Source organism: Cannabis sativa, chromosome X (genome assembly GCF_029168945.1).
Source record: "Cannabis sativa cultivar Pink pepper isolate KNU-18-1 chromosome X, ASM2916894v1, whole genome shotgun sequence".
NCBI lineage: Eukaryota > Viridiplantae > Streptophyta > Magnoliopsida > Rosales > Cannabaceae > Cannabis > Cannabis sativa.
In genome coordinates this window covers 18,378,269-18,520,933 of record NC_083610.1, presented here as the reverse complement: position 1 = coordinate 18,520,933, position 142,665 = coordinate 18,378,269, and the positions used below count along the sequence as shown (strand labels likewise).

Genomic DNA, 142,665 nt, shown 5'->3' with positions numbered 1-142,665 from the left:
TTCAACTAATAGACTAATCTCAGCCCATATAATGTAAAAATGAGAAATTTTTCTAATTAAATAGAAAAATTAATTATAAAAACTCAAAATTTTCTAATATTACCCATTCATGGGTAATACCATTAAGAGTGCACCCATATATATATATTTAACTTTAGATACAAATTATTGATATTTTTAATATTAATTCTTATATAATTATGTTGATAGTTTTTTTTTTTTTCTAAAGAATGTTGCATATTAATTTGGGTAGCTCAAACAATTGAGTTTTGCATAATTATATAATTATGTGTTAAATATTAGTTATTATATATTGATGGTTTTTTAAGAGTGTAGGATATAAATAAGGGAAGTTGAAACGATTTTGAATTTTGTGAAGATATATTGTAAATATTTTTTTTAAAACCATAAAATATTGTAATTAATGAAGAAAAGGTTGTGGGTGGGAAGATTAAGAAATAAACGGAACTAATTAACAGAGCAAACGTTTAGAAAAAAGTAAGCAAATGATGTGGAAAAAAAAAAATAGGTGGCAGTTAATAATTGGAGGGACAAGAATGGGATAGGAAATTGGGGACAGATGATTTTTTTCCCGTTTTACTACCAAAATTTGAACTTGGATGGTTAAGTACAAGTGAAATAATAGTTTAGAAAAATTAACCGCGAAAACTCTATTTTTTTTAGTAAAATAATTAAAAGAAATTAGAGTCAAACAACATTAAATTTTTTATAAAAAAATCTTTTTTCAAAAAAAAAAGAACCTCTAATTCTGAAGGTACACATTAGAGCACATTATCTAGTGATGTGGCAATAACAGCTACCAAATGATTATACTTTCGTGCACAGTTGCACATAATAATTTGGTACCTAGAAAAATAATTAAGAGAGTTATTTCTTCGGAATTATATTATAGCCAAATGCAGAAAATTACAAAAAGGGTTGATAATAGTCAGCATCAGTCATTAATAAGTGAAATTTTTGAGTGTACCACATCAACACACATGGTCCCGAGTTTATTTATATACCTTGGATAATATGCATGCAGACTTGGAATCCCAATTGTTGTTGCCCAATGCTAAATTCGGCATTATCATTTATGACACTCCCATTTTTAGTGATGACGTTGGTCTTTTAGTTTCCACAGCTATATACAATTTGGACTATTTTCAATGTTTGGAATTTCCCGATTTAGGAATAATAAAACTCTCTCAATATAAATATATATATATTTATTTTTATACTAGTAACACCACGTATACTTAGTTTTATGTTAGGTATTTTTTACTTTATCTAAAAATAATATATTAAATAATTGAAGAAAAAAATATTATTAATTATTGTTTGAAATTATTATGTATATCAATTACTTAAGAGTGAGAGTGAGATTCTAACTGACCATTTCAAAATAATCGTGTGAAAATAGTGGAGAATGATGGTTAATGTCTAAATTGCACGACCACACATAAAGATTTTTCATTAGATGAATTCAATCTTAACTAAAACACCAATAAGCATTACTACAATTAATTCATTATACATTTTCTCTACTGTATTGGAATGCACTAATAAAGTAAAACAATTTAAAGTTTGATTAAACAATTCAATATCATCCTATACATCAAATAATTATTCACTCTAATAAACTAATTCATTCGAAACAACATTAAGATTATAAATCAAACACACCTTTGCTGGCACCAATGAGGAAGAACTCATTGAGCGTGATGGGACTATAAAACAAATCAACCACAGAATACGAATGGCCATGGCAAACAAGTGGAACGAATCCTTCTTATTCATATCGCTCAAAACTCCAAATCAAATAAAAACCCAAAAAACAAAACCAAAACAACTAATCATTCTTCTGATCTATATTCCAAGTGCAACGGAAAAAAATCCTAAAACCAAGACACATAAAGTTTTAATTTTTACTCTCCTAAACAATCAATCTAAAAAGGCAAAATAGGTAATAAATAGAAACAAAATAATTAGCTAAGCGGAATAGGAATTACGTTGATAAATTTCAGATTATACAGAAAAATTTCAGTGCAAATAAACATTGGCAGTATATTTGGACACAAGTGGGAAAACACAAGTTATATTTAGAGAAATTTAAGAACCGATCCACACCTCCTAACCCTTCACAATGGCTTTAAAATCTATAACCAAATTGCCCAGAAACAAATTACAAAGTTCTAAAGAAAAAAAAAAGTAAAAAGAAAAATATAAGAACAAAATAATCGACTGATTATGATAAATTCTTATATTATATCATTTTATTTTTCAAACAGAGTTTTTAAATAATTGGTTTTATCATGACATGAGAAAAAGATGATATCATTATTCTATCAAAATATAAAAAATGTGATGATATGATATAAGATTATAAAATAACTACTCAAAAATAAATAACATTAAATAATAATTAATATTTATAAAAATTTAGCAACAAAAACTGGAAATTTTTCTTAAAAAATAAATAAAAGAATAATTAAAAATATAATAACTGCTGCAAATCAACAGAGATCAAAATCAACGATACACCCCAACCACCACACCACCATAAATTCCACAACCACCGTTGACCATCGCGGCCACTATCGCAAAACCACCAACTACACCAGATCTGAAACTAACACACCACCACAATGCCAAAATAAAAAAAAAAAACTCAATCATCACCGCTGATCCCAAACCCACACACCACCACAATGCCCAAATCGAAAGATTAAGGGATCCAAATATATTCTATAAAATTGACTCAAAGTCCATGTACATCAAGAAGTATGAGAAAACCAATATATACAACAACTGGTTCATATAAATGTTCAAAAAGATAGTAAATGAGATGGAAATATTAAAATTCAACACAACTCTAATATATTAATATAATATTTATCAATCAACATAACAAAAAGTAAAACAAAAAATAAAAGATACTTATCAATAATATTTATCGTTGAAAGCATGTGATGTTGCTTTGATTGAAGTGATTGGAATATTGATACCCATATCTTGTAATTTAATCATTGGGGAGACTCAATCTTTAATATTTGAGTAAAATAGTATTTGCATAGGGTAAAGAAATTATCATTGATAGTCACATTCTTAATAGCAACAACTGAAACCCCAGGATTATGTTCGATCACTCTATCCGCACCACTGCCCATTCAAAATTTCAAAACTCATGCCGAGCCACCAATGTCGACCCGCCAAAAGATAGATTCAAGAATTGAGATCTACGAACAAACATAGGGTGAAGAGACAAATGTCGAGATAGTGAATGAAGATGAATAAAGAGATCTCAAGATAAAGGGGTAAAGATTGAGATCAAGAAAGAAATAGAAAGAAAGAGGTTTAGTCTCTGGGGCTGTCGCTGACAGTGGTGCTCGTGGTGTGTGCATGTGAACAACAACGAAAGATTGTTAGGAACGGTGAAATGGTTCAATTCTCAGAAGGGTTACGGCTTCATAATCCCTTCCAATGGCGGCCAAGACTTGTTCCTTCACCGCTCCGGCATCCGATCCCACCGCTCCGACGGTCATGGTGGTGGTTTCCGAACCCTCACTTACGGTGCGACCGTAGAGTTTCTCATTCGTCCACATAAAAACAATCGTACCAATAGACCGTAGATGTTACCGGACCTAACCAGCGACCTCTTCAAATATATGCTATTATTAATATTATTTATTAGTGTTAATTATCTAATTTGAAAAATTCAATTCATAATTTAAATGAATAGCTTAAAATAATATAAATAAATTAATTAGGTTTTAAAAAAAAGTCACCCACTAAATTCTCATAAACCAAGAATTTTGTTATATAGCCACATTTTATATAGAATAGATAAAAAAAAGGGAAATTTCAATTTTTGACCCTAATAATACAAGCCATTTCAAAATTTATACCCTTCCTTAATTTGTACAAATTTAGTCCATTAATTACATGAACTTCCCATTTTACCCTTTTTTTTTAAAAAAAAAAAAAGCTAAAATCTGAAAGTGGTATTTCTCTCTCTCTCTCTCTTCCCTCTTCCCTCTCTCTCGTGCACCACTCTCTCTCTCTAGGAAAAAATTGAAAAATTTATGAAAAAATTTCCCTCTATCCGTCCCACTCTCTTTATTTGCTGTTGAATGGTTGTTTTCTCGGTGGGTGTTGGTGGAAAATCGAAGCACAATACAACATCACTCAAGAATCTTACACCATTATAATGGGTAAGTTGTATTTTAAGCATTTTGTTTGACTTTATGTAGTTTAAAATTGTTATACGTGTGTTTATTGTTGGAACTGCTGTTTTTTGGTCTGAAATTGTTGAGATCTGCGGATACGGTTTTCAGTCGATTTCTGGGTTTTCCAGTGTTATCGATGATATGTCGATGATATGTCGATGGTTTGTCGATGATTACAAAGGAAAGGTCAGTGACGACCATTATCGACGTTATGTCGACATAATGTCGACATGTTGTCGACACCATGCAACCAACATGGGATTAACTATTTGTCGACATTTTGTCGACATGTTTGTCGACAGAATGTCGACAACAAGCATTTTTGTTTTTTTAAGAAGTTGTCGATATTTTGTCGACATCATGTCCACAAAATATCGATGCAATGGAAAAATACCGTGGATAAAACATAAACATAACATAACATTAACAGAAAATAAAGTTCATTAAAAATAACATAAAAAAACATAAAAAAAAAACAGAAAATAAAAGTTCATAAAAAAAAAAACAAACATTAAATAAAACTCACCACAAACCATAACATAAGAAATTATTTTTTTGTAAATTCTTTGGCTTGTGGGTGAGCCTTGCAATACTTGCATAATGTTCCAGGCTTCACCGGTTTACCGTTGAAGATGCCCAGTTTGCAACGACGGCATCCTTCGGGGAACCCAGGTGGTGGAGCCGGCCATACACCAGTTTTGCAAAATTCTCTTTCAAGTTGCATGAACCTGAACTCGTTACCATTTCGTTCTCTTTCGAAAGCTCGAGCGGCGTCCAAAACTTTCTGCATTGCAGGAGTAACTATGCCAACATCAGGCTCCTGCTTCAGCTCTTCAGGAGTTAGGATGGGGAATTTGCCGTTCTTTCTTGGGGCCATATTTTAAACTTAAGAGAATAAGAGAAATTTTTAAGAGTAAGAGATAGGTAGAATACAAGAGCACTTATGAATAAGATTTCCCTTTGCTTTTATAGAGCAGTAAAAATGTTGGGAATGTATGAAAATTTAATGGTCATTAAATGCGTAACTGTACAGGGAAAACGCATGAAATGGCGTATTTGTCGACAGAATGTCGATACTATGTCGACATCATATCGACAACATGCCAATTTAGTGTCACTGCTAACACATTTGTCGACGACATGTCGACTTCATGTCGATATGTTGTCGATAGGACACGTGTCTGACATGCAACGTTTCAGTTGGGAAGGGTTGTTGGGAACGTAGGTAAAATTTATTAACATTAAATGTGCAACCGTTTTTAATTGTCGATTGAATGTCGATGGTATGTCGATATTATGTCGATGACGAGCATGGTTGTTGTTGTTGTCGACTGTATGTCGATAATATGTCGACACAATGTCGACAATCAGTGCCCTAATTTCTGATGTTGTGCTTCTCGACATTATGTCTATTGATATCGATGGGATGTCGATTTTTATTTTTTTTTTGTGTTTTTTCCTTTACTCACCTTGTTTTTTTGGTTTGCAATTGCAGGAGACAAAGTGTTCCTTGTTGTATCGTACGATGGTGTTTGGTTATGTGAGAATTATAATTGGATCTACAAAGCAAATAGCAGCTTGACGTTGACGATTACAACCGAGACAACCCTACAAGAAGCTGCGACAAATTTTATATGAAGAGTTGGAAGTTGATCCGTAGCGTATGATTTAAAGTTGGAGATTTGTTCCTTGTACATGAAGGGAAAAATGGTTGCGCCAGAGGTTATTAAGAGAGAACGCCAAGCGAGAACGTTTTTAGAGATGAGGGCAACAATGTCAAATACGAGTTTATGCCATTATTCGTGACCAAGGTGAGAAAAGTTGGGGTCGGAGCCTACGCCGCCTACTAATCCTCTCCCTCGGAGTGTGGTAGGGTCTTGCGTTCCCGAAACAGATGTTGGGATTGGTGTGAATGAGGAGGTTCCGGCCAATTTAGAGGTTCCGACCAATTTTGATGTTCCGACCAATGTAGGGCAAGAACAAGAAGCGACAGGATTTCATCAGTTTGAAGAGTTCGATACACCCTTCTATAATAATGATCCTATTGTAGATTTGAATATGGACGATGAGCATGATTTAGCAGTCGATGAACCCGTAGCGGGACCATTGTTGAGGTTAGAGTGTGTACCGAGTAACCAAGGTACACAGCGAGAACGACAACCTCGTAGTGAAAATCGCACTACACACGGAACTAGCGAGTAGTCGACCGGGCGGGCGAAGAACATGCTCGTCATGCAACGTTCTCAACGTTCTCCTCTTTCGAAGTTTGTACCAAGTTCAAAGCTCCCATGTGGACAAAGGAAGATATAATGGAAAATCATGAGCTAACTACTTGTTTACAAAGTAAGGAAGCAGGGGTGATAGAGCTTGGTAATTTTTATGAAAACAAGGAAGAACCGAGACAAGTTGTGGGTAGGTTTGCCCTTAATAACAATTTCGAGTGGATGGTGAAGAAGTCATCCCCCGATGTGTTGTACGTTACATGCAAGGCTCCGGATTGTAAATGGAGATTGAGGGGGAGGAAGAAGATGCATTCGACAACTTTGAGGTCACCGTATTTCACAATGAACACACATGTAACTTGAATGCGAGACGTTCGGATCACCGTCGAGCGGCACCATGGGTAGTTGGCCACCTTATTAAGGGGAAGTACACCCAAGACGGAACTAAGTACAAGGCTAAAGACATACAGAGGGACATGTTTGACAACTACGGTATCAGTATGAGTTATGTGAAGGGGTGGAGGTGCAGGGAGATGGGACTTACGTATGCTCGGGGTACGCACGAGTTTTCATACATGAAGCTTCACAGGTATTTGTACATGCTTTGGAACGAGAAGAATCCAGTACCATTACCGACTTGTACTTAGAGGATGAGCGGTTCAAATCTTGTTTTATATCACTCGGTGCATGTAGAAGGGGCTTTTCTTTTTGTCGTCTGTTTTGAGTATCGATGGCACCTTCTTGAAGACGAAGTACGGCGGTATAATGTTAGTTCTTTGTGGCATACGATGCGAACAACCAATTGTTGCCGGTTGCTTATGGTATCGTTGACAGTGAGAATAACGACTCCTGGACGTATTTCTTACAGAAGTTGAGGGTAGCAATTGCCGTGGTTGAGAACTTAGTGTTTGTGTCAGATAGGCATCAAAGCATTGATCATGCTGTTGAACTCGTTTTTCCCGAAGCAATCCACTGTGCATGCTATCACCACATTGTTATGAACGTGAACGCCAAATTCAAGACCGATGCTTTTCACAACCAAATATATAATGTTGCTTACGCATGGTCGAAGGCGAATGCGATAGAGAGTTCGAGAAGCTTAGAAAGATGAATCCAGGCCATTCTTTGCATATGTGGAGAGTATAGGGTTTGAGAAGTGGGCTCACCCTTATTGTTTGGGCGATAGATACAACATCATGACGAGCAACGCCTGCTGAAAGCTTCAATAGTGTCACGAAGAGTTCGGGAAATATCCAATAACTACTTTGGTTGAATTTATCAGGTTCACACTCCAATTGTGGTTCGCTGATCGCCTCGAAAATGCTGACAAATGTGCCACCCCTTTGGCCACGCTCTTCGAAAAAAACTTGGCAAAAATTCATGAAAATGCAAGGTACAGGCGCGTCCAACGAAATGGAGCTAATTTGTATAACGTTGGTAGGGGACCTAACGGTGAAAGAGGTGGTGATGTGAATCTAGTTGAAAGAACATGCACCTGCGGCGTGTTCACGTTATTGAAACTCCCTTGCCTTCATGCATGTGCCGCGGCATTGAAAACGAACACAAGTGTGTACACGCTTTGCTCACCTTATTATTCAAAAGAAACGTGGAGGAAGATTTACGATGATACCATCAATCTCGCTGGTGACGAGGATGATTGGGTTCTCCCAGAACACATCAAGAATATGAAAGTTGGGGTACCTGTGGAAAAGAAGCACATGGAGTCGTCCAAGAAAAAGCAACGGCGGAAGAAGACGGGAGAACCGTTTCCGTCCGAGTGATAAAAAGGTTACGTACCACGAAAGCTGCGGCCATTGTGGTGCTTCAGGCCACAACAGAGCAACATGCAAAGCCCGCATTTGAGGCGTCTTGTACGTATTCGTTGGGAAATTTGATATATTGTAATGATGCATATTTTATCATAGTTATTTTTGTTGAGGTTGAATATTTTTCAAATATTTTAATTATTTTTAGGTTTAATAGTTATTTTTGTTGAATAATGTTGATATTTTATATTTGAAACCACGTATAATTATCAAAATTTGAACGAAAAGAAAATCTATATATACATAACTGTAATGTTAATTACACAAAATATACAATGTCCCAATAATTACACATATAATCGGCGACATTTTGGTAAAATAAATCGACACACCACCGTTGACGAAACATGGCTATCCGATGCGGCGTCACATCGGTCAATCCACGCCGCATCATGAGATGCTCCACATACTCAATGCAATACACGCCACAATCACCACTAAATGCAAAATAAAATGTAAAGTCGATCTAACGTAAAACATATTTTAATACTATAGTACTTTTTTATCGCTATGTACTCAGTTTGCGACTTCGAAACTAAGTCGTGAGTGGCTCGAGTCGCGTGCATTTTTGGAAGCACCGTGATGTCACCGTTAGCTAACGCCATGATCTGGTTGTTATGTGGAAATTCCCCGGTTGCAAGGATTAGCGAGGGCAGCAGTTCTGCCCAAACCTTCATGATGGGTTCCATGGCGGTCCAATGACAGACACTGGAATCACAGTCGTAGACATTAATTTTCCACAGCTCTATGTCGACTTCAACTGTGACCCAGTGTCTTGCCGTGGGAAGGTTCAGAACGAAGTAAATAAACTCGTTACCCCTCCATCTCTCAAAGACTTGGGACTGTAATTACAGAGAACAACGAAACAATTAACAAACCATAATAATCTTCCCAAACAATTAACATTTAAAATCTTACTAAAACAATACCTTATGAGCCCCTGTGCAGTAGTCCAGGATATATTCCTCCCATTTAAAGTTTTTCCTCGGACCCTTGTGGCTCGTCCATGCACTGCTGATCATGGCGGTCAGGAATGTGGAGAGAATGATACACTTCTGAGGAAATGTCAGTGGATAGTCGGTGCGTCGCCTCCTCAGCATATGCATTGCTGCATCTATATGCTGCATATAAAGGGAAATGTCAGTTAGACAAAAAAATATATTAATTGCACATAAAGTTGTAAAGTGAAGTAATATTATAAAATACTTTACTTACGTCATCTGTAAGCCATTCCTTTGGTGTGAGCATTATCCAAAAGAATCCTGGACCGTAATTACCACTTCTCAAATCCCGAAGTCGGTGGTTCGGAATGAGTCCAACACACCACTTTCGGAAAGTGGTTAACAATTTCTCATCCGGTGGCTCCAGGGGATCAAAAGTCGAAGATGGCCTATGTCTCCTCTTCATCTCCGTATAGTCACCGAACCATACAGGAGGCTTTCTCTTCCTCTTCCGACTCTTAACCACTGCAGGTTGTGCCTCTATGGACAGAATCTCACCCTGCGACTCGGTGTCATGTACATGGATAAGAGGTTGTGCCTCGATCGGAGTCGCTGGAGCTCCCTCATAAGGATCGTAATCGTCGGGGAAGACCTCATCCTCCTCTGCGGGGTGAAGCGGTGGTGGTGGGGTAGATGGATCCTGGGGGCCTCCGTCTTTGGCCGTCGTTGGCGGACGATTCAACATGGCCAATATGTGTCCGAGCCGCTCCATAATTACGTTCGACCACCCTTCGGCTCTACATGGCTGGTCTCGTATGCCTTCTTCAGCTCGACATGAGCAGCATACAGACCCTGAGTGTCAGCCTCGATCCTATCCAACCGAGCCACTAAATCAGTGTACTCGGCACCCCGAACGCCTGATGCAGATGGTGCACTGGGCTGAGGTTCTGAACCAGTGGCCTGAAAAAATATATATCAAAAAAATACGGTAAGCATACGATATACCCTCCACTATATAAAAAAAAATAATAAAAAATAAAGACATAAAAAAAAGTTCCAAAAATTGGTACCTGAGTGTCTCTTTCCTGAGTGTCTGGGACCTGAGTCTCTGGTACCTGACTACCTGCCTCAGCCTCTGTGTCATCCACAACATCATCAACCAGGTTCTCCACACCATCGTAAGATATTGTCCTGACAAATGTCTCCTCCTCTGTCCGTGGAAGTAGCCCCTTCACCACTTCCAGATTCTGTTTATGGTTTAACAAATATCAAAATAAAACCATTTAGCATTTATTACAAGCATTTATGTTAAATAATTATTCAGAACATAAGTGAAAATCATACCCGTCTAGAAAATAATGCGTTGACGTCTTTCTTCCCAATATCGCCTTTGCTCGTCCAGCTAAGCATCACAGGGAACCGAATCCCGTGGTTCGTGCCATACCTCTTGCCAACCTCCAAAATGGCCTCGTACGCCCAATATTGAATTTGCGGGTGCGAAGCCATATCTTGTGTATTTGCACTCGTGCTGAACATCCGAACTCAGCTTCTTCTCGTAGTTGGCCTTCTGTTTCAACATGTCTTTCTGAAGCGAGTGCATGAGTCTGGCGAATGAGTGCTTCCCCCAAGGAATCCGGAAGAAGAACTCGAGGTCTTCCACATATCTAAGTATGTGAGGCGTGATCAGCGCGTTGGCCTCGCGGCCCAGAAGCACTGACTCCACAAACAAGCACAAGCCGAGCTTGTACAAGTCTTCCGGTTACGGCGGTTGTGAGCGAAGTTGGAGTGCTTCGTCTTCAAACTATCGACCGGTTGAAATATTTGTTGATCAATCGGTCGACCCCCGAGCGCGCGACTGCGCGGCCTTCTCCTCTTCCGTTCGCCCCGAGGAGAAGTCCAAACCCGTAATGAGTGCAAACTCCAGCACCCCGAATCGGACCTCCTTCCGACCAACATAAAACCTCATCCTCAACTCCTCCTGAGCATCCACTTTCATTTTGTGGAGCATCAGCTGGTGAAATAACACCGAGGAGAATGTCAGTGGTATGACATTCCAGAAGCTCCCGAAACGGCTTTCCTTCGCCGTGTTATTAAGGTTGAACTCCTCAAACCGAGCTTTAATTTTTGCAAAAATTCCAGTGCCCCTATATGTGACGCGGCCAGTGAAATGCTCGGGTGCTGGAATAATGAGTCTGGGAGCCATCTGAAAAAACAAAAAAACAAATAAATAAAGCTGCCAAAAAAATTTAAAATGGTCGACATAACATCGACATCATGTCGATATTCAGTCGACATTATCTAACAGTAAGCACACAAAAATTTCAAAACAAACATGTCGACATTATGTCGACATACCGTCGACATTATGTCGACATTATCAAAAGCAGACAAAATACTTTCATGTCGACAAAATGTCGACATCCTGTCGACATACAGTCGACAATTCAAACAAATAACAATTACACGATATATCGACATATTGTCGACATACAGTCGACATTCAGTCGACAATACAACCTAACAATCAACAAGTTCATTTAATCGACATACCATCGACATACTGTCGACAAGTCGTCGACAAAATAGGGCAGAAATACTCTTAAAATACCAGTCGACATCCTATCGACATACAAGCGATATCCTATCGACATACAAATTACAGTAACATTCAAACAGACACTCAATCTATCGACATCCTATCGACAACCTATCGACATGTCATCGACAACCCTGTAATTTACACAGATTTCATTGAAACACTACAATCTACAACCTAAAGATCACAAATGCTACACAAAATCCACTAATCTCAACAACATGCAATAATTGGCATCCAAATCTATGAAAAATGTATTTTTTTCTCAAAACATAAACATTACCTTTTAATGATCACGGGTGGTGGTGGCGACGGGTACTGCTCGTGGTGGCGATGGCCTCTGTTCGGTGTCGACGATCACGGGTGGTGGTGGTGGCGACGTTTTGTGGTGGTCCGTGGTGGTTCGTGGTGGTTCGTGGTGGTCACTGGGTCGTGGTGGTGGTCCGTGGTGGTTCGTGGTTGGGTCGGGGTCGTGGGTGGATGGCCGGAGTGGGTCGGGGACGTGGGTGGATGGCCGGAGTGGGTCGTGATGTTGGGTCGATGTCGAAGAGGGATAGGGAACGACAGAGAGAGAGATGGAACGAGAGAGAGAGAGAGAGAGAGAGAGAGAGAGAGAGAGAGAGAGAGAGAGAGAGAGAGAGAGAGAGAGAGAGAGAGAGAGAGAGAGAGTGAAAGAGAGGGAAAGACGGAAAGAGAGTGTGAATAGGAAAATTAAATTTGAGGGGTATTTTGGGTACAAATGAGTAATAGTGGAATTAATTTGTATAAATTAGTGGAGGGTATATATTTTGAAATGGGGTATTTTATTAGGGTCAAAAATTGAAATTTCCCTAAAAAAAAATGGCAAACTACCCATTTAGTTCCAATGTCAAATAAAATTGACCACCTCTAATTCAAATAAGTTCAGCCATTTAAATTAAAAAGCAAAATCAGAGCAAAAAAAAAAAAAAAAATTGAAAAACAAAATAGTTCAAATTGCAAATACACAATTAGTCCAAGCAAAATAGTCCAAATTGCAAATACACATTAGTCAGAGCACAAAAAAAAAATGACTAAAATCTAAAATAATCTTAAATTAAAAAACTAAATTAATAAATGTCTACTTCTTAAAAAAAATTAAAAAAATAGTTAAATATAATAAATTAACTAATACAAATTATAAAAATATATTTACTACATATTATTTTTTAAAAAATATATATAATAATTAAATTAAGTTATATAATATTTTTAGTATTGCAAATTATTATGTTGTAATAAAAACGAATAAATATATTAGATCAATACATATATATATATAATAATATCTAATATATTATATCACTGAAAATTAATACTACAAAAGAAATTATAACAATATTAAATTAATACTCAAAAATATATACATCATGCTAATAAAATTCTATATGCCATATTAAAATATGTATACATACCAAAAAATTTATGTATAACAAAATAGAAACTAAATATTATCTTAAATAAATCATATACTATATACAACAAATACTATACATCATACAACAAAATATATATATTTACAATAAAAATAAAACAAAATAAGATATTATTATTAAAAAAAATTATATATACCATATTAACAAAATTATATACCACTATTATACCTGGCAAAATAAAAAATAAATATCAACTAGGAATAATAATAATCATATATAATACAACAAAACAGAAATATAATGTACAATAAAATCTATATACCACCAACCAACAATAAAGTATAAAAATTAAAAAAAAAAATCGACATAACTTTCAAATAATTTTTTTTTTTAACAAAACCAATATAGATACACCATAATCTTTAAGTAATTTGCTTCTAATTCTAAAAAAAATATAAAAAAAAATTATTGATTTTTTTATATGACAAAAGATAATATAAATAATAAATAGTCTACAAGAGTTATTTCTCTACAAGTTTTGAAATGAGGACATTTACTAACACAGTCTTATAATTTGGGGCCATTTGCTATAATTTTCCCAAAAAATTAGATAATAGACCAAAAATTTATAAAAAAAATTACAAATATACATTAACATGGAATTTTTTTTATTTTTACTCTTTGAACTTTTTTATTTACAAAAATACCTCTTTAGTGAAAATTATAAACTATTTTTTAGTTGTTTTACAGTTGATTTATAGTTGTTGTGAGGTTTATTTCATGTTATTTTTTTAGTTATTGCTAAACAAAGTGTATTTTTGTAATTAAAAATTTTAGGCATAAAATTGTAAATAAAACATAAAAAAAGTATTTTTAAAAATTCTCCAAATATATATAATAGAACAATCCATCCATAGTCCAAATAAAAAAGGTTGTACAATAATACAAAACAAATCAAATAGACAATCATCTAACAATTCCATGAAAGTATTAATCATGATGCACCATCAGCAGCAGTAGTTGTTGTAATTGTGATAATGTATTAGACATGAAAAATTAGTAATAAATTAATATTATAGTAAATTATTAAATAATATGTGCAATTGAAATAAAAGCCTGTTATTAGAAAAATAGGCAAATATGATAGGAAAATTTGAGTAAACGAATAAATTAGGTGAAAAATGAAAACTTAACCAAAGTTAAGCCATAATATTAGAATAGGTATACTTTGTTCCTCTCCCCAAAATACACTTCCTACACTTAAATCTATTCCTAATCTTTTCTTTCTCTTTCTCTCTTCTCTAACTTCACAAACCCAATAATCTATCATTCCCCCCATCAAATCACTTTAAATTTTTGCAAAAAATAAAGATATTAGTTACTCTTAGCTACTCCAAGCTCACATTTAAGGTGCATTGGTGGTAGGATTTTTTTTTATTTGTCGTAGCACGGGCACGACGGGGACAGTGGATAAGTGATTTCCTTATTTTGTTTTTTGTTGTTAATTGTTATATTTAATTTAGAATATTATTTTGATTCTTGAAATAGGGTTGTTGCTATTTTTTTTTTTGTTGTTGTTTTGTGTGTTGAAATGGTTGCTATTGCATTTTTTCTTTTTTTTTTGTTTTTGTGATTTTTTTCTTCTAGTCCGATGGAGCCCAATGCTAGTCCGACTAAAACTTGGATCTAAAGATATGGATGATGGCCCGAAGAGCCCGATAGGGGCCCAATGCTAGTTTGATGTCATACTTGGACCTAAGGACAGGGAAGATGGGCCCAATAGTAGTAACCAAATAATTTTTTTTTGAAAATAGTGAAAAAAATATATATGCTTGCCACATGTTTACATTGAAGAATATATCATAACAACATTTTTTTTTATGCTCATCCAAGTAACCACGTAATCAGAAATTATTTTTAAAGTTTGAAAAAAAGAAAAAAATATAAAAAAAATGAGAAATAATATAAATAAGAGTATCGAAACATACCTAAATAATATAAAAATGTTATTAATACTTAAAGAAGTTATTTTTAGAGAAAATTACCTACAAATACGTATTTTCTAAAAAATTTATAAAAATAGACTTCAATGTTTTAATGTTGTATAAAATACCGAATTTCTTTAATAAATTGCTTATGCGCGTATACCGAAAACAAATTTTCCTGACATTAACTTCACTCTCCACTTCACTAATTATTTTACTTATTTTTGTCTTTTTGTCAATGTATTACTTCACTCTTTTAGGTTTTTTTTATATAATGACATTCAGTTTTTTTTCTTTTTTTTGAAATTCGATATAAATTTTTTAAACTTCACGAGCAAGAGCTAAAAATTATATCCTTGTAATTTATTTTTTTAATTAAATATTGTGATATGCAAATAAAAAAAATAGTTTTTTTTTTCTTTTTATTCAATTAACCAAATTTTAAAACCAACAAATCATTTGATATTAAGTGATTACTAAAAAGTATTTTATTATTTATATTTAAAAAATTCATTAGTAATTCTAAATAAATCAATTTTATCGAACCATTTAAATAGGTTTTATAAAAAAAATGTAACTTTTTAATTATTTTTTATGAACTCAAATAAAATTTAATATACAAATCAATTTTATGAGTTAATAAAAAAGATATTGTAAAATAAGTTACTACTGTTGTCAAAGTCATTTAGGTTTTTTTATAAAAACAAATATTTTGTTAACAAAACGTAACCTAAATTCATAATTAAAAGAAAAAAAAAATACAAACTAGTATCATAGACTAATTAATTTTTTTGTTATTTTATAATAAAGTTACCAAATGATTTACATAAAAAAAAAAAAGTTACTAAATGATATAAATAAATTTATTTAATATGAATATAAAAAATTATGAGTAATCAAATAGTATCTTAAACATTATATTACATCTATTAATTTTATTAATAAGTTATACAGTAAGTACTTATATTTTGTTGTACCTTATCATTATATTCGCAACTAAATTTTGGAGGTAATAAAAATGTTATTACTACAAGTAAATGTAACTTAAAATATTTTAAACAATAAGACAACATAATATTAACTAAAATAATATTTTTGTAAGTAACTAATTATGTGGTACTTAAGACACGATTTAGTTTCCTTATATATATTTTTAAAAAATAATTATCGAAATCACATAATAAAATAAACTTATTTAGATACTATCATGCTACATTTAAATATGAAAGAATAAGACACTTATAGTAACCTGCCATAACATTAATAAGAATTAATTATGTATACCAATTTCAATTGCAAATTATATATAAGATTATAAATTATTATAAAATCTTTTATTATATTATATTTAAAAGTTACGATATGATATATTAATAACAAATTTATATAATAAAGCATTTTGATATGTTAATATAAAAATTTAAAAAGTTACCAAATGGTATCTTAAGTATAATAAAATTAGTTGCTATAAAAATTATTATACATACTAATTTTACTAATAAACTATATAATAAGTTATATATTTTATATATATATATATACATATTTAACACTTAAACTTAAATGACTAAATACCAACTATTTTTATAAGTTACTAAAAGTAAATATTTTGTTATGTAATGATTGAAATTAATTAAATTATTGTTAACATTAATTTATTTTAATGAACAATTTTGATAATTTCAAAAATAACTTATAAAGAAACTAGATAGTATTTTAAACATTATAGAACAAATGATAAATTTGACTAAGAAACTATATAATAATTTATTACATTTTAATGTATTATTAATTTTAAATATATTTGAAAGTAACGTAAAAGTTATATATATTTATATATATAAATAATATAAATACATCTTGATCAACAGCATAATATAAAGAAAAGTATAGTCTTAAAATTAAAAGTAATTAATTGGTAGGTAAGATGAAACTATAATTTTAAAGTAATTAATTAGTAGATAAGAAGGATGTATATAAGATAATATGATTTCGAAATAGAACTTATTAAATAGAAATCAATTAGTATACATCTTAGTGTCTTATTCTTTTTTTTAATAACATTTAGTAACTCTTAAGTATAAAATTAATTTTATTTTTATAGATTAGTACAATCAAAAATACTTTTAATATATTGTCAAAAAAAAAAAAATACTTTTAATATGTTTCTCAAAAAAAAAAAATATATATACTTTTAGTATGGTATATATATTCATGAATTTGTTTGAGTATAAAGTTTGGTTATTTTTTAAAAATTTATTAAATAAACTAAATAGTTACTTTTAGTTTCAAACATCTTATTTTGTGATGGTGTAAAATTATATGCTTCCCACGTGTTAAAATAATTCATTTAAAGAGTAGGTCATATTAGTACTATTTTTTAATCAAAATAATTAATAGTGTAGTTGTTATTCTAAAGCGAGTGCTAAGCGGATTGGAGTTTTGTTCCTTTGTATTCGTCGAACTCTTTGGTTTGATAAGCCATTTCCTTTATAATTATTTGAATTGAATGAATTCCATTAAAAAAAAAAAAGTGAAAAGAAGAAAAAAATAATCAAAAATTAATAAAGGTTAATGGTCATGCATTAAAAAAAAAAAAAAGATGCGCTATTGAATAGTGGCCCAGGCCCAAGGAAATTGCATGCATTTATTTTTATATAGGTATAGCATTAGCGCTTATAATATGATTTAAATTATTATCGTTATATTTGTTAATACTTATAATATAACGTATATAAATAAAAAATCCCCTTATTTTTAACCATTAAAAAAAAGGTGTCTTTAAAATGAAAAAAAAAAAAAAGGAAATTTATATGGTATACTAACTTTTGCTATTTTTTTATAAAAATACTGTCAGGCTGTGTTTTTTTATAAATTTCATACTGCAGTATACTGTATTAAGTTTTTACTGGTGTTCTACTGGTGTTTTTCAGTTGTTCTACTGGTATTTTGAGTTGTTCTGTTTCTACTGGTGTTTTATAAAAATACAGTATTTTTGAAAACTTTTCCGTATAACAGTATTTTTGTAAAAATTAACCAAAATTCCGGTATTGTTGTAAGTTAAAAAAAAAAAAGGAACTTCATTTAAGTGATTTTGGTGGAGCCCCTTTTGCTTGAATATAGATCCCAAGTATACGTGAAATGGGCTTAAAGCGTTGAAGGGTTGGGATTGGCATTGGGCCCATTGGGCCCATTGGGTAATGGTTGATAGATTAATGATCCATAGGTAGTTTGATAAAGGAAATGAGCGTCATAAACTTGTCAGAGATCACATTCTACTTCACTCTTCTAGGTTATCAAAAAAATCAGGAGAAGAAAAGAAAGTACTAGAACTCTCGAGTACGCCTCTCTTAAATATCTCTCTACCCCCACTGCTCTCTCCTCTCTTCTTTTGCTCTCTTTCTAGGGTTTACAGTTTCTTTCCCCTTACCGGAAACTATGAGGTAATCATAACTTTCTTCTCCGCCCCTTATTCCTGTTTACAGTATTGCCACTCTCATTTTATACTTACCGTCTGTTATTGTTCGTATTTCGTTACGGAGAAAACTTGGGATTTTTTAGATAGAAATGAATAACTTTTTTTTTTTTTATATATATATTTATCTTTTTTTGATAATGATTTGGTGTTTGTGATTCACGATGTTGAAATATGGAAAGTTTGGAAATGGTTGTTTGATTTTGGCGTAACTCATTTCTGTCCTTTTTTTGTTAAGGGGAGAATTTGATATGTATATATCGGTAATTTTATTCATTTTGATGTCTTTTGGGGGAAATTATTTTGAAATGGTGATTTTAAGGTTGTTTTCAATTGCGATCGAGTTTGTGGTTTTGCTCTCTCACAAAAGCTTTGTTGTATGTTGTTTTTGGAAGTGGTATGTTTTTACAAGGAAGGTGATTATTACACTTATCCAATCCTGGGCTGCAGCCCATGAGCCTGAGTAATGCTACTCAGGCTATTTTATTTGTGTAGACCAAAATAACGAGTTGGTAATTATGAGTCTTGGGTATAAGCAATTATCTTTAGTTTCCGTATTTATAGTTGTTGTTTTGATAATTTTAAGTCCATTACCATCCGAGTTGCATATTTATTTTGTTGCCTTTTCAATTTGATGCGCCCTCTAATTAGACTTACGCAAATTTTGTAGTCGTCATCCTGAAGTGAAGTGGGCCCAGAGAGTAGACAAGGTTTATATTACAGTTCTACTTCCTGATGCAAAAGACGCCAAGGTTGATCTTGATCCAGAAGGAGTTTTTACCTTTTCTGCTAGTGCCGCCGGTTCTGGTAACCAAGCTTATGAACTGAAATTGGAACTCTTTGATAAGGTCAATGTGGAGGTAAGCGGTTGAAATTGTGCTTACTTCTAGTAGCATTGTACTATGTACCCTGTTAATTGGGAATCTTATTGGACTTGTGATTTCTGCATGGTACAGGAAAGCAAAATTAATGTTGGAGTGAGGAGTATATTCTGTGTCTTGGAGAAGGCAGAGAAGGCTTGGTGGAAGAAGCTTTTGCGTGGAGATGGAAAGACACCCCACAATGTTAAAGTAGATTGGGATAAGTGGGTAGATGAAGATGATGATAGTGGTAATACTAATGTCTAATACTATTTGTCATTTTTTCTACTTTCGGCTTTGGTCAGGGTTGTCATATGATGATTTGTTTGCTCATTTAATTAGGTGCTCCTGCCGGTGACGCAGATTTAGGGGGAATGGATTTCTCGGTTAGTATTCATCAGTTCACAAGCTTTCTTGTATCTGAAGTAGCTCTGATTGTGTGCTTATACTGACTCTTGCTTTATTTTCCCAGAATTTTGGCGGCATGGGCGGTATGGGTGGCATGCCCGGCATGGGCGGTATGGGCGGCATGGGGGGCATGCCTGGCATGGAAGCACTCGGTGGCATGGCGGGCTTGGAAGGCCTGGGTGGCATGGGTGGCATGGGTGGAATGGGTGGCATGGGGGGAATGGGTGGCATGGGTGGAATGGGGATGCCTGAGGATTTTGAGGATAGTGACGACGAAGGTAACTAGGCCAGCTGTATTTTTTCTTCTTATTCAAATTCGATCTTACTGGATTAAAAAGCTCTTAATTGCTTTTAAGGAAAATGGTGGCTGATCATTTAGAAGTGTTCACCTTCTATGTTGGGATTATTGTATTTTGTTGATAGAAATGTAATGTTTACATGTGTGTTGCAGAGCAAGAAGTGTCAAAGGGAGATGGGAAAGCGGCAGCAGCTGCAGCTGCTGATACGACAGAAGTCGGTGCTTCAGATGAGAAAAAGGAAGCTGCACCCAGCACATGAGTGTTGTTCCGGTTTAAAACTACTAATGCGGTCAACCATGGCTGTGTGGTGAGTGGCGAGATGATTTTTTTCGTTTGTAGGGAGGGGTTGGTGTGTGTCTTCTAACTTTTCTTCTGAGGTTGGATATTTGCCATATTTGCTGGATCATTCATATGGGATATCTGGCATAGACTTAAAATAGTGGGGATGTTGTATTCTTACCTCTTGGTTTTATATTAGTGGATGCTATTATGATTTTTGTTATACCCATTTACTCTATATGCAGTAGTTGAGGTAACTGGGTCGTTTATTGTTTATCTTCTTTCAGTAAAATTTATACATCTTTGGAGAAAAGATTCGACAGTTGAAAATATCATAGTTTCAAAAACATTTTTATAAATATAAGATGCCAAGGAACTAGATTACACTTTATAAATATCATATTTGCTGGATCATTCATATGGGATATCTGGCATAAACATTTTTATGTTCTTACCATACCTAACGGACATTTTATGGTTTTGAGTTTTAGTTTGATCAAAACTTTAGCGTAAACCACGATTTAATTTTAGTTTTGCCAGTCTACATGAGGTCTCTTTGTCAGTTTTTTCTTAAAAAATAAAAATAGGGTCCTCTCTGGAGGGTATACCATTCTACTTGTGCTCTGATTTAGATGATTTGAAAACTGAGCAATGAGCATATTATAATTAAGCTTCTTATTGAGAGAATGATTCGATGGTACTTATCTCATTGGGCGAGAATTATACTTTTTTTTGTGTTTTAGGTCTTTTTTTTTTTTTGTTTATTAGTTGTATTTTTGTTAACATTAGTAGAATTTGTAATTTTGCTGCTCATAATGTGGCTTAGTGTGTTTTTATCCACAAGAGATTTGGTTGTATTTCCCACAAGAGATTTGGTTGTATTTCACTTTCAACTATCCTTGTAATCTTACTATGTAATAATCGAGAGGTCTAATTGATTTGTTATCTATTATAAGTATAATTTCTTTCAAAAAAAAAAAAGACTTACGACTGAGAATTTTGCTTCTTGAATTATGTTTTTTTAAAAATAAAATTCCTCAAGCTATTTCAAATGCATTTGTTTCTTTTTTTTTAGATATTTTTTTGATGTAATTAATAATTTTTTTTAATAGCAAATTTGATGTAGTTAATAATTTTACAATCAAATATAATGTTCAAATTACACCTATTTTATGTAATATTTTTTTTTTAACTAAACTATTTGTAAAAGTGAACGAAATGCCATTGAATCTAAAGGATATTTTTTACAAATAAATAATTTAAGGGATAAAATCTTATTCATGTCATAGTTTGAGAGTAAATTCTATTTATTTAGATATGTTAAAAAAATCCATTTATATGAAGCGGGTCTGAGTTTTGATCCGACAGATCACTTCTGATCCGAAACATTCGAATACTTATTGGATCTTGAATCAGATTTGTTTTGCCTTGCTAATTTTTATTTTGAATCAGATAAGATCCAATCCGGTTTCAACATATTAATTTTTTTTAAAAAATGTCTAATTCAAGAACCCTGGACTTGGACCCGAACTAGACATGTACGAGATCCAAACTTAGATCTCGGGCCCAAACCAAGGATTAGACTCGGACACTCAAACTCGAACCCAGGATCCGGACCCGAACTCAAGACTCGGACTCCAATCCAGACCCAAACCCGAGACTTGGACCCGAGACCCTGACTCAGGACAACCTAAGATCGAACTCGCACCCGAACTCAGACCTAGATCCAAACCCGAGATTGGACTTGGACTCGGGACCCGAACCCAAACCCGAACCGAGAATGGGACCCAAACCCACACTCAGACCCAAATTCGCCCAGATCCAAACCCGGACCCGGGACCTGAACTCTAACTCGAACTTGGGACTGGACTCGAGTTTTGGAATCCGGACCTGAAGTCGGGACCGAACACGGATGCAGACACGATACTCAGACCAAACTCGGGACCCGGACCCAAATTTGGACCCAGACTCGGGACACGGACCCAAACTTTTATTTACTTTACGTATTTTTTATATATTCATGAAGTCATGTTTTGGTTGATATTTGTTAGAATGTTTTTTTTTCTTGAAGATTTATTCAAGTTCCCAAATATTTGTAGCAACTTCAATTTTTTTGTTTTTTTACATATTAATTAGTTAATGTACAATATTAATGATTAATATTTTTAAAGAAAAAATATTTATTTTCCTTTTTCCAAATATTTTTATTCTATTCTAAACAATTAAATTTATCAATTAATTATCAACCTAATATTTCTCAAAAGAAAAAATATTTACAACAATATTAATTAAATAGTTTAAAGTAATAATTCTTATTTTTCTTTAGTAAATTTAAGAATAACAAAACTAATCATATTCTATAATAATATTTTTTTAATAAAAACCTTCATGCATCCACAATTTTTCAAAAAATATATACAACACATATTTTTTATACTATAATTTTACATTACTATTTTTGGATATTAATTAATCAATATAAAATACTAATAATTAATTTATTTTTTAAGAAAATAATATTTATAACAAAACGAAGAATGTCAACGGTGACACATTGACAAGGCAAGAATTTAAAAGCAGATACACAGTCACTTCAGTGGTCCTTACCTTAGTAGATCTAAAACCCTAAAACCCAACTTGGGACTTCCGAGACTCGAAGCCTCTGCTTCTGCTTCCTTTGGCTTTAGCTAAACCCTGAAACCTACGGAGAAGTGACATGGAAGCCACGGCCATGGATGTGGAGGAACTGCCTCAGTCCAATCCAAATTCCCTCAATCGGGTCGGACTCAAAAACTCAATCCAAACCAACTTCGGAGATGACTACGTTTTCCAAATTGTCCCCAAGTAAAATTCTCCCACCTTTTCTTTCTAGCTTCAAAAATTCCATATTCATTTTCTATTGGTTGGATTTTTGTTTTGTTTTGTTTTTTGATCGAACCAAAAGGGTATAAGTTTAATGGGTTTTAGAAAATTTTCCATTTTTATGGAAGGAATGATTGGACTTCTATGGCGGTCTCATTGTCGACGAACGTAGTGAAGCTTTACTCACCAGTAACTGGTCAGTATTATGGAGAGTGTAAGGGTCACTCTGATACAATCAACCACATTTCTTTCTCTGCTACATCAACCCCTCATGTCTTGAACTCTTGCTCCTCTGATGGAACCCTTAAAGTTTGGGACACCCGTACATTCAAAGAGGTTGTTGTTCTTTTTTCCTTATTTTTTGCTAAAATTAGTACGTGGGACTAAATGTAGTTTCTCTCTTTGTACTTTGTTGTTGGTACTACAGGTTTCATCCATTAGTGCTGGTCCTTCACAAGAGATCTTCAGCTTTTCGTTTGGAGGATCCACTGGTAATCTTTTATCCGCGGGATGTAAATCACAGGTACCCCTGCTTGTGTTTATAGGCTTTCATATCTCAGATGTTTGTTCTTTTATCATAGAAATACATCACTTTTTGGCATAGGGGAATGAATTGCAGAGTTTTTTGTTCCTGAATTTGTGCTTCTATAGTGGAGAAGGAAGTGTGTATTAGTTTTGGGATGATATTTAGTATTTGTGCTTCGAATACGCTCTATGGAGATTTTGTTGTTTTATATTGTGAAATTTCTTATCTTTTTTCTTGTTGAGATTTCTTGCTTCTTGACATTTATAATCTCAGATACTGTTTTGGGATTGGAGGAACAAGAAACAAGTTGCATGTCTAGAAGACTCCCATGTTGAGGACGTTACTCAGGTTGGTTCATACGTATACAGGCTCATTGGCTATGTACTCTTCTTGCTTTGACACCAATAATTCACACTAAGTATACTTGCAGGCATATATAGGGTCACTATTGTAGTCTCAGTTGGTTGAGATGAATTGCAGATGTGGTTATCAATAGAAACGTAATACCTATAATTATATATTTATGTATGTATAGACATATATATATTCATTGGGTGCTTTTGTGGCTTATGATACATCCCTGTAATAACTGAATACTTACCTGATCTATAATGTGATTGTTAGGCTGTGAAACAGAAATTGCATTCTAAAAGTGTTTTTGGATAACACTTTTAAGATATTAGAAAAACAACTGTGGTTTCTTTTTTAGTGTGCCTTATGTTGTTTTGATGACATAGCCATTCATTTATTTTGGTTTATCTTAAGGAATTATTCGTAATTATATCTGCTAGGTACACTTTATTCCCAGCCAGCCAAACAAGTTGTTATCTGCTTCTGTTGATGGATTGATATGCATATTTGATACAGACGGTGACATCAACGACGATGATAACCTGGAGTCAGTAAGCGCCTTTTTATATTGTCTTTGCTTCTCGCTCATAATATGCATTTCCCTGTTTCTTTGGAGCCAATGTGTATACTTATGTTCTGTTCCTTTGGTATTGCAAACGTTCAGGTGATTAATGTGGGAACTTCAATTGGAAAAGTGGGGTTTTTTGGAGATAAGTTTCAGAAATTATGGTGTTTGTCCCATATTGAAACTTTGAGGTATCGATCTTAATCTACTTATGTTTCATGTCATCATAGCTACCCAAATTGATTATGATGAATTTCTCTTTTTTATCTTGTGTAAGCCAATTTTTAACTGTTGCTGCTTGTAGTATTTGGGACTGGAACGATGCAAGAAATGAAGGCGATTTCCAGGATGCTCGCTCAATAGCCTCCAAGTCATGGACTTCAGATCAAGTAATAATCTCTCTCCAAATTTTAATTGACTAATGCCCCTACCAAATCTTCATGGAAACATGGCGCATAGGTTTAAATTGGCCCGTTATGATTTGGCAGGTTGATTACTTTGTTGATTGCCACTACTCAGAACAAGAGGAACGACTTTGGGTTGTCGGTGGCACAAATTCTGGCAATTTGGGTTACTTTCCTGTAAATTATAAAGGAGAAGCAGCTATAGGTTCCCCTGAAGCGGTACTTATGGGCGGACATGGTGGCATTGTTAGAAGTGCTTTGCCTGTATCAAGCATCTGCAGTGGACTGGATCACAGTCCAGGCATGTTCGGATGGACAGGCGGTGAAGATGGTCGCTTGTGTTGCTGGGTTTTAGATGATTCGTCACAAACAGATCGGTCCTGGTTCTCAAGTGCATTGGTTATGAGATCGCCCAATACTCGCAAGAAAACTAGGCATCAACCTTACTAGCATCTACCCATTTTTGCAATCTTGTCATTGGTTTTCCTTAACTTTTCATGTAATTTTTGAATTTTATATTTATTATTATTAATATGGTGTTTTAAAACCATGCATTATCCTCTTCACCTTTGCGTGAGTTCACTGTATAATTAATTGTCTTGTTTCAATTACAAGTTATAGACAAGAATTTTAAACAGTCTACTATCAACCCAAAACTAACACGAAATGAAAAGAAACTGGAGCAAAATATATAGATGTAACAAAGTCGTTTATAAAAGAAAAACAATAATAAGGCCAAGCAGGAATTACTTTGGCAAATGCACGCATATATTCCTCAAACTCACCCAAAATGAAACACAATAAATAGCTTCTAGTTATGTAAAACAGTAAAAAAAGAAAGAAAAACACTAGCTACATTTGCTGCTACTTATAAAGCAACATTCTAAATGAGTTACACAGCAGTAGAAAATAATATCGGAGGCCGGAAACTAGAGACATTTGACTTGAACATGGAACCAATATGCCTATAAAAGCAGCCAATGGTCCAATATTTTGTTTCACCAACTAACCACCAAATCAACCACGCCCTCGTCCCCCACCTGATAGCATAAGACAACAGATAAATATGTCAGACGAGATAAATTAGATTCCTTTCTAACTTCATGAATGGGAATGGGACGAATAGTGTGCACTAAAAATAAGTACTGACCCACTTAAATGTCTAAATGACAGAACATATTTCACATTCACTTTTTGTTCAAGTAATGATAGATCTCTTTCCTTAGTAAGATTTTTAACTTTTGGTGTAGATCTCAAATATAAGGAATGCTGGAGAATTTCTCAAATATTAAGCAAGCAAAGATTTTTCTTATTATCAGTTATATACTTAAATGAATCTTAATATACAGTTGAATTCTTCCATGACTGTCTCCAAACATCACTGATGTACTTCATAAAGGTCAAAAATGTTTCATGCACACTCCAATTTAATAAGGTCTTTTCAATCTTACTTGAAAAAGAAAAACAGGATATTAGTATATTTACCTCTGCTTCCACCAGCTCTACCACCAGATCCACCCCTGCCACGGCCTCCACCAGGGCCTTTAGCACCTCCATCGTCTAGTCCACGGCCAATCCCTTTAGGTTGCCGTCCACCTGGACCCTCATCCCTACCTCTTCCTCTGCCACGTCCTACTCCAGGTGGTTTCCTATCTGAAAACATAGAAGATGATAACTTTGTGTCAAGTAAAAAATAATCTACAAGGTCCAAGAGCTTGAAAGCTGTTTATATTTAGGCGAGGATAGAGTAAAGTGTTGTAGAACTACTTATTACAATCACATAATCATGTACCTGATCGACTCTTAGTTTCTTCTTGAACTTTGTCAATCACCTGAAAAGCAAAAACAATTAGTGTTCCATCAATCAAATCAACAAGAATTTCTTTTTTAAGCATAAAGGCTACAAGCGGAGAACAAATAAAGTGGGGAAAATATATCAAAATTCATGCCTCCTTCAAAGTCGGAAAAGAGACAAATAAACAAGCGGTGACGAATATTAATGTACTAATCATCCACTATATCCAAAATACCCAAGTAAATAAGAAGACCAACACAGCACCCGTATAACATGAGAACAAACTTTTAATGGGAATAAGAGACAAAACTTGCATTATAAAAATAAATACATAAAATTAAATGTCTAGGAAATCGAAGTGAATATAGCATATAACATTCATAAAAGCAAGCATACCTCGTCAGGAACTCGAAGATACTTAATTGTATTCCCCCGGATGTAGCATTCAGGCATTCGCCAAAACCTGTCTCCATCCTAAATGTTTTCATATTCAAGACAGGTAAGAAGCTAATCCCTTCCATGAGAAAGAGCTAAAAATATTAAAAGTATTGATAAACAACAAAACAACATAAGGGTAATGGTAAATGGCATAATACCTTAGAAGTACAAATGACTTCACGAAGATGAATGTTCATCCATGTATCACAATTAACTAAATGTCCATTGTAAGTCTCACCATTCTTCAGTTCTACCAACTAATTTTATCACATATACAAGAAAGAGAATCACTCATCAGAGTTGATTTAAAATAAAAGAACAATTTATAATGAATAAGCATTGTTTTCAAAAAATTCTACAAAAGGAACAGTGATCTTACCATAGGGTGCCCTTGGGCTGTCTTAAGCAGAGAAAGAGGAAGCTGAAAACAGTAAAACATGAAAAGGGTCAATACAAAAATATTAAGAACCGCAAAGCCAAAAGAAGGCATCAAGCATTGGACATTATTAGGTGAACGAATACAAAAAAAAAAAATTAGCTTCAAGGAAAAAAAAACAAATCGTCTCAAGAAAATTTTCTTATACTCGAGTTGTTTAGTAATGAAAATACCATCAAAACCACACAAGAGCCAATTAATAAATACACTGTTGTTCAGAATTTAGATTTCGTTTACTTTCTTAAAAACCAAACAGAAAGTAGAGTAATTTTTATTTCTCGAGAGAGAGAGTAACATACCATCTTTTAAAACAGTCCAGAAACCACGCAGTGAAGAGAAACAACCTGCAACAACAAAGCAAAAGTGAGAATTCAACATATACAAATATTATGCGTATATAAAAGAAGAAAAACCTAAAGCAGAAAAAGCGAAGAAATTTTCTCCGAAAAAAAGAAGAGAAACAAAACCCTAAATCGGGAGAAGAAGAAGAGACCTAGAAGCAGTAGGTGAAGAAGGTTGGGTGGATCCAGAATCAAAGTGTGTAGAAGATGTTTTGGGAGGGAGAGAGGGAAGGCTCTCTCTTCTTCTCTAGTCTTTGTATTGTATTTCTATACTCTAAACTATGGAGGGAATAGGGATCCAGAGCGATTTTGGCTTAAGCTTAATTTATTCTTGTAATTTATTTACTTTATTTTTTCAATAAATGCTTTTATATATTTTTCACAATGGGAAAGCTTTTCTTTCTATTATTGATTTGCATTATCTTTTATTATTACAGTAGAACCTCTATCCAAGAATACACTGGGACCAAATAAATTATATTCTAATTGAGAGGTTATAACTAAATAGAGTTACACTAGAAAAAAAAATTAAAAAACCAAAAAATATCAACGTAACAATAATAAGAATAAATAATCATTAATATTATATCATAATAGAAATATTTTAGAGTAAATATAATATTCATACATGTATTATAATTTAAAATAAAATTATTAATTTTACATAAATAAATTTACAAAATACACATATATATTTTATTAAGATGTAATTATTCTTATATAGAGGTATACTTTGGTAATACGGGACTTAAAAAATGTATAATTAATTACAATTTAGAGGTTATTCTTATTTATAACTGGCCCAAATTGGGACTTGATTTTTTTATAACAAATTAGAGGTTATTCTTGAATAGAGTATTCTTAAATAGAGGTTCTACTGTATTTTGAAACACATCATTGTTATTATTTAAAATGCTTTTTTTAATCGAAAATAAGATAAAATAAATTTAAACGTTGCCCTTTGAAAATATGACGGACTTGTTTTCACAAATTTGATTTATTAAATCATCTCCAACGGTACATCATTTTACCAAATTAATATAGATTTTAAATTATTTTACACTTTAATGATACACTAAATTATCCATCAAATTATACACTATTAATGGTGTTATTATATTTTTTTTTTTTTTTGAATAAAATAGTGTTAGATTTTGAATCTATACTAATTTGATGTGAGATATTTTTAAAAAAAATTTAACTCTTATTTTATTGGGAAATTACTTTATATACCATTTTTTAACTTTTTTTTTTTTTTTTAATTTATGGTTTAGATTGTTCTGGTGGTTTCTATGTTAGTTGCTATGTGAATTTTGGTTACTCCGTTAGTTGCTATAGATAATTCTATGTAGAATTCTATAAAAATACAAAAAAAAAATATTTTGAAGTGTAAAAATAAAAAAAAAAATTCCTATTTTATTTTATAAAAATAATCTTATATTTTGTTCTCAAATTAAAACTTATCACAAAAATAATAATTGATTTAAAACAACGATACATTTAAAAATACAAAATATCAATAATAAATGTTACTTAGTATTTCTCCCAAAATACATAGCAATTTAGGAGCGAGTCAGGTGGTAATGAGACCCACGTTACGGGACACGTCACCTTAATTACTCCTGGAGTCTATTATTTTAGGGAAATTTTATTTACACCCCAAAATTTTCTAAAGGCACCCCATTTTAATAATTTTTATTTTATATAAAATTTATATCTTTAATTGTACTAAATTTTTTTAACCTTTTTTTTTCCAATTCATATTCTTAAAAAATATACCTATCAAACAAAAATAAATTATATTTTAAATATTATGAGAAAAAAATTAAAATAAAAAATTATATAAAATTTTCTTAGAAAAAATTAAAAAAAATATATACATGAGTTAGAAAAAATTATGAAAATAAAATCAAAATAAGTATTGAAATTAACATAAAATAATGTGAGAAAAAAATTTTAAAAAAATATTAAGAGTAATTTTTAAAAATTATTTAAGTTTATATTTTTTTTAATAATGGGGTGTACTTATCATTTTGTGGGGTGTAAATAGAACTCCCCTTATTTTAAAGGAGTAATGACAAATTAGTCCTCTCTCGGAGGGTCTAGCTGGACAATAGATATCTTTTGTCTTTTCCTCTTCGCAAGTGAAGTTAACCCAAAGAAGGATACAGGAGGACTAATGGAGTATAACACACTGTTTAAGGAAGAAAACACTGAGTACACATTTAATGCGACATGGGAAAAAACATCCAATATCTTACGCTGAACAAACGTGTTTAAGGGTTTAAACTCATCATTCTCTGATTTTACAAGACCCATACATCAAATGCCGACTACAAAAATGAGATGTTAAGTCATAAATAAGAGATAAGTCTAGTCTCACCAAACATCTATGAACATCCCAAACACGTCATAAAAGTAAGCAATCATGTCCTAAGATCATATTTGAAATATCGTGCAAAGCATGGTTTATAATAACACGACAATAGTGACTTTTTTACCACTGTCACGAGCCTATAAATATCTTAATAGTAGAAAAGGGGATCGCTCAAAAAAATTTATGTAATAAACACTCTCATTAATACAATGACTCGTGGATTAAGGCTCATTAATGCCCCAACCGCATCAAAATTATCTCTTCTAAGTTCTAACATTCATTAATTATTTCACACAACTCTAATTATTAGTTGTTGAAATAAAATAAAAACAACATAACACAAAATTATAAAATTAAAAAAGAACAACATGATGAAAATAAATATTAAGTAAAATAATAAGTTAATAGTCAAATTGATCACTGGATGATCTTAGTCTTGAAGAATATTAAAATATTAGTTATACGGACTTGAAGTATTTTATATTAGAATATTTTTTATATATTCAAAATCCAAGATATGAATTTTTAATTTATATGATAAATATTAATTTCTAGTTTATATTATATCGAATTACTTCTATTCTTCTATATTAAATGTCATGATTATTAATTTAATCTTGTTTAGATGATCACTAAATTAAATTTTACTTTAATATATTGTCATCTTAGGATTACTATTCACCTATAGTATAAAATTCAAAGTGTTTGTGATAAATTGCAATTTCTAATATTAACAAAGGTATTTTTAATTGTGATGAAGAATATAACTTATGTTAAATGTGTTACATGCTTTATTAATTTATTGTCTAGATTAATCTGTCTCCATTAATCTTAAAACTTTATCTAAGTTAAATAAATTACATGTTTCGTGGATTTAATGCTTAGTTAGACAATAACTAACTTAATCAACTCTTCTTTGAGCGAGGTCTCCACATCAGCTTAAGGAAGTGTGCATTCGGGGGAGAGTATGAGAGCTCTCGGAGTCACGATCCAAGGCAATCACTGAAAGACCTTCTCGGATAGAAAAGAGGCAGCTGGAGTTGAATATTCGGGACTACCTTCCAGGAGATGGACTAGGTTTCCTGGAGACCATTCCGAGAAGGACAAACAAGCCTTCTAAGACCTGCATTCGCAAGTCAACTACTTTCCAAGAATGATAATAATTTTTGGAGACCTTTTTGATTTAGAGGATGTATACCACAACCTCTCAAAAAGATCTTTTAACTATTTCTTCTAAAATTTTAATTTATTTTTTTCTTTAAATTCACTCATTTTGTTGTAAGTCCTAAAATTAATCAGAAAAAGCTTTAAGTTATATAAAAGTAAATAACATATGTAGAAACCTAAAATTAATTAAATGGTTTTTAACAATCATATATATATATATATAGGAATATGATTTTGTACCGTGATGTACTTTTACGGAATGTATTCCGTGGTACATTAAATGGGTCTCAGGGTACATTAAATGAGTGTCAGGGTACGTTTCTACTTTTTAACCCTAATTACCCCTAGATCAATCTCTGTCGTCAGATCAAATAACTTCCTCATCTGACGGCTGCCGTACATCACGGATTACAATCCGTGAAAGTACAATAACGGGACAAAATCATATCCCTATATATATATATATATTTTTTTTAAAAAAAATCCCCCAAAAAATATTATGAATAAGTAAACCATCATTTTCTTTAAAAAATAACTAAAAAGTGATGAAAACAAAAAAAGTTTGATTTTAATAATTTTTGGTATTCTAATTTAATTTCGATCAATTCAAAATAAATTATATAACTCCTTGAGAAAATACTTCTTTCTTTTCTGAAAGATTTATTTAAAGCACTCCCCAACTTTCCAAAGAACAAGAAGTTTCCAACATTGTATAATTTTTTTCGATAAATATTAATGATTATAATTTAAATAAGAGTTGTTGAAGGTATAAAGCAATATTAACATTTATTTTCATCGAATTAAAATTTAATTCTAAGAAAAAAAAACTAACATATACTAACATAAAAAGAAGGCATCATAGATTATCTTTTTCGTTAGAAAAATAGGAAGAGGTAAATTCCTGTAAATAATCCTAGAAATGTGAAATTTGATGATTCGTAGAGAAAGGGGTACCAAAAATTGATTTCTCGTGCATTTGCCCTTTTTTTCAAGTAACAAGGACCTCCTCAATTGGTTAGGTCAATTCCTGTGCCAGGATATAATATATGATATACCAAAAAAAATTGCTTGAGCTAACTGCAATGCAATGCAACGCAACTATGGCCTAAAGAGACTATTTATAATTCTCTACCACAGTCCACCAAGGATGAGATTACACATCTACACAAGATTATGTATTTACACAAGGTTTACCTAAATAAGTTATCCAACAACAGCAACAGCATCATTCTTCTGCACTCTTGTATATGGTTGTCAAATCTACCAAGTGGCGCATTGTGGGCCTTCCATGTGGACAATTCCAAGGAGACTTCAGCCCTACCAAATGCTCAAGTATCTGAAACAAATCACACTCTTACCATTTTTATTCATGCACACTTAAAGATATCATTTTTAACTCCTTCCTTAGGTTTCATTTTAAACTATTAAAATTTCATTCCAATAGAATAATTATTCCATTTTAAAATTAAAAAAAAGACATTTCAATGCAAGATAAGAAAAGAGTAATTTACGTTATAAATACTTAAGTTTAACTCTCGGTTGCAAATAAATAACTAAGTTATATTTTTAAAACTTTCATAAATATCTAACCGTTAAGTGTCAAGTTATTATTCACATGTCGTTTTTTATTGGTACATTTAAATTAATTTTTAAATAAAAAATAAGAATTTAATGACCTAGACTAATCAGCAACTGCCACGTGGCCATTGACTTAATATACTTAACTGCCAGCTACCTCCGAAAGTTCCAAAAATATAATTTAGGTATTTATACAAAATAATTTATCAATTTTTTCTATACATTTTAAATTTAATTTCATTCTTATTCCTGTTATCATTCTCATTCGCAATCTTATGTTTTTATTCCTTCCAACCAACTGGTGGGAGGTAATGAAATAGAACATCATTTTAATAGAATAACTATTTTATTTTAAAATAGAAGGAAAAATCTTTCCAATGCAAAATGAAAAAAAAAAAATTAATGATTTTTTATCAATTTTTATGCATTTTAAATTTGATTCCATTCATTCCTATTTCTATTCTCATTTATATTCCAATATTTTTATTCCTTTCAACTATATGCCACCTTCCATCTATCAAACACACAATAGTAGTTTTTATGCTTCCCTTCTTTCCACAGTAATTTGGAGAAAAGTGAGAAGATCAACAAATCAGAAGTAGTAGTGTCATTACCTTCTGCATCTCATTCCTTCCAAGAGCATCCCCAATCATGACAGACGATCTGCAAGCACGTGATGCCAACATAGCACGAACTCGTGACGGACAAACAGAATCAGCAGTGTCCGTCCTGTAACTACCAATTATTGAGCATTCCCCATGGCCATCAGCCAGAGTCGAAATAAGGTCCTTCACATCTGTTAAACAAAGAAATGTAATTCTTTGTCTACATGTCACATCAATGCAGGGGCAAGCATATGAACTATACAAGCCAGGCACAGTAAAATCACTATCAAGGGTGAAAACAATAGGCTTGTAATAATTGTCTAGTTCTTTTCATAAAAAAAATTCAAGTTGCCACTTGAGAGTTGAGATTAGGCTGTGAGTGTATGTATGCTAGTGTATGCGTTCATAACAACAATAAAGAGTGATGGGCTTGAAGGTTATAAATATGAAGTGTTCACCAAACACAACATCAAGCGACCAAACATAAGCAAGGAATGCCATTAGGCAAAATCAAGAGCGCTCCTCGGCAATCCAATTATTTCTTGCACATACAAAAAATCAAAAAGATTTTCTTGAAAGAAAAAAAAACAAACAAACAAGAATTCTACAATTGCATGAAATTGTATGATCATTTATCAAAAAACAAGTCAATTTCTCTTCATTTTAACAACCATTGCTTGAAAGTGTACTCTGTTATACATTGTAAGCATCAACATCTTGCCATAAGAGAGAATTAATGCAAGCTTGCTTAAAGATTTCTTAAAGCAGGGCTGAATCCTTACCCATAAATTTATTAAAACAAAGACACACACACAAACAAAAAAACAATGTATTACCTTCAACTCCAAAAGTTATGTTTTTACTGAAGGGAACCGCTTTCAGTCTAAAGTGGTGCCCTGGCGGTGCATCTAGATCCTCTTCCAAAGCAAATCCATTTTTCCTGAAAGATAAAGGCTATGATCCTTGTGATAATAGAATAGAAGAACCAGCGAAGTACAAGTCTGCTGAAACTCTGTAAGCATTTAAATTTTAAACATTTTAGGAGAGAGAGAGAAAGATTAATCAACTACAAGTAAATTACATCTAAGGGCACAGATTTACAGTTATCTTTGTTAGTTTCAGATCCACTTGCTCAGGCCTAAAATGGTAAGAACTCTAGCAAATTTATAAGAAGATTCTAACTAAAATTTGGACCACAAACCTCATAAGAGAAAATCATGGGTTACACACAATAAATAATAATAACTTGACAACGATAAATAGAGAAAATAACTGTATCACACACAAAGATTAGCGAGAGAAGTTCAGCACCTGAAAATATCCATGTGCATGGAAACAACTACTTCTTCTTCAGGAGATAACTCCAACCTTAATGGCCTGAACACAAAAATTGCAGAAATCAAAATATGAATAAAATTAGTATCATCAGAGAAAGAAGAATTAAAGGGAAAAAAACATGAGAATAAAATAATGGTCCAACAACAGACCACTTGTGTTTATCATAGACCTAACTGTACTACCATTTATGTTATACATTAGCTAACACTGGTAGGTTCTCTTATCTATTAAACCAATTCTTTTAACAACAACAACATTTATTCTACATGATGGTGAATCTTTAGAAATGTGCATCCACATTTCAGAATGCGTATTGTAAGCAGCAATAGCATTCTCTGATCAGTCAACTTTCTGATTTGTGCATAGGCGCACAGAACATTAACCGAGACCAGTTGAAATCAGAAAGCATGTCTATGAAGTTACAAAGGAATCGCATATTAAAATTTAAAATGCTCTTAATATGAAAGGTGGCTTTGGGTAACAGAGCTTTAGCACATTCCCAATCTTTGAGTTGCATAGAGACTGGGAATGTCTTCGGTAACATACTAATTTTTTTGCATTGTTTAGTAAAGGTTTTGTTTCTTTTCCCAAAAAGGGGAGAGTTATCAACTGTTAATTTTTAGTAAATTAGCACAATAGATCAATAACCTCTAAAATGAGTGGTTGATGATGTCTCACAAAATTAATAAAGCAGAGCATGTATCTTACCGAAGCAAAGGCTGCAGGTTTAAGATGGTCGATTGTGCGAAACGCTCAAAATTGTATTTTTCATCCGCAGCATGCTGAAAAAGGTAAAAGGTCATTAGAACATTGTCTATGTTCAAATTACAACAATATTTAAAAAACTTGACCAACAAAATATCTATAAGAAATTATATTTCATACTCAAACATCTTGATCTAGCAGGAAACTAATATAAGTCCTATATGTTGATGACAATTACCTGATCGACAATAAATAGATCTTGATCTAACTTCCCAATGATGAATCCAAGGTTGAATTGTCCAATTACCTACAAGAATGACCAGTTTGAATAAGCATATAGGTCTTTTAGGAAAAATGTATTCTGAATGCAGAAAGTTAAGAGCCATCAGATCAGTTAGAAAACTTCTGCCATTTTCTATACTTTACAGTTGTTTCAGATGGCTTCTTCTGCCATTTTAGCTGAATTTCAATGCACTTCATAATGGTTATGACTTGTTATGCTTTACAAAATAAATATTATTATATACCAGGCTATCACTTCCCTACTGTATATAAAAATAGTTAGGGTACACGGTGGTTCAATTGACTCTATATATTAACAGAGTAGAAGCCTCGTTAAGACCTGCATATTTAGCTAAATCCAAGAATCTACCCAGAATGCATCTTAAGCAGATCAAAAGACAAAACATGAGATGACTAATAATATGAAAAATCCTTTGCTCATATAAAGGTTCTGCCATGCTTCATAAAGCAACAAGCTTTCCACACACAAATGAAAATAAATACGTAAAAAAGTAATCTTGTCACCTAATCAAGCAACTATGAACAGCACAAGTAGGAAGCTATATAATCTGTTAAACGATGCAAATAACAACCTTCATCCTACCAAAATCCTCCTTTCTGAAAAGTCTTTCCAGCTCTCTAGTAGCTTCAACTAAATCTTTTGCCTTTCTATCTTCATTTACTGGCTGAGAAAGCTCTAGTGTGGCAGCAGCATAGCACCTATAGTTGATCTGTTAGATGAATTACCTTACGAGTAAAGCAGGCTCAAGTACTTAACATTTCAAAAATAAATAATATTATAAACCTTTTCCCCTTCTTTCTTTGATTATCTTTACTAGAGTGCAATAGAGACAGCCTCCGCTGCCTCCTGTTCTTTAGGTCTTGCAAACTAAATTGCAAGGTGGAACATATCTCAAGACCAGAAGAACACTTTGAAACAACCAACAGCTGATTAGAAGAATCTAAAGGAGTTTGAACAGAAACACCTTCATGCACATTAATAGAGAGATCCTCACTGGATGCAGCATTTGATGAGACATTAGCAACGGGAACTCCTTTCTCTTTAGCATCAATATCCTGTAAATGGATCAAGCTAACTTAATCCCCCAAAATAAAAATAAAAACTAATTGATTCCAAAAAACAAATTTAAGCTTAAATAATAAGACAAAAACTTATTGTTACCTACAAGCAATATTTATCTCACACACACACACACAATACATCAAATTTCAGGATCATTGAGGTCCTTTTCATATGTAGTATTAGGATTGACCACATTAGAGAAATATAAACAGGAAAACCAATACACTTCGGTTGACAACTCAAGAGTAAAGCACCCAAAAGTTACGTGTACAATAATTCAATGCATTTGTCTGAACTCTGAAGACATTATTATTCTATATTTCCATACAAGATTGTGAGCATTTTATCCTTCAAATTGCCTAGTTTCTTTCTCTGTACTATACAAATAAAATCTTTAATCTCATGAACTAAAATTATAGCAATGCAAAACAACTTATATCACGTAGATATAAAAAAAAGGGTCCATCAGAGAAAAAATAATTAGATCAAAAAAAAAAGGATCCCCGCCTAACCCTACAATATTTGCGGATCAAAAAACTAAAGCAATTGATATGTAGGAGGGACTCAACAGTCGAACCTCAGAACTTGTGGGAGCAAAACCATTAGATCACTTAACACCAACAGACTTACTTCTGCATATTAAAAAGCTCTGATAACCACAAAATAATATGCTAATAATAGTATTGACCAAGCTGGAAGGAAAACAAATTATAACCCACATACCTCTTGAGATTCTCTGCCATTTGTACTGCCTTCAGAAGAAAGTGGATTTGCGACTTTATTGGTGGCCCTGTCTTCTCTTAAATACTTGGACGATTCTATCTCACCTGCCTCCAAGTAATGATCAACCAGGGTGGGGCTTACTGAGGATCTTGGAACTGCGAATTTCACATCAGAATTGCTATTTTTGGCAAGCCCATGATGACTCTGATTTCTCAAGACAGGCATCTCAGATAGTACTGTACTGATATTTTCATGCTTCCTTTTATTTACAGTGACAAATTTGTTAAGTAATGTTTGAACAGAGCTTGAACGATATGAATCCTTATTTGTAGCAATGCCACCATCAACAGTTTTCGGAAGAGGAAGCACTTTTTGATCAGTTGTGATACTATCATCGTGAATAGTGAATTGTTTACTGTCTTCTGATTCTTTAATTTTGTGTCCTCTAAGAGTAAAGTCCTTCATTTTAATATTGCAATTGAATCTTTCTACATCATGAATGTCTTGAACTTCGTTTTCCAAAGTTTTGACTTGATTATCATCCTCTGAAACAAGGTCCATATTTTCACCTTCTGGACCACTCTCATCCTGAGATAATGGTTTCAAAGATGTGTAAGATTTTTGCTGAGAAGAACATGACGGAGAATTTACAGCCTTGGTAGGCTCTTCAACTTTATTAACTACGAAACGAGCATGGTTAGAGGAATAAATCTGCCGTAAACCCTCCCTTAGGGCATGCAATATGGAACCCTCGTCAGAAAAGAATACTTTCCTTTTATCCGGAGTAACATTGACGTCACATGCTCCAGATGGAATAGTAAAATTTAAAATTGCAATGGGATGTTGCTGGGAGTTGGCACCTCTATATAACTCATTCACAAGCTTTGTGACTTTAGGCATGTCCACAGGTCGACCATTTACAAAAAAGAATTGTCTATCTCCCATATTGCGTCCACTACCTTGCCCTGCCTTGGACAGGAAACCGTCAACCTTGCAACCATCTGATATGCATAAATCCAGAGGCTCTAAACAGTTGAAGGTACCCATGCCAAAAAGTGTGATAATGTTATCTTTGAGAGAATCACTTCCTTGTGTTTTAAGCACCACGGACTTTACATTTCTACCTGTTGTGTTAGTGCATACTAACCGAACCCTTCTCGCAATAAGAGCATAGGCCTATTTAACAAAAACAGACAATTGAAAGAGAAACCAAATTAAGGCAATTAATCAAAAGCTTCGTATAAGTGAAGGGTAGCAAATCACTCAGTTAAGGTACATATGGTTATAACAGAGTCCGTTAATAGCCTAAAATGAAAGAACTATTACAAAAGACAATCACGGTTTACCTCTAAGTTAATCTAACACAACTAATCTTACTTAAAAAACTTAAAGACCTATATGGACAATACACATTTTTCTTAAGCATATGACAATATACATTGAAAAATAATACACTGCATTTAAAAAATAGAATTAATGGAAAAACAATTGAAGTTAGTGCAATATCAAACTAAATACCAACTCACATTCAGCAAGGAGATAAGCTTTCCGTACTCCTTCCTTATGTTTCTATGAAATTCTTTGCTCCGGACGGGTAAATTCGAGAACAAATTCTTGACAGTAACAGTAGTTCCAATTTTCCGTGCTGTCTTCTTCTCAGCCACCAACAATCCCGCATGGTCGTAAGTCAAGTGCGTTGCAACCGTCTCGTTTTCCGTTCTGGTTTCGATGGTCAAATTCCCCAATGAGCACAGGGAACTTATGGCCTCGCCGCGAAAACCAAACGTAGCCAGCGACTGAAGGTCGGGGAAATCAACCAATTTAGATGTGTGATGCTTAAGGGCAATGACTTTGAAATTGTTGGGCGAAATGCCGGAGCCATTATCGATAACCTGGAAGCACTCTTTGCCATACTCTTTTAGAGCGATCTCAATGCTGGTGGCGCCGGAGTCTAAACTGTTTTCGACGAGCTCCTTGACCGCCGACGAAAGATCGAGAATGACTTGACCGGCGCAGATTCTGTGAACCGAAGCCTTGTTAATGGGCTTTATAGTCGGGGAATCGGAAGGAAGGAACGACGCATCCATTGAATTGAAACCCTAAATCGATGATAAACTCAGGATATGAAAATCATGATTACGTTCTTGGCAACGAATCAAGTAATGGGGGAATTTGGGGGGGAGAAAAACCCTAAACCTTTTCCAACCACCAAGTTTTAACAGCTTTTACTTTTCAGATTTTGCCGCCAAACATAAGCTGAAACCTGGAAGCGGGAGCTTCCTAATGTTGTCAACTTGTCGTCCCTTTTTATTATTTATTTAAATTTTAAGAATGGCTTTGAAAGTAACTGTATAATTACTAGGTAGGGTAATTACTAGGATGGTAATTACACAGTGTAGTAATTACACTATATATGTTTGGATATGAGGTAGTAATTAATATGAATTCCTAATATCTTGTTTGGCAAAATAGTTAGTATTTACATGAGAAAACAATATTTTTTAGTAGCTAATGTTTAATAGGCTACCATTGATATTTGGTAGAGTTCCACGAGGTGGAGATCCGAAAGCTGTAAAGCTTAATCAATTGGATATGTGGGTACAGATTCATGGCCTTTCTACGGGATTTATGACGGAGAAAATTGTCGTTACAGCTGCAAACTACATTGGCTCCTTTGTTGAATCGGATCCTAAGAACTATAATGGTCTTTGGCGGGATTATCTCCGAGTAAGAGTGACGGTGAACATTGATGTCCCATTGAAAAGACGAATGAAGCTTAAGAAAACGGGTGGTGAGTGGTTTTATGCTAATTTTAAATACGAATTTGCTCCGACATTTTGCTTTATCTGTGGTTTGATAGGTCATTCGGAAAACTTTTGTCCTAAGTTATTTGATACACCTGAGGATGAGATTGTTAAACCTTATGGGAGCTTTATGCGTGCGCAACCACGAAGGAAAAATTATCTATTGAGCTCTCAGTATTTGCGTACGGGTACGGAGGCTGATGAGCAGTTTGACCATGCATCCCCGGTGCGACAAGAGGAGGAGGACGATCGGCCAGCCATGCAAACTGGGAAGTTACCTTGTTTGGAGTTTGAGAATAATCCCCAGTCAAAGGTGGTTGATGATATTCCAGATTTGGTGGATGGTGGGGATATTCCTCTTAATGAAAATTTGAATCATAATGGCAACAAGACTAATGTTTCCAAGTCTAGTATCAATGAAAGAGGCAAGTCAGTTGTGTTTGGAAATCATGTGCCAAGCGGGAAAGGTCAACCTTCACTTTTCCTTGGTGGAATTATCGGTCCACATGGAGGACAAGGAGGCCGTGGGCCTTCTACTGAGTCCAAAAGAAGGCGTCAACATGAAGGGGTTGGTGGGCCTAACTATGTTGATATGGAAGCGGAGGATAGTGCTGATATGGATGTTAATGGACTCTCAAAAAACGAGTTCGAGGTGGGTTCTGGTTTCCAGGCCCACCGGGCATTATGAGTACATTAAGTTGGAATTGTCGTGGGATGGGCAACCCACGGGCGATACAATTCCTATATGATACTGTAGCCCATAGGAAACCAGATTATATCTTTTTATGTGAAACTTTGTGTCGTAAGGATGTGTTGGAGCGAGTTCGAGCTAAGTTGAAGTTTGAAGGTATGTTTGCGGTTGATGCATGTGGTAGGAGTGGGGGGGTTGCTTTACTATGGAGGAATAAGGAAGACGTCAAAGTATTGAACTATGCCACGAATTTTGTGGATGTGGAGGTGCGGCCTACTGATGGTGGGGAGTGGCGACTTACGGGGTTCTATGGGGAATCTAAGAGAAGCTTGCGTGGGGCTTCTTGGGAGCAACTCCGGACGTTGGCTCGTGGAAACACTCTTCCTTGGTGTGTAATTGGTGACATGAACAATGTTTTATCTCAAGAAGACAAAAGAAGGGGACATCCCTATCCTAACTGGTTAGTTGACGGCTTCCGGGACACTATTCGGGAGTGTGGGTTAATTGATTTAGACATTGTGGGGCATCAGTTCACTTGGGAGAAAAGTCGGGGAACCGATAATTGGATAGAGGTCCGTTTAGATCGTGCTCTGGTGACAGAAAGATGGCTCCAACTGTTCCCACGGGCTAAACTTATTAATCTCGAGGTATATTCTTCTGATCATTGTCCCATTTTCCTTGACTTGGTTCGGCATAATATAGCTCCCGGGAGTCGCAAATTTCGCTTTGAAAATTGCTGGCTTAGGGAACCTCTGTGTTATCAGGTGGTAAAGGAGTGTTGGGAGGAGTATAATCTAGCGGGTATCCAAGAGAAAATACAACGGTGTGGAGAATCTCTTTCGGTTTGGGGCAAAGATTATTCGGGCAATTTTGCTTCTCGTATAAAATATTGGAAGAAGGAGGTGAGGCGGTGGAAGCAAGGTAGAGATCCTGATGCTATTTCTAAATATAAGGAAGCTGAGACAAAACTTTTTGAAGTTCTTACTCAGAAGGAGGTGTTTTGGCGTCAACGATCGAAACAATTGTGGCTTCAGGAGGGGGATAAAAATAGCAAATTTTTCCATGCAATAGCTTCTTCTCGGCGCCGTATGAATGCTATTGATAAACTCCAATGCGAAGATGGAAGTTGGGTTGACTGGGAATCGGGTCTATCAGATGTCATGTGTTCTTATTTCCAGAATCTGTTTACTAGTTCCAACTGTACTATGGATGATGTTCTTGATGGGATTTCTGCTACTGTGACTTCAACTCAGAATGACTCTCTCTTGCAACCTTTGACTGATGAGGAGGTAAAAAATGCTCTATTTCAGATGCACCCAGATAAATCCCCTGGACCCGATGGCATGACTCCGGGTTTTTATCAAAAGTGTTGGGCAATTGTGGGTAATGACGTCATCAAACAGGTCCGCTCTTTTTTCTTATTTGGACAGTTGCCTACTGGTCTTAATCATACTAATTTAGTGTTGATCCCTAAGAAGAAAAATGCCACTACTATGGGTGACATGCGCCCGATTGCTCTTTGTAATGTCCTCTACAAGGTTTGCTCCAAGGTTCTAGCTAATCGGTTGAAGCATGTTCTTCCTGCAGTCATTTCAGAGAATCAGAGTGCTTTCATTCCCGGGCGTCTTATCACTGATAATATTATGATTTCGTTTGAGGTGATGCATTATCTCAAGCGGAAAAGAGTTGGAAAGGAAGGTTATATGGCTCTCAAGCTTGATATGAGTAAAGCGTATGACCGTGTTGAGTGGCTTTTTCTTAAGAACATCATGCTAAAAATGGGCTTTAATGCGAGGGTGGTTGATCTTATTTTGCATTGTGTCTCAACGGTTTCGTACACTATTACTCATGGGGGTCGTGAGATGGGGCCAATTGTTCCTGGAAGGGGTATTAGACAGGGAGATCCGCTCTCTCCTTATTTATTTCTTTTGTGTGCTGAAGGATTTTCTTCTCTCATAAAAAGATTTGAAGTTTGGGGAGCTCTTCATGGTTGCCGTGTGTGTAATGGTGCCCCCATAATTTCTCATATGTTGTTTGCGGATGATTGCTATATCTATTGTAAGGCTATTGAAAGGGAGGCTCGTAGTGTTCTTCTTTTGCTTCAACTATTTGAACAAGCCTCAGGTCAGTGTGTTAATTACTCTAAATCTACTATCTTCTTTAGCCTCAACACAACTTCGGCCTCTAGACAAGATATGTGTAATCTTCTTCGAATGAATGAAGCTCCTGAAAACAGTTTGTATCTTGGCCTTCCTTGTATCATGGGCCGTAATAAGAATGCTATTCTTGGCTTCTTGAAGGATAAGATGCAGAAGAGAATTCAGAGTTGGGAAGGTCGCTTACTCTCAAAAGCCGGAAAAGAGGTATTGATTAAAACAGTGGCTCAATCTCTTCCTACATATGCTATGTCTGTTTTCTTGTTGCCGGTGGAAACCTGTAATAAGCTAGAGGGTATGATGAGCAAATATTGGTGGAGTTCGGGATCCAATCAGAACCGTGGGGTAAGTTGGGTGAGTTGGAGGAAGCTGTGCCGTCATAAGCATCATGGGGGGCTTGGTTTTCGAGACTTAAGGGATTTCAACTTAGCCATGTTGGGAAAACAAGCTTGGAGGTTAGTTACAAATGCTCATTCTCTTGTTAGTCGGGTATATAAGGCCCGATATTATCCTCAGGGTTCTTTTTTGAGTGCTTCTCTTGGGCCGAATCCTAGTTTCATATGGAAGAGTATTTTTGAAACGCAAGCTTTGATTAAGGAGGGAGCTCGTCGGGGGGTTGGTCCAGGTACGAATATTAGTGTTCAATTTGACCCGTGGCTTGCGAATGAGTCTCAACCGTGGGTTACTTCTAGAGCTACTGGTATGGAGACGTGGACGGTTAATAACCTCATGGTGGTAGGAGAACGGGCTTGGGATTTAGAGGTGGTTTCAGATATATTCAATGACCGAGATAAAAAGATCATCATTCGAACTAACATTGATCAGGAGACTCCTATTAATACTTGGTATTGGCATAAGGATCTTTATGGGTTCTATACTGTGAGGGAGGCATATCGGTTGCTGCACCATTCAGAGATCACTAATACTAGTGAGTCTGAGATTAAGATATGGAAAATTGCATGGAAGCTTCATGTCCCTCCCAAAGTGCACCAACTCATGTGGCGTGCTTTATCTGGTTGTTTGGCTACTAAGGTTCAACTTACCACCAAACATATTCCTTTAGACCAAGCTTGTCTTATGTGTAACCAGGTGCCTGAGACCATTTACCATTTGTTGGTGCAATGTTCTTTTGCACGGTCTTGTTGGCATCTTTCGGTTCTAAATTGGAGTCATGCGCCTATGGAGTCTTTTTGGGATTGGTTTAGCCACATTCTGCTACAACACTCATCCACGGCCCAGGAAGAATTGCTCATGGTTCTTTGGGCGATTTGGTATGCCCGAAATGAGGTGGTTTGGCGGGACAAATCAATGTCAGCGGCGGAGGTTATTCTATTGGCAAGAGTAGTCCTTAATCAATGGAGAAATGCTCAACAAAGGAGAATGGAGTCTTTACTTGTTCCTACGGGTTCAAGAGAGGACTTAGAGCATTGGGTGAAACCAGTTATGGGAAAGATTAAGGTTAATGTCGATGGTGCAATCTTTGCAAGTGATGGTCGATTTGGTGCGGCAGGGGTGGCTCGGGATTCTCAGGGTCGATTCATTGAAGGCTTCACAGTTTTACGAGTGGGTTGTGTGGATTCGGCTATGGCTGAATTGGTAGGGGTTAAGGAGGCCTTGAGTTGGATAAAGAGGAAACATTGGGGACCGGTTGAGCTTGAAACCGATTCTTTGGTTGGTGTCCAGGCAGTCCAAAGCACGGTGGAGATACCTTCTCCTTTTGGCCTTCAGGTGGCGGTTTGTCGTTCTCTTTTGGCCGATTTGCCGTTAGTCTCAATTAATTTTGTTAAACGTTTTGTAAACAAAGCTGCACATTGTCTTGCTCGTAGCTCTTGTTTCTATCCAGATCGTATTTTTAGTGAGGATGATGTTCCTCCTGATTTTCTTTCTATTGTAATGGTTGAATCTTCTTATTAATAAAGTTACCATTTTCCTTCAAAAAAAAAATATAGAAAGTTTTTAGTAATTACACGGTGTAATTACATCCAATTACACGGTGTAATTACATCCAATTCTCATGGGGGGCCATGAGAATTGGAGAGTGTAATTGGAACCCCTCAATTACTTCCAATTACATAGTTACAGTGTAATTACATGGTCAGACAAACATGCTAAATTGTGTAATTACCTCCAATTACATACAAATCCAATTATATAATGGCTTTTCAAACGCACCCTAACAGATTTCTATCAAAGAAAAGTATACTAAAAGATTAATAGTGCACAAAACCGGCATGACACGACACGAAAAATATGTCCTTAAACACGACATGACACGAGAAGCACGAATAAACTAGTTTGAAAAGTACGACACACAATAAACTCGAAAAGCCTAGCACGACATATTTAAAAACTTTATAATGTATTATTATTAAGGGTAAATAGTGGCATAAGTACCCAAAGTTTTAGATTTGTAAGCGGCATAAATCTAATGATTTTTTTTAGTGGCATAAGTACCCAATGTTTATAAAATTGTAATTTTCTTTCAGTTTCATCAGTACAGACTCTATTATTGTCTTAAACAGGACACATATAAGACCCAAATTTTAGATTATTTGGTCTGGACGAAAAATATGTAGTATCAGTTACTTCCAAATCTTTTTTTAATAAATTTATAACGGAGTACGAAAATAGAGAAAAATTAAAGTTTTACAAACATTAGGTACTTATGCCACTAAAAAAAATCATTGGGTTTATGGCGCTTACAAACTCAAAACTTTGGATACTTATGCCGCTATTTACCCTATTATTAATAATAATAAGATATGAATTTATTAATTATAAATAAATTAAAATAATAATAAAATCTAAATAGTATAATTTTATAATTGAAACTATTAAAACATGAAAAATTGAGATTATATATTAATTTATTTATAGAGTGTGATATAAAAATTTAAGTACTTATAAGTAAATTTTCAAATTCTAATGATAATAATAATTTTTTTATATAATTATTTGTAAAATATTATTTAAAAGTTATATAAATATAATTAAAGCTTTGAAATATACATATAATTTAGTAATTATAAAAAAAATATGAAAAAGTAAAACACAAATTTAAATCTAGATTAAAATAGGTTGGCCCGTTTAAGAAATATGGGCCAACACGAGCAAAGAACGATACGAATCCGAGCATGGCATAAAAATATCGGGCCTACAGGCCGTGCCAGGCCTACCGAGCAAAGCATGATCCATATTTTTCTATAACACAGCACGACACAGTCCGTTTTTTGAAAAATATGGATAAATACTGGTCGAGCTAGTACGACACATACAAACTTACAACACTACGTAGTAATAAGTGTGTAAATGGCTGCTGATATAAAACATTATGAAACTATTCTTAGATGAGGTGTTAGAGCAAGAAGAGGTTTTAGCAAAGGTAAGGTAAGGATTTATTGGCTTGGATTTGGGGATCAAAAAACTAAGTGTATGTTTAGCATCATAATTAAAAAAAAAAAATTTGTTTTTAAAAATAAAAAATTATTTTTTGAAAATAATTTGACTTGTTTGGCCTTATTTTTTTAAAACAGTTTTCAGAAAACAAAATTACAAAAAATAAGAATTTTTAAAACAACAAAATGTTGTTTTCTGTTTTAAAAACTAATTCACTTTTGGTCAATATTGTTTTTAAAAAACATTGACCAAACGTGGCTTGTGTTTTAAAAACTTCAAAAATATTTTTTGTTCTCATTTTTAAAAATAATTTTTTAAAAATAAAAAACAGAAAACAATACCAAACATGCTCTAAGTTTTTTTATGTTAAGGCCTGGGGTAGGAAAGCAAATAATAAGATAAAATTCCTTGTTAATGTAGCTGGTATCAAAGTCATTTCCAAAACTGATACATCTGATGTTATCTATGACTATTTTGCCAATATTTTTCATATGCTATTAACCAGTGAGCTTTTCATGCCATACTAATTACTCATTACCTTCTATGGTAACACCTGTCATGCATAGTGAACTCTTCAAACTTTTTGTTGTTGCTGAAATATTGCATTGCAATCTGTCCTGAAATTAATAATATATTAAATAATAATGTGTCTATACTTTTAAAATTACTGCATTAGAGTAATTTTAAAAATAAAGTAATAAAAAATAATGTAGATAAATATATATATATATTTCTATAATATTTTATAATATTTTAAGATGATACAGAGATTCAAGATACTTACATATTGCTAAGGAAAGATTCAAGATCTCTTGGATCATTATGTGGGCCCTTCAGGCAGAGTGTGTTTAGCCTAAAAGGTGGACTACAATGTGTATCAAGTTTGTTTGTGTAAAGACTATTACTCACTCCATAAATTGCTCCTTAAGTGATAATTTTAGGTTACTAAGTTACAATCTAATCCAATCCGCACGATCCAATTTAATTCGCACGATTTAATCAAATCTAATTTACTAAGTGCAAATATTTGCACTCGGTGCGGATTGAATTAGATTAGAAAATTCAAAATCCGCACTTGTGCAGATTGAATGTTGATTGATATGTAAAAGTAATCTATCCAATCCAATCCAATCCATACATCTTTATAAAAAAATTAAAAAATTATATATACAAATAATATTTTAATGTAAAGAAAATAGTAATTTAAAAGTCGAATACATATAATACAATTATATTTCAAAACTCAATAGATCAAATGTATATTCTATTCTTATATATTATTTTTTTTTACATACAATTTAAAATATAAGTAAATATTTCTTTATACATATATATTTTTTTTCCTTTGAATTTGTTATTTTATTTATTTTAATGTGTTGTTGGAGACATAAAATAATTATAATTTGTTTAATTTTGTTGCTAATTATGTGAAAAAATATAATTTTTTATAAATATTAAATAATTTAATATTAAAAAGTAACCAATTCAAAATAACCGATCCAATCCGCACTTTTGTGGATTGGATTTGATTGAATTTGAGCTATGTGCAGATTGAATTGGATCTAAAAAAATGAAATCCACACTTAGTGCGGATCGGATCCACTATGAGAAAAATAGTGCGGATTGGATTAGATGAATACCCCTAATTGATTAATGGGTAAAGACAATTTTAAACTATGTATTTTGTAAAAATTACTAATTAGACCTTTTTTTTTTCATTATTTGACAAATCAGACTTTGTATTTTCTGAAATAATACAAAAAAAAAATCTTAAGCTCAATTTTTATTATTTTTTTTTATATAATCAACTGTAAATTTTTAGTATAAACATATAAAAAAAATATATATAACTTATTTAGTCATAAGATATTCAGATACACACTTATGTAGCAAAAAAAAATTAAATCAATCATATTTATTGAAGTCACACCTATCAAAAATGTCTGGCCACATAAAAAATGCATGTCAAATTTGTGTACATATATTATTAACAATAGTTTTATTTTAACGAAAAATTAACTTAGAATATTTTTTTATATTATTTTTAAAAGGCTAATTAGCAATTTTTCCCTCCAAACTTTGACATGTACTAAATCATGTCTCCTGAATTATTGAGATTGTTAAATTTAAGGACTTTTGTCTAATTTCATTCAATTTTATTGTTTAGGTACTAAATCATGCTCCCCAGACTTTGATATCTACCAAATCATGCCCCTCAAACTTTTATATGTATTAAATCATGCCCCCTGAACTTTCATTCATGTTAGAATTTTTTTACTAAAATTAGATAAAAGTCCTTAAATTAACAATCTTAATAGTTCAGGGGGAATTTTTAACGGGCAAAAAAGTTCAGGGAGCATGATTTAGTACATGTCAAAGTTTGGGGAGAAAAATTGCTAATTAACCTTTTTAAAATACAAACCAAAAAAAATAATTAATTAATTAATACCCGTGTGCCTGTCATCGAAATAAGATATTACTTACTAGAAGGGAATAAAGCCAAAAGAGTGGCAGACGCAAAAGAGGGAATTCTACCATCGCTCACTCAGATACTGTAATCCAAATCTAGCTAACAAGTGATCCATTAAATAGTCATCCAAAAAAAAAAGTGATACATTAAATTATGAGATATAATTCTAAACAAGCTTTTGAAATCCGTATTCAATTATGAACTCCTGAAATTCCATTCTTCCCTATGTGCCAACAAGTAAAACATATAAGCTCTTATGTTTCTATTCTCATTTTGCAATCTCTTTTAACTTTTTGTTTTGTTCCAATATAATAATTATTCAATACCGTAAAATATGGGTGGTAAAAAAAAATCATCAAAGGGAAAATTGGATGGTGCTAAATAATATACATTCAAATGAATATTGAATCCAATGGAAATGAAAGAAAGATCCGAATTTGAACCGTATGAAAGTTGCCCTTACGCAGATAAGATTGTAGTGAGCCCTTGAAATGAAAGACAAGTTTGTGATCAAGTGTTATGCGCCTCAAATCAAGCAAGCAACATTACTTCTTTTTAAGAGATATGGTCCACAAAAGATCCGAATCGGATTGAACGGTTATTTTATCCTGTTTAACAAGGTTTGAAGTGCTCACCAAACCACCGAACCTCATTTCCGTATCATCTGAAATGGTCAAAGAGAAGAGTCAGAAAATGTGCATCATATTGCTTCTGCTTTTCAAGATTAATAGGCAACAACAAAACCAGCAGAATTATTAAGTTTGCCTAGTTTAATTTGGTCATATCTTAAGCAAAACTCATAGATATGACATGCACCAACCAGTCATTAAATTGCAAGAAATCAATGGTTTCTAAAATAGGGTGAGCAATACATGTAAGCATCCATAGTGGACATGTTAGTAAAAATACGTACTCAGATCCCACTCGAGTCCAGAAGTTGTAGTCATTCCAGACGGCATCCCAATTGGAATGAGTCCACAATGTGGGCCTTCAACTGAAGACTGAATGTGTATCTCATGTTGGTGAGTTCTTGGAAGAAGGTGAATGAGGCAATCATCAGACAAAAGAACTATCCGAATGGTTGAAAACCTGTATAAAACATTAATGTTCCCCATCTCATGATCAAACCGTCCACCAAGTGCTCCAGCAACTAGAATGCATAGCTATCATGATAAAGAAGAAAGTGATTATGATGATATTATAATAAACAAGGCCAAAACTTAAAAGGATGAGGCTCTTCAGTACAACTAAAAGCAATTTGTCAATTCCCTGTTCAAAAATGAAATTTAATAGAACAATACAGCTATTTGAAAAAGAGAAGAAAAAACATGGGAATGCCTTTTTGACTAAAGCACCCAAAAGAATTACATGAAGCTAAAGCTTACTAAATAGAAAGCATAAGAAAGGAAATAACAATAAATTAAATAACTTACATTAGATTTCTCTTGGCCCAGTGCGGAGTCTTTAATATATGTAACACACTTATGTAGATCTGTAGTGTCTTGATCTTCAGATTTATTTAATATCTTGGTCCCCTGAATTCAGCAATCAAACACAGATATTCTAAGTAAGGTTTAACACAGCACTCAGCAAATGCCAAAAAGAAGGCCATGGACCATATTCAAAAGATACAAAATTTAAATCAAACAGTGCTAAGTTAATGGCCTTCCAAAGCATAATTGCAATGTCCCAAAAAATTAAATAAAGACTTACTTACCATGTTCTTATAAAAATCTAGGACATCACCTCGGACTGAATCCATATCCCCTTTAATTACATCAGGCTTGTACCTGGTTCAACTCTAGGAAATTAGTGCACAGTTCATTCTTTATCAAATAGATATCTTATGAGAGCAAATTAGGAGAAATATCTAACACCAACAATCGAAAAATGTAATCACAAAATGGAACACTAATCTGATCAAAACACTATCCCCACATACTATGAAAAAGTATCAATCTCAGAACTATTATGTTAGACTTAAACCGTACAGCTTTAGCTTCTTCAATGATTGAACAAGTAAATGAACAGTAATCATGCAGGCTTTTGACTCCAAACAATAAACCATCCATTTTAAAATTTGACAATAATAAAAACAAAAAATAAAATAAAACTAATAAATTCCATGGGATATGAATCTTATAAAGAAAAAAAAAAAACAGCCGTGTAAAGTGCCCCCTTATATATTCCACTTCCACTCATAAATATCCAAACTTGGACCACTGAAAAGAGGTAGGCGACCTCCAATCAAACGAATCATAAGAACAAAAGAAATTCAAAATATTCGGGGGGGAAAGAAAAGCGTGATCATGAGGCAAAAAAAATAAAAGGAAAGTGAAGGAATTCACCAATTCCATCAACAAAAATCACAGTAGATTTAGCAGCAACAAAACCAGAAACAAGTATTTCATTCAAAGAATAAGAAAAAGAGGAGCAGACCTGTTTCGAACTTCGGAAGGACATTGGTGAGGGAAGAAGAGAGGGAAATCATCATAAAGGCGGTTCGCACCTCCATCAGCGCATAAACGAAGCTTTGCTGCTCTATACAAACACGCACACAGCCATAATAAACCCATTAATAAAATGCAAGAGAAGAAGAAAAAGAAGCAAGAGTTCAGGAAAAGTACCGTGCTCCCATAAGAGGGGAGCAAATTTGGGAAGGCGCTGGTTAAGGACGATGAGTGCGTAGGATAGAGGAGGGCGTGGGTCGAGGGAGGGCGGGATTGTGGGAAGGAGGAAGGTGGAAGAGTGGGACATGGTCTCCATCACCATGGTTATTATGGTTTGGTTTGAGAAGGTCAATACAGACTCCAAATCAAACCGACAAATATGAAATCAAAACTTCTGACTTTTCTGAAAAACCAAAAACAGAAAGGAAAACTCTAATGATTTATTTATATTAAAATATATAACGAATTAGGATTACCACACCAATTTTCCTTTCCTTTCTTCTCTTTTTCTTTTTTTTTTTACCAAGTGCATAGCGGTTGTTTCTTTTATTACCTTTTAAAGAAACCCCTAATTATGAGGAGGGGTATGAATTTGTCTAGTTTAATACTCCTTCAATGTTTGGATAATCTGCTTAATGGGATCTGTGTGAGTTATTTATTGGAATTATTTTACAAATATATAAAAATAATAAAAAAAAAATTACAAATATACGGTTATACGGGATTTTAAATATTTTTTATGATTTTCTTAATTTTATTTATGTACTCTTGATAGCTAAGGTATTTAAGGTGAATTTTTGAGTGCAAGAAAAGTTTAAATGGAGAGCCATCTTTGTCATTATTGTTGGTAATTATTATGCTATCGACATAAATTAAGAGGGCTAGGAAAACATTAGGAGATGACCTTATGAATAGAGAATGATCATTAGGTGACTATTTGAATCTAATGCTAAGGAGAATGGAGCTTAGCTTGGCAAACTACTGCTTGGAAGATTGTTTTAAACCATACAAACTCTTGTTGAGTTTACAAACTGCATTTGGGGGTAGCTCCCCATCATCCACATAATCTTTGGCAAATGGACATATAGACATGTTCGTGTAAATCGTCATTAAAAAAGTGTTGTTGATGTCCATTTTGTGTAAATTCCAGTTGTTTACAATAGCTAGAGCAAAGAAAAGTTTTAAGACATTACATTTTACAGCTAGTTCAAAAGTTTCACCAAAGACTGTTGTTCCACTATTAATAGTTCTCTCAGGTCCACATATTTCTTTATCAAATCTTGTATTGATAATGTCAACTTCAGCAATCACCAATTTTGATTTAAATGAGTATACCAAGAGGTTTGTGATTGAATGCATGAAAGATATTCTTCATTTGTTATCTTCTCATTTAATAATATAAGACATTTCAAAATATTGTGCTGACGTGAACATGAAACTCGGCATATTGAGTACCATTTGTGAGAATTATAAATGTGGCTTAACAGAGGTTATATGGTTTACTGACTCTGTCAATGATTCGTTTAAAGTAAAAGAAAAATCTGTCGCTTACTCAAATTGTTGAAAATGTCTTTAATCTTGATGAATCTCTTATCAGTGACTTTTTTCGTCGTGATGAGAATAATTCGACAACTACGAATCGTGTGTCTATATCCATCTCAAACAAGACAAAGGCCTTTGAAAATTTGAAGACAAAGGAGGCAAATATTATTGGAGCGGAACTGGCCATACAACAACAAGAAGCTAGGTTTGAATATGAAAGGCATCATTTGAAGAAAATCTTTCTAGTTTTAATTTCTCTTTGAAGAAATAGCAATGTCTTGCTAAGGAGATAAATCAATTAAAGGACTAAGCTGGTGTTGAAAAATTCTATGAAGCTGAAAGAGCGAAAAACGACACTCAAGGTTTAAGAAGAAGAATTTCAGAGAAAACTTGGCGCTTTGACTTTATTTTTTAAGATTGACTGAAGATCCCATTATTTTGCCTCTAAAAAATTTAGTTTTAGTTTTTAGTTCTGTTAATTTTTTTGTTTATTGGCTTTGAGAACAAATAGTATTTTATCATTTAGACATTTTAGAATTTTGATTTCCTTGTAGGAGGAATATATATTTTATTTTTGTGGTTGCATCCAATTTTGTTCAGATTCTCAACGTACCCTTTTAAGGGATCAAGTCATTCGTAGTTCTTTACAATTTTTTTAGGAGATAATTTTTTTTGTGTGTGCTTGGACTTAGTTATAAACTAGATTGCCTACGTACCAAGAATGAGATCAAGCCTTACGTAGTTCATTGCGGTTTTTTTTTTTTTTTGAGAGGAGATAATTTTTTTTTTATTTTGTGTGACTGGGCTTAGTTATAAACTAAATTGGTTACGTACCAGGAACGAGATCAAGCCTTGCGTAGCTCATTGCACACTTTCTTTCTTTTAAGTGCGCAGTTTACACCATAGGTAAAAGACCCTTTTGTTTAAGTGGAAAACTTTTTGATGAACTTCTCGTTGACACGTAGGTAAATGCATCGGCCTTCTGAATCTAAGAGTTTATATGCCTCTCTTAAGAAGACCATAATGACAACATACAGTCCTTCCTATTGTGTCTCAAATTTGCCTTTTATTCTCATAGTTAAACTAGTCTTTTTACCGTAAGCACTAGGTCTCCAACGTAAAAATATAAAATATCAAAATTTAACTTTTTTATTGAATGTCTCAGCTACATGGACTTGGTAAAGAATTAGAAAAACAAGTCAAATAATCGGTCGTCTAATTTTCAAATTGTTTGATAAAAACACTAAAAATAAAATAATATAAAAAAGATTGCAGCATCACAATTAACCTTAAGAACACATTTTTTCAGTTTCACTTACATCTCAGAAGACACAATAGTAAAATTTGTTACAACAAGTTCATTCAACCTCATAGCTTGAACACTCAATTATTATGCAAGATAAGTAACTACACTTCTAACAACCTTTTCAGTCACTCAATTATTATGCAAGATAAGTAACTACACTTCTAACAACCTTTTCAGTCATAGAGAACTTATTATTCTCAACCACTAATAGTAACTTGATAACGAGCCATCAAAGAACAAAAAAAAACCAACCACACAATATCAATAAAAATAAATACAACTCCGACCAAATCACACCGCACTCATGCCCAAAAAAGGCCAAAAGGTATGATAGAAGAAAAAAAACAACCTCCTAATTAGCCTAGTTCAAATCTCTTTATTTTTTTCTTTAACTCAGACTTTTCACAGCAAATTTTACTTTACATCTATCTGTTCCCTCTACCATAGGTAGGGTTAAAGAAAAATACAATACACGAAGACCAAAAAAGAAATAATATTCTTATTCATTAATAGATTAATTTGGGTATATGTACAGGCAAAAAGGCCCAGGACCAAGTCTTCTCCTTTGGAAAAAAAAAAAAAGATTAAACGACTTTTGATTTTAACATCTGTAAAATTTCTAACATTAACTTTTAGAAAATAAATAAATTTCGGGCGGAAAAAATATTAAACAAGAAGAGAGCCCTGTATATTATACAAAAGGACCTACAATTGGCATTTCCATTGATAATAGGCCCCAAACACCACCAACTCTGCCACGCTTCTACCATGACAAAGAACCAAGAATAACACTGCCGCACCCCTATACATGAAAAAACCAACTCTTCTTCTTCCTCTACATGAAATAGCTTAGAGATTTCTTCTTTCTCGACCCGCCCTCTCCGTAAAGGTCATTCCATTGGAGAAGCTCACTCATGTTTGTCGACTCTGATGAGACACTTGCGCACACCTTTGCATTCAAATCAACAAAAAGTTAATGCAATAGAACACCTGACGCAACCCAACGAGGGTGCTGTTGCAGCAGATAAGTTCACAAACAATGATCTCACTATTAGCAATATACAACACTGTCTTACCTGTTCATGAGCACATTTGAAATCATCCATCTTCAGTGATCGAACATCGGAGCTACAATATAATGCAGGTGGAGGTCTGCTCTCCGACACAGCTGAAGCTCTCTCCTGAATTAAGTAACAAAGACAAAAATCACCATATGCACAGAATCCAAATTCCACAATCGAGATAACAAGTTACACAGACAACCAATGTAAGCTATACTCCTCAATTCAACTTCCATAGTTCATGCAAACAGTGTAAAATTGTAAGTACAACTAACCTTCTTCTCTTTTTCCAATATTTCTCGAATGGGGCGATGAGCTGCTGTCACGCATAGATTCTGCAATTAAATACACGATTAAATGAATGAATTCTTATTCTCTAACAAAACAAACGGAAAATGAAATAGTAGATAATATTAGGTAAAATCAATAGGAAACCTTAAGATCACTTCCAGAATATCCATCAGTCATATTAGCAACTGCTTCCAAATCAACATCTGGTGCTAATTCTTCTTTTGCTAATATAACTTTAATAATCTTTTCTCTGTTGGGAGCATCTGGCAAACCTACCATCAACCTGCAAACAAATAAGTATGAACTTATCAATTAATGCTTAAATAAAATTGGCCAAAAAATCAATGAAAAGAAAAAGAAAGGATCTTTTTACCTCCTAGGAAGCCTCCTAATAACGGCCTCGTCAAGGTCAAAAGGCCTATTGGTAGCGGCAAGTACAAGTACACGTTCTTTATCCTTTGTACGAAGACCATCCCAATTCACCATAAACTCATTTTTCATTTTGCGCATAGCTTCATGTTCTCCTGGGTTTTCACGTCTCCCTAACATGCTATCAACCTACAATAATAACCATCCATTATTTTATGGGCAGCGACATGATTAGGCAAGTAGAATCCTAAAGAAAACTAAAATGAGAGCAATGAGAGAATAAAGTGACACAGATGCATTTAACTGACCTCATCAACAAATATCACACTAGGTGCAATTTTACTAGCTAAAGAGAACACAGCCTTTACATATTTCTCTCCTTCACCAAACCACTGCAACCATAAATAAAACTTGTCATACAACTTCCAAGTACATGCTTGCACAAGAAAAAGAAAAACTTCTGATATTCGTTAATAACCTTCGAGGTGATACTGGACATTGATATGTTGATAAAGTTGGCACCAGCTTCAGTTGCAACAGCCTTCGCAAGCATTGTTTTTCCAGTACCAGGGGGGCCAAAAAGCAATATTCCTTTACAAGGCTGTGGCATGACAAGGCATATAAAATAAACATAATGCAATAAGATAATCACCAGAAAAATATTTGCCAACCACAATTCAAGGAAGAAAACACCTGAGTGCACATCAAAATATAATTTAGAAAACGAAATTGTAGGAACAGGCCACCTACCTTAGTTAACTGTCCTTTGCCAAATAATTCAGGCCTTTGAAGAGGCAGCATCACCAATTCCTTCAATGTGTCCTTTACATTTTCCAATGCCCCGATGTCGTCAAAAGTCACACCGATGTCGCTTGGTGGAATAACATCGGCCAATAGTTTCTTCTCAAATTCATTCTCTGTGACCACATCCTGAAAACATTTGAAAGATCACAATCCAAAAAGGCATAATAATAATAATAACAAAACAACCAAAACAGAAATAGCATGGGGGCCGGAGGATTGTGAAAGAGTCCATGGAGGAAGAACATTCTGCCCCCGAGAGGTCTTGGAAGTACACAAAACAATAATATTGCTTACCTTCAGTGATTTTTTAACACACTTGCTTTCGCTTTGAATTCCCTGAAGAATACTCAACCCATTTGTAATACTGCAGTATTAAACCAAATACGGAGGTTAGCATGAAGAATATAGAGATGTATCTAAACTTCAATATTCAAAATGAATCAATAAATATCATAAAATAGGATAATTACAAAGAAAAAAAAAATGACAACCTTTCAGTCGATATTACAAGTTTCTCATCTTTGACTGAAGCTTCGGAACAATGCATGAAGTGATAACTCAAAGCCCAACCTATAACTTTCTCCACACCTAAAAATAGCATAAGGGGAAATAACATAAATGAAAACTGGCATAAAGGCAACTGGCATAAAAAGTAGCAGTACCAGAATGGATTCAAGAATACAAACTTTCAACTGTAAGGGCTTGATCTTTGATGCAAAGAGTCTCAATGTCGGGGCAATCCAAGCCAACCCGATCAAGAACCTGCAAAGCACCAGTAGTTCATAAAGACCCATAACACAGCAGCAAGAAACACAATGCTATTGAGTAAATATTCCACAGCTTAGGGTTTGTAGGATAGATTCTACTATATACTAAAACATATCATCAACATAGTAAATTGAATAAGAATTTGGAGGATTGGTGTTTTGTAAACATCCTTGTATAGCGGTAACAGTGCGACACTTTTAGCTCCACAATAATATCCCAACTCCAACGTAAATAATATTCGACTTAATAAGGTAGATAAATTAGAAATCTTAAATTTTTTTAATAGAAAAGGCAACCAACAGAAAAGAAAAAAACCTTAACCTCGTGATGAATAAATACATCGGCCTGTATTATAACTTGATCAATAAAAACCCCTTAATAATCCACCCTGCTCTAAAGTCACAGGTACTGACTTGATGTACACTAAAATCTAATCCATTTTGCTGCACTATATACTTATACTTGTCAAGTTCGCCCTGCTCCAAAGTACAGGTACCGACTAGATGCACACTAAAGTCTAATATCCATTTTGCTGCGCTATATATACTTATACTTGAACTTGACCTATTCTCCTTGATAAAATAAAGGAGCCATTCCAAATGACATAATGGTGACATGAGAATAGTCTTGACACATTCCCTATTTTTTAATAGCTTTTTTACTTAAAAAAGCATGTGCAACTAAACAAAATTATACAATATTTTCATTCGTCTGACACAATATACTCACTGATCGAATGCTGACAATGTTTGACTGTGCTTTCAAAGTTTCAACATCGCGTTCCAACTGCTGCTTCCAGTCTGAAAGGACTTCTTCATCCTGCGAGTACCACATTTGTAAAACAACTCCATTCGAGTCCATAAAAATATAATTCATCACCATGGTTAGTTATGTTTATACTGGTACGTAGATGATTATCCATACCTGGGGCAGCTGTATTGCCACTTTGTTCGGGAAAAGTCGAGTGAGTTGTTTTGTTGTTTTGGGAGTTTCTTTGCTCCTATCATGCAGCCTACCAAAATTGTCCTGGACATAAGGCAGTAAAACACATGTCAATTTTTTTCAAAAAATAAACTAAAATATACAATAATAATCCATAAGCTACAAATCAACCAGGAAAATCAAATTAGCATAGCACAGTCCAACTAGGATATTATTTACATTTTTAGTAATAAGTCAAACATTTCTGGAAAAAAACTAAGCTATGCATCACAAAAAACTGTCAGTATTACTACCAACAAGTCAGGAGAAAATTAATAATAAATTCTTGACAAAATGTGAGCAAAATATACAATAGAAACTTGCTAAATGGATTGCATACCGGGAATGCAAGATCAAGCAAAGCAGTCTGATTACTTCCAAATTTCGTAAATAAAAGACCACCGGGATGTGACTGGAAAGATCAACAAGCTATGTCAAACACTCAACGATATATCAATAGGCTTCCAATGCTATTATAAACAAGCTAACATAGTGACACTCTTAACACATACCTTTTCCTTACGATTGTCCAACTGGGTATGAGAGCCAATGACAACAACATTCTCTGGCAAATTTTCAAGCTTATTCTTTAAAATTGCATAGGCATCTGAGTTGCCCACCATAGCCTTTTCAATGTCTTTGACAAACAAAATTAAGGGAGTGTTTTTACTCTCATTTGATGCAACCTGTAGATGAGACACCTTTCATCTTAACAAATACAACTAAAAACAGCAGAAATTTTGAAAAACTAACAAAATATACCTCAAATAGTTCACTGATAGCAAGCTTGTCAACATCATCGCCTGCAGAACTATCCGAACGAGCTAAATGATTGGCTGCAAAGTAAATATATAAAATAAGTCTAAACTAAAATCACACTAACAACAGGCAAGTAAACCCACATCAAAGTGTAAGCTAAGGAAAAAATAATTGTGCCAAGAAATCACCATAACAGAAAAAGCCATGATCCTCCTCACAAAGGCCACCAAGATCATTGCCTTCTGGGATTGATTTGTCAAATCTAACCCCAATTTTCGAGGACCCATTTCCCTCAAACACAAGGACAACTTTTCCTCGATAACCATATGAAGGACCACTGAGAAACAAAGTGAAGGACAAATTATGTAGCTTCAAGCATGAAAAAATATATACAACAATTTCATATATCAGAAAATAATCCACCAATACATGGTCTCACATTTGTTAAAAAAAGGAATAAGAACTAATAGATAATTGTTAACATACAAAATGCTAAAATTATCGATAACCACTGGGCACAAAAAATAGAAGCTAAAATTCAAGAGGTCACTCTCCTAAATGGAGAAGGTTTTAGGGTTGATTAAAAGTTCGGCAAACAATTAGCAGATGAAGGATCAAGAAATGCATTCCAAATTAATTCTCTTGTGATGGCAGCAATACCATTTAGGGTAAGTTAGGTTGGAGAAAAAGGAAAGAATGAGAAGAAATCCACTTTAGTTCCAAATCTTTGTTTGGTTAAAATATAAAAGCATTAGAATGCCATTCAAATCCACCATTTTGGTGGAATTGCTATTCCTCAAAAAAAAAATGAGGAAAGGCCATTCCTATGCACAATAATTTTCTTAAACTTCCATTAAACATTATTCAACTCCTATTCCCATTACTACTGCTTTCTTATTAATTTAGCATATATATATATAAAACTAAAAAATCGCCATATACTGACAAATACAGAAACTTTTCTGTAAGGAAAAAAAAAGTAAGAAAACAACACCTTAGGGGGCAACTCTGCAGAGAAGCAAGTCCAGAAGGACCTACAAATTTTACTTTATCACCTGAGTATATATTGCAAGGGTTAACACAAGTACGTAAAACAAATTAAATTTATGAGCTAATAAATAAATAAATAGAAATCATGCCTTTTTTAAATGTATTGCCTCTCGATGATGCTGTTGAAGACTCTTGCTTTGGTGGAACCTGTGAGCTTACAGTGGATCCACCTGTAATATCAGCCTCAACACTCGAGGCTGGTTTCTTATGTGATAATCCAGTAGACTGCACAGTCCGTTTGGCAAATAACAATCGTTCAGGTCTCGGTCCTTCTTTCACATTATCAAGCTCCTTTGGCATTGGTCCCTATTTGAAGTTTAACAGGACAACATATAAATAAATATGTCCAAACAAATATGCATTCAATAAAATCATACCGACCCAAGTAATAGATTCTTAAAACAGCTTCCTACTAAATTTTAGTTCATTTCCTTCTTTTATAAGAGACGATTTTCTAACCGAGTCCGATAACAACATACATAGAAAAGAAAATGAAGGAAAAACCAAAAAATGGTAATTGAACAAAGAGCAAACTCTAAATAACTTACACCAGGCAAGAGAAGAGATTCAACAATTAGCAGTCTAGCCCCAAAATGTTTGGCAAGTGCCTTTATCAAAGTTTCTTGATATATATCCGAGCCTACATGCAAGACAGGATCAGAATAAGAAATATCACCAGAGGTCACATATTATAAACCAATGTTTTGCAAGTAAATTTACGTACCAGCTGGTCCTGATAACAGTACACGAGGGCTCACTGAAGGGAGGTCCAAAGCATACTTCGCGAATTTGTTGCACTTCAAATGTATATATGTCGAAGCAATCAAAATATTTTTTGTTGTGTCACTGTAACAATCCAAAACTTGCCATCAATCCCACAAATAACCGACTATAAACAGCAAGTATAAATAATCTACAAATCAATCATCACCTAAGATGAAGAAAGAATAGGGACCACACACTAATTTAGTATAGTTTTACGAATAATTGAAGCAGATGAATGCAAACAAAACATAAGTAAAGCCAAAGATATTTTATCTAGAAAAAGGGAAAAGGGAAAAGAAAAGAAAGATTTAAAACAGCACCTTAGATAATAGGGAAAATTTTCAAATGAAACTTCAATATCATCAGAATTTAAAATCCCTTGTAGCAATTTATCTTTGAAAGCTTGTCGCCTACTTGATATCCAAAGCGGACGATCAATATCCTTGAGAAGATCTCTAATTTCCCTTGGCCCATCAAATAATTTAGAAATGCTGCCACCTAAATCAAAGTCTGAAGAAGATGAACCAGCAAGCATCCTCAAAAGTGGCCTTAATTCATAAGATGTCCCAGAAACCTTTCCCACTTCAGCATCTATAGAAGCATCCAGTCCAATGCCATCAAGGTTGGAGTTTGCATTGCCAGCATCAGGAGATGGAGTGATATCTTTTTCCCTTGACAAACCATTCTGATCATTATTATTAGCACAGTCCTTCATGTCAACATCGGCAGCAAGATCCCCTGATCCTGCACAGCCAGTAGGTACTGAGGATATTTCTGCATCTTGCTGCATCTCCTCACCAGCTTTTCCAGGAGGGGGAAGTAGGGTCAAATCTTTCCTATAATTTGACAAAGATGCTAATATTGATGCTCCAGCAACTGCAGAGGGATCCCCAGACCCAGACCTTGCCCCAATTTGTATTCCTTTAACTGGAGCACTCTGGGCTTCTAATATGCTAACTGAAGCAGCAAAGTTATCATTCACAAGCTGCTGAAAAATCTTAAGCGACGTCAAGGATTACTTTGCAAATTATAGAAAAGGTAAGAAATGTAATCATGCAGGATGCTTCATTTCGATAAAATAAAACAATAGAAGATAGTATGAAGACGCTATCACGAAAGGCTAAATAATGCAAATAACAAACTGCATTGCTCTAGGCATTAGGCAATATGGCAAAGTTGATAAAAAGGATACATATGAGTGCTTGAGGGACGCACTAAACACGACCTCGTCACCTCCAGTTAAAATAACACTAGAACCTTTCCGATAACTTTTGCCATTCACTTTTACATCACCTTTGCCCCCCATGATCTCCAGCAATGCAACAGATGAAGTACCACGCTACAATGATTTAAAATTAACAGTAAACATATGTCAGTACCAATATGACATTGCAGTATCCAACAAATCAAATCAAGAGATATACTTCATACTATGAGGTATGTAAATATTAAACTAATCTTGTCTTTGATACAAATAGGCATACCTGTATGTGCCTCAGTTTACACAAAGTATTACTAATTGATGGATCTTTAATCGCTAAGTTGCATTGAAGGCTTTGACCAACGGTGAAATTAGAATCACGGATCGACAGGTGAGGATTCTGGAAGGGCGACCAAAATCATGAGATATATTCAAAAAAAAGCACATGAAACAATTGTATCTTATTTATGCCTTTCTCAATCTAACTAGTAGGGAAAGAAAACAGCATTAGGTTATCCATCTGCTTTAACAACAACGAAGGAAAAAGATGGGCGCCAAATAACATTTGAACATTCAGTTATTTATATATATATATATATATATATATATATAGAGAGAGAGAGAGAGAGAGAGAGTCTTATCAAGGAAAAATGAACCAAAGAAAACTTGTTGTAAAAACATCCCTCAGATGCCAATTAGAATTTCAATCATTCACAACATTGTACATCCTTTGGTCAAGGATATAAAGTACATGAACCTTTAAAAAGGCTGAGGAAGATATAGATGAACATTAGTTTCTGGGGCTGAAAGAATAATAACAAACTCAGTACAATCTTATATGATCACTATTGGTTAAAATCTACTAACCTCTCATAACAGAGGGACAACACAAAACTGGGAAACTGATCACAAGCAAAGACATTCATAGTTCTCATTCATTTCCCTCTTGGTAAAAAACAATCAACACAATCAGTCCTAAGTATCAGGTAAAAAAAATGTCAAGCTGAGGTCTCAGTATGCAGCACACAAAGCCTCATGGAACAAGCATGGCAATTATCCTGTCAACTTTCAAGGCTACAACATGTCCCAGATTATCTCTCAAGTCCATCAAATTTACACTAATTACGAAACAATGCTGGTCCAATCCACTCTCTTGAGAGAAGTTTTCACAGTTTGAGAAAGCTACTCTTTTTAGCTATGCTGTTACACTGTTTACATTTAAACCTTACAATCACTCTCCTAGACTAAATATCTACATCTCCAGTTCAGCCCACAAGCCCGGACTAGTACCATAAACGGTACTTACAAAAACGTTCTTTATGTTAGTGTGCATTGCTACAGAAGTAAACAGTCCCCCCATACAAAACAAAGCAGCATTTCACCATTAAAATCAGGGAAGAACAATGAAGAAAATTTATACCATTTATGGGATAAGAGTGAAAAATAATAAAAAGTATAGCCGCCAGGTATACAATTACACCATACTATGCAGATAAGCTAGAAGTAACAGTACAAAACAAAGGCAAAAATCCACCTGAGAGAACTGGGAAAGAAGCTTTCCCCATGCAACCTTCGGATTTGACTTTGGCAGCTTGCTTGGACGCTTCTTAGACCGAGTTATGGCCGGACCAAGTGCCTTCGATTTCTCCACATCCACAGCAGGTTCCCCTAAACCAAAGAGAAAATGACACCCCAAAACCAATCTCTCAATAAAAAAAAAACAACGAAAATCCAATAACTTCGTAGCTGCAAGAACAGTTTATGTACAAAAGATCGCACCTAAAGATTGCGGCGAAACCAAAGCCAGACCATCAGCACCAATCTCAGCAGACTTCTCGGGCAAGGCCTCATCAAAAGCGCTTTCAGTCTTCAAAGGATCAGGAGTCGCCAGATCAGAAGAACGAAGCTCCAAACCTGCTGATTCAGAAACAGCTTCTTTAACCGGAGCTAACAGCTCAGCCGGTTCCGAAACCTGAACCTCATTGGTAGACGAAGAAGCCTCCGCAGCCTAGGGTTTAGAAACAAATATCGATTAACAATCAGAAACCCACATGCAAAATCCCAAAAATTCACAAACACAAAAAAGAGAACCACAAAGAAACCTGCACAGACCAGAACAAGAACGAAAGAAAACACAATTACCTTGGATCGTTTGGGGTTAGGAGGAGGAGAAGAAGAAAGGGATCGTTTGGTAGAAGAGCTCCGCCTAGTTTCAACCATGGTGTGGTTTGAGTCCTTAAGTTAATCGTTTAAGATGAGCAGAACCTCTCCGCCTCTGATCCAAGCAAGGTCCGGTGACGGTGAGAGAGAGATAAAGAAGCAAGAAATGAGAGGAAACAGAGTCGGGTGAAATGATTGGGGGAAGAGGAAGACCAAACCAGTTTATCGAAATTCCTGTATCTCTCTTCACAATTTGTTTTCTTTCTTTGCCCTTTTTATCTGAAAATAAATTAAATATATGATATATATATATAGGCAGCCGATTTTGTGCCCAAATGTGCAAAACACGGAATGGAATCCGTGTACGGCAGGTAGGTCCCACGTTAGAATAGTTATAATTTTTAATTATTTATTTAAGTTGGCAACCGGTTATTCTAGGTTAGGTAACCGGTTGTAAATTTGTATTTTTAATTAAAAAATAAAAAGGTACAATTTAATTACTGTTCACGTCAGTTAAAGTAAAAAAAAGTACAACAGCTTTACTGTTCGTGGCAGTTAATTGTACAAATATACTGTAGGCAGTGGGTCCATGTTGTCGGAGTGGGGTTATTTTGGTATTTTACATCATGTATGTAATTTTGGAATTGTAGTTGAGTACATAATATCACGTACCGAGTACATTAATTGTTTATGCATGCTGTTTAGTAAAATTAGTGTACAAAATATCACGTACCGAGTACAAAATATCACGTACAGAGTACATTCATATTTGTTTCGTAGTACATTGTTAAGAATAATTTGTTATAAATTATGAAATTATGTGTTGGTATATATTGAGTTTTAAGTTGGTGTATTATTTTTATTTTTATTATTGTGTATAAAAAAATACAATTACTATGGAAATTTTTGACCTTATAAGATTGAATTTTCTTGGGTAAAATAATTTATTTGTTCATTAATTATAAATTTGAGATTTGTTGAGATAAATACCTTAAACACGGCAAACATAACATGAAGTATATAAATGTAGAGTTTTTGAAGCAATAACTAGAGTCATAAACCTTAAAACATCAACGGTTAAAAATAGCTAGTTATATATATGAATGACCATAGTATGATTCTTGTGTGGTGGAAGGCGGTTCAGGGAAATACGCGTTGGAGTGTTCATTGAATGAGTCAGTTGTTGGTTGATTGTGTGCTGACTGTTGCCCCTGAGATCCAGTATTCTGTTGACGGTTTGGGCACCGCCGATAATCATGGCCTGATGAGCGACAAATGCGACAATGTCTTGAGTTTCTTGGGATCTGCTCCCCGTTCGGTCCTTCCCTTGGATTTCCCGTACCCTTTGTTCTCACAACTTCAGGGTCTTTAATAATGTTGGGGTTGTTACGATATCTTCCAGGTTGTGGCGTCTGTCCTTCTGGATTGGAACTCATCTCAAATTCTTCCTTCAACATTAGAGTTAGCCGTTCAATCTCTTCCTTTGCACGCGTGTACGAATCCTCTGTTTTTGCTGCATAGAAAGTCAAGTTATAAGTTAATGAGGTGAGAGATCCAAACCTAGCCATCTCATAAATGTGTTGTTGTTCTTGGGCCGGGGGGTTAAAATGTAGGTGGAGATTTGTCTTCGCGGATTTGCTCCATCGCTTCATGAGAAGAGTATTAGGTATTCTTCTGATGTTTAATCTTTTCATTGTAGCCCATAAATGTCTACAAGGGTACCCCTGACTTTCATATAGCATGCAGCTACAGTGTAGTGCTCGTTGGCCTTCACAGTAATGAACTCGGTATCGGACTTCCGGATGCTGAAACTTTCCAATGGTGTATATCTGCCACTCTCCTTCTTGCTCCTCACTTATGACAAAATAATTATTCTCTAAATCAAGCTGCTCAGCAACCTTGTGGTACATAGTTCTTGTGTAGAATTCAGCACATTGGTTGTAGTACGTGGTCAAGCATGTAGGATTAGGTGGGTGAGGTCGAGTGCATCTGCTTTTGAAGTCATTTGCAGTCTCGTTGTGTCTGAGCTTTGAGACTGTCATATCTATGGTTGTTACGAACTCGCGCAAGCAATAATTCTTCTCTAAAAATTTTTTTTTGAGTTGATCGATTCGCAACGTTGTGTGGTTCTCATTCCTGCAACGAATGAACCCCTTAAATAAGTTTCTGCCCACTGTTTTCTTGTGTCGAATGTTGTTTGGCACCATTCATTATCTGTTAGTTGTTGGGTTTCGACGACGTCTAACCATCTTGCTTCGAAATCCTCCTCCTCGTAGTAGTTGTACATTAGATCTTTAAACATTTTCAAGAAGATCGGATCTTTAACCTTTTTGGAAGCATTTGTATTGAGATGCCAAGCACATAGACGGTGTGTCACATCAGGCATGTGTTCCATGATGGCCTGTTTCATGGCCACATCTTGGTCAGTAACTACAACATTTGGCTTCTTATCTCCATGGCATTCGAGAAATTTTTGAAGTAGCCAACGATAGGATGGAAGCTTCTCGTGGAGGAGTAGAGCGAACCCGAAGATGCATGTGTTGAAATGGTGGTTTACGCCAATGAGAACAGTGAGAGGCTTATTGTACTCATTTGTCATGTAGGTGGTATCAAACCCTAGTACATCCCCAAAAGCCACATAGTCGACACGTGAGTTTCCATCTGCCCAAAATAAGTTAGCCAATCGATTCTCCTCGTCCACCTGATATACAACGAAGAAATTTGGATCCCTCTCTGCGAGACAATCAAGAAATCCCAACGCTCCTTCCGAGTCCGTCTCTATCTTTTCTTCTCGCTTGGCACCAGCAACCCTGTTGTAGACATCTCGAAGTTGACATGGCATTCTCTCGTAACCTCCACTTTGCAAAGCAACATGAGACATTATGTTGGCAGTTTTAATTCCAACTGAGTTCATCGACCTAACTTGGGCAAGCAAGCCATCGGACACTACTCGGTATGATCTCAAAAATTGTACCTCACTTGATGAAGCGAGGTCGTGATTGTGTATTGTGCTGAACTCTTTGCATTTCCAAGTGTTAGATGGTTGTGTGAGTAAAATACGTAATGCTGCCTGACATCCGGTTCTAGTGACATCATGAGGTCTCTTTTTTCTTTGTGTTTCCGTTATTGTGATTCTTTTGTAACCCTCGGAACAACAAACCCACCTGCGCATTACGATGACTCCGTGAGAACGTCGTACATCATCTTTTCTTGTGCCGAAACCCATCCGTTTCGCATACATTTCGTAGAATGCTTCCCATTTTCCCAGTTTGTCGAGACTCTTGCCTAGGACGTCACATATTTGAATCTCATTCACTGGTTTTGTGATGTTTAGCTCTGTTGTTATGCTTTCCCATTCGTAGGTTTGTTCCTCATTCATGTTCTCTGCCTGAGACTCGGCCTCCATATTGTATCTGTTTGAATTAACAAATTAAATGATAAAGTTAATAGGTAAGGAATGGTTTTCGAGAAAGATAAAAAAAAAGGACTTACTGATAAGTAACCAATTGTTCCTTCGACGTTAATGTACTGGAGTGGAGTTACAGTGTTCGATTGTTATTGATATCGAAGAATTAGAGATGAAGACTAAGGGAAAGATAGTGGTGAGTCGATTTAAATTAGATTTTATGAGATTGAATGCCTCAGATTGTAGAGTAATATGGGTTGGTGATCACATTTAAGTGTGTTGGGCTGATATTAATGGGCCTCTCAAATATTGGAAACTCTATTCCACTCTCTTCGTACGTTTGAACAGTAAAATAGTACAATTACATTTACTTTTGAATAAATTAATTGGAAAATAATGTTATTGTATGATTTTTGGGTTTAGATATTTTGTTGAGTTGTATGGGTTGGTGGTAACATTTAAAATTGTTGGGCTTATATGAATGGGCCTTTACCAACCTTTTTTAATGAATTAAACCACTTCGTACGTCAGGATAAAAGTAATAGTACATTTTTGTATTTCTGGACAATAAAGATTGAAAAGTAAGGATGTTTTTTTTTTGTATGAATTGATGACATTTTTTAGTAGAATGGGTAGTTTCTCCCATTTATATATGTTGGGCTGATATTAATGGGCCATTGACCTACATCTTCTTATGAATTAAACCGTCGTTGTACGTTAGAACAGTACCGTAGTACATTAGGTTTTCTGGGAAAACGGGATTGATGAATAATGTTGACATTTGACCATACTACGTACGCCTACACGTGTATTTAACTGTGTAATTCAGAAATTTAACCACCCCTCTTTTGACACATCAGATGTGCCCAATGGAGTACATCCCAGTTGAGTACAGCTAACTAAAAAACGTACTGTAGGGTTATTCTCCACGACTTATATAACACACTTGAGACGTTTTCCAATCCAGCCTCAAGTTTATAGAGAAATTAACTTGTAATTTAGTTATTAGCATTACATATATCAAGTATGAGTTCAGGTCCACACTGGGTTATTTTCAATGGACCAAATGAAGGTATCTATAGTAGGTACGAAGACGCTGTAAGCAAAAACACTAATTCTGATGCGTCCATAAAAATAATTCGTTATGAATCTTTCATAGAAGCTTTCTCTGCTTTATGTCTACATGGAGAGACGGGACAATGCTTCAATGGGCAGCAAGTTAGACAACTTTGCTGTGTTAATGAGTTTCCCTGCATGTGGGATTCTGATGATGATAATGATGAAGAGGCTATCCTGAATTCTGTTTCCTCACTGTTTGATGAGGGTGAATGCTCTGGTGCAAATAAATCACCCGAACAGGACAACATGAATGATTCGACTGACAAAGGTGAGGACCGAAATGGAGATGATGTAGAAGTTGGGGACAAAGAAGGAGTGGATACTTCTCCAAAAAACAGTAAATGATGCTTTGTGTTAGTGTCCAAGTTATGTTATTTTATATTTTGATGCTATAATGTACTATCAGTATTTGTTATGAAATCTGTACTTCGGTTTATTTTGCAGTATTAATGTCACTTTCCTCATTAATTAATTGTGGAATTAAAAGTGAAGTGAATCATTGTGAAATCACAACCGCAAACGTAAAGAAAATAGACTTAAAATAATATAGTAGAGTTACACACAACTATATATATAATGGAGGTAAGTTCTTCAATCTCATTAAATGGCATAACAAAAAGTTGATAGAACGGCCATATGAGATGAGTTGTAACAAAAGTACACTACATATATATAAAATACCACGATTGAAACCGAACGGATGTTCAATCAAGTTCTATAACTTGAGGGAACTTCCGTTGAGACGGAGGGCTATTGTCTCGAACGGGGACTTTGGTCGTGAAGGAGTTTCTCTTGGAGTAGTGATTGGTGATTCTTGTTTTACATGAAGTGGGTAGTGGGGTATGGACACCTCGGTGTAGTCGAGAATGTCATCCATGATACCCTCTAATTTTTGTCTTGAAGTTGTTGGCTTCTTGCATGAAGTGGGCTGTATGGTACAGGTGTTCCGCCAGTTTGTACGACTCCTGCTTGGCCTCCGTGGCTCGTGAATGAGCCTTCCTTGTCAGCTTTTCGTGTTCGTGGAGAACAGACTCCAGCCTTGCACAGTTTGGACATCCTGACATGGAGGCTGAACGGAGTCTTGGACTCCGTGACGGTGTACCTACGGGTCTTGTGGAAGAGAAAGGATGCGGTGGGGATTTTGGAGGACTTGTTTCAAAAGGGTTGAAGTTTTGGTAAGGGTCCATTTGATTTAGGAAATAGTAAAACGGGGTTTCAAAATAAATGCTTAGTTTGTAAAACCTAACCTTTACTTATATAGTGGTTTGGTGGGTTGATGTACACGTAATTCGGTTCATGTAATTTAATAATGGATTTTTTTTTTCCCAATTAAACCATTTAATAGTTAATAAATTTTGACAATGGTAATATCCACTTACGACAATCTAAAAAATCCCAATTTACCCATTTAGATAACCAATGTTAATAGAGTGAATCAAATCCAAACAAAATCTAAGTAATATAAAAAAAGTACTATGTGATGTGACATTTTTCTATTAAAAAGAATAGTACGTACGGTTTTTTGATTTAAATAATAATTTCCAGATTTGAAGTAAAAAAAAAAATGTCACATCACCATCTTGAAATAATAAGTACATGGTTTAAATGGTGAAATAAAAAATGTGATATGACATCCACTCATTTCAGTAGTCAATAATTTATTAACATTTCACTTGTCCAAATTTTAATAACAAAAATGTGATATTAGTATATTACAGCCCAACAAATATTAAATCTCCTTAAGTAATATACCTAGGTTTCGTGTTTGCATATAGTATCTTAATTAACTCAAATCAGGGAATCCCATGAGATCCGCATGTACCGAATTTGATTTGACGTTACACCGTGACATCTCTCGACGTACGTTATTTAAAGCATATGAAATATTCCATTTAACGTCGGTGAGTACACCGTAGGACGTAGACGAAAATTAAATATTGATAAGACAAAGCAATTGGTTTTTTTAGTGAGTATGCGTAAATTAAAATTAGAGGAAATTAATAGTCCATACTTGGGTAAGAAGATTACAATATTTGGACAATTTTGAAATAATTCCCAACAATATAAGAATGTGGACTATTAAGAATGGGTAGTAGTCCAAATTTAGTACAACTCGTAAATAGGAAATGGTTGAAACTGTATTAAAATAAGTATTTTACGAATAAATATGTACGAAATTATAGTTTACATTTGACAACAACTTCTAATTATCTCATTAAATTCAAATATTGAGTAAACATAATTGCACCATACTGTATTTACGGTGTGACGTACTGTGCACAGATATTGATGTACTTTATTTTCAAACTTGAACTTATTGAGATATGGGAGATCCATCTTCTGCCGTACATTGAAATACGTCACAAATATATTTGCTAATTAATTTTTGGGAACCACATTACAATTTTTCACATATTTATTTAAACATTACAAATTTCCAATATTAAAAGTGAACACCCAACTACCATTACCATTAAGATGTTATGAATCCGTGTTGGTAAAATTAATATTAAATATTTTCATTTAAAACCTGATTTGACTAGACTGTACACCCTATCAATCAAGATGACTTTGTCAATGCATTGGAAAAAGACATTTGGAAAATCCAACCCAAATTGTGAAGTGAGTTCAAATTTCAAATTAAATAATATTTAAAAATAATAATTAATAATTTCAAAGGTATTACTAATTACTTGATAGTAATTATATGTCATTATTTCACTAATTTTGTACCATTAATCCGTATAAGGTCACAACATTAGGGTGTACCATCTACTTTGAAAACCCTAGCTCATCCACTTATTTTATTTTGGAATTATTTTTTAAAATCTGACATTGCAAGTGTTGTTCGTAACTTATTGGAAATAGTGAAACTCAATGGCACATATTGAGTGAACATATTTCCATTCCAAATAAAATTTAAGTTTACAGTTACAAAGACATACACAATAGAACAGAATTTGTACATAACTTAGTTGTATCCCAAAATAAATTAATTAGGATGTTTTTTACACTGAAAAATGTAGGTTGTATTGAGATATACTATAATATCAGTACTATTATCACATGATGCTTTATCTGACTCAAGACTTTAGTTTTCCACCCCGCGTGTCGATTTTCGTCCAGTGTTTGGCGCACCGACGGCTGTGTCAAATATGATTACACTCATCCGCCGATGGCCTTGTGGACTACGGGAGGTTGGGTAGGTTCGGTTGGGTGGGAGATTTGGCGGCGTCTCAAGTAGTTCCCTCCAGCCTAATCCACCAGTCCGAACACTTCGTCAACATTACCTGAATATACATGTAGCGCGTACATAAAATTTCTAAGAATCAATTTGTAATAATATAATATTGAAAAAGTAGACAAAAATAGTTGAGTTATTACCCAGATTTATTATGAGATGATTGATTGAATTGCTGAAATTTCCTTAATGCATATACAACACACGGTTGTATTGCATACCAATCCTTCTGTTTACACATCTTCACTTCGGTGCAACAACAATACATAATTTATTTTTTTCATATATTATCCCTACACATATGTGTACAGGAAGGGAGTGAGTTCTCTAGGAAAGAGAACAATACTAAATTGAGGTGTGAAGGAGTAAGGACAGGTAGAGGGGTATATATAGTACTTGTGGATGTGATTGTGTTGTGTAGTCTTTTCAAAAATTAAAAAATAATAATTAATAGAAACTAGTACGGCTAAAGATGGGGTGATATGACACCAATACAAACCTGATTTTGTCAATGCATTGAAAACCGTTACTTCAACATACCCAACCAACTAATAAATTTTCCTTAGAAGACGTAATTTGAACCAACCTATTGACCGGTTTTGTTATGGTTTGGTTCAGTTTGTACGTGTAAGAAATTAGTACAATTTGTGAGAGAAAAAGTTGTTATTAGTTTGTATTTGAATTCTAATGTCCAATAATCAGTTGACATGTGTAGGATGTATTACCTTCTTTAATAAAATAAAAAATAGTTATTTAAATATACAAACCTTTGAAGTCAATATGAATGAAAATAATGTGTGTCATTTAAATATACATTTTGAATTTTCACTGGGTTAATATCAAAGAAACTTAATGTTAATAGAATCTCAAACAGTACATACGATGTGACATATAACTATGTAAAACTCAGCTAAGTACGTTTTTACAATAAAATAATAATTTCAACACTTAAAGTAAACAACAAATCCTTCAAAACCCTAAAAAACAATTTTAAATAAATGAGGAAGACCTTTTTTGTATTTTAAAATAATAAACATTTTAATAATATTTTCCCATCAATCCATATACGGTCAAATCAACCGCAGGTTGTACATGAGGAAGCAATTTGACCTAAGACTGTAAACAACGCTGACATTCGCCTCCCGCATATCTTTTCTTCAAGAGTCTGGCGCACCGTTGTGTCAAATATAATAACACTCATTCCTCGGTCGCCTTGTGCACTCCTGGAGGTTAAGGTTCGGTAGGATGACATATTTGGGTGGCCGTTTTGGAAGTAGTTCCCGCCACCCTAGTCCACCCATCCCAAACCTTCGTCAACATTTCCTGAATACACATGTACCACATACATAAAATTTTTAAGAAACAATTTGTAATAATATAATATTGAAATAAATAGACATAAAGAGTTGAGTTATTACCAAAATTTGTTATGAGATGATTTATTGAATTCTGAAATTCCCTTGATGCACCTACAACACACGGTTGCAAAGTGCATACCAATCCTTACGTTTGCACATCTTCACTTTGGTGCAACAACAATACATAATTTATTTTTTAATATATTATACACACGTCTACATATAGGGAGTGAGTTCGTAGGGTAGAAAACACTACGAAATTGTGAAGGAGTAAGGAGAGGGAGAGGGGTATATATAGTACTTGTGGATGTGATTGTTGAGTGTAGTCTTCACAAAAATTTAAAAATAATAATTAATAATATAACCCTAGGTACTGCTACAAATAACCTAAAGCTATTTATTTGACTTTTTCAATCCCTTGAAAAACGTAGTATCAACAAACCCAACCCCCTACTAACTTTTCCTTGGAAGACGTAATTGGAACCAATATGCATGCTCGGTGACAACATTGAATTGGTTCACTGTGCTAAACAAAAATTATGTATTTAAATAAGGTAAATGTTGCTCCCATTGTTATCACATGTAGCAACAAATATCCTAATATTATGTCCAATTAAACATGTGTGGCCAAATGAATAAGAAATTAAATTAGGATGTTTACTAATAATGAAAACTCAATATTTATTTAAATACGATTTTAATATTTCATTAAAATATTATTCGTTGGAGTAAATATTGCAATATTTTTTGTAAGATTACATTAACGTATCAATCGTTGGAATCAAGATTACAATCAGTGGCGGAACCAAACTTAGTCTTAGGAGGGGCCTAAGTATGTTGATTTTTTTTAGCATAAGGATAAAGATTTTTTGTTCTTTTGTAGGACAAATATGAAGAATTTAGTACATTGAGAGCATAGGGTAAATTTATAGTATACCCCTTAAGGGGTTGTATTTGTTTTAGCATTCAGGACAACTTTTAGTGAACTATTTTTCCATAATTGCGTACATTACAATTATTGAAAATTTTTAGAAAATTTCGAATAGTATATAGTGTAAAAAATAAGGTTTAAATATTTAGTTGAATATACGACTGTTTTTTCTTATACGTGTGGTAAATAACTATTTGAGCTTTATTTTCGGTACTGTAAACTATTAAAAATTTTTTGAAAATTTTATATATGGTCCTAAATAAGTACATCGTATGCGATTATGAAAAAAAAAAAAGACCAAAAATTTTTGGGTGATTCTACAATGCACCCCCTTAAAAGGGGTGCAGTAATGCACCCTTACCTATTTCGACATTGAGAATAAATTTGAAGTGTAATTTTTTTTCATATTCATATTCGTTTACGTTATAGTTAATTAAGATATTCTATAAAATTGTGACAAATTCGGAATAATTTACAATATAGAAAGTAGTGTTCAAACAATCTATTTCACACGCTTATAAAATAAAATAGTCACGTGTGCAACACACTTTTTGAATCCTATTTTTCGGCGTGTTAAAATTTTTCAAATTTCTTAAAATTTTACAGGATATCTTAAATAGAAATAACGTACACGACCATAAGAAAAAATTTGACTAGAAAATTATTTAGATTCTAAAACAAATATGGTGCATCAATATATTCATTTAAAAAGGAGTGGTGTATTGTAAAATTTTCCAAAACTTTTTTAGATGCCGAAATAGATAAAGCACGTCTACCAGAACGATATTGATACAATTCTAAACAAAATTGTTTTAGTATAAAAGCATAAATAATCATTGGCCCATTTATGAGCTTTTGAGTTTTGAAATAGTCAATTTTCTATCAAGAAATATATATTTAAAAAAAAAGCAATTAATATAGATATACATTTAAAAATCAAAATGTGAGGAGGGGCCATGGTCCCAAAGAACATAGTACCGCCATTGATTACAATAATTTTTTGAATACTATATAAATATAGATATTTAATAACAAACTCGTATAATGTTATGAATACAATAGTACTTTAAGACAAGAAGTGACTCTAGTTGTTGGCCGAGGTTTTCGGCAACTAATAAAATATGAATATAATAATGAGCTATAAGAAAGCGAGATGAAGACTTTTTACGTGGTTGGGGCGTTAATGAGCCTTAGTCCACGAGCCACTGATATTTATGGATGTTTTAATACAGCTCTTACACTTGGGAGAATGTTTCTCTCTTTAATACAAAGAATGTTCTTGGTGAGTTTTTTCTCTGTTTGCTCTTAAGCAGCCAAGATTCTCCGACCCCATTAAATGAGCTTTGAGGGGGTATTTATAGTGTTTGAGTGGGGCAATCCCTAGAGTTGTACTTACACATGTGTCTGTAAGTATCCATAAAGTTGGGCATTTCCGATGAATATACCATGGGTGATGCATGGTGAAATCCCTAGGTGCTGTAGGGTTTTTATGGAGAATGTCCTTTTTTTCTTATGATTGACGTGACTCTTCGCAGAGTAGCCGTCGCTAGACTTAAATGATCATTACTGTAGAATAGTGAATCCGTACGCTTCATGATGAACCGAGTACACACCCCAAGAACGGTGAGTGCTACGAAAGGTTGATCGCCGCTCATTACAACCCTAGCCCGAGAGGACGTTCAGTGAGTTGATCCTGAGGATAGTGACTCTGCTACGCAAATGCTAACCTGAGTACTTACTGTGACTCGCATTAACCAGAAAACACCGCCCGTAACAAAGGTGAGTGATGTGAAAGGTTGATCGCCGCTCGTTAGAACCCTAGCCCGAGAGGACGTTCGGTGAGTTGATCCCGAGGATAGTGACTCGCTACACCAATGCTAACCCGAGTACTTACCGTGACTCGCATTAACCGTAAAACACCCCGAGAACAATGTGAGTGCTACGAAAGGTTGATCGCCGCTCGTTAGAACCCTAGCCCGAGAGGACGTTCGGTGAGTTGATCCCGAGGATAGTGACTCGCTACACCAATGCTAACCTGAGTACTTACTGTGACTCGCATTAACCAGAAAACACCCCAGTAACAGTGTGAGTGCTACGAAAGGTTGACTGCCGCTCGTTAGAACCCTAGCCCGAGAGGACGTTCAGTGAGTTGATCCTGAGGATAGTGACTCTGCTACACCAATGCTAACCTGAGTACTTACTGTGACTCGCATTAACCAGAAAACACCCCAAGAATAAAGGTGAGTGCTACGAAAGGTTGACTCGCCGCTCGTTAGAACCCTAGCCCGAGAGGACGTTCGGTGAGTTGATCCCGAGGATAGTGACTCGCTACACCAATGCTAACCCGAGTACTTACCGTGACTCGCATTAACCAAAAACACCGCCCGTAGCAAAGGTGAGTCTTTGTGAAAGGTTGACTGCCGCTCATTAGAACCCTAGCCCGAGAGGACGTTCAGTGAGTTGATCCTGAGGATAGTGACTCTGCTACACCAATGCTAACCTGAGTACTTACTGTGACTCGCATTAACCTGTGTGTCAGAGATACTGATAGTAACAGGATGTTCATTGTTACCATAACGAACCCCCCGTGAAGAATTGTAAATTTGTAAAAAATATTCCAACATGTAATTTTCGGCTTCATGACAGAGATACTGATAGTAACAGGATGTTCACTGTAGACAACATTATTTTTTTATATATAATATTAAAAAAAACTACATAATTATAAAGAAATATTAATCAAGACTTTTATAAATGTATTTGTTTGTATTTTTATATCATTAAGTGTGGTAATAATATATTCGGGTGTTTGCAGTGTCGGTAGTGTAGTTTTTGACCCTTTTTTTTTTAACCAATCCATACATGCGGTTTTTCCAATTTCTCAAACCGCAGCCGCACCGCGAAACTAAAAATCGCGTAACTCGCATCGCGGAAAATGGTGCGATGCGGCATCGTTTTTTCCATTTGGACTATTACCAATAATTAAACTATCACAAATACAACAAAACTTGAGTAACAATTGTGAAAAATTAAATTTCAATCAACGTAAATTAAAATATTTAATGTTTACTAATATTGGCATCCCTACTAATATTATTTAATGGATTTAACAAATATTTAGTAATGTAATATGGGACGTACACTGTTCAATTGATGGACCTTGTCAATTCACACAACACTAAAATATTATTTTAAAAGAAAGGACCTAGGTTGAGACATGACATGATACGCTTCCCAACGAAACAATCGCCCATGCCCTATTATGTTGTACGAATTAGGTTTTGAAATTGGGGTTTATTTTGGCACCAAGATTGATAATGTTAGAAAACTTTTTAAAAAAATTCATTTTCACACCACTAACTCATTTGGAACGACCTATATATAAACAAAAGTGCCCCCTTTACTTGTGAGTGACACACATTATCTCCACCATAGTTAGAAAAAAAAAAAAAAAAATTTGTACACCTCACTCAGAAATTATAGTACATCGCACATGGTGGCGGGTGGTGGAGAAGACTCATGCGGGTTCGATGGGGGTGGTCCGCCTTGGAGAAATTCACTTCAGGGACACCCCCATTGCTACTGTGGTGATCTAGCTTATGTTTGGACTTCTAGTAGTAGAGCAAATCCTGGTCGTCGATTCTTCGGATGTCCACACTATGTAAGAGTTTTGTCTTTTTAGATTCAAAAGTACTTCTCATTTATGTTTTCTGTACTTAGGCAGCCATGATAAACTAATAGGGTTATTTTCAACTCGGGAGAACGATGAAAGTCGAGGATGTGATTACTTTTGTTGGATCGATAAATCACATGGTAAGAGAAGTACGTATGCTACACTGGATTGCGAAACCAAATCAAGATTTTCGAAGAAGATAAGAAACGCAATGAGAATGTTATTAGAAAATTAATTTTTATCATTTTTATTTGCCTTCTCATCATTGTCCAACTTATATTGCGTTGAAGATATGGGTTGTCCCAAAATGCAAATGTTTTGTATGTCTTATGTTCTCAAAACTTGTTTAACTTAATTGTGTAGATCTTAATAGAACCGTGTGGATGATGACGAAAATTTCATTTGGTATGAAGTACCCACAACGTTCTCAAAATTTTATGTTTTCTACATTTCTAATTTCTGTAGCAAATTTCGTCAATGGGTTCAATGTGAAGTTGCAAAATTGTATATTATTCACATCTTCGTATTTGTTATGTGAAGTAAGCGCGATGAGAATGTTCTATATTCCATATTTTTCCTCATTACTATGTTATGAAAAACCATATTTAAGGGGGCTATTGTTTATTTACATTTGGTTAGAGTAATGGTACATTTGGTTAGAGTAATGGGAGTTGATATGGTATGGTTTCAATCTTTTTTTTTAAATGTTCTCAAAACTCAGCTTTAAAGTTGAATGACTACAAAGATTTGGTAACTAACATCAAACAATTAACAAGTGACCTTTGTCGTTATTTGTAATGTCATAGTACATGTGTTTTGAAAATACGGTTTAAGGAAAAATCGGTTTAAAGTTTAATGACTACAAAGATTTGGTAAGATTAGGCAAGTAACATGATTTCCTTCAAATAATTAAGAAGAAGTCACCTCTTCACCAAAAAAACAAATAAAGAAAATTAAGAAGTCACCTTTGTTTTACGGTTAAATAATTTCGTGAAGTACAAATAACTACTTTCAAGTATGGGTACATTGTAAGAGTTGTTATGGTATGAGTACAAAGATTTGCTAAGTATGGTTTAATATATTGTCAAAACTAAAATAAACACAAGTCCGTCAACATAATAACCAGCCCAAACGTGAACTAATAAAAACAGATGTCTAAATCCAAATGCTCCGAAATCCAAACTAAACAACACACAAATAACACAACCTATGCTCCCAAATCCAAACTACACAACACACTAATCACACGACCTATTAATAACACAACCTATTAATAACACAAGTGTTTTTCACACACTATTCACCATATGAAATCTTAGTCTTGGTAGACCGAAGCCTAGGGGAGGCTCTTGACGGGGAAACATGTTTGCATTGCGAGACTTCGCCGTACCGAACCGAGGATCGCGTGGAGACTTTGACGGACTACGCAAAGGGGCCGAGGACGATGCAAATGAGCCGCCTTGTGCAGCCCTACGATCTTCAACCACTTTGGTACGAATTTCATTTTGTTCATCGCTTATGATCCTCGCAATGATTTCCAAACGTGCCTCAACCGGTGAAACCGTGCCACAATACGAAACAAAAACAAAAACTTAGAAAATGTAATTAACTCTAATCAACTTCACGGTAAAACACCGAATAAAATTTAAATTACACAACGTTAATCTCAATCAAACTTGCGTAGTACATTCCGAAATATTTAAAAAGTGGTATACCTCATCAACTACTTCTTCCTCATTGGCCACAGCGTCCATGTACTTCATGACGTATACTCCGCAATCTCGGTCATTGTCTTGTTGAGGAAGCCCGCGATCTTTCCTGTCAATTCTGAAATCCACGAAAGTCACATTCTTCGACCTATTCTCCTCAAACAAAAGGTCCAACGTCGACAACCGCAAAGGTATACAATTAGTTAGAGTCAAGTACACAATGAGTTATTCACATCAAACAATGAAACTTTGCAAGTTGACCATTTCTTTCGTAGCCTCCACACGATACTTCTCATTCATTGCGGTGTGTAGGGAGTCCATAAATGAGACAACCTTCGACTTCATATTTACTTCGGCACCAAACCAATGTGGTGCACCTTCTAGAGTCAACACCGCACAAACATCTACAATTGAATAGAGGAACAATAAAGTCAAAAATAAATTGAAATTACACACCATATAGATATTCGACACTACAATGACCAATATGCATCGCTAACATATCTCACTTTTCAAAATTACAATTAAGAACGACCATGTGTATATGATGAAGTACCTTGACGCATTTTTCGAAGTTGTCTTCGTAAAACAGCTTTGACCACTCCGGTCTTTCGCAATCCTCTTCACATTAAACGAACCGAGAGTTTTTTGCCGCAAAAGCATTGTTCATCTTCTCAAGTAACGAAATTACAACCAAACCGAATTACAAAATTTAAAATAAGTCGTACAAAGAAAGCAATTACCGAGATGCGAGTGGGCATGTACCAAACACGAGGTTGGTCGTAATCGACTATCACGTTCGTACTTGTTCATTAGTATAGAAAAACAAGCCAATGATCTGCAACAAAATGAAATATGATTTACACATGTACAATAAATGATACATATTTAGTTAATACTTTGACACTTACGGATCCCTCAACTTCTCGCAACGGTCGCAACGATGCCATGCACCTCCTATCCACTTCAAACTTTCGAAATTTCGCAAGCACATATCTGATTCAATTGTAATCAATGTAACTGTTATTAAAAATTTCTACAAGTATATCATAATGAGAAATACGAAAATAACATTTACTTACCCCGGATCTAACGTGTTGCTAAAAATAAACTTGTAAAACCCATATTGGTTACGGGGGATCGCTTCCTTCGTCTTGAATGGCCCGACAACAAGCTTCCGCCCGACTCAATGAATTGCTCGTACGCCTTATCGTTGAAGTCATCCTCAATTAAAGGCACATTCTCCGACTGTGACTTCTTTGATTTGACGGGGGCTTTGCCTTTATTCCAGAAAGATGCCACTTCGAGTATATCAAAGTCCTCATCGTCGAAGGTCTTATGTGCAGCACCTTCATCTTCAACAGATTTTGTAACGTATAGTGAAGGCGTACTTACGAATCCACCACATTTTCGTCGGATAGACCAACAACATTAGTCTTCGAACGGACGGGGGACTTCAACGGGGACTCCTCCACGGCTTCCGGCCGCACTCCGCCTTCTTCCCCGTTTCCGCGGCAAGATCCTCCTCCAACTCTCGGTCAATACCACCTACACCTTCTCCTTTGTCCATAAATTTCAAAGAAAATGATCTCAACCGAGACTTTAACTCATTCGAGATGTACTCCTTCAACTCGTTGATGTAGCCGACAAAGTGGTCACCGCTCTTTCTTCCTTCCGAGTCCGAGTAGTAGTTGGGCAGTATTACGGGATTCGAAGTGAGCGTTATCTGTTAAACATAACAAATTTAATTTTTCAAACCCAAAATAATTAATATCAACTGAAATCACTTTACCACATTGTAACCAAAATTCGATGTACCTTGTGGCTGTCGTGTCCGCCATTGTCTTTCACAAATTTGTAAGCGGACTTACATTGTTTACTACCCCAAAATCAACGGGGAGCACTGTTCGGTCGACATATCCAAAGTTCCACTCCACGTGAGTCAAGTACACCAACTGTCACAAACAAACAATGTATTGGTAATACATTCGACTAATAAATGACAATATTATATTATAAACTGAATAAACACATTTACATAATTGAAAGATAACAAAATCAATGTACCTGGAGGAATAAGGTGCAACAGATACATTCTTCGTCGCCTTATTTCGGAATCCGAAAATTGAGTTCATCGAATACGAACCCCGCAAGCCGCCCAGTTCTTGTGGCGAATGTCCCTGGTAACCCTAAGGGAGTGCAAGTACCCCGAAGTGATATCGACCCCCGTTTTCGGCGCAAGGACTGTCCCTATGACCACCAAAGAAAATTTAATGAGAAATAGGCTGTCTGCCTCAACGCACTCCAACAAAGATTTCTCCAACATTGTCAAGGACACGGTGTACTCGACAACGTTCAATATCTCCTCCAGATATCGAGTGTCACTATCACCCTCGGTGACTACAGGATCCCCTCCGTCGTCCACCCCCATAACATCTCCGAACATCGCGGCAGATAAGTGAATTTTCCTCCCATACAAATCCAGTATGCTAGTGGTTGGGTCAACATGTTTGATTAACCAACTCACTAGTCGGGTGTCAACGTATGGTGCATCCTCTCTGATGAATGATCCAAATCCAGCATTTTGGATCACATCTTTCTGCTCCAGTTCGAGTTCTTGCAAATCCTCATTAAACGGTTGAAGGAGCATCGACCGTACACGTATGCTTCTTCACTATCGTGAGCACCCTCTTCCTCATCCACCTCCACTTTCTTCCCCTTGGCATCACCGCCTTTGGTTTCCTCCCCTTGTTTGCACAAAATTCTCTTAGCGGGATTAGGGTTAGGGTCATAGCTTCTCCACTCGGACTTCTCCTCGTCGGTGAAACCTTTATATTGCACTTTTAATTTGTCGGTAGCCCGTAATATGAGGCAAACTTACATCAACTACGTAGTACATGGAAAGAATCGTAAAGTACGTCAAACAACCCTACGTCAATTACGTACAATTGATATAAAAAAATTAAGTAACAAGCCGACATCAAACCTCTTTCTCAGTTAATCCCTTCTCAGCTGCTCGAAGGGCTTTGTAGTTCGCATTGCTACATATGGACATAATTTCAATCAAATATATAATAAAATAAATGTCAACCATCAATCACACGAGTAAACAACTATCCATCATTCAAAACTTACAAGAAATTTCTCCAACCAACCGCATTATCGTTCGGCTCGGGGGTGACATCCTTCTTTACGGGTTCATTTCCCCCTTTCCTTTTGCGTTTCCCAGCCATGTATGATGAACCTAACCAAATTAAAGATAAACAAATTTAAACAATAAGGACTACATATTTCAACAAATACACTATATAAAAAAAAAAATTGACCAAAACACAATGAAAATCGTGCATTGTAATCACCCAAAATCACATCAAATCAACTTAACCATTCGGCATTGGAAAAATTCAGATTTCAAACACACATTTCATGCTTCTTGCATGTTACACATTAAAGTACATTAAAATGATGTGAAACTCTTTTCAACTAAATGATTTCCAATACTCAAAATTTATACGACAACACTTCCACAACCAAAACAATGAACAAAACAACACTTAACTACTAACTCTCATAACCAAAAAGTGGTACAAACGAGTTGGTACAATTCGTGAGAACCAACAACATAAAGCACACACATGAATAGACAAAATTCCCCCAAACTTAACCAATCTAGGTACCTTGTACCTCTTAATTCATGATGAACAGAGTACAAAGCCATTTGGAAAACATTTAATATCAGAATTAACAAAACAATGCTTCACTACTAACTGTCATAACCATTTCAATAACTTTTCCAATAATTGATATACACAAAAACAAAACTGCCATAGTTTTTATCAATAGTGTATCTCATTAACTCATGAATCTTCTGTCTAAACCATCCAATTTTTCAAAATAAATTCATAACAATAGGAAAATACAAACTACAACTTCTAATTAAAGTACAAAAATCACTCACTACCCAACACATGACAGCCATCACCATTTCATTGTTTTCCTTTCTTTCAATTTTTTTTTTTGGTCAATAAAATTGATTTCCGAAAACAATTATTTTTCAGCAACACTGTACATACCAATGTTTACATTGTTTTTCTTTCTTTCATTACATTCTTTCATTAAAATTGTTTCACTGCAAGGGTATAAATTAATCCAACACACTTTCACAATAAATCAACAAACAAAAAGGGTAAACACATGAATCGAATCAAAACTACTTCCTAGTACTTGTGTAAAATTGGGGAACATAAAATGTACCTTCAATTTTACGCAACCCGTGAATCAAAACTTCTTGAATAAGCGAGATTTAAGGCACAGTAAAACGGATTAAAACTACTCAATAAACCAAAAATGGAACAGAAAAAATAAATACGCAATGCAAATACACGGATTGAACACCACATCACAATTTTGACAAATACTTTACTATCCAACTTAACCCAAACTGAGAAACAAATTAAGTTTTCTTTTTCCATGAATGACAAATGCATTACTATCCAACTTAACCCAAACTGAGAAACAAATTAAGTTTTCTTGTTCTATCTGCATAACTTTGAAATTTCCACTTTTTTGACTATATATTTTACAACAAAAATTCCATTTTAATAAAAAAAATAACAATAATATGTAAAATATAACGAAGGAGAACACATACAACGTTTTACTGTAACAACAACTTTTTTTTTTCTGAAAACAGATTAACACCAACAAATTTCTATATAATTTTTTAGTACTTTATTGATTGAAAAATAAAAAATCACGAGGAATGGCAGTCAGGACCTCCTTCCTAACTAGTATCTAACATTATCTAAAGTAAATATCAAACAATATGCAAAAGAATGAGAAAATTACTTGTACAAACCCACCTCGTTCGGAGAAGGAGCCAGAGACAAACAAAACCAAGTGCACCAACTCTGAAAGTACTACAGTTTCCTCTCCCAAAGAAAATGTGAAGAACAAAAAAAAAATGGGAAGAAGAAGAAGAAAATTCGAAGAACAAGAAGAAAATGAGAAGAAGAAGAAGAAAATTTGAAGAAGAAAAAGAAAATAACAACTGCCCTAAAATAAACCTAACTCTTTATACCCACGAAGAAGAAGAAGGAAAGACTAATGTATTTTCAAAAATTGGTAACTGTCACGTACATCAAACGTCAATCGGTGTCAGTTTTTTTAAAAATTAATTAATTTAAAATACAAAAAACCAACCGGTTACCATTTTTCCCCCCCTAACTACCCCTACTTTAACCCCAGCCCTTAGATCAACCCCCAATTCAATCCAACGGCTACAGTACAATCAGGGATTGTATTCCCTATTTTGGCATAACGGGACCAAATCATGTCCCTATATATATATGTATTTTATATTTATATTTATATAAATTGGGAGGTCATGAGGCGGTGGGGAAAGACAGTGATTTCTGGCTTTTTATTTTTTTTTTTAATTTAATGTTTTTCTATTTCAAAATAATTTTGTGGAATTCTTTACTACAAGAATCTTGAATTATATATGTTATTTAAAACGTTACCCAAATAAATAATAATATATATTCATGTTATTTAAAGTTAATCTTATTAAAAAAAAATTGGAAAAATACAAAACAATTTAATAGCTTTGATTTTACTCAAAAAAATAAAAAAATTAATAGCTTTGATTGAATAGTGGTGAAAGAGGAGGTGTTGGTATGCTCCTAACCTATATATTACATATTATAATTATGTATAACTGAAAATCCAATATATTTTGCTACTTTAATGACGAATGTTAGAAAGAATTTTCGGAAAAGTGGAAATATTTTTTTCGTATATATTAATTAAATTAAGAATAATTATCTTTTTTACTCTCTGTACTTATGACACTATACTATTATGCCCCTTAATCTATTCAGCTTGTTATAAATAGTCCTTGTATAATTTTATATGCATACATTTAGTCCTTCTGTTTATTTTGTTTAAACATACCGTTTGTATTGATGATGTGGTATTATAACAAAGGATAGAGTAGTAATTTCATCTCTTTTTAAAGGGAAAATTGACTATGAGGTGGCATAATAACTGACAATGAAAGATGATTAAAAAATGATTTCATAACCTTTAATAAAAATAATTTTATTAAAATAATTCCAATCGCTTTTTAGCCGTTCAAATTAGAAAAAGGTGTAAAATTAGGATTCTACAGTATTTGAAGAGATGGATATCACTAGAAAGAACATGGGATTTTTGGAAAATTAAGGTAATGATATTCTATTTTTTGGGATGTTATTTTTCATTTTTTTTCCTGTGATTGTAATTTTTATGACTTGTAATTTATTTTCCTAATGGTATATAATTTTTCAACTACTATCTATGTATAATGCCACATTATTAATTTAACAGTCAACTTTAGTCAATTTTAACAAAATTAGATAGAAGGATTATACTATTCCAACTGATATATTTTAGGGGGTATTTTTAACTACACTTATAAATTAAGGGGCATCATAGTATAGTGTCATAAGTACAGGGACTAAAAAAGCTAATTATTCTTAAATTAAATAATATATTGACGGTTAATTTAATTTTTTTAATATTATAATAAATAATTATTTAAAAATATAATTCTAATATATAGTAAAGAATAAATGTTTATATTTTTATTGTAATAATGGTTATTTTTTTTTTTATTAATAGGTAAAAAAAATTAGAATTAAATTAATCATAATTAACGATATTTCTAAAATAATTAATTTTAATTTAAATATTTAATAAGAGCCTTTTAGCCATAAATATTTATAAGTAATTTTATTTTTATATCTAAGTTCTTATTATGATATTTTTAACATTCAAATCATTTAACTATAATATTTACAATAAAATTTTATTTTAGTTTTACAAAATTTAGACTTCCACCCCTTTTAACATAAATTTGGAATACTTAATTAATTTTTAAAAATTACATCTAATTATTATTTTGCAACAACCACTTGATCTATCTTCCTCATTCATAAAAAAAAAAAAAAAAAAAAAAAAATTAAAATTTCAGTTTGTCCCAACCTAATATTATGTGAATTTTTCACTTCAATACAATCTTCTACATCTCTGTCACAAACCCATTTCTCTATTCAACCAGCTACAGTTAGATTTCTTATTGATTTTTAATAATTTACTTGCTACTATGTTCCCGATATGTAAATGTCCGCCAGTGTTCTCAATATTCACCCACGTATCATGAATGTACCTCAAAGATCTGAAGTAAGACTGCAAGCTCCCGCAACTCAAAGAGTCCGAAAGCTTAGGGGGTGAATATTATCTGTGTTTTTAGACGAGAGACACATGACATAAAAAGAGAGATATGTTGGAAAGCATATTTAACCAGAATCTTACTTTAACTAAACAAGTATGTTGATTATTACTAATTTAACATCCTAAACATGGAATCTTAAAATAATTCAAATTAAACACATAAAGTTTAAGAAAACCCTATAGTGATTGCAGCGGAATTAAATGTCTCATTTCATTATGTTCTATCACCCTTAATTCCTTTCTGTTGCGGAGTGTAATCAGGAACATAACCTCGATTCTCCTTTAGGATGTGAAAGGCTACATAGTCTTCCACACTGCTTGTGTGTTGCCTTGACATGTCTGGGCAAGTTTTGAATATTGTGGCTCACAAAAAACTAGAGAAGAATAACAAATGAAAAATATTTGTATATACTATAATATAATAACTCTCAAAATCTCATTTATCTGGCTAGAATTCTATGATCATCCTAAGCTGTATACATTATATATAAGAGTATATATGCGAGTAGACTAGAGAGAAAAGAGAGAGAGGAATTTGAAAATTCTTATAGGCAAGTGAAGAGAAGTGAATCTCATATTGAGAGAGGTGTAGAATAGTGAGAGCTATTGAGGTATTTATAGTATTTTCTTAGGGTTGGAGTTAGAATTGAATGGAATAAAAAAAGAGACATAAAATGGCTTTTTATTACCCCATGGCTGAATTCTATATAGTAGAAGCTCGTGGGTTTCAAAATTGCCATTTTATTTAAACTTATATTTTTCTATTCTAAGTCTATAAAAATTAATTTTGTCTATTTAATAATTATAAATAATTTTCAAATAAAATTACCATTTATCTTATATATTAATTAGACTTAACAAAGTTTCTTATATAACAAATAAACCTTTTATTTCATTTTTCTTTTCAAATTTGTCTTTGCTTAGTAAAATTTATAAATAAGATCTAGTCTCATTTAGAATTCTATTTGATTAATTAAAACTAATTAATTGAGTCTACAAGGGAACATTATCTTAAGTAGTTTGGGGACCATGGACCTATATAGTCAAGCTTCTAATAAGTAGTTCTAGAATTAACCAAGTAAAATATCTATCTTATTAATTTCTTCTGACTCCACTATAGATTCAGAATTGCACTCTTGATTACATAGAATGTTCTATTCTTCAGGATTAGATACGCTATAAGTTATTCATTATTTCAATCTAAATAATCAATGGTACTCCATAGATGGTTTATATTGAATAGGGACTATATTACAGTTTTATCCTTCAATGTATTTTATTCTTAAAACACTTAGCTACTTGTAAATAATATTTTAGGAAATTAATGTGTTTGTCGAAACGAGGCCTCAATCATTTAAACGAGTTTAGCCAAGCTCTAAGAAAATTATCGTTTCACTTCTATGAACTTATAGAAGTTATAGATTCCATATCTATGACTAGAGGTATTGTACTACCTTGCTCCCAAGATGTAAGTATTGAGCCAAACCTACTAGTAGGCTTCGAACAAACAAATCAAGGAACAAGAATAACACAGTTAAGCTAGAACCTAATCATCTCAAGATTAAGATCATTGATTTAAGATCAACTATTAAAGATTTACCTAAAAAAGATATTACGGTAAGTTTACTATATTTATTCTGTTGTAAATACCAGTCTATTCTTATGTATGGCCAATATATCTGATGCTAGTTTACTTTATTAATATCCTAGAAAATACATTATACTTATTCAAGTATAAGTAAACCCCATCACTGATTATCACGTTAGTATGAATCTAGTGCACTGATAAATCGTGAGATTAAATAATTTGAAGTATATAATCACAATTACTTTCCACTGTGATGACATCACTATAATTGTGAATAATTATATGTTCGAAATTTAATAGAACTAATTATTAAACCTACAATCATGTGAATCAAAGCTTATGACTGAGTCATTGTATGATTTTTGATATTTATTGTAAGTAAATAAGATTACAATAAAATTGGGTTTTATTTAAGGCATACAATCCCAACAATATACAACTTCAAGATCTCATTAATTAAATCCCCCCAATTATACCAAGTCATGGAGAAGCCTTGTGGATTCGAAAACAAGTAAAGACCAAAGGATATGCAGAGATTTATACTGCCTTATTTTGGCTTTTGGGACACAAAAGACTTATCATCACTCTAGGATCCAGAGATACCCAGGTTAGAAGTTTGCCCAAGCGATACCTAAAAGGTTACTCAAAGGGCCTATCACGGACGCCGACCGCCCAAAAGGAATGCAGACGTCTACCTTGATGAAGAACCTGGATCGCCCAACGACATTTATGCTTTTTCTAACACAGGATCAAATCTTGTCCCTTGTGCCAAAACATGGTAGTGCACACACCATATACACTTTTTTGCCAGACGGTTATTTCAGACATTTACTTTTCAAGGTTAAACCTTTTGGTGACACGTGTCCTATACGAATGACGGTCCCCTATTGTCCAGCTGCTTCAACGCACGAGCACAAAACAATCTTTGGGGCCCAATAATTAGCTTTTTGCATGTATTTTACCCTACTAGTGGTAGTGGACTTTTTACAGAAAACCTAGGGGGGTCATGCTCGTCATTTAGCCTATAAATACCCTTTTATTTCCATACGAAGGTGTGATTGAAAAATCAAGTAGTCAAAGCTCTGTAAAAATCACTTTGAGCTTTTTTCTTCTTCAAGAGAAACCAAGAGGGCAGGGTTAGGATTTCTTGCAAATATTATTGTAAAAACACAAAAAACTTTATCTTATTTATTATTGTATTTTATTATTTCTTAAGCTCTTATTTTATTAGAGCATCTCTAATAGAGATGTAAACAAGTGGTATAAAGCTAAAATACAGTTTATTTAACAAAAAGTGTGCCAAAAAGTGATGTAAATTAGGCACATGGCAAATTTTTTTATCAAATTTGGCACAACACTTGCTATGATATAAAATTTACACCACAATAAATGCACTATCCCCTTTTTTATTTATATTTATGTCATACGTATTATTTTATTAGTATATTTAACTATGACATTAAATTATCAAATATTTATATTATTTTTTTATTATCTTACATATTAAAATAATAATAAAATAGGTTATAAAGTTTTTAGTGTTTTATTTTTTTAATAAAACATTAATTAAATATTAAATTTTACATTAAAATTTTGCAATTGTTCATTGGAGCACAAAGCTAAAATTTGATGTAAATTTACCATAAAATTATTTTTTGTGTCAAATATATTACAATTTTTACATTTCTCATTAGAGATGGTCTTAGTTTCTAAAAATCTCGATAAACAGTGAAAAAATAAAAAAAAAAATAAAAAATAGACAAAGTACTTTTGTTGGATGCGGAAACAAATTTTTATTTTGTAAAGAAGACAATGCTTAATAATTTTTATATTTTTTTAAAAAATAATTACTAAGCATTGTCTAAATTTTGCTTCAAAAAGTCCATTTAAAAAATAGTAAATACTATTTTGGATCTTGTGTTTTGCGAAAATTATCAATTAAACCATTGTTTTGTTAAATAAATTGGACCCTATCTTTTCCAAAATGATAAAAATAGGACATTGAGCTCAATTTTCAAAAAAATTATTTTTTTAATATAACCAACTTTAAAACAATTTCTAATATGAATAGATACATAAAATATAATTATTTTTGTCATAACATCTCTAAATCAGATTATTATTAAGCTTTATTTTGATTAACAAAAAATAGTTCAGAGTCCTGTTTGTACAATTTTGAAAAATACAGAGTCTATTTTATCATTTAACAAAATAAATGATTCAATTGATAACTTTTACAAAACATAAAGTCTAAAATAGTATTTACTTTTTAAAAAATAAAAATATTGAAAAAATTGTGTTGCAAAAAAATCATAATATTTAGCTGTGTATTTTGGGAAATATTACTAAGGACAAAACACGAATAGGGAGTGATTGCCCATCCAAACTCTCGCAATTTGATTTTTGAGACAAAATGAATACTGACAAACAACTTCTCGTTCAACTCTTCGGCGAATCATCGGAAGAAGAAGAAGAAGCAGAGGACCAATCTGAGTCAAATATTTGTTTCTGGGAACGATTCGAAGAAATTAGAGGGTTATGGATTTGCAGAGACTTTCTCTCTCCCCATCACCAGTCCTCATTGCTCTCCGCTCTCCAAAACGGTGCGTTTTTCTTCTCTTCGTTGCTATTTCCTTTTCTCCTCAATCCAATTACCCGACATTAATAAACATGTTCTATATAAACTCAATGTTGCAGAAGGATGGTTGTCTGAAGCCTCTCATAACCAGGTGCAATAATATAATATTATGTATTATTGTATATATGAACTAGATAGAAAGAATGTAGATAAATGGGTTTTGTTTTAAATTCAATTATTGACATCCCTATGGTAGGCTATGAGGTTTGGAGAGCTTCCATCTTGGGCAATGGCACTTTCAGATTCCATTCATGATGCAGTTCTTTCTTGCTCCATTCATGTCCCTACGGATTTAGAAAGCTGCAATGGCAGAAGAAACGAGCTGCTTTCCCCTTTTCCATCAGATTTGTTATGGAGACAACCTCTCTTTGATCAACTTATTGCAAATTTGTACCATCCAGGTGAGGTGCGAAATGATTCATAATATTATAGTTTTTTTAGGGCAGATATAATATAAGTGGCATGTGATTGTTATAAATGTGTGTATTTTTATACAAATTCTTACACCCATTCATATGGATTAGATACAAATTTTCAGTTTTTGCTATTGTGACATATCTTTGTTACCAATTACAGTAAAAAAAAAGAAGAGAAATTTGCAGGGAAACCCTTATGTTATACACTTAATTTTCTTTTTTTTTTTGGTAAAACCCTTTAACTTTATTTTTTTTTTATAAATTTGACACGCTATTTAAATATTACTGTTAAATATCAACAGGATGACCACTGTACATCTGTGTGTATATTGTGTGTATATGTAGTAGGAAAATCTCAAAATCGATATAGTAGTAATTCAAATAGAATTTAACGGTAATATTTAATGGACACTTTGAATTTGCAAAATAAATAAATAAATAAATAAATAAAAGGAGTTTTGCTAAAAAATAAAAGATTAAATGTATAAAAATTAAAACATAATAGTGTTTCGCGGCAAATTTCTAAAAAAAAAAAATAGTACTAAAAAACTTGGTATTGTAAATGTGATATTGGTTTTGATTGTTCATGAATTGAGACTAAGATTTACCCATATTTTGATTATTACAGGGAATATGTGCACATGTTGACCTTATGAGATTTGAAGATGGAATTGCTATTGTTTCTTTAGAGTCATCATGTGTAATGCATTTCAGCCAAGTTGAAGCTGAAGGTGGTGAGAGTAGTAGTAGTAGTAGTAGTGCAAATAGAAAGAAGATCCCAGTTTATCTGAATCCAGGCTCTCTGATTCTGATGTCTGGAGAAGCAAGATATGAATGGAAGCATGAGATTAATCGCAATCCAGGGGTTCAAATGTGGGAAGGCCATGAACTACAGCAGGCTACAAGAACGTCCATTACTCTGAGAAAGCTTCGATGTGTTGAGTAGTAGAGTTTTGATTAGACCACCAACCATGCTCACAAATTGGTGTGAAAGGCTCAAACATATATATTTTTCTCAAAGGGTATTAGGTTACAAAAAGAAAATTTAACTATAAAATCAATTTTAAAAGTATTAAAGTTACATTTATTAACTCAAATGTAACTTTTTTTGTTCTCTCTTTTTCTGGTTGAATAATTTTTTTTTATTATTATTTTTCTCAACAAATATATAATGTAAATATGAGATATTATTTTTAATTAGTTAAAAAGATTAACCATTGAAACCTAAATTTTTCTAATGATATTCGTTTAGTTGACAAACACATTAGTTCATGTTTGCAACTTTGATTTTAAAATAAAAATAAAATAAATTTCAAAAGTTTTATTCAGAAGCGAGAGAGAAGGAAAATGAAATTATATACTTGTATAACGTTGACGAATAGATTAGAAAAGTAAAAAAAAAACAATTCTTTTCTTGAGTTTTAGAAACCAACTGAAATGTATCAAGCTTTTTAATCTTTATGTTAATTGGTGTTATGTATAGTGTGTACTGTATAAAACAACACTAATTACTAATAAGAAACCAAATGAAGTGAGCATGGATGGACACACATGGCCAAATGGAGACTAGGATAGGCTGCCCAACAAAAAAAACAACAAAAAATTAAAAATGTTATAAATTTAGACCGAGTAATAAACTTTGTATTCTTTTCTGTTCTTCACTTTGCTTCATATTCTTTATCAAAGTTACACATATATATAGGTGAATACATGCATGTATAATGTACATAATCATTATACTTGCTATTGCTACAAGTTTGAATACTATTGCTATTATTGTAGTATTATTATTTAGAGTATACTACCTATTCTATACTATATAGTCATTCATAATAAAATTCCTTCAGTCAAATTTTTGAATCACAAAAATAAAATACTCGTAGGGTTCTTATATAATATGAAATTTCACATTTATTTTATGCAAAAATTTTAACCTTAATAGTGGGATTGGAGTGTACTATGGGACTAGATCTTCTTCTTTATTCGATTGAATTTGGCTGTTTAAATCTAACAACCAAACTCAATCAAATTAGGTCTAATAACATTTACATAGTTTTTTCTTTCTCTCTAAATTAGGAAAAAGAATCTTATGCAAATAACATAAAGTAAAAGACAAAGGTGTGGGTTTAGGGCCCGGGTCTGAGTTTGGGATCTGCGGTTAGGTACGAGATCAGGGCCTGAGTTTGAGATCTGCGGTTAGGTACGAGATCAGGGCCTGAGTTTGAGTAAAGGGTCTAGGTTCGGGTCCAAGTTGAGAGTTTAGGCTAGGATTTAGGTCTGTATCCAACATTCGAGTTGAGTCCAAATCTAGGTTCGGGGGTCGTGGCTGGGGTCTTGATTCCAGGGTCTGGGTTCAAGTTTGATTTTCGAAGCTAGGGTACAAGGTTTAGGTCGGATACGGGTTTCGGGGCTAGGTAAGGGTCCAGGACAGGTGCAGGTTCGGGAGCGGGGTTTAGGTACTGGGGTCGAGTCCGGGTCGGGGTTCGGGTACGAGTCCGAGACTGTGTCTGAGGTTCGAGTCTGGGTCTGGGGTTAGGTACAAGTTTGGGGGTTGAGTATGGGTTCGAGAGTCAGGTCTGGGCTAGGGTCTGGTTCTTGGTCTGAGGGCCAGCTTCTAAGGTTTGGGGCCCAAATTGAGATCACGTTCCAAAATTTAATGAAAGAGAATGCTAATATATTATAATTAAGAAAAAAAAATATATAAATAAATTTTGAAAGTGATTTTTTTAGGAGTAATTTTCAAAAATAATTTTTTTTTTTATGTTTTTAAAATTTTATGGCCTTAAGTTTTTATTTAAAAAACACACTTGTAAAGTCTTAAAATTACAAAAATACACTTTGCTTAGTAAAAGGAAAGAAGACAACCAAAAGACAACAAGAAATAAATCTCGCGATAACTATAAAATAACAAAAAAAAAAATAATAATAACTTCATGTCAACTATAAATAAACTATATATATAAAAAAAATAGTTTATTACTTTTTCAAAAAAGATATTTGCATAAATAAAAAAATTCAAAGCGTAATTTTTTTTTTCCATGTTGATGTATTTTTGTAATTTTTTTTTTAAATACAGTAGAACCTCTATTCAAGAATACACTTGGGACTAAGCAAATTATATTCTAATTGAGAAGTTATAAGTAAATAGAGTTACACTAGAAAAAAAAAAATAAAATACCAAAAAATATCAATGTAATAATAATAACAATAAATAATTATTAATACTATATTATAATAGAATTGTTTAAAAGTAAATATAATGTTAATACATATAATACAATTTGGAATAAAATTATTAATTTTATGTAAACAAATTTACAAAATATACGTATATATTTTATAAAGATGTAATTATTCTTAAATAGATGTATACTTTGTTAATGTGAGACTTAGAAAATGTATAATTAATTACAATTTAAAGGTTATTCTTATTTATAACTGGTCCAAATTGGGACTTGATATTTTTATAATAAATTAAAGGGTATTCTTAAATAGAGGTTCTATTTAGTTTATTACGTAAATTTTTCCTTTTTTCTTCAAATTTTTTATTTTCATTTCAAAAATTGAAAAAGTAAAAATAATTTTGTAGAACACATTTCTTGAAAATATTCACATTTTATAAAAAGAAAACAATTGATTAAAAAAGTTGTTATAAAATGCACTATAATATAGTAATTTTTTTTTCTTTCCTAAATACCAAATAATAAAGAAAGCATCATATTTTCATCTACTTCTTTCTAATTTTTCTTTCTACCCCCATTTTCTCTCTTCAATTTTCCACCCATTGTACCAAACATAGGATAAAGAGAAAATGTCCAAATTAATAGTATTTATCTAAAAATAATTCAACTATCAAAATATGAGTCCAATACATACCAATTCCAAACAAGAAATAATAATACGAATTGCTAATAGCACCAACAATACAACTATACTAGCCCTATATAAATTAAAAATAAAATTTGTGAAACCCACTATCCAACATTTTATAAGTTAGCTTTTGTCTCGAGATAACAGCATTTTTGGTGGTGTACTATATGGTAAAGTAAACAAAAAATTAGAACTGATAAATTGAATTTAAAATTAAATAGTAAAGTCTACTACAAAAAGACCCAACAACAACAACGCCTTAGGCAATAGATGCTAAGAAAATTACTAGTTCTTCTCTGCAATCATGGTGTTCCTTGTGGTTTATGTATAATCAAGTATACAAAACAATGCAAAATTAAGGACAGAACAACACAAAGAAACACTTAATGTGTTTTATAGGTCTTTTCTTGTGTCTATTCAGTTTTTGTATTGCTCACATAAGGAAATTCAGATGGAGCAGACCATAGACCAAACAATATTACTAAATGGAGACATAACAAGAGTGCTGATGAAAAAGCATTTGAAGGATAAACATTCCAGCAGAACTCTATTCCGATAAACAAAAGTACACTGCAGGGCAAACAAAATCATCATACAACTTCATAAGTGGGATAAAGTAAGGCCGGAAATGGAAACAAACATACCGTAACAAAGTAGGATAACGAGTCTTCCAAAGCAGATACGGTATGCTATAGAAATACCTGCAATTAAACGACAATGGATAAGCTAGATTTAAGTCAAGAGGACAACTTTGGTGAATCCCAATTAAATTTTTAACGGCTAAAAGCCTCAGGATCTACAAACATGAGCGTGGCAGCGAGGAGCAATTTTAAAGATACTAAAATCATGGCATACAGGCAATAATTTTGGTCCACCAGAACTTACCACGAGTAGAACTGATAATGCAATGATCGGGCACATATAATGCCAATGAAGTTTCCGACAAACATTGTTGTGACAATATCTGAAAACATCAGAGAAGATGGCATGTAAATAAATAAAGAGGAAGCAGAAAATGGAAATCGAACTAAAGTTTATGAGAATTCCAAAGCTTACGTTCTGCTTTGAGCACCTTCAATGATCTATGACCATCGTTAGAATTCTTCGAGGTGGAAGGTGATAATCTTAACTTTATAGAGACCAGTATAGAATGCAAAAAATTTAGAAGGCCTCCTTCATGCCTGCAAATGACAATCACATAAACATATTGAGTGAAAATTCGGGTTTAAGAGGCTTATACCAATTATAATGTCAAGATGTGTAACACAAGTACATAGAAAATGAATTTCCTTACCTGATCTCTGCAATGTTAGTTAACTTTTAAATCATACTCAAACAGAAGATAAAAAGTTCTTCAACTTACTTGCACCATTTATAATGAGCAAAAGCAATAAGCAGACCGAGGTGAGCAATCAGCAAAGAGACTGCAAATGATTTTGAAACAAATATTGGCTCTGGAACAAACTTAAAATTAACTGACCTGAAAAAAATAGAGTGGATGTTAGTTTTCATCTCTGCATCGTCCAAATTATTAAATTAGCTGAACTAAAAAATCATATGACAAAATCTTGAAAGATTTCATGAACCAGCCCAATGTACCAAAAATGGATGAAGACACGCCCAAGATTGAAGGCCCTTGATATGTATGAAAATGGATATGATATGATAAAAGGCAGTGCCAAAAGTATCTGCACAACCATTCATCAATGAGGGGAAAGAAACTGAACATCACAATCAGGAAATGCTCTCGAAGTCCAACTCACCTAGTCATGTTGAAAGAAGATCAATAAAATTTATCATCCAACTTCTGCATTTAAAAACTCGAGTACTCTGTAAATATTAACAATAATAACAGTATACACATGCAAAATTTAGAGCCCTCAAAACCAAATAATCAGAAAACTTAAATCCTTAGAAAGCAAAAGGGGGCATGATAAGCACCTGCACAAGTGCAGCACCAGCTAAAGCAGATATCACTCCAGTAATATCCATAGCCTGTAAAAGACATTTTAAAACAAATTAATATTAAATATAAACTATAAAGAAAATGCCTGCTCCTGTAAAACGTTCAATTAGATAACTTTTTGCATGTAGATATAATTCTAAATGGAATGTACCTTTAGCATTAGGATTAATAAAGGTGGAGCATAAAGTAGTACATTCATCTTTATTGAAACTGCCCCACTACAGAAGCCAGAAACAAACTTTAATCAACGTCATCTACCTTATGAAAAAGGAATGAAGATGCAAAAGACATACCTGAAAATGATCAACCCCAGATGCCACCTTTGGTAAATAATGGAAGCCAGTGAAGCATGAAGGAGCAACATAGTGAAACAGTCGTTAAAAAGACGAAGAACAAAAATAGAATGAACTCGTTTTGAAAGAAGAAGCAGGCTTAGAGCCCACCAAGGAAGCTGCAAGACAATTAAGAGTCCAAGCAAAAATAAAAAACAAGGCCTTTTTAAGTAGAAGAAGCAAATAATTGAGCAGATTGCATTTAAATCAAAACATGTAAAATATCAGAATTTCCTAAGTTATGCAAATCCCAAAAACAAGAGCTTTAAACAACTCAATAAGGTTAAAAATAAATTAAGCAATACAACAAATAATGCAGTTTTACATAGTTGTTCAAGGAAAAATACTACTAGTGTCAGACACTAAAAAAATGTACAAATTGTTTTCATACCACATCAGTCTTCAAATAGACGGCCAAAATGATTCCCAGATTTATGATGTACAAAATTCCAAACAAAATCTGTAACAAAGAGATTAAGAGTCAATTAATATATTTAAATGCAATTAGTATATTACATAAATAAAATGATGAGAACTGAAAAAGAGAAAAAGAAAGAAATCAAGGGAATTTTTAAGCTTTGAAAGATAAATAGATAAGTTAGCAAAGTTATAATCATAATATCCTGTCATCCCTTTTATTCTTAAATCCAAATCATCAATTTAATTCTTCATTTATCTTCACAGCAATAATCCACCGAATCTCGGGCAAATCATCCCATTCTCTTTCTCCTCATATAGCGTAGTTTCTATGGTTCTTCCTAGTTCAAGCCAAGTATTTCCCACCAAAATAATATTTTTACAACAACAAAAAATCAAACATTGTTGATCAGGAACACAGATTTTGATTTAAAAGATAGAATAAATCAACTACCTGAGCCGGGTAAACTTCTCCACCAGTAACATATCTGATAGCAGCATAAACATATAGAAACCCAGCTGGATAAACCAATGGCCCTGTGTCACCTTTCAAGTTCTTATAATCTCTTTCCCCGCCAAGAAAACCAATGACCTGTTCTTCATAATCATACCCCAATAAATAAATAAAACAAAAAATCAATCCAAATCAACTAAAAATTATCTAGCTATCCACTGAGAAGCTAAGAAAGTCAATTTGAACCTTTTAAAAAAAAAATAGAATTCAATTAAAAATCTTCAATCTCAGCTTTCCTTTTTCAATAGTTCTGAAAGTTTTAGAAACACAAGATTGAGAAAAATTGTTACCTGAGACATGTAAGCGTCCCAATCGATCTTCGTATCTGATAATGGTGGGGGAGAATTATGACATTACAATTACAAAATTTGTTAAAGAGATAGAGCAAGAGAAATTGATCTTACAAGGAACGTAAGCGATAATTAGAGATATGAGCAGCGCATCAGCGGAGATCAAAGCGAAAGGGAAAATTAGATTTGGGTTTCTGAAAATTTTGGAAGCCATTCTCTCCGATGTGTGCCGTCGCGTCGCCGATTTGTCAGCCATGGTTGAATCGACCTTGAAAGGCTTGCTTGGAACGACCCGGTTTAATATTGAGGATTCGGAGCCAACTTAATTTTGGGGGTAAGTTGAAAAATGCCTCTTTTATTCATCAATTAATCAAATTTACCTCTAATTTTATGTTTATTTGAAATATACCTCTTTTTATATGTATTGTACCCAAAATACCCTTAATAAGAGAATCACATAGAGAGTATCTTGAAGTGATAGGGGTAAAATTGGTACAATGTTTAAAAAAAGAGGTAAAAATGATAGATTTTAAAAAGAAGGTAAAAATAAAAGAGGACAATATAAAAAGGGTATAGAGTGTAATTTTCTCTTAATATTTTGTTCAAGATTGCTAACCCGGCCCATTACGATGTCCACAGAGTCATCTCATTCAAATACATCCAATTCTAATCAATTTAATAAAATTGGATAATCAATTATAATTGGATCGGATTTAAATTTTAAAAATCCAATCACATCGGATCGATTATTGAATGTCACATCCCATTCAATATATAACTCAACCGAATCGATAACCAAACCAATCCAATTATTATCTAATTATATTTATATATTTTTAAAATAATTTATAATTTTATATATTGATGTATTTTATTTAAAAATATATATTAATTGATTTACTATATATTTAAAATATTTATTTTTATCTCCTTAAACACTAATAAAATTGTCAATGCTTATTGAATAAATTTTATTTTTTGGCAATTTTATTATGGGATCATGAGAATTAGGTTGGACTAAACTAATAATTATTATGTATGTTGGATTATTAAGTTTTAGATTATGTTTTAATATATTTTTCTTTTTCATGAAATCAACTTAAATAGTAAAATAGATTGGATGGATCCAAATCCAATTCAATAGAAAATCAACTAATACATCTAATGGTTAAAATCGATCTAATCTAATACATCTATTGGATCGAATCAAATGACTCAATTCGATTGGATTAGATTGAATTTGATCAGTTGAGTCCAAATCCATTTAGATGTGATCCAATAAACACCCATACTATCCATATTTTTCGATGGGTTGTTTCATACGGGACCATAAGAAAATATGGTTGTGCCATAAAAAATAGGAGAATTATTCTATAAACCATTTTCTTAGGGCTTAGGGCTGAATTATATGGATTAAAAAAGAATAAAATATTTGGCAAAAATCAACACTAGGGCCAGCCACTAATAGGACCAATCTCTAGTTACAATTTTGCCACTTTATTTCAACCATTTATTCTTCTTTCAATAATACTATATTTTTCAATTCAATCCAATAAATGTAAAAACTATTTATTTAATAATTATAATTAATTATCAAATAAAATTATCATTTATATAATTTATTAATTAAACCATGCAAAATCACTTAATTAATAAATTGACCCCAAAATCTCATTTCTTTATAATTAAGCCATTGCTTAGTGAAAATTCTTAAATAAGACATAGTCTAATTTTAGAATTATAATTGATTAATTAAAATTAATTAACTGAGTGTGCAAGCAGTATTATCTCAATTAGTGAGGGGACCATGGACTTATATAATCGAGTTTTCAATAAGTAGATTTAAAATTCACCAAGTAAATTTTCTAACTTATTAATTCCGCCGTGCGCCACTATAGATTTGAAATTGAATAACACTCTCAATTATATAGAACGCTCTATATGTAACACGATATAGATACGTTATGATTATCCATTGTTACAATCTTAATAGTCAACGATCCTCTATAGATGATCTACACTGAATAGGGACAAATTTACCGTTCTACCCTTCAATGCATTTTATCCTTAAAACACTTAGCTGTCTATAAATGATACTTCGGTAAACTAATATAATTACTGAAATGAGGTCTCATTCATTTATTTCTATTCCGCCAAACTCAAAGGAAATTATCGTTTCACTTCTAAATACTTATATAAGCTACAGATTCTATATCTATAATCAGCGGTATCACTCAATTGAACTACCATATTCCCAAGATGTAAATATCCTCCAGAATCATAAGTTAGCTTCCACGAACAACTTAAATAATATAAATAATACAACTAAGTTGAACATAACCATATCAGGATTAAGATCCATAGACCTAAGATCAACCATTGATATTGACTTAGAAATATATAACGGTAAGTTTATGATATCTTATCCAAGATCAATATCGGTCCCTTCCAATGTATATTGACCATACATTCGATACTGGTAAACTTTGCCAATGCCCTAAAAAGGACATAACACTTATCTAAGGTGTAAGTATACCTTATCGCCGATTATCATGTTAGTCTAAATCCAGTAAACTGACAAATCATGGGAATTAAACTTTTGAACATATTATCATGATTATATTCCACTATGCTGACGATACTATAATCATGAACAAATATATATATATGTTATGGACGTAATAGAATTTATACGTTAAACATAATCATGAAATAAATCATGTGAACCATGCAACATAAAATGATTTCTGATCTTTTATTAATAAGTAAATCTGATTATATTAAAATAAGTTTTATTTAAGGCACAAAACCCAACAATATTGCCTATAACATCGCAAATTTTTTCAACATTAGTCGAGAAAACTCTTCATGTGTCGCCAATTTTTGTTCAGTCTCTTCCAGTTTTGTGGACATCTTAACGACCTTAGGGTTTAGTTCATGGTGCTCATCTCTCTTATTGACATCATCATCTTCTTGATCCATAGGATCTAAATCCTTAGACTTGTTTTCTTCTTCTCCTTCATCGATAAGTTTATCGTGAATGTTTGTTTCATCACGTTGATCTGTCCCTTTTTGGCGACTGGTCACCTTAGTGGGATCTTCGTCGAGCTCAATTTTAGTATTTAGATCAACATCATCTTGGTAACGAAGACCAAATTTTGTCCGGGTGAGTACCATAATTTCAAAACGTAATCTTTGATAGTACCACTGCTTTCTTTAGTTCTCAATGAAAGCATCAAAATATTTACCGAATTTTTTAAAAAACCAATTATTAAATATAGGAGCTCAAGAAAATACTACTAAGAATGGAATATATGAAGAAGACACTCAATGTTTTTACGTGGTTGGGGTGTTAATGAGCACAAGTCAATATTATTACGAAGTTAGCTAAGAAAGGCCTTTGGGATTACAATAAGTATGAGCACTCTATTCTTTTCCTGAGAAAGTAAGTCAAGACTTTTCGACCCTTTGCATGAAGGATTCAATGAGTATTTATAGTATTATAGAGGTCATACTAGTTACCATTTTCCCTCTAATGGGGAGTTTACAAATAATACATTGACTCCGGGCTTATCCAGTGAAGCCCAGCCCATGAGACACCTTGTGTTTGCTGACGTGGAAGCCTTATCACGAAGCTAGCTGTTCATACTGTGTCATATATTCATGGGTAGTTAATGACATATTAATTACCTGATTTCCAATTATATAGTTTCCTTTTTTAGCAAGATATTATTCTCTGCCTGAGATTTAAGGAAAATAATTCCTTATTTTGTGCGAGACAGTAAATGGGAGGCTATATTAGGCTTCTGGATACACACTAAAGATCTCTTCCAGATACACGGAGATATACCTTTTCGGATGCTAACTTGGCTTGACTGAACCTCACTTGGACGAGTTGTATTGACGTTTTCTCATAAGGCAAAATAGATCTTGGGCTTAGCCTAGTTTATATTATTTGGACTCATCGATGGGCCTTAAGCTTATATTTAGAATCCACGTGTCCCTTACTGGAAACCCGGATAACAGGTATAAGTTTAGTTTAGTCTTGTCAAAGTGATTTGCATAGTACATTAGAATTTATAAGTTCAAAGTTTGACTCACTAACTTGAGCGACAATTTAATTTTCAAAAATGACGTATAATTTTTTTTTAAATTGAATTTTAAGATTATTCATCTTTTAACTAAGGGCCCGTTTGGCACAGCTTTTGGAAAAGCTAAAAGCTGCTTTTCAAAAAAGCTGTGACAAAAAGGTGTTTGGTAAGCAGTTAAAAAATAGCTTATTGAAGAAATTATGGAAAAGCTACAGCTAAAAGCTAAAGCTGGTACAACCCAACTTTTAGAAAAAGCTGTTTTGATTAAAAGACTTTATAATAAATTATTTTTACTAAAAATTTATTTAATTATTTATTATATATTATAAAAAATAAAAATATTTTTTAAATGAAAAAATATTTAAAAATAAATAATATTTAAATTTCTAATTTTTTATTTTATTTTAAAAAATATTTTATATTTATATTTTTATTATTAACAAATAATATCAATTTATGTTTCTTATAAACTACAATTTTATCTTTTGCAAGTGATAAAAATATAATTTAAAAATATTAAAAATTATTTTTATCAAATGCATATAAATTTATACTATAGAAAAAAATAATTAAAAATATATAAAAAAATAAAAAATTTATATAACATATTTTTTTATATATATTTGTAATTATAATGAACTAGATTAAAATATTATCATTATTGTAATAGAATCTTAACAACTCACAGCACTTTTAAAATTATAATTTACCAAACACTCAAATTTCTACTTTTTCCACAGCTTCATACTGCTTTTTCCCACAAAGACAAATTTTTTCCCCACAAAGACAATGTAAAAGCCGTAAGAGAACGCAATTGAAATTTTTAAAATCAGATAAACGAGCTAAGAGTTATGTGCAATTTAAGTAAAAAAAATTGTATTTTGCCACTGTACCCAAATGGTTAACCGTTGGCCCAAGAAATAGTTACCCATTTGTAAAACGATGAACCGTATTTCGTTAGCCCAAATTTGCATGGATTTAAAGACTAATGAACTTATAAAAAAATGTGAGCTTAAAGACTATTACCGTTATTTTTAGAGATTAAGTACTAATCCACTTCAAAATAAATTTATTTTTTAAAGACTTTTGCCTCAAATTTCTAAAATAAATAAATAAAATATTGGAGGTACTTTTGACAATTTGAATATGAATTGGCGCTACAAATACATAAGCTTAAGTACATTTATTTGGTATAGAACATTGTCAACTTTACTTTAGGACATTTAGGAAATGACTAAAATGTTCCCGGATTTACTACCACCAAACCAACATAGGCATTTCGTACTTCGTTGGTATAAACGTACTTTAAGTAACAAATTAGTCATTTCACATACGAATAGATTTGATTTGAGAGCAACAAACAAATATTGCATTTGAAGTTAAACGCTCTCAACTCCACACCCTGACTCTACTTTCCCCACCAAAGAAGAAGAAAAGAAAATCAGCAGAAGATCATATCATTCCTTGTCAGTTTGTTTTGACAGAAATGGTGAGTTGGGTAATCTCTGTATCTATCCTCATCGATCTCTTTCTTTGCTTTTCAAATCTTGTTCTAAGCTGGATCTATTGTTTTTTTTCTCCTCTTCCTTTGAGATGGAAGATCCAATTTCGTACATCTAAACAGATAGGGTTTCAGAATTTTGAAATGCTCAAATGTGGTTTCTGTTTTCTAATTCAATTGGTTATGATTTCTTCGAACCACAATGCAATGTCTTCCCAGAAATTTTATCGGTTCTACAGCTAATCTTAAATTCAAGCCATTCATTAGTAGTCTTTTGTCTTCTCTTTCTTGGGTTATTCTGTTTATGAACTAGTAGTATGGAAACAATTGATCTATTAAACAATTGGTATATGTTAATGTTTGGTTACGTTTTGTCGTTTGCGCTTAAGTATTGCATGTGATTTGTTTCGATTATTAATCTTGTCAGGACGGTCACAATTCAGAGGAATCAAAGGAGAGTACCGCGGACATGTCTGCTTTTGTGAGTACCTTATTTCTTTATGAAGTTGGAACTTTGTTGTTGAGCAATTCTGTGTCAGTTAGAATTCGTTAAATTTTACCTTATCAATCTTTTGTCAGATTGGGATTACATACAATGTTATCACCACAATACCCTTAAATTGTAAAATACTTATCATGCAATTAATAATCATTGGATTAACATTGATATAGTTGGTGCCTATTGCAAGGATGTTGTTAGCCATAAAACATGTACCAAACTCATATGCAGTACCTCCCTTTACGTGCTTCCATGAAGTATCAAAGCCATATGAAGTGTCTTTTTCGTATGAAATGCCTTCCTCCTTGAACTATTCACCAACACCTGTATATAAATAGAACAAGAACATAATTTAATTCTCAATCACACATAGACTTTTACATGGTATAAGGATTTGAATCCCAAATTTTCTTTTTCATACATCTTTTTCCTCTGAAATGTTTGTCTATATGATCGTTTGTTATAGTCATCTTTAGATTAATTCCTTTCCCATCAATGTTTTGTTTGTTTACTCGCTTGTTTGTTCACTCATTTTACCCAAGAGGGGTAGCTCAAATGGTCGACATGTGGTTTGCTCCCACAAGGTCTGAGATTTGAGTCCCTTTTTGGGTACCTACATAGCAATTGCTATAGTTTCTTGGTCCCCAAATATTGTAGGGTTAGGCGGGAATCCTAGTTAAAAAAAAAAAGAAAGAAAAATCAAGGATCAAATTCAATCAGATATTGAGATTTTTTTAGCATCTGAATATGTAGTTTGGGATATGGCTCAATAACATAACTATTTTGTGTGTTGAACTCAGTAAAACAGAAGATAGGTTAGTATGTACATGAATTTTATTGTAAAAGGACATTTATTTGGAACAACTTTTTTGAGACTGTATACTTGTATCAAAATGCTCAAATGGCATGCTATAAGTGGAAGCACATGGAGGGATGTATTTCAATGTGGTTTGAAGCAATGTACTTCATATTGAAAATGAATGACTAGATAAAATAACGTTTAACAAACTAATGACAACAAACACTCATACCTAAAATAACAGAGTAACTAACGACACTAGTTATTGCTGTCTTGACAAATGGATTTGTCACATGCTTTATAGCTAACATATCCCCTTGAGTTAAACACTTGCTGCCTATCTGAGTTCAACCATTCCAGATGCCATATAGGCTTTTATATGGTCGCAGCAGCTGCAGAAGAATTTGAATCTCAATTTTTTTTTTCGTATTTGACTCTGTTTGATAATTTTTATTATCATATTGATTAATTATTTTTTCATCATTGTTCCTTTATTCACTCATTTGTTTTATTTGAGTTATTCATCATATCAAAGATAAAATTCTTTAGTTAAAATATTGGGTCCAAAAAAGAAACGAAAAATGATAAGATTGTATATTTTTGTTGAATGTGCTTTTGAATTAACAATTTAACAGTATATCAAGGATTGACTTGCATATATATCCACCAACTGAATTTGTTCTGAATTTCTGATATTTAACTGTTTCTGGGGTTTTACTTGTCAAAGTCTCGGCATAACATGGTTGCATTTTTTTTTTCTGCAGGTGCAAGATCTTCTTCAACAAATGGTGAGTTTAAACTTTAAATTATAATTTCTAAGTACATGGTCAGCAATTAAAGTGAGCGTTACTGATTAGAGGATTCTGTTTATAGCAATGCAGGTTCCAATCAATGTCTGACTCCATTGTCACAAAGAATATCCTTTTGTTTATGTGATTTGGATTTTGGATGATATCTTGATTTTGTTTCCAACCAAAAGAAAAAGCCAACCTTTCCCAACCATTTTCTATGCTGTTCTTTGAAACTTATATTACCTCTAGTGGAGAATGTTTGCTCAAAATTTTTTATGTTTTTTTTTTCTTTGAACAGCTCTACACTTAATTTTTAATTATCGTAGAAAGTGGTCGAAAGGCATGGAGAACTATAACATATCATTTTCTACGGTCTAGTCTTGATATATTTGAAGTATAATGAAGTAGGAAAAATAATATATGTATCTGTTCTTGATTTTGCTTGTGGGGATGTCGGTGATTGTTTCAAATGTGTCTTAAATTGCGGTATGCTTTGTTGTTATTGCGCTACTTTGCTACCTTTTTGCTTCCTCTGAAACTTATTTAAAATCTGGAGGTTTCATCTTCCTTAACCTGCAATGCACTTGATGATATGGGGAGCCGAATAAACGATTTGGAGCAGAGTATCAATGACCTAAAGACAGAGATGGGCATGGAGGGCTCTCCCTCTCCCGTGGTCTCATCCAAACCAAATGCCGATGACATGAAACCAGAGGAAGGCTCTGCGTAGATTTAGCCAAAGCTCAAGTTCTCCATTGCATGCTGGATTTTCTCTGTCTACCATTGTGGCTGAGGATTGACTAGTCATTCATGTGAGGATATATGTGCTTTTGCTATGCTGCAGCTGCAGCTGCAGCTGATTTTTATTTTCATTTTAGGTCACTGACTTCCTATATGTTTTGAGTAACTGCTGTGTGTGTTACTTCAACTATGATCATGAACATTGCAATCAAATGATGATTACATATTCTATGCTAGTGGCCCCAATTCAATCCATATTTTTGAATTGGTGTCTAGTTCTCTAGAATTGTTTGGAAATTCATTGTTCCTCTTGTTTTTTTGTCAGTTCATGCAAAATTTTACTTTCAAAATCCTACATAATTGTTGTGAGTTGCAACCAATGAAGAATTTGAAAAAGAATAGCAATTTCTCTGCAAGAGTTTTTAAAAAGGAACATTGCTATTAGGCAATATACAACACCATTAACAGTATAACAATGCTAGAATGCTATATACATGCTCAAATTATACACTTTTGTGTATTTAATTTTAACCGTAAATAGTTTCAAATGACATACCATATATTACTTTGATCTTATTAAATAAAATTAATTGTAGACAGTAGTTTTTATTTCCCTTGTGTTTCCAGCAGGGCCGGCTCTGAGCTAAGACGAAGGAGGCAGCCGCCTTAGGCCCCCCGCCGCTCAGGGCCCCATTTCGAAAAAAAAATTAAAATATAGTTAGTTATAAAATAAATAATAATACTTTTAATGCTAAATATGTGTTGTAGCTTAGTGGTAATTTAATTAATTTATCAACTAAGAGGTTGAGAGTTCAAATTCCAATAGCCTCACCTTTTCACTGGGCCTAAATAAATTAACATAGGACCGGCCCTGTTTAATTTATATGATAAATTCGATATATTATCTCTATATTCTAATATGATCTGCCCAGAGAAGAGAAGAGCATAAAATTCCGAAAGCTAAACACAAGAATCAAAGTTAAGATCGTTCTCCACTAAATATGATGATTATTCTTATTGCTTATTGAAAATATAATAAGTACGAAATACCACAAAAACAAAAAAGCAAATTATAACATTTACATAAAGAGTCAAAATTATTTATTAATACTGCCAATGAAAAAAGTACAAGCACATACATATTTAGGATTCGAGAATTGACATTTTATTATTGCAAACCATTTAGCTATTGTATATTACAACAAATCAGAGAAAGAAAACAGGAATAAGAACCAGAGAGAGAGAGAAATAGTAATAATCAACTACGGCAACGAGTGATGGAAGAACAGTCACGGTTGTAGGGGTTAGCCTCAGCTCCTTGTTTACAGTTATAATAAGAAGCACCTTTACGAGAACAAGGCACAGTGTTCCTCTGCAGTGCACCATAGCTTATGTAATCTGTGGTCGCCAATATACGACGATTGATTTCTGAGTCCATGTCAAACTCGTTCTCAGCCATGCACTCTGCTATGGATCCCTCGCACTTGCCACCACTACTAGTGCTGCGTCCCCAGCTCAGCCGGTGTTCCATGCCACCACCACTACCCCCTTCAACCCCCGACCACAACGATATGACCACTACTAGTACTATGACCAACCAAAACCCCACCCCACGAATCATTTTTGTTTTGTTAGTCTCTCTCTCTCTCTTTACATATATACATATGCAGTGAGTCGTGACTACATATATTTATATAGTTGGGTTGAGACAAAGTGAGAGAGTTGAGTTTCTAGAAAACAACACTACTTTTGTTCATATTTACGAAACACCCTCTTTCCCTACTTTGACTTGAGTTAATGTTGCTTTTTTAAAGACTTGGTATTTTTGAAATTATATATTGAACTAGTGTGTTTGTTATCTTAATATATTTATTGTAGCAATCCAACTACTGCATATGTATTTTAATTTGTTTTAGTGGAACTTTCATGGAAAATATAATAAGGGAAACTCTATTAGTAGAGTAGAGACGGTGTAATGTTATTATCAACTAGATTTTGAAAATGGGATAAAATTTGTACGAGTAATTAAATTGGCTAAAAGTCTTGATACGGTGGTAGATCATGTGTCATCCTTTCGTTTTGCTCTTTCTCATATTTGATAGTGATGTAACCAAACTTCAAAACAAAAACAATTTCTATATTTATTAAAGTTGGACATTGTCCAACTAGAGTAGCATCATATGTGAACACAAATAAATAAGACAAATATTAATGTTCGAGTAAAATGGCATAAGAGACTAAGAGATATACCAAGTCCAACAATAGAGAGACATCTAGTTTATTACTACTATTTCTACCCTCTACCCAACAACCTCGACTGCTTGACAGTCTTAATCCTGATATGAGGTTTAATTTTTACACTTGATTTTAATATTATCATCACTAACCATAGTTAATTATATTATATGTTTGTACAAAGAAACCTAACTTAGAAGATACTATAATGGGTAGATTAGTTTAACAAAATGGAGGCTCATTTTTCTAATGAATGTGATTATAGAATTGATGACTCTTTCTCAAATTCAAACACCTCCCAATTGTATCAAAGAAAAAATTAAATTATGCTAGAACATTGTGTGACCTCTTCAAAACCTACCAAGACAATGAAATGAGGCACTGAAAAGAAGAGGAAAAAGAAGAGTGAGCTTTGATTTGGACAACTGATCATTATTATTGTTCAAATTCAAAGCATGTTATCCTTGCTAAATAATAATCATTAAAATGTAATATGACATTAGCTGAAGAAAAAAGATGTGTCCCTTTTTATGAGATCTTCATCTTAATCAATAAAACATGATATTTTTTTAATCTGTTATCTAATTATAAAAGACACATGGGATTTTACTTTTGTAATAAAAGAAAAAATAAATTCAAAAATTACTTCAACAACTATAAATCACTTTTAGTGTTTCAACAAGTATATATTATATTATAAAAGAATCCAAGGGAAAAACTTGCTTCATTTTTGGATGAGAAATGTTAAAGGGCATCACTGGTGCCTAGCACCCTCTTACGACCTACGTGTAAATATCGCTATTGGTGCAATTAAATATCGAGTCCCATATAGTTTAATATAATAACTTTTATGGAGTATTGCTAACCAAACGTAAGACAACACGCTTAGAAGGTGCTAGGCATCACTGGTGTCCAATAGCAATGCTCTTTTTTGGATCCATTTTGTTGATTGGAACTTGGGATGGTTATGAATAGAGAAGTTAGTTCATTATATGTAAACTCCCATCCCAAGATATCTATCTAGTAGCCTGGACCAATTTCAGAGGACCAAGAACTAGGAAAAACAAATAACAAATAGTTTATTATGATAACTAAGTTGGAGTTGAATTTTTAAGTATTTTTGTATGATGAAAATAAGAAAAATGGTTTAATTTCTCAAGACAGCGTTATTATCTAGATAACCCAAATGGAGGAAGAGAAGAGAATTGCGTAACGGTTGGGGGACATTATGATGTTTATAAATACTAATAATAAACATCATTGAATGAAGGTCCAAGAAGATGCACTCACTCATATCAGAGAGTGACACTGACACCCTTTTCTTTAATGGGTTTAAACATACAAGAAGAATATGGAGTTGGCCCAAATATATTTTACACTTGTAATCTATATTAATTTTTTCCACATCAAAATTGAAATTTGGCTTGATCAAAGTTACTATACAATAATATTGAGAGTTTATTTTTCGAGCTTGCTCAGCAATGCTTCCATTGGTGGTAGTTCCTGTACAATTTGTTGCCAGTCTGGCATTCCCTGTTAACAAGTGATGAATTTTATTACTGGATACAATTTTATCAGTTTTTTTGTTCTTCAGAAAAGAAAAATCACTATTTAACACTAGAGAACCCAAATTTGAAACTAGGGTCTTCTGAGGCTCTAGATTAACTCAAACCTTAAACAACTAAAGATGAAAGAGAGCTGTTCTGAATGTAAACTTTCTAAGTTCAAAGTTTTGCCTCAAATTGGTTTGTTAATGTCTTGTTCTTCCTATAATTTCATACACCTCTAAAGGTGGTCTTCCAAGTTCTACATTAGCTCTGGAGAAAGTTTAACAACATGAATTTAAAAATGAGAAAGAAAGTGTGTTGGATTAAGTGGACTTACTTTCCCTGATCTTCGTACTCGACCATCTAGCCGCAATATAACGTAGACATCCTCACCAGGAGTTACTCCTTCAGATTTCTGCTGATCCTTTATCCACCTAAACAGCAAGGTTACGGAAAAGGTTGCAGTGACTAAGGCATAGAAGACATCATCCGGGTGAAAGAAGTAAAATAATGCATTCGGTACGTAGTTTCATATGTTAGATACACAATAAAAAAAAAAAAGAAACACTATATATGATGTTTAGGAGTGAAAACAAGATTAACTGCAAATTTTTCAGAGCAGTGGATGTACCAACAAACGTTTTCCATCACATATGTGAACAGAATTAAAATATGTATGCACTAACTGTAAAGAGGGAATATAGAGTAGCAACTGACCTTTCCCATTCGGCTGGTGATACAATTTCAGCCTTGAATCTAATTTCAGCTTTCAGTTTGGACTTTGCAGTGATAGACTGAGCACGTTTCTCAAAATCTTCCTATACAAGATAGTGTCAGTTAGGAACAAAACTACAACCTTTAAGGAAAAATTTGTACATTAATCGGTAGCTTTTACATCTTACCCCAACCGAGGGAAGAGAGGCTGCTGCTGCCTTTTGAGATGCACCAAAGCCTTTCTTCTCTATTTGTGGCTCCTTACTTTGACCCCATATGACAGGAACCAAAAGAACACCACGTCTAAGGAGTTCAGTCCGGAACCTGTCTGCCTGCTGCATTGCTACAGACACAGTCTCCTTTTTCCCTGCTAAAATAACCTAAATCCAAAGCTTGATTGAGTTTTAACGTTGAAAAAAAGTGCACACATCATTAATAGTACGAGAGAATTCAATTTTGATACTAACAGGCCTAACAGTGTCCCGCAACTGAACGAGTTCAACAACCCGATTAGTGGAAAGGCGCAGTGGCAATCTTGATAGAGTTTCATCTCGGGATATTTGGGCAAGTTGTTCTTCCTCTTTCTTGTTATCCCAAATAAATAATGCCACAAAAGCAATAATACCTGGAGATTGCTGATTCAAAAGTTTAGCCATGTTAAGAAACACTTAGAAGTTCTATTTAAAAACACTACATGATTCTTGATGCAAATGAAAATTCATCATATACTTATAGCAGATGTGATTATCAGAATGTTTTGCATTGAAGTACAAATGCTTGACACTTACCTCCAATGTTAATGGCAGCATTTCCAACGGTTTCCCAGAGATCAGGAGCATCATCACCGCCTTCAATTGCACGGAGTAGCCTAGGTATAGTGAGAAACAGTGAAATTCCTGCAGCTGCTGTAAAGGCCACAGAAAAGAATCTCCTAACTCCACGAAATGGAGCTTGAACTTCACTGATGAGTTTGAGATCTCTTCGAAAACCATAACCTACATCTTCCCCACCCAATCTAGCCTGTAATACATGAAATTTCTTTGTATGTATAATGCATAGAATGGAAGAGATCTTGCAAAACTTATGAAGTTATCACTTAGCACCAAACCAGCTTGGTTCAATAAGTTATAAGTCAAAACTAATCAACCGAGATTCAAATTTTTACCATATACATAAGGACAGTAGACCATCATCCTAAGCATATCAAAGATTTATAACAATAACATTGAACATACAAAGTTTAGCAACATACCTCTTCCTGCAATTCCTTAAATTCAGGCAAGGCCCTAAAGGATGCCAAGTCGGGATCATTCAAAATTGTGCCAAATTTGAGGTCATATTCTCTCAATGCAGTACGAAGACATTCAGCAGCTTTCTTTCCTTCCCCTCTACCTCAAAAGTTGAAAAAAGAAACAAAACAAATACGTACTCATCGACTTAGCTAAGAATTCTTTTGAAAGAGAAACACTATATAAATTTAATGAGATTGATACCTATATGCATGACAGCATGCTTTGTTATACAGTGCAGCTTGAGCCTCTATTGGGTTGGGATCTAAATCAAGTGCTGTTTCAAATTGGACCAAGGCATCTTTAACCTGAAAGTCCATGAACATTGGACAAAGACAAGACATCAATTTCTATAATTTTGCATAACAACCATACGTTCCCCCGAAGAAAAATATAACTATTAAAGATGAAAAACTAAACAAGTAAAGAAAACAATACACATTGCAAAGGCTTTCACAAGAAACTAGTACCTGATCGTATATGGTTTGAAACCAACTTCTATACAAACATTCAGCATTTAATTATATTTGTGAAGGTTGGTCCTTAAAATAAATTACAGTTATAACACTCTCTGCTTTGCTCTGACTTTCATCTTCAGTAACTAACAGAAAGTGAGTTTTTCTGGTATGATCATTGACTCTAAAACCGAGCTACCGTGCAATGTAAAGTGAGAGAGTAGAAAAAAACGTAGTCAATTGGTTATATCAAAAATTTTGGGTTGAGAAGTTTTGAGAGTTCTTTTGTTTCAGAAAGTTGTAACTAGAGAGCATAGAATTACATCTTTAATTCAAGTGTGTAAGTTGTTTTCATGTTCTTCATTGTTTATTGAGTGTCCAAAGTTCAGGGTTGTTGAACTTACTTTGATTTTGCAGCTGTATTGTTAAATGAGCAAGAAAGCGTAACAACACAACATTATCTAAAAAAGACATATTAAACTAAACTTGGTCTATGTTATCAATCAATATGAACAATGCATCATCTAAGAAACTCAACAAAGAACATTTAAGAGAGCATAAAGTTCATCTACCACAAAACCTCAAAATTCTCCAGTTATGGCATCAGAACCCAACAATTGAAAGCTAGCAATACAATACAGCATCAAACAAATGGAATTACAGCGCAGAAGCAAAGAGACAAATTAAAAGTAATACCCGTCCTTTTGAGAAAAGCTGGAGACCCAAATTGACACAAGACTCGGCAGTGTCTGTATTGGCTTCAGGGGACTGTGAAGTAGATGAAGAAGAAGAAAAAGAGATAAAGGAATAATGGGTTTTTCTGTGAATGAGTTTTAGATGGGTAAGGGTGGATTTTGAGGTGGGAAGCCATGGTTTTGTACTTGTTTTTGAGTTTGAGAAGCAAAACAATTGGTGGTTCAAGGCCAGAACAGCCACAGCCATTGAGAGAGAGAGAGAGAGGATTCTATCCGAACCGAAGAGTGTAAGGTTCAGCCGACAATGTCATCACGATTCAGGGGTCACGACTTAATTTTCAAGCGAGGCGACATAGTTTTTACGACAGGGAAGGAAGGAAGGACTCCAACATTTAATTGTCGTATGGTCGTTTGTTTAGTTAAAAAAAATTAGGGTGCCCTTATAACATTTTTCTTATCAGTTTTTAATTTCTATAAAATTATTTTTACTTTTTATTTTAAAAATTGAAAATTAAAATTTTAAAAATATTGAAAATAAAAGAAAATCACTTTCAAAAGTTTTTTAAATAGATTTTTTTATTATAATTTATTTGTATTTTCTATTATTAATATTTTGGACCCCGAGCCCCGACATTAGGCTCGGTCCCGAACTCAGTTCTGAGCCCCAGCATCAGACCCAATCTCGAACCTGACTCCTGGCCTAGACCTCGAACCCCTGACCCTTAACCCAAATCCAAACCCTAAGCACCAGACCCCAAACTCCAAACTCTAGACCTGAATTAAATAAAAATAAAATTTACAGAATATACTTTTATTTTTTGTTTTTAAAATTAAAAAATAAAAGTAGTTACAAAATACATTTTTATTTTTCAAAAACAATTTTTTTTTAAAAAAAAATTGTACTTTCATTTTTGTGATTAAAAAAATAAAAATATTACCAAACACCACTTCAATTTGGTTAGATATTGTAAATTGTTTTTAAAATGTACTTGTAAGTTTTAATAATCTTTCTAGAAATATATATCTTTAATATTTAATTTAAATTGAGATAAAATGAGTAGAGAATGCATATTTAATTTAAAATGCATATTTTTTCCGTGGGGATGGGGCCCCACGGGGATCTGCCCCTAATTGAATGGAGATTCCCCGTTTAAATGGGAAACAGGGCGAGACGAGGATTACTTTTTGTCCCGAATGTTAAACGGGGCGAGGACAGAGATCACACTCCCTGCCCCGACGGGGACCCATTTAATATTTTATTTAATATTTTTAATAATATTTTATAATTTATAATGTAATTTTGCATTTTTTTAGTATATTAGTATTCTTTTTGTGAATTTTATTTAGTATATTAGTATTCTTTTTGTGAATTTTAAGTTGTGTCTTAGATAATAATTAATTTATTGAATAATAATTAATGTTTAATATTTTAATCTTTATGTAGTTTAATATTTTTATGTATTTAAATTTTATCGTAAACTTTATTTTTTAATTAGGGGATTCCCCGCCCTGATCCCACCCCCAATTAAGGGATTTCCCGCTCTATCCCTAATGGAAATAAGTGGGGATGGGAATTTAAATTCTTAACGGGGATGGGGATCGGGGGAGCACTCTCCGCCAATTCTCTACCCATGTGCATCCCTAGTAAAGAACCTAGAAAAGAGAGTTGACGGTTAGGACGAACATCTAACAAGAATTTTTGGAATTCTTTGGGGGTTCTTGATTGGTGCTGAGCTAACTATAGTGTAAAGTTGTATATCTTTGGTTAATAACATCCAAAAGGTTTATCGCTCCCAAAGTGTGCATATCCATAATACACATAGAAATTATTGTCTGTCAAATAACATCAAAAGTGGAGGTTTCAAAAGATTTTTGAAAAAAAGAATCTTTTAGACAACTTTTAATGTTTGTAGGACTATTCAGATCCGATCCATATATTGGATGTTAGATTTTATTATATATTTCATCTCATCCAATTTGATCTAATTAATTTCAGTTATCTATCGATCAAATATTATATTCATTGGAGATTAGATTGGATCGCCTCTATCCATTGGATACATTTGATGTATATCTTTTGCATTGATTTAGATTTATCCAATATTTTAGATATAGTATTTTTTTTTTAGATCGAATTAGATCTACCTTATTTTTTAGATCCAGTATTTATTGGATTAGAAATCCAATCCAATTTAAAAAAAGGTAAAATTTTAATCTTAATTTTTATACATATATATTAAGTATAAGAACATAAAATCAAATTACTCATCTAAATTAAATAAAAAATGATTAGATATTAGATGTATGAGAATTTTGAATACCTCTTCGAACATGTGATTCGATTTGATTGGATATTTAAAAATTCAATCTAATCACAGTTAAATATTTAATATTAAGAATCATTTTCATAAAAATTGGATGGAATAAATTTATGTAAACCATAGATTTAAAAGGTAATATGTTCACTACTTTCATTGCTTCCGTACATCATGATCTTGAGTTCACTGAATATCATATATATAAAACACTCAATCAAATCAAGAAAGTATAAATTAATATAAAACTGCATGTGGATATCTAACAAATTAGCTATAGTTATAAAGTACGTACGGGATGATGATGACGATGACGAATGATTTTATTTTAAGTATATATTTTTTTGAATTGCAATTATAAAAAAATTGTTGATGTAGAGAGTAGAGAGGAAGCATAGGAAATTAGTTAATGGAGGACACCATTATTTGAGTGGAGGCACGCCCGTATGTTTGTGATCATGCAATTAAATCAAGCTGCATTTAAACTCAACTTTTCTTTGCACTATATCCCCAATTTCCTTTGTCTCCAAAAATAAAAAATAAAAAAATGTGTAAGCATCAGTCTTTTCCTACAATTGTCATGTGTGTTATATATATATATGGTAAAAGGAGATCGTAATCTCTTATATTGGTTACACCGTGTCTTTCACCAAGATTGAAAGTACCAAAAGTAACAGACAATATATAATATATATATAGGGATATGATTTTGTCTTGTTATTGTACTTTTACAGATTGTAATCCGTGATGTACGGCAGCTGTCAAATGAGGGAGTTATTTGATCTAACGGCTGAGATTGATCTAGGGATAATTAGGGTTAAAAAGTAAAAACGTACCCTGACACTCATTTAATATACCATGAGACCCATCTAATGTACCATGGAATACATTCCGTGAAAGTACATCACGGGACAAAATCGTATCCCATATAATATATATCGCAATATTATGTATGTGTTTACTAAAAGATATAGAATGTGACACCGTATGGATGAGCTAGTAGAGCTAGAGATTAATAGGAATGTAATTTTGGGTTCAAATTAAACAAACCCAAATATTAAGGATTCTTTGAATTCATTGAATGGTTTTTATAGCTCTCTAAGTTGGCACACAATGGTGAGGTACTCAGTATCAAGGCTACTATAACACATTTGCAATCAAATGTGCTTCTGAGTAAGGATCTCCTACAAGAGTTAAACTGTCTGCCCAAGCTCTCTTTTGTCGAAGGTAATCAGCCATTGATGTACCTCCTTTCCTGATGGTTTGAATTTTGGTTCGAGTGTCATCCATCTTAGCACAAGATTGAGCTCCATATAAGTTTTCCAAAGAAACCTAAAGTGCACGCGCGAAGGTGCATCTCATAACTTCAGTTACAATGGACATCTTAATACTATTTTGTAAAAATATAGTAAAAAAATTAAATATATAAAAAAACATGTTCCATTATTTGTTTTAATTAAATGTGTATTTAGAATTGCATTGTATTGAAATTAAGTGTAATTCAAATTAGTTGAAGGTAATTGTATCCCAATTACATTCTCTAATTATCACGACCCATAAGAATTCGATATAATATAGTTTAATATTATAATTTTTAAATAAATAATATTATTATAGTTTTTGTAAATATTACTAACTCTTTTATCAAATATAGTAGAATAATTTGTGGCAATAATACTTAAGTTTATCTTCAAGTTGCAAATTAATATCTAAGTTATTTTTTTGGCGGTAAAATAATACCTCCTGTTATACTTTTGTTGCAATATTCGTAGGTACCTAGCCGTTAAGTGTAGGTCAGTACCTATGTGGCAGATCTAAATTGGTCCAACTCATTTATTTATCTTTTATTTAATTAAGATTTTTTTTAAATAAATAAAAAATTATATTTTTTAAAAAATATATTAAACACTATAAAATAAAGAAATAATTTAAAACAAAACCCTAAAATTATTCTGCCTCACCCTTTCTATATCCTTCAATTTCTTCTTCCGGTCTCTCTTCAATCACAACAAAAACTTCCAGATCTGATCGGGCCATCTCCAACTATCATCGAAGAAAATGGAGGCCAGCACAAGCCTAAGAGATCCTGAGAACTCTTGACCCTCTTTCCTTCTCTTGCGCATCCGTTCCTCTACCAATCTCCCTTCTTTTCGTCGACGTCATATGGCGGACGGAAACCAACACCAGGCAGACCCCTCCGCCGCCGTAAGCACAACTGGACGTCTCTCTTCATCTACATCTCACCTTCATTGTCTTTTAGTATTCATCTTCTCCCATTCTTAGGTACAGACCTATACATGATGGGGGTTATGAAACCTTGATGGGATGGTAACACTACTACAAATATCAGAATTCGCGACGGTCTTAAAAACGATTTTTTTCGAGGATCGTCGCTAAAAAAATTAAGTAACTATTTAAAACCGTCGGAAAAAATTCTTTCTCTCACTACTGATCACTGATGGTTTGTACCAAAGAAACTATATTTTGGCTATATGAACTTGCCTTAAACTATTTATACCCAATAATAATTAAAACTCAAATCACTAATGAATATTCCAAGTATAATCTACGCCACCATCATACAAGCCAATCGGAGTGTTTGTTCTTGGGTTTTTGGGTTGGAGTCTGGTAAGGGAAGGAAGAGATGGGTTTGTATTCTTCAGTTTTGAATTTATTTTTCTTACTTTTATGTTGGAAGGGATTATGGAAGAGGACTGAAGATGGATTTAACAAGTTTTGCTTAAAAATTTTATGGGTTCAAAATAGCATTCAAATTGCTAATGATATTTTTTTTGAGATAATGGATGAAGTTAAATGAATATATGTTTAATAAATCATGTTTAATTTTATTTTAATTATGATTTTATATTTTAAATAAACTATGTTTAATATCTTATATATTTAAATAATTTATTAAATAACTTTTTTTAATATTAAAATAATTTTTAAATGTTTAAATTAATTTCTAAATACAAAATATAAATTAAATGATGTAGATCAATGTGACAGACCAGATACTTAACGACCAGGTATTTACGGATGCAATAAAAATAGGCTAATCAGGATTTTTACCCCCTAAATTTTAACATATACCAAATCATGCCTCCTAAACTTTTCTGGCCGTTAAAAATTCCCCCGAACTATTGAGATTGTTAGATTAAGGACTTTTGTTTAATTTCATTCAATTTTACTATTTTAGTGATTGTTAATATACTAAACCATACGCTCCCCAAACTTTGATATCTACCAAATCATGCTCCTCAAACTTTGACATATACTAAATCATGCCCCTGAACTTTCATCCATGTTAGATTTTTTTTTTACTAATGTAGGAATTTACGATTTTAACCCTACACTAACAAAGGTAATAATATCAGTATTAATGTCAGAATTGACCTTTCCTTGTCTAAGTACAACTTAGACCAATACGACCCCGTATTAACCCCCACGACACCAATCTTGATGTCGTATGAAACCTATGATTCAAAGACTCAATAGAAGAGTCTAGAATCCCAAACACTCAGACACAATTCACACACACACTCACAAACTCGAAACCCTAGCAGAGCAAGTTCTCTTTGAGAACTTGCTCGAATCTAGATCTGAAACCCAGATTCACACCCACACACACCCATAGCTTAGATTAGATGAGAGAAAAATGAAAAACAAGGAGAGAAAACACCAGAATTTGTTTCAGAGTTCACCCAAATCTGGGCTACGTCTCTGTCAAGCTCTTCTCAGAGATGAAAGCTTGATATCCACTATCACAAGGTTTGTTTACAAACTGTGGAGCTTCCTGTCACAGAAATCGACCAGGTAAGCTCGATTTCTTTCTTTACACTTTATGTTTTTGTTGTTTTCTTTATGTTTGTTCTCGATCTAACTCTCTTCTTTGCCTTCTTTGTGCATGTACTGCTTCTTCGAGCTTCTCACCATGAGATCTGGGTTCTCATGGTTGGATCTTGGAGCTGAAGACTCAAACTAGGGTTTATTCCTTCTCTCTCTCTCTATTTCTTTCTGATCTGTATTCTGTGTTGTAGTTCTAAGTTTATTTGCTTAGATCTGAGTATTTATAATGTTGTTGTGTCGGTTGATCAGAGTCTTAGGAGTTAGTTACAACTTCAGTTGTAACTAACTACTAAGTCTTGATCCACTAGAGGCGAAGCCACCCTAGGATCGAGTCTTATCTGCTTTATTTTGTTTGTAATTTGCTGATGTGGATATTTTGTGTAAAAGGACTGGTTATAAGTGGATTTTATTCAACAATTTCCACCTGAAATCCTCTTATAACCAGTTCTGAAGTCTGTCTGTTTATCTCTGAGAGTCTTAGCTTGATAGGTCCTACGCTTAGTCTCCTTTGTCGATTCTTAACAAGTTCATGCAATGTATGAACTTGTTAAGAGTCACAATTTTTGTTCCCATGTCTGCTGGGTTATCCTCAGTAGGCACCTTCTCAATGTCTATTTCACCTTGTGTCACTTTATCCCTGATAAAGTGATACTTGATTTCTATGTGTTTTGTTCTGTCATGGAACATAGGATTCTTACATAGAAATATGCGGCTACCGTCGTCTGAGTACACAGTGGGTACTCCTTTAAGTAGACTTAGCTCTTTCATTAATCCTTTTAGCCATATAACTTCCTTTATAGCTTCAGTTGTGGCCACATACTCAGCTTCTGTAGTTGATAGTGCCACAACAGGTTGAAGCTGAACTTTCCAACTTACACAGTTACCTCCAATTAGAAAGAAATAGGCAGATGTAGATCTTCTATTATCCCTGTCCCCTGCATAGTCTGAGTCACTGTAGCCTTCAATTATAGTGTTAGCTTTCTGTCTATTGTAGGTCAATCCAACCTTAGTTGTCCCAAGTAGATACCTGAACACCCATTTCATGGCTAACCAAAGGAACTTTTCCTGGATTAGCCATGTATTTGCTAAGTACACTCATAGCAAATCCCAAATCAGGTCTAGTACTTACCATTAAGTACATTACAGACCCTACAGCATTAGAATAGGGTACATCCTTCATAGTTTCAATTTCCTTCTCTGTCTTAGGGCATTGTTCCTTAGAGAGTGTATACTGGCTAGTAATAGGTTGCTTAACAACCTTAGCATCCCTCATTGAGAATTTATCTATGATTTTCTCAATGTAATCTTCCTGTCTAAGCACTAGTTTTCCTTTATCTCTGTCCCTTAGTATAGAAATCCCAAGGATCTTGGTAGCATTTCCAAGATCCTTCATTTCAAATTCTGTCTTAAGTAGAGCTTTAACCATATCAACCCTAGTCCTTTCTTGACTTATAATAAGCATGTCATCTACATAAAGTAGTAAGTAGATGACATCTTTTATAGAGTCTCCTTTGTAGTACAGACATGTGTCATGGTAGCTTCTGTTGAACCCATGCTTTAACATAAAAGCATCAAACTTTCTGTTCCACTGTCTAGGAGCTTGTTTGAGTCCATACAAGGACTTAACCAACCTGCAGACCATATTTTCCTTCCCTTTAATCTCAAAACCTTTAGGCTGTTCCATATAGATCTCTTCTTCTAGGTCTCCATGTAGAAAAGCTGTAGTGACATCCATTTGATCAATTTCCATGTCAAACTGATTAGCTATAGATAGCATTATCCTTATGGTCTTGTACTTGGCTACTGGTGAGAATATCTCATTGTAGTCAACTCCTTCTTTCTGTGTAAAACCTTTGGCTACTAACCTAGCCTTAAATCTTATAGGTTCACCTTCAATTATCCCTTCTTTATGCTTGTAAACCCACTTGCAGGCTATTATTCTTTTCCCTTTAGGCCTTAGAACCATTATCCAGGTCTTGTTTTTCTTCAGAGAAACCATTTCTGAATCCATAGCTTTAAACCATTTCTTAGCATTAGGTCCTGTCATAGCTTCTTCATAGGTTTGAGGTTCTGTACTTAAAGATTTCATAGCAGTCATGAAGGCATAGGCTATGTCTTCATTCCAGATATTGAAACTGTACTTAGGATTAGGTTTAGGTGTCCTCTTTTCTCTGTCTCTGGTTAATTGGTAGTCATCTAGAGCTTCAGTGGGCTGAACAACTTCAGTTTCATCTCCCTGTTGCTCTTCTCCTTCAGTTCCTTCTCTGTTGGAGCTTTCTGTTTGTTCCACCTGATCCTGATCAGGTTCACTTCCAGCTGGTTCCACCTGATTTATATCAGGTTCTTCTTGGTCATCTAGCTTCCATAGAGTAGGGTCAAACTGTATAGTACCTGCATGGTTAGTGTCTACTGTACCTGCAGGGTTAGTTTTAAGCAAACAAGGAAATTCATTTTCTTTAAAAATAACATCTCTGCTAATTATAGTTTTGAATCCACCTTTGTCTCTTAGCCAAATTCTGTAACCCTTAACTCCTTCAGGATAGCCTAGAAAAACCCCTTTAATAGCTCTAGGTTCTAGCTTACCAATACTCTGGTGCACAAATGCACTACAACCAAAAACTCTTAAGTTTGAAAGATCTGGTGGTTTACCAGACCACCTTTCCTCAGGTGTTTTGAATTCAATAACACTTGAGGGACATCTGTTTATTAAATAAGAAGATGTAATAACTGCTTCTCCCCAGAAACCATGGGACAAACCAGATTGTATTAACATACATCTGGCTTTGTTCAGAATGGTTCTGTTCATTCTCTCTGCAACACCATTTTGTTGTGGTGTTAGCCTAACTGTTCTGTGCCTTTGGATACCTGTTTCTTTGCAAAACATGTCAAATTCATTGTTGCAAAATTCCAGACCATTGTCTGTCCTTAGATTTTTAACCTTTCTGTTAGTGAGATTTTCAACAAGTGTTTTCCAATGTTTAAACCTTTGAAAAGCATCATTTTTATTTTTCAGTAAGAAAATCCATACTTTTCTAGAAAAATCATCAACTATAGATAGAAAATAGGTATTACCTCCATGTGTTGCTGTCTTTTCAGGTCCCCATAAATCTGAATGTATATAATCCAATATACCTTTAGATTTATGTGTTCCTGTTTTGAACTTCAACCTGTGATGTTTTCCAAGTATGCAATGCTCACAAAATTCTACTTTGCTGATTTTATCTTTGCCCAGTAATTGTTGTTCATTTACAATTTGCAAGCCTTTTTCTGCTAAGTGTCCAAGTTTGTTGTGCCATAGTATAGCTTTAGCATCTTCAGGACTTTGTAAAATGTTGTTCTATCCAACAGTATTGTTGCTTCTAGCTATAGGTTCCCCAATCATGTAGTATAGGCCTTCTTTCTTAACTCCTTTAATGATAGTCATAGATCCTTTGCATATTTTCATTTGTCCATCTTTGATCTTGCTTTCTATTTTTAAATCATCAAGCACACTTAGTGAAATTAGGTTTCTAGATAAATCAGGTACAAATCTTACCCCAGTTAGTGATCTAGTGACCCCATCATGCATCTTAAATGCCACTCGTTCTCGCCCCTTTAATTTCACGGCTTTGGTCATTCCCTAGGATCACTTTTCCCTTAGTTGAATCCCCGAAATCACCAAAATAGATCTGTTATTAGTCATATGAAATGTACAACCTGAGTCAAGTATCCAATCATCTTTAAAAGATGATCCTGCAACATAAACTTCCCCATTTTCATAACAGTCACTAAAATTTGCATTTTGGTGATCTGTTTTATTCTTAGGGTTTCTGGATTCTGAATTGTAATCAGTTCTTTGTCCATTAAACTTGTTCTTTTTGTTTTTGTTCAAGAAATAGCAATCTTTCTTGAAATGTCCAGGTTTCCCACAGTTGTAACATCCATCTATGTCTTGTGGCCCTTTAGAGTTAGATCTGCCTTTGTTTTGTCCTCTGTTTGGACCCCTGCTATGGCTTTGACTCCTCCCTTTTCCATGCCAAGGCTTCTTCTGAGTAGATCTGCCTCTACTCAGATTTAGTTCACCATTAGAGCCACCATTCCTTTCTGATTTCATCTCTAAGTCCTTAGATTTTAAGGCAGAGATAACCTCATCAAGAGTGATTGAGGTCCTTCCATACTTGATTGCTGTTTTAACTTCTCTGTAAGTTTCTGGCAGTGAATTAAGTATGATGATGGCTTGGTTTTCATCACTAAGAGCCTCATTTTCCCCTGAGTTTGCAAGCTCAATGTGCATCCTCAAGAACTCATCAAGATTTTGATCTAAGGACTTGGATTGGTTCATTTTGAACCCAAAAATCCTTTCCTTGAGATAAATCTTGTTTGTCAAAGATTTCTGTTGAAATTGCTCCTCTAGCTTTTTCCAGATCTTTGATGGAGTCTCTTCTTCGTCTACTAATCTTATTATAGCATCTGATAGATTGAAGATTAGAATTCCAGTAGCAGTTTCTAGGTATTCTTCTTGTTGAATTTTAGAAGTTCCCTCTGGCCATTCAATAGGTTCATCTAGCACCCTTAGTAATTTTTGTTGAGCTAGTAGAGACCTAATTTTCCTTCTCCAAATTCTGTAATCCCCTGTACCATCAAATTTATCAATGTCAACTTTTATGTTACTCATTTTAATAAAATTGAAAAGAAACAGATAAGAGTTTTAAGATTTCTCAGTTTGTGTTTCTTGGAGTTTGAATTTGAATCTTGATCTTCTTGCTGTTTGAGTGTTGTTCCTTTTGTCAATCTTTCTTTCAAGATTTTCTTGACAATTCCTTCCTGATATTTTTCTTGAATCTTTGTTGATCTCCCTTAGCCAAACCAGGCTCTGATACCACTGTAGGAATTTACGGTTTTAACCCTACACCAACAAAGGTAATAATATCAGTATTAAGGTCAGAATTGACCTTTCCTTGTCTAAGTACAACTTAGACCAATACGACCCCGTATTAACCCCCACGACACCAATCTTGATGTCGTATGAAACCTATGATTCAAAGACTCAATAGAAGAGTCTAGAATCCCAAACACTCAGACACAATTCACACACACACTCACAAACTCGAAACCCTAGCAGAGCAAGTTCTCTTTGAGAACTTGCTCGAATCTAGATCTGAAACCCAGATTCACACCCACACACACCCATAGCTTAGATTAGATGAGAGAAAAATGAAAAACAAGGAGAGAAAACACCAGAATTTGTTTCAGAGTTCACCCAAATCTGGGCTACGTCTCTGTCAAGCTCTTCTCAGAGATGAAAGCTTGATATCCACTATCACAAGGTTTGTTTACAAACTGTGGAGCTTCCTATCACAGAAATCGACCAGGTAAGCTCAATTTCTTTCTTTACACTTTATGTTTTTGTTGTTTTCTTTATGTTTGTTCTCGATCTAACTCTCTTCTTTGCCTTCTTTGTGCATGTACTGCTTCTTCGAGCTTCTTACCATGAGATCTGGGTTCTCATGGTTGGATCTTGGAGCTGAAGACTCAAACTAGGGTTTATTCCTTCTCTCTCTCTCTCTCTCTCTCTCTCTATTTCTTTCTGATCTGTATTCTGTGTTGTAGTTCTAAGTTTATTTGCTTAGATCTGAGTATTTATAATGTTGTTGTGTCGGTTGATCAGAGTCTTAGGAGTTAGTTACAACTTCAGTTGTAACTAACTACTAAGTCTTGATCCACTAGAGGCGAAGCCACCCTAGGATCGAGTCTTATCTGCTTTATTTTGTTTGTAATTTGCTGATGTGGATATTTTGTGTAAAAGGACTGGTTATAAGTGGATTTTATTCAACAACTAAAATTAGACAAAAGTCTTTAAATCCAACAATCCCAATAGTTCAAGGTAAATTATTAACGACTTTAAAAGTTTAGGGGCATAATTTAGTACATGTCGAAATTTAGGAGGTAAAAATCTTAATTAGCCATAAAAAGTATAACAAGAGGTATTTTTACCGTAAAAAAAATAACTTAAGTATTGCAGAACATTGTCCCACATGGATTAAATGTAAAAACATTGAACCATATATAAGAACATGGGTTACTTTGCCAATTAGTTTTGAGATGGAACCCCATGATTCTCAAAATTAATTATTAATTTACAACTCGAAGATAAACTTAAGTATTATCACCGCAAATTAATCAATATAATAATAAGATATTTTAAAATAGAGTACTATATAATGTTAGATAGCTATAGTACTATCTTAAGTATTATTTACACTTAGTTTAATATATTACGCAATAACTTCCAAATAAACCGTAAGTGACTGTTTTTTAATACTGACCGGCCGGAACGTTATAAACACTGTATAAAGTTTGCCATAAAAAGTTGTGAACTCACTTAATAAAGATAAAAGAGTTTTGAAAATCACGTTCGTATCGTATGTACGTTATATTATTATCTATTGTTTTTGTTTTTCCTTAAACGTAAATACGTTTTTTTTTCTTGTTTGTTTGTTTTCAAATATATATATCTAAACGAATACTACCGTCAACAAAAAGCTCGTGACTTTTTTTTAGGCCTCAACTTTTGTGATGCCCTTAACTTTTTATTGAGACAATTAATAAAAGGAAAAAAGAGAGAAAAAAATAGATGTCTTTATAAACGTGTGGACAATTATATATGAAGAACCAGATACTTATAATATATGTCATTTGTCGTCCATAAAAATCAATTTGAGAATTATATACGTCAGATTGTCTTCCTAAATTTAAAGAAAGACCATGAATGATATGCTATTATAATCACAACAATCAAGATGTATATAAGACTTGGTTTAGCCTAATATAACAAAGACAATACACAGGACCAGCTGTTTTTATACATATTGCATTATCTATAATTATATATTAATAAATTTATATGTATGTCCTACTATTTTGATCGATGTCTTTCGTAAAATATCTTATTTATTTTTTTTTAAATTTAAAAATGGGTTTACTGAAAGACATTTTTCAACCCCTAGTTAGGTATTGAATAAAAGAAAAAAAAAAAACAAGAAACAATGGCCTTGGAATTACCACGAGGACCCAATTACACTTTATAACGTAAAAAAATAATATAGGTGCTATAAAATATTTCCTCAAAAAAACGGACATTTGAATTCTTGCTCCATGCATTGCATATCTCTCATAAAATAGAAAGCAAAAAGGTATTATTATGACAATCTATGTCTATACGGCAATGCCACTTATAACATCTCTTCAATGGATTTTTATCTTTTTTTTTTTAAGTCATAGTACAAAAAATTTGTGTTAAATTTCACACATTAAAATTATGAAGGATATTGTGGTCATCAAGTTCTTTTTATGTTTCAATTTTTATAAATTGAACTTTTTGATCTTTTTATTTTGTGTGGTAATACTTTCTTAATTTCATTTTTGTTAATAAATTTGAAACGTCAGTAAAATTGCCAACTGAAATTGCTACTTGTGTACACAGAGCCGGTCTTAGGTAGGCCAGTTAGGAGTGCGCTTCAAGCTCTCGAACGCTCAGGGCCTCGAAATTGTAAAAAAAAATTATTAATATATAGATAAAATATTAAATAAGAAGAAAATGTAACAAAAATTTGTTGTGAAGTGGTAAACAGTCTTACTTTAAACTAAGAAATCAAAAAGATCAATTCTTAACCTCTATTTTTTTTTATTTTCTTAAAAAATATGTAATGTGTAGTTATAAAAGATTGAATCTTGGAACTTTTTAAAATTTTTAAAACTTTTATCATTACACTAGAAATTATAGGGTCCCAAACTTTAATTTGATCTTAAGCCTCATATGCCTTAGGGCTGTTCCTTTGTATACTTGTGGTAAATTTTTATTGATCCAATTAATTTAATTATTTAAATATGATAACAGTCAAATTTACATAGCCATTGAAACAAGAATTTAGAAAATTAAATGTATAAAAATTAAAACCTTAGAGGATTTAGCTGCAAATTACAATTTGTTTAAACTATATTTTGCCTCTCACATATATACAAATATTAAATCCATGTCATGATTAATCATACATCAGGTGGGTTACTGATGATCTAATATATTGGATAAAATAAAAGCGATGATGATCGGGGCCCGCATCAGGTTTTTTTTTTTTTTTTTTTTTTTATGGCATAACCACAAATACTTGCTTCCTCTTCGGATGCATTATTTATTTATTTATACATATGGTAAAGTACAAACCATTCTTCTTCTTCTACCTTTTTCTCTAATTATTTTATTTTGATTATTATTATATATATAAAAAGAGAAAAATAAAATAATAGTAAAATCATGCATGATCATCATGTGTCAACATATAGCTATAGCTTCCTAGCCAAACTCATTATATATAAGACCCCTCCCTTGTTTCCAAAATCTGTTCTACATATAATAAGCACACATAATAATAATAATATTATCTAAGTCCCAAACTCTCTTCTCTTCTCTTCTGTGCTTTGTTATCAAAATTATGGATGGGAAGAAACTTGAGTACAAAGGCGAGGAGGCCTTGAAGGAGATAGAAAGGCTGACAACGGAGCCTGATATAGTTCAGGAAAATATCTTGAGAGAAATCTTGAGAAGCAACTGTGAAACTGAGTATCTGAGTAAGTATATGGATAAAGGAACGAAAGATGATGTTTCAATGTTCAAGAAACGTGTCCCTGTAATCACTTATAAGGACATTCGACCATTCATCCAAAGAATTGCAAATGGTGAAGACTCATCTCTCCTTACTGGTCACCCAATAACAGAGATGTTATGCAGGTCATCACTCTGTTCTGTTCTGTTCTGTCCTGTTTTTTTACGTTATAATTTTTGTTTCTCAAACTCTGTTGACATTTTCAGTTCAGGGACTTCAGCTGGAGAGCCCAAAATGATGCCTTCCATTGCAGAAGATCTGGACCGTCGAACATTCTTATATAACCTCATCATGCCGATAATCAATCAGTTAGATATACTCTACAAACTTTTTTTCTCTACTTCATGCATAATAAGTGTTCAAAATATGTACAGTACTTAATCCCTATATACTTTCAAATAAGTGATCATTATTATCCGTAGCCGAAAGAAAAGGCTTTCTTTCAAATCTTGTTACGCAATAAGAACATCTTTATTTTTTATTTTTCCCTAGTGATTCTGATTCCAAATTCTAGCTAGGAAAATCTTATCCACCAGCCATTTATATATTGTGTGTTCTTATCTATCCCCTTTTATTTAAACAGTGCTCCATGGATGGGACACCATATACCAGTCAAGCCTAGTCTAAACATTTCATCAATACTTTAGGGATGACATCCTCTTCATCATGGCATAAGGCATAACACACACTAACACAGTGCATTTTGACGTGGAAACCACGATATAAACCCAATTACTATTTGTACATATAATCGACTAATTTTCTGTTCACGTATATATGCTTTTTGTTGCATGTCCCTCAAGTTGTTTAATTAATATTTATAAAAGGTATAGCATTTAACTCACTTTTTCTCTTGTTACAAAATAAATTGACTACTCAATTAAATCCGGGACCATTTTATTTAAGGTATGTTCCTGGTTTGGACGAAGGAAAAGCCATGTTCCTGTACTTCGTCAAGGCTGAAATGTCCACACCGTGTGGGCTTCCGGCACGTGCGGTTTTGACTAGCTACTACAAGAGTAAGCATTTCAAGTGCCGAGCTTACGATGCCTTTAGCAACTACACTAGCCCAGACCAAGTGATTCTCTGCAACGACAGCAACCAAAGCATGTACTGCCAGCTCCTCTCCGGCCTAGTCAACCGCCACCAAGTTCTTCGCCTCGGCGCTGTCTTCGCCTCCGCTCTCCTCCGCGCCATTTCTTTTCTCGAGCGGAACTGGGGCAGTTTCTGCAACGACATCCGGCTAGGCCGCCTAGACCCTTGTATCACAGACCCCGAGTGTCGTTCGGCCATGTCAAGTGTCGTTTCGTCCCCGAACCCGGGTCTTGCTGAGGAGATAGAGGAGATATGTGGAGAACAATCAGGTGGTTCGTGGAAGGGTGTGTTGTGTAAACTTTGGCCTAAGGCCAAGTACATTGAGGCAGTTATAACTGGGTCCATGGCTCAGTATATTCCGGCTTTGGAGTACTACAGTGGTGGGAAGTTGCCTTTGGTTTGTACCATGTATGCTTCTTCTGAGTGTTACTTTGGGGTCAACTTGAAACCTCTTAGTGACCCATCTGACGTGGCGTTCACACTTATGCCCAATATGTGTTACTTTGAGTTTATACCGTTGGGAGATAATGGTACACTCGTGTTGGACGTGGCTGAGGAGGATGAGGTCCCTGTTGACAGGCTTGTTGATTTGGTCCACGTCACACGTGGATCTTATTATGAATTGGTCGTCACCACTTTTGCTGGTAATTATATTAATAATACCAATTCTTTCTATAATTATGAATATCATCATGAAAATGAAATATTTTTAGACTCAGATTAGTTTGTAAAAAATTTATCAATACTAGATCAAAAAGGAGAAATTAACTAAAAAGAAAGCCATTTTACCAATTATTTTTTACTTTAAAACAATCTTAAATGAATAGGCGCCATAATAGAATTTTGATGTTTTTTACAAAATGTATATACATTACTTTGAGGTTTTTTCGTCTAATATAACGCGTATATTCCATAATTGTTAATTTTGTGAAAGCTAAGAGTTGGTAAGAAAACCATGTTTTCTAATGGCTTAGGTAGGTCAGTCGTAAGTATGTATGTGCTAACCTAGCTAGCTAATGGATCACTTTCTTATTATACCAATATTTGTTTTTAACTCTGTTCTTGTTTAACTATTTGGGGTTCATATAGAAATTTTTGTAATGATGTATAAAATACGTACATACAGGACTAAATCGGTATCGAATAGGCGATGTGCTACTAGTGACGGGGTTCCACAACAAAACTCCACAATTCCAATTCATATGCAGAAGGAACGTCCTCCTCAGCATCGACAACGACAAAACCAACGAAGAGGATTTGCACAAGAGCATCTCTGTGGCCAAGAAGCTTCTAGAACCTCACAACACCCTTCTGGTCGAGTACACCAGCTACGCTGACACGTCACGCGTCCCTGGACACTACGTCCTCTACTGGGAACTCCTGGTGCACCACGTGTCCTCCTCCACCTCCTCAGCATTAATGTCGTTACTGGAAAACGACAATAATAATGTGTTGGAAGAGTGTTGCATTGCGGTGGAAGAAGAGTTGGACTATATTTATCGTCGTTGTAGGACGAACGACAAGTCGGTTGGGCCTCTGGAGATTCGAGTAGTGAAGCCCGGGTCGTTTGAGGCCCTTATGGACCTGTTCATTAGCCAAGGTGGTTCAATTAACCAGTATAAGACTCCTAGGTGCATCAACTCTGCTAAGGCTCTCAACCTTCTTGATTCTAATGTCTTGGCATCCTTTTTTAGCCCAAGAGATCCTACCTGGATTCCATAAACTTTAATTGCTGTTGTCACTCTCGATCGATCTATCACTTACTTTTTTTCTTTTAAATATATATGTATCGAATCATCTAAAACTTTTAGAATATTTTCTAATTAATATATCAAGGCAATCTTCTTTATTTATATTATATGTCTCTTAATTAAACCTTTCCTTTTAGCGCCCTTAATCTCCCTTATATTATTGTTTTTACATAGTACAAAATTGTAGGAAACAAAAGCAAAAGGCGACCGGTTTATATATACGCAAATGTACGTGTAAAGTGGAAAACTAGTCTAAATTGAAGAAAAATATAATAGGTGTTTTTCAAATGACAAACCAGACAAAAGTGATGGTATCACACATTTCAACAATTTTTCTTATAAACTTATTTCTCATTATTATACTCACAAAAGCTAACTCCCTCAAATTGAGAATAGGCATTATCCACCGAAAAATCACGATCATCACTTACAAATTAAAGCATTTATATTACCATGTAAATTAGTAAATTACATTCTTAATATATATATTATAAGAGACATCGAACCTTGTACAAAAAACTATAGTTGGATACATGTAGTGAATACATATATATAGCTCATGATCACTCGGTTGGTGCAGTGAGTATATATATCGCATACTATGATCATGGTTTTGTGTATTGGTCGGTGACACACACACAAAGTACGAACTGTACCTTTTGCGGCCCAAAAGTATCTTCATTTTCTCTTCTTTTTATTTCTAATTTAACTTTAATTTTATTTATAACATACATATACATAACATTCATAATTCTGTCTTTCATGCATATACATGTACAGTATATATATATATGATAGTCACTACTATATATGATGATCTATGCGAAATCTAATAGCTTGACAAGACATCGAAAAAAGGGGTACGATCTAGATATATAGTGGCTGCAACTTTTTATGTAAATGTTGTGCATCATCATCATCATCATCATCATCATCACTATAATTACTTTTGATATTCCAAGTCAGATTTCAATGCTCGGATATGCCTAGTCATCTTTTTTATTAGATAATAGCACTAACAAGGAAACTGTCACTTTCAAGTTACATATATAATATGCTCTGGCTCAGGGTACTACGAAAGTTACAATATGTGCGCGCGCGCTGGCAGGGTATGAATCAGATCAGATCAGTTGATTTGTTCTCACTATTTGGACGACTGAATACTTAGATGCATGAAGATTCTCTAATATTCTCTCAGATTATGGCTCAATATATCTAGCTTTTCCCCACTATTGGACGGATGCACAAACACATGTATTATATATATTTATCATATGATCAAGTTGCTTTGATACATGATATGTTACCACATGCAACGAATGTAAAAATGTTGAGTATTTGTAAGAATATATGACTTACTCCATTAATTACTAATTACTTTTGAAAAATTCAAAATTAAGACTTTCATATTATTACTCCAAACAAATTACCATTAAGCTGCAATATACATTTATTAATATGTGTATATTTTTTTATTTTTTTTTATTTTACTATCAACTTTATTTTTTTTTTCTTTAACAAAATGCATGTGAGCCCCTAAGCGATCGGGACGAGGCATATACTTTTTGTTTCTCAAAAGTATATGTATATAGTTACAATGTTTATAAAATTAGATTCATTTGATATGAGTTAATATAAACGTTTTTAGATAATTAAATGAAATTTTAGTATTTAGATTAATATTTGTTATGTTTTCGATTATTTGTATTAAAAGTATGATTTTTTTTGGCAAACTATAGGCTTTTATGAAGAAAAAAAAATCGTAAATTTGTTGCATGGAAACTGAATTTCGATACAAAGCCACAAAGTCAGTTAAATAGCCAACCTCTCTCGTTACACACCATAGGTGGGTTTTACAACCGACCTTCTATGTTGTACATTAGAGGTCGGTTGTACAACCGACCTCTCATGTTTTACACCAGATTCTATTATTGCACACTAGAAGTCAGTTAGATGTCAACCGACTTCTCATGTTTTACATGACAAGTCACTGCATGGGATGTCGGTTCCCAACCGACTTATGAACGATTGTAGGTCAGTTTTTAACCGACCTCTCATGCAATTTTTGTAGTAGTGTCACTGATCTCACCTGGGGTCAGCCTAATGGTATATTGGGCATGCACTTTAACATTAAGGTAACGCTGTAAAATAATTTGAAATTTACTTTAAGAATTATTTATTTTACACATCAATAACATAATTTTGTAATTATAAAATCCGAAAAAAATGAAAAACGGATCAAAAACAAAAACAATCACAAATATACATTTGTAAAACCCTCCTAGATCATTTACAGAATAACTAGATTGTTTATGAAAATGTTATGACATTAATTATCTCCTTTTAGGGTTCAGCTTCGGGATCATCCACAAGCATATGCATGCCACTTACACTTAACGATACATCTCACATCACAGATATATATATATATATATATATATATAATTATATATAGTCAACGGCACATCATATTGCTCACTGGATTTCTGAACTAACTCATCTAAGCTACCAAAGGAGAGGTCCCACTCTTTTGAAAATTTCGTTTTCTGATCATCAAGTTATGAAATTCAAGCTTTTTTTTTTTTTTTTTTTAATTAATATCGGACAACTGATAAGAGTTGAGGCATGGCCCAAAAAAAGGTCATGCATGCGCATGCAGTAGACATTTTTAAAGAGAAATGATACAATCATCAATTAATAATAATCATGTATATGACAAAAAAACAGTTACATTATCTTTCATTCACAATATATATCTATATATATTTATTTATTTATTTATTTTTTTTGGGTAAATGTGACTTTTAGTCACAACAAAAAAATTAATTGTGACTAGAATATATAGTATTTAAATAAAATTGTTACTAATTTAATTTTAGTCACAATATAGAAATGATAATTTATAATTTATTAATCACATTTTTTTTTTTTACTTTTAGTCAATAATTTTATTGTGACTAAAAGTAAGATTTTTTGTAGTGGGAGAAGCTAAAATATTATTTTAAGTGATCAAATGATTAATATTTATCATAAATTAACAAAAAAATTAATTTTTATTCAAATATATTAATTTTATATTCAAATGGTTCTATTAAAATATAATAAATTTTTGTAGGATATATGTATATAATTTCCAAATATATGTAGTATATTTTGTTAAAGGGTATATTTTTTATATTTGTTGTTATTTAAAAGAGTTTTTTCGTTTATTTTTTTTTTCATAGTCGCATAAGTTGTGGCTATTTAAGATTACTTAAAATTTTTTATAAAATTTTGAATAGTTTACACAATTAAAAATAAAGTTCAAATAATTACTTACCATACATATTAAAAAAAACAGTTATGTCTGCACAATAAACTATTTTAAATTTTTTAAAAATTTACCAAGTATAACCTTAAATAACTATAATGTACACATTATTTATGAATAAAAATTACTGAAAAATTCTTCCAGATGCCTAGATAAAAGATCTATAAAAACACTATTTTAGGTGGGGTATATACCTATAATTTTAAATTTAAAAAAGTAAATGATATAATTGTATTTATATACACTATATATATATATATGATATTAATGTGTTATAACTTAATCAATAAAATTTAGACTATACTAATTTATTTATACACACTTATATATAGGATATACATTTTTGTATAAATGTTCAAAAGTCGAGGTGGGCCCACCTGGTCCTTCCCTTAGCTTCGTCCTTGTGTATACATACTAACTACTCATGAGTGATGAGTTTCCGACTGGCTATGGCTTCAAATTTGTGGATAGGAGATGAAGAATATTGTCTTCATCAATATGATGATTAGTCTCAATATTTTACCAACTTTGGGCTATCTTTATTGTGACAATCATGAGACTATGTTGTTATTGGGGGCCATAATTACATATAGATCTAGGTAATTAGTTACTTATTAGGGTCTACAGAGTTCACATTTAATTCAAAGGTTTCGAGTCACTTCTACTTTTGACCTACACCTATAAAACTAATCCTCTTTCTTTGGTTATAGGTTTCATATGAGTTTATATTATTTTGGTTCTGTCTATTAAAACTAAATTTCAGAATGAACAATGAGTATATATACATATATATAGAGCAAAATAATAATAATAAAAAATAAATTAGACCCTACATACTTTGTCAGAGACAAAACTATAGTCTTTAAAATTGATTTTGGTCAAAGTATTTTACAAAATGACTAAAATACCTTACTCTAATTTTATTAATCAATGAAAATATTAAATTACATTTGGTTTATTTTAAAAATTAAAACAAAAGAAATAAGAGCATGTTTGACTCTGTTTTTAAAAGTAAGAATAGAAAATAATTTTTTTGTTCATTTTAAAAATTTAATAGTGTTTGGCTCATGTTTTTTAAAACTATTTTTAGATATTTTCTTACTAAGAAAAAATTAATTTCAATATTTTACACCAAACCACGACATTAACCCAGCTACCTCAGACCCAAACCCAACCCCATATCTCATACCCCGAAATTGGACCCGAATCCAAACCAAATTGTGAACCTGAATTCAAACCTGAACCTGAACACGGACCCCAACTCCGGACCCATATCTAAGGTCCGGGGCTGGGTCTAGCATCCAGAGTCCGAGGTCCAGTGTCTGGGTCCGATTCAGGGTCTGGGTCTGAGTCAGGGTCCGGGTCTAGGTTTGGTTTTGAGGTTAGAGTGAGAGAGAGAGAGGGGTTGAAATTAGGTTTCTTCAATTAGAGTTTTTTAATATTCTATTTATACCCAAATGTGTACAGTTGTAATTAGGATAATTTTTTTTAGAAAATAAATAATACTAATAATAATAATAATAATAATAATAAATTAAAAACAATTTGTTTTAGTTTTTTTTCTTTTCAAAATGTCATATCTAACTATGCTCAACTAAAAACTTTTTAATAAAGTTGGACTAGAAAATAGACCAAATTTAAAAATAAAAATAAAAAATATATATCGCCCTCACTACCATTTTCCTAGTTCAACAATGTTAAACTAAAAAATTCCTCAAAATATTTTTATTTTCAACACTAATTTTATTGGATAAGAAAAAAAGACATTAAAAAAGTTTTTGTAGTAGTGACATCTACCCAAAAAGTTAAAATATAAATTAATAAAATAATAATCATAATATATTATAACATGCATTCAATATTAAGGTATATTATGAATCAAATACATCATAGCTTCATATTTCTCTTTTCCCATAAGAGAGAAAATTTAAGTTAATTATTAGAATATTATTACTTATTAAGGTCAGCTCCGCTTATCAAGGGTTTATCTATGTATAAGATTTTTGTGTATTTGAAAAAAAATCTATACACACAGCTTTTTGTGTATATATACACAAACATGCTAATGAAAGCGGTGTTCAAAAGTTCTAATATAACACCTCGTTTGCTTTAAAAACTCATCGAAATCAGAAATCTTTGAAGCAAAGTACTAGAGCTAGCCATCACTTGAATTCCCGATCAAGTTATGCGACGAACCAACTCAAAGCATGAAAGCTTAAACTTTTGAAAAGGAAATAAATTCCTCCAAAATTGTTTTGTAATATCTTTCACTTTCATGCTTAACAGTTACATAGTCTAATCAAGTTATTATGAAAAAAACAAATTAAAAAAATAGTGTCATAATTATAAGAAGCATATATATATGAGCATTGTTATTAGGTACTAGTGGTGTTTAGTACCCTTAAGACGTGTCGCCTTGCGATTGGCTAGCGATACTCCCTAAAAGTTATTATATTAAACTATATGGGACCCGATACTTAATTAGAACAATAGCGATATTAACACGTAAGAGGGTGCTTGACACCAGTACCTGCCTTTCAGTATTTCTCCATATATATATATATAGTTATCCAAATTCCATTCCACCCTTTTCAACCTAGTCTATTGGTAGATGCGCCACGTAGTAATTATAGGCATGAAAACTTAAGCACTATTAGATATTATTAGAGCATTACTATTATTGGGTACTAGTGGTGTCTATCACCTCTAGACCTCTAGACATATCGTTTATGATTGATTAACTATATTCCTAAAATTTATTACATTAAATTATATGGGAATCCGATACTTATTAGTTTGAGAAATAATAATATTGCCAGATAAAGTGGTGTTAGATACTACTAGTTCTTTTTAACATTAGTCACTCTCATGAGAATGTGTATCCAAATAAGACATGGGCCCATGATCTACTTGACAAGCTTATGAGGCTATATATATAGCTTTATTATGCCGTTCAAACATGCCCCCAGCCTTCCCTATTAATTCCCTTGATGGTGTTGATCATTACTTTCACAATTATACAATAATGACTTTATTCCCAGATCGTTGAACATGAAAATAAGGCATGTAGGAAAGCAACACTCCAACTACTACTACTCCTCAATATGACCAACAAATCATGCATAAAAAGTGACCTTGAATTCATTTTTAATTTTCACTTTTCTTTTCTCTTTTTTCTTTCCACGTACCTTTTGTCATTTCATCTCTCTCACTCCACATCTCAAGTCTAGTGCCTTTTAATTATGTAATAGCTAGTTATTAATTAATTACAACATAGTTTATCACCCTTAATGATTTCAAATATTATAAGGTACGTATATGTACTTGAATATCAATATATGTATTATATATCTTCAATCAGAGTACAATAAATTAACTTCATCATCATGATCATAAGTACAGGATCGTGATAATTAAGCCTAATAAATGCATTAGTTCAATTAATTATTAGTACAAAACGATCGTACGTAGAAGTAGTTTAGATATATAATCTTAGAAACATGCATGCAGATCAAATAATTTTCTTTATTATTTTTTTTGAGAAAAAAATGATTTTATTAATTATTACTACGAAGTTGCAATTGATAACCTCAGCATGCATAATGAGTTCAATTATTAATTAGTGCATATATATATATATATATATATTTATATTAATATACATTGTATTCGTACGATAAATAATAGTGAAGTGCGTGTGAACCCAGCCTATAACAAATAGCTTCTTGCAGTGTTTGATTTATGGATGAAAAAGCCAAATTTTATGGATCTCTTCCCCATCGCACATGTTTATAACATATCTATTTGCTGACCTGCGATATTTTTAGATAAGGTTATAAGGCTATATGTGGATCAGATTTTGGTATGATATGATTACATTTTGTGGTATAGTTTATCCAAATAAAAAGATCTCTAAAAGATATTCGTCTCATGGAAAGATATCATCTAGAAGGACGCTCTCTCCATCCGAAAGTAGTCTCTAAGGAAGCTAGTCTGCCTCTAGAAAGGTATTCCAGATGGTTATTAGTTGTTTCCTCCTGGAAGGAAGTTCTAGATAGTCGACTTTAACTGTACGTTTATCCCTATATGAGAAGTTCATTTAGTGTCCAAGAAGCGTGTCTCTCATTCGGAAGAGCTTTATCTTGAGCTGATGTGGAGATAATATTACGAATGTTTGTTAAGTCGTTACTAACTTAACAACTTAATTACTACAACCATTGACTTAGAAATCCATATCCCTGATCTATAAATATCACCATACTCATCACTTGCAAGGGGTGATTTTTTTTTTGGAGTGACTTTGAGGTTGAAGATTAAGAATGCAGAGAGAGAGAGAGAGAGAGAGAGAGAGAGAGAGAGAGAGAGAGAGAGAGAGAGAGAGAGAGAGAGAGAGAGAGAGAGAGAGAGAGAGAGAGAGAGAGAGAGAGAGAGAGAGAGAGAGAGAGAGAGAGAGAGAGAGAGAGAGAGAGAGAGATTAGATTTTGAGATTTGTATGAAGAATATTCTGTAGATGAAGAAGATTCTTAGGTAAAAGAGTGAGAGATAAACACCTTACAAGAATCCTAAAAGAGAATCAATCTCAACTGTAATGTACCCTTGTTCTTACTCAATCAATAAATAAATTTCGGTGGTGTTCCAAAACTGGAGTAGAACCATAGATCACATCGATCTATAGGACTTGAACCGAAATATATCTTGGTGTTAATTTTATTATTTTTGTGCTTTATTTATTTCTGGTTTTTTATTACTCTGTTCTACCCTATTTTATCTCTGAGTCATGGTTCAATTTTTTTTATTAATCTTGTCATTGTTAATCGTTTTGTGATCCAATTATAGTTGATTTGATTCTGCATATTAGTTGTAATTTTTCCACAAATCAGAGCTTATTGATCAAGAATGTAGAATCAAGATTTGTCCGCTGTATTTCTTGAAGAAACATTACATGTTGTCAATGACGAGATTTGAATTGGAGAAGTTCGATGGAACATGAGATTTCACACTATGGAGAAAAAGTTTAAAAGGAATCTTAGTGCACCAGAAGGTCTCCAAAGTTCTTGGAGATGAGAATTTATTGGCTGAGAAATAACCATACGAGATAGTCGAAATGGAAGAGATGGCTTATTACACGTGCATCATGTATCTATCCACAATGTGAGGAGAAAGCTTGTCTCTGAAAAGACGACTAAAGGAATTTGAAACAAGCTTGAAGAGTTCTACATGAAGCCATCGATTGCTAGCAATATTAGTTTGTTAGAAATGTTATATGATTTTATGATGATTTCTTCTCATTCTTTAGATGATAATATTGACATGTTTAATGAGATTATTGCAGGATTGATTAATATAAATCATAAAGTTGATGAAGAAAGCCAGGCCATCATTTTGTTGAGATCTCTCCCAATCGCGTATGAAGAAGTCAAGCCTGGTATTAAATGTGGAAGAGATATGATTGCATTAGAGGATTTTCTTGCCACACTCAAGTCGTAATGCATTTAAGAACCTTTGGGTGTACATCCTTGCAAAATTAATTATTTCATTACTTATAACTAGTTATTAAAAATAGTAACAAGTTACTTAGTTACTAAATTATACATACATATATATAATCAATTATATCTCACACTATTATCTCAAAAAAAAAAAAATTATTTCCCACACTAATTCAATTTTAAAATTTTTATTTCTAAACTATACATACACTAATATACACAATATATACACACATTATATACACACATATTCAATAAAATATAAAAATACATATATATACTATATATTGAGCTTTAAATTTTTACCTAATAACCGCAATCCGACGAGCAATTCCGTCAAAAATTCGGGCACTATACACATACAACACAACAATATTACTAATAAAATTAAAAAATCCAAAAAATAATTTACAAAAACCAAAAATAAAACAATGTACATTATAAAAATTAATAGAAACTATATTTATACCTTAAAGGAGGTTGAGATTCAATGTTTTCTCAACAAAAAATGGTGGCCAAAGTTATACCCACTATTTTTGTATAGGTTCGGATGACAGTTAAATAGGGAAAAAAAATTAAAAATTTTTGGGTGTATAGGATTAAGTATCGAAAATGGAAGATTTTGCAACAAAAATGGGCTCAAATGGTTGAGAAATGGGTGGTGGAGGCGGTGGTCGGCGAGGGTTTTTCGTCTCTGCTAGCTACTGGGTTCTTTGGCTTTGGCTGCGTTTGTTCGAGTGAGGAAGAAAGCTGAGGGCGAGGGTTTGTTTTATAACCCTATGGCGTGGGTTCCTTTATAGGAACCGACGCCATAGGGTACACATTTGCTGACACGTGTACCCTATGGCGTGGGTTCCTTTATAGGAACCGACGCCATAGGGCTGAGCCTAAAAAAAAATATTATTTCCCAACCGCCTCTAAATGGTATAATGTAATTTTATACCTACAGTTTTTATCAAAAAACTGCCTCTAAATGTCAATTTCGAACAAAACGGGTATTTT

At 33.4% G+C, this 142,665-nt stretch overlaps 16 protein-coding genes across 24 annotated transcripts; 6 read left to right on the top strand and 10 right to left on the bottom strand.

The window, feature by feature from the left end:
- Window positions 1-3,026: 3,026 nt before the first annotated feature.
- Window positions 3,027-9,873, bottom strand: LOC133032081 (uncharacterized). The gene is made up of 4 exons (XM_061105903.1): window positions 9,207-9,873; window positions 8,776-9,119; window positions 4,958-5,095; window positions 3,027-3,162 (listed from the first exon to the last, which is right to left on the bottom strand). The coding sequence occupies exons 1-4, from the start codon at window positions 9,402-9,404 to the stop codon at window positions 3,027-3,029; spliced, it is 816 nt and encodes a 271-aa protein (XP_060961886.1). The 5' UTR covers window positions 9,405-9,873.
- Window positions 9,874-18,409: 8,536 nt separating this feature from the next.
- Window positions 18,410-20,737, top strand: LOC115697104 (uncharacterized protein Os08g0359500). Its single transcript, XM_030624047.2, has 6 exons — window positions 18,410-18,636; window positions 19,339-19,528; window positions 19,625-19,778; window positions 19,871-19,914; window positions 20,001-20,214; window positions 20,388-20,737. The coding sequence occupies exons 1-6, from the start codon at window positions 18,632-18,634 to the stop codon at window positions 20,492-20,494; spliced, it is 714 nt and encodes a 237-aa protein (XP_030479907.2). The 5' UTR covers window positions 18,410-18,631; the 3' UTR covers window positions 20,495-20,737.
- Window positions 20,738-23,115: 2,378 nt separating this feature from the next.
- On the top strand, window positions 23,116-25,855 carry LOC115695464 (WD repeat-containing protein GTS1). 2 transcript variants are annotated; one of them, XM_030622544.2, is made up of 8 exons: window positions 23,116-23,358; window positions 23,505-23,712; window positions 23,804-23,899; window positions 24,176-24,250; window positions 24,694-24,804; window positions 24,918-25,009; window positions 25,123-25,207; window positions 25,307-25,855. In XM_030622544.2, the coding sequence occupies exons 1-8, from the start codon at window positions 23,231-23,233 to the stop codon at window positions 25,670-25,672; spliced, it is 1,161 nt and encodes a 386-aa protein (XP_030478404.2). In that variant the 5' UTR covers window positions 23,116-23,230; the 3' UTR covers window positions 25,673-25,855. The 2 variants fall into 2 exon arrangements, with proteins under 2 accessions (XP_030478404.2, XP_060961567.1); XM_061105584.1 differs by having other exon boundaries at window positions 23,212-23,358; window positions 23,482-23,712.
- Window positions 25,856-25,887: 32 nt separating this feature from the next.
- On the bottom strand, window positions 25,888-28,578 carry LOC115697784 (probable U6 snRNA-associated Sm-like protein LSm4). Its single transcript, XM_030624949.2, has 8 exons — window positions 28,385-28,578; window positions 28,191-28,235; window positions 27,835-27,876; window positions 27,614-27,712; window positions 27,414-27,491; window positions 27,015-27,054; window positions 26,708-26,875; window positions 25,888-26,262 (listed from the first exon to the last, which is right to left on the bottom strand). Exons 2-8 carry the CDS (start codon window positions 28,191-28,193, stop codon window positions 26,240-26,242), a joined length of 453 nt encoding a protein of 150 aa, XP_030480809.1. The 5' UTR covers window positions 28,194-28,235; window positions 28,385-28,578; the 3' UTR covers window positions 25,888-26,239.
- A 4,149-nt stretch (window positions 28,579-32,727) lies between these two features.
- LOC115694915 (DNA mismatch repair protein PMS1) lies at window positions 32,728-40,392 on the bottom strand. Of its 5 annotated transcripts, XM_061105286.1 has the most exons (11): window positions 39,618-40,390; window positions 38,092-39,267; window positions 37,090-37,361; window positions 36,878-37,004; window positions 36,241-36,309; window positions 36,006-36,079; window positions 35,271-35,336; window positions 34,796-34,899; window positions 33,969-34,150; window positions 32,971-33,112; window positions 32,728-32,803 (listed from the first exon to the last, which is right to left on the bottom strand). In XM_061105286.1, the coding sequence occupies exons 1-10, from the start codon at window positions 40,176-40,178 to the stop codon at window positions 33,002-33,004; spliced, it is 2,742 nt and encodes a 913-aa protein (XP_060961269.1). In that variant the 5' UTR covers window positions 40,179-40,390; the 3' UTR covers window positions 32,728-32,803; window positions 32,971-33,001. The 5 variants fall into 5 exon arrangements, 3 of the variants coding, with proteins under 3 accessions (XP_060961269.1, XP_030477900.2, XP_030477971.2); XM_030622040.2 differs by having other exon boundaries at window positions 32,728-33,112; XR_009684790.1 differs by lacking the exons at window positions 32,728-32,803; window positions 32,971-33,112; window positions 33,969-34,150 and having other exon boundaries at window positions 34,826-34,899; window positions 36,889-37,004; window positions 39,618-40,392.
- Window positions 40,393-40,602: 210 nt separating this feature from the next.
- Window positions 40,603-48,712, top strand: LOC133032080 (uncharacterized). Its single transcript, XM_061105902.1, has 3 exons — window positions 40,603-41,547; window positions 41,703-45,632; window positions 48,689-48,712. The coding sequence occupies exons 1-3, from the start codon at window positions 40,603-40,605 to the stop codon at window positions 48,710-48,712; spliced, it is 4,899 nt and encodes a 1,632-aa protein (XP_060961885.1).
- Window positions 48,713-49,848: 1,136 nt separating this feature from the next.
- On the bottom strand, window positions 49,849-52,569 carry LOC115696655 (thiamine pyrophosphokinase 1-like). Of its 4 annotated transcripts, none has more exons than XM_030623567.2 (6): window positions 52,236-52,569; window positions 52,048-52,144; window positions 51,326-51,398; window positions 51,042-51,143; window positions 50,522-50,771; window positions 49,849-50,272 (listed from the first exon to the last, which is right to left on the bottom strand). In XM_030623567.2, exons 1-6 carry the CDS (start codon window positions 52,378-52,380, stop codon window positions 50,154-50,156), a joined length of 786 nt encoding a protein of 261 aa, XP_030479427.2. In that variant the 5' UTR covers window positions 52,381-52,569; the 3' UTR covers window positions 49,849-50,153. The 4 variants fall into 4 exon arrangements, with proteins under 4 accessions (XP_030479427.2, XP_030479523.2, XP_030479558.2 ...); XM_030623663.2 differs by having other exon boundaries at window positions 52,048-52,149; window positions 52,236-52,552; XM_030623698.2 differs by lacking the exons at window positions 52,048-52,144; window positions 52,236-52,569 and adding an exon at window positions 51,600-51,732.
- Window positions 52,570-55,387: 2,818 nt separating this feature from the next.
- On the bottom strand, window positions 55,388-65,434 carry LOC115698051 (uncharacterized). Its single transcript, XM_061105661.1, has 27 exons — window positions 65,098-65,434; window positions 64,735-64,963; window positions 64,490-64,623; window positions 63,239-63,355; window positions 62,947-63,093; window positions 62,075-62,751; window positions 61,714-61,835; window positions 61,538-61,629; window positions 61,079-61,295; window positions 60,934-60,994; window positions 60,128-60,276; window positions 59,943-60,016; window positions 59,693-59,866; window positions 59,521-59,592; window positions 59,124-59,225; window positions 58,929-59,018; window positions 58,118-58,193; window positions 57,923-58,019; window positions 57,726-57,795; window positions 57,378-57,557; window positions 57,106-57,228; window positions 56,936-57,019; window positions 56,632-56,816; window positions 56,403-56,541; window positions 56,243-56,302; window positions 55,983-56,087; window positions 55,388-55,855 (listed from the first exon to the last, which is right to left on the bottom strand). The coding sequence occupies exons 1-27, from the start codon at window positions 65,173-65,175 to the stop codon at window positions 55,742-55,744; spliced, it is 3,768 nt and encodes a 1,255-aa protein (XP_060961644.1). The 5' UTR covers window positions 65,176-65,434; the 3' UTR covers window positions 55,388-55,741.
- A 772-nt stretch (window positions 65,435-66,206) lies between these two features.
- On the bottom strand, window positions 66,207-67,157 carry LOC133032079 (protein FAR1-RELATED SEQUENCE 9-like). The gene has a single exon (XM_061105901.1). It carries the CDS (start codon window positions 67,155-67,157, stop codon window positions 66,207-66,209), a length of 951 nt encoding a protein of 316 aa, XP_060961884.1.
- A 41-nt stretch (window positions 67,158-67,198) lies between these two features.
- Window positions 67,199-68,521, bottom strand: LOC133032078 (protein FAR1-RELATED SEQUENCE 5-like). The gene has a single exon (XM_061105900.1). The coding sequence runs from the start codon at window positions 68,519-68,521 to the stop codon at window positions 67,199-67,201; it is 1,323 nt and encodes a 440-aa protein (XP_060961883.1).
- Window positions 68,522-91,686: 23,165 nt separating this feature from the next.
- On the top strand, window positions 91,687-93,693 carry LOC115697011 (uncharacterized protein P8A3.02c). The gene is made up of 4 exons (XM_030623944.2): window positions 91,687-92,018; window positions 92,113-92,144; window positions 92,250-92,459; window positions 93,098-93,693. Exons 1-4 carry the CDS (start codon window positions 91,829-91,831, stop codon window positions 93,413-93,415), a joined length of 750 nt encoding a protein of 249 aa, XP_030479804.2. The 5' UTR covers window positions 91,687-91,828; the 3' UTR covers window positions 93,416-93,693.
- A 2,833-nt stretch (window positions 93,694-96,526) lies between these two features.
- On the bottom strand, window positions 96,527-100,183 carry LOC115695222 (dol-P-Man:Man(5)GlcNAc(2)-PP-Dol alpha-1,3-mannosyltransferase). The gene is made up of 13 exons (XM_030622316.2): window positions 99,973-100,183; window positions 99,859-99,893; window positions 99,509-99,646; window positions 99,029-99,097; window positions 98,599-98,756; window positions 98,457-98,523; window positions 98,281-98,334; window positions 97,939-98,027; window positions 97,703-97,819; window positions 97,396-97,520; window positions 97,225-97,303; window positions 96,984-97,040; window positions 96,527-96,909 (listed from the first exon to the last, which is right to left on the bottom strand). The coding sequence occupies exons 1-13, from the start codon at window positions 100,112-100,114 to the stop codon at window positions 96,753-96,755; spliced, it is 1,287 nt and encodes a 428-aa protein (XP_030478176.2). The 5' UTR covers window positions 100,115-100,183; the 3' UTR covers window positions 96,527-96,752.
- Window positions 100,184-105,277: 5,094 nt separating this feature from the next.
- LOC115694702 (heat shock factor-binding protein-like) lies at window positions 105,278-108,577 on the top strand. The gene is made up of 5 exons (XM_030621818.2): window positions 105,278-105,438; window positions 105,878-105,931; window positions 107,513-107,536; window positions 107,622-107,664; window positions 108,124-108,577. The coding sequence occupies exons 1-5, from the start codon at window positions 105,436-105,438 to the stop codon at window positions 108,267-108,269; spliced, it is 270 nt and encodes an 89-aa protein (XP_030477678.2). The 5' UTR covers window positions 105,278-105,435; the 3' UTR covers window positions 108,270-108,577.
- Window positions 108,578-109,368: 791 nt separating this feature from the next.
- On the bottom strand, window positions 109,369-110,267 carry LOC115716457 (rapid alkalinization factor). Its single transcript, XM_030645265.2, has one exon. It carries the CDS (start codon window positions 109,899-109,901, stop codon window positions 109,539-109,541), a length of 363 nt encoding a protein of 120 aa, XP_030501125.2. The 5' UTR covers window positions 109,902-110,267; the 3' UTR covers window positions 109,369-109,538.
- Window positions 110,268-111,780: 1,513 nt separating this feature from the next.
- On the bottom strand, window positions 111,781-115,623 carry LOC115725674 (protein LOW PSII ACCUMULATION 1, chloroplastic). The gene is made up of 9 exons (XM_030655294.2): window positions 115,217-115,623; window positions 114,270-114,373; window positions 114,029-114,164; window positions 113,565-113,796; window positions 113,244-113,401; window positions 112,965-113,156; window positions 112,780-112,880; window positions 112,400-112,496; window positions 111,781-112,048 (listed from the first exon to the last, which is right to left on the bottom strand). Exons 1-9 carry the CDS (start codon window positions 115,460-115,462, stop codon window positions 111,974-111,976), a joined length of 1,341 nt encoding a protein of 446 aa, XP_030511154.2. The 5' UTR covers window positions 115,463-115,623; the 3' UTR covers window positions 111,781-111,973.
- A 13,976-nt stretch (window positions 115,624-129,599) lies between these two features.
- On the top strand, window positions 129,600-132,966 carry LOC115705218 (putative indole-3-acetic acid-amido synthetase GH3.9). The gene is made up of 4 exons (XM_030632488.2): window positions 129,600-130,143; window positions 130,225-130,326; window positions 130,925-131,757; window positions 132,240-132,966. Exons 1-4 carry the CDS (start codon window positions 129,848-129,850, stop codon window positions 132,833-132,835), a joined length of 1,827 nt encoding a protein of 608 aa, XP_030488348.2. The 5' UTR covers window positions 129,600-129,847; the 3' UTR covers window positions 132,836-132,966.
- The last annotated feature ends 9,699 nt before the right edge of the window (window positions 132,967-142,665 follow it).

Coding starts and splice junctions, on each gene's coding strand:
- LOC133032080 (XM_061105902.1), top strand. CDS start 40,603: ATGTTTAATAGGCTACCATTGATATTTGGTAGAGTTCCACGAGGTGGA. Junction 41,548..41,702: donor TCTCAAAAAACGAGTTCGAG/GTGGGTTCTGGT, acceptor TTGTGTCGTAAG/GATGTGTTGGAGCGAGTTCG. Junction 45,633..48,688: donor CTCCTGATTTTCTTTCTATT/GTAATGGTTGAA, acceptor AGCTATGTGCAG/ATTGAATTGGATCTAAAAAA.
- LOC115694915 (XM_030622040.2), bottom strand. CDS start 40,178: ATGGATGCGTCGTTCCTTCCTTCCGATTCCCCGACTATAAAGCCCATT. Junction 36,080..36,240: donor ATCTATTTATTGTCGATCAG/GTAATTGTCATC, acceptor TACCTTTTTCAG/CATGCTGCGGATGAAAAATA. Junction 34,151..34,795: donor CATAACTTTTGGAGTTGAAG/GTAATACATTGT, acceptor TTTGTTTAACAG/ATGTGAAGGACCTTATTTCG.
- LOC115725674 (XM_030655294.2), bottom strand. CDS start 115,462: ATGGCTGTGGCTGTTCTGGCCTTGAACCACCAATTGTTTTGCTTCTCA. Junction 113,402..113,564: donor TGCTGCCATTAACATTGGAG/GTAAGTGTCAAG, acceptor AGCAATCTCCAG/GTATTATTGCTTTTGTGGCA. Junction 112,049..112,399: donor GAGTACGAAGATCAGGGAAA/GTAAGTCCACTT, acceptor ACTTGTTAACAG/GGAATGCCAGACTGGCAACA.
- LOC115705218 (XM_030632488.2), top strand. CDS start 129,848: ATGGATGGGAAGAAACTTGAGTACAAAGGCGAGGAGGCCTTGAAGGAG. Junction 130,144..130,224: donor ATAACAGAGATGTTATGCAG/GTCATCACTCTG, acceptor TGACATTTTCAG/TTCAGGGACTTCAGCTGGAG. Junction 130,327..130,924: donor ATCATGCCGATAATCAATCA/GTTAGATATACT, acceptor ATTTTATTTAAG/GTATGTTCCTGGTTTGGACG.
- LOC115698051 (XM_061105661.1), bottom strand. CDS start 65,175: ATGGTTGAAACTAGGCGGAGCTCTTCTACCAAACGATCCCTTTCTTCT. Junction 56,817..56,935: donor GTGTGATATTTGTTGATGAG/GTCAGTTAAATG, acceptor TTATTATTGTAG/GTTGATAGCATGTTAGGGAG. Junction 55,856..55,982: donor TCAAATGTGCTCATGAACAG/GTAAGACAGTGT, acceptor TTGAATGCAAAG/GTGTGCGCAAGTGTCTCATC.
- LOC115695222 (XM_030622316.2), bottom strand. CDS start 100,114: ATGGCTGACAAATCGGCGACGCGACGGCACACATCGGAGAGAATGGCT. Junction 98,757..99,028: donor TCTATTTGAAGACTGATGTG/GTATGAAAACAA, acceptor ATTGTCTTGCAG/CTTCCTTGGTGGGCTCTAAG. Junction 97,521..97,702: donor GCTCATTATAAATGGTGCAA/GTAAGTTGAAGA, acceptor TGTCATTTGCAG/GCATGAAGGAGGCCTTCTAA.
- LOC133032081 (XM_061105903.1), bottom strand. CDS start 9,404: ATGCAGCATATAGATGCAGCAATGCATATGCTGAGGAGGCGACGCACC. Junction 5,096..8,775: donor GAGTACATAGCGATAAAAAA/GTACTATAGTAT, acceptor TATGGCCCCAAG/AAAGAACGGCAAATTCCCCA. Junction 3,163..4,957: donor CGAAATGGTAACGAGTTCAG/GTTCATGCAACT, acceptor TTGAATGGGCAG/TGGTGCGGATAGAGTGATCG.
- LOC115697011 (XM_030623944.2), top strand. CDS start 91,829: ATGAATACTGACAAACAACTTCTCGTTCAACTCTTCGGCGAATCATCG. Junction 92,145..92,249: donor CTGAAGCCTCTCATAACCAG/GTGCAATAATAT, acceptor TCCCTATGGTAG/GCTATGAGGTTTGGAGAGCT. Junction 92,460..93,097: donor ATTTGTACCATCCAGGTGAG/GTGCGAAATGAT, acceptor TGATTATTACAG/GGAATATGTGCACATGTTGA.
- LOC115694702 (XM_030621818.2), top strand. Junction 107,537..107,621: donor AAGATCTTCTTCAACAAATG/GTGAGTTTAAAC, acceptor TTCTGTTTATAG/CAATGCAGGTTCCAATCAAT. Junction 107,665..108,123: donor TGACTCCATTGTCACAAAGA/ATATCCTTTTGT, acceptor CCTGCAATGCAC/TTGATGATATGGGGAGCCGA.
- LOC115716457 (XM_030645265.2), bottom strand. CDS start 109,901: ATGATTCGTGGGGTGGGGTTTTGGTTGGTCATAGTACTAGTAGTGGTC.
- LOC115695464 (XM_030622544.2), top strand. CDS start 23,231: ATGGAAGCCACGGCCATGGATGTGGAGGAACTGCCTCAGTCCAATCCA. Junction 25,010..25,122: donor TCCCATATTGAAACTTTGAG/GTATCGATCTTA, acceptor TGCTGCTTGTAG/TATTTGGGACTGGAACGATG. Junction 25,208..25,306: donor AGTCATGGACTTCAGATCAA/GTAATAATCTCT, acceptor ATGATTTGGCAG/GTTGATTACTTTGTTGATTG.
- LOC133032078 (XM_061105900.1), bottom strand. CDS start 68,521: ATGGAGGCCGAGTCTCAGGCAGAGAACATGAATGAGGAACAAACCTAC.
- LOC115697104 (XM_030624047.2), top strand. Junction 19,529..19,624: donor TTGATAAGGTCAATGTGGAG/GTAAGCGGTTGA, acceptor TGCATGGTACAG/GAAAGCAAAATTAATGTTGG. Junction 19,915..20,000: donor TAGGGGGAATGGATTTCTCG/GTTAGTATTCAT, acceptor TTATTTTCCCAG/AATTTTGGCGGCATGGGCGG.
- LOC133032079 (XM_061105901.1), bottom strand. CDS start 67,157: ATGACAGTCTCAAAGCTCAGACACAACGAGACTGCAAATGACTTCAAA.
- LOC115696655 (XM_030623567.2), bottom strand. CDS start 52,380: ATGGTGATGGAGACCATGTCCCACTCTTCCACCTTCCTCCTTCCCACA. Junction 52,145..52,235: donor TCCCCTCTTATGGGAGCACG/GTACTTTTCCTG, acceptor TGTATAGAGCAG/CAAAGCTTCGTTTATGCGCT. Junction 51,399..52,047: donor CCTTCCGAAGTTCGAAACAG/GTCTGCTCCTCT, acceptor GAGTTGAACCAG/GTACAAGCCTGATGTAATTA.
- LOC115697784 (XM_030624949.2), bottom strand. Junction 27,492..27,613: donor AAGTCATTTGTACTTCTAAG/GTATTATGCCAT, acceptor GAAAACATTTAG/GATGGAGACAGGTTTTGGCG. Junction 27,055..27,413: donor ATCTTCGAGTTCCTGACGAG/GTATGCTTGCTT, acceptor TTTGCTTTTCAG/GTGATTGACAAAGTTCAAGA.